This window comes from Cibotium barometz, chromosome 30 (genome assembly GCF_041138505.1).
Source record: "Cibotium barometz isolate CiBa-2024 chromosome 30, ASM4113850v1, whole genome shotgun sequence".
In the NCBI taxonomy this organism is placed as follows: domain Eukaryota; kingdom Viridiplantae; phylum Streptophyta; class Polypodiopsida; order Cyatheales; family Cibotiaceae; genus Cibotium; species Cibotium barometz.
This window is the reverse complement of record NC_141075.1, coordinates 40,571,814-40,715,992: the sequence shown is the minus strand read 5'-3', so window position 1 is coordinate 40,715,992 and position 144,179 is coordinate 40,571,814. Positions and strand designations below refer to the sequence as shown.

The following is a 144,179-nucleotide window of genomic DNA, read 5'->3' as shown; positions in this document are numbered from 1 at the left end:
GACAGTTTCGAGCCATTGAGATCCATGCCGCAAATACACCTCCCAATACCATTTACCATGCCAACAATGAGAGTGTCATTGGGTTTTGCACCCCCTGTCACCTCAATTCCACCGGGCTTTGGTCCTTTACCTACATACTTAGGCGGCAATACCCTTAGACCCACTGTGGCAAGTCAAATTCAAGGAAAGCACTCATGTCAACGATTGCAGCCATCTGGTCATGGAGATCTTTGATTTTGGTGAGAAACACCTCCACTGTTTCACCTTCATTCAGCTTCTCTTATTGAAGCTAATTTTTGAGATTCTGAATCCTTGAGGGATTCATAGTCTCGTATTGGCTCTATAACAAATCTCATGCTTTTGCAGTTGTGGAGACATGATGAACTATGGACATCATTCTATCTTCCATGCTAGTGACGATGACACATAGGTTATCTGAATAACACGCTCTTCTTGCATAGGAGACCTCTTGGGCAAAAAAGGGTGGCAACACACTAACACGCTCTTCTTGCATAGGAGACCTCTTGGGCAAAAAAGGGTGGCAACACACTCTCACCCATCTAGCAATTGGAGAAACTATGTGGTGTGTCCACCGAGGCGAACAACCCACTGGGTGTGCCAGGTCTTAACTTAGGTAACATTGTAAATACCAATAATCATATCTTTGAATATCTTAGCTATGGGTAGTTTAGGAGTCTTAAATACCAATCATTATTTCCAATCCCAAAAATCATTCTCAATCATACCTCTATAACTAATGTATATGATTGTGCACTAAGTGTTTATAAGATGTAAGAGAGAATGTATGACTAAAGGAGTATAGATATGATTCAGACATGAAGCTTTGCATTAAATTATGTCTTAATGTCTTTTTTGTTAATAACTTTTGTTTGTGTATAATCTGCAAACTCTGTGTTGGTTTCTCTACTAGGAGGTTGCGAGTGTTCTCAAGCTTATGCTTCTTTAGGGGGAGGTTTAGGTCGGGTTTGTCAAAGTGGTAACATATGTTGAGGTGGATCAGGCGAAGTGACCCATCCGGCATCTCAAGCTCCCCAAATTGTTCATATTGTGGTAGGACTCTACATAATGGAGGGTAAGATGGAGATCCAAGCCCTATGGGGATACATTTTTGAAGGCCATGAGGTTGACCTTTTCTAGGAAAGGGGCTACTTCAGCTAATTGGAGTATGGCATGGGAGACCCTAAAAAGGTTAATGAGAGGGGCTTTAATCGAGACAAAACCTTGGACAAAGCAAAACATTTCCGAGTCTAGGGAGCAACAGTCGTCCTCCCGAATGGTGAGGGACATTTCAATGAATGGATCTGGAAGATCAAGAGGCCGCTTTTGGGGCTCCTAAACAAGGGGTGACAAGGTGGATGTGGTGTCGTCCGCCATAATGTGTAGCAAAAGTTCCTTGTGCTCAATGAATTAAATCCTTAGGTTTTGGGAAAGTGCCTGATCATTATGTGGTGACTATGTGTTCGAACTGTCTGGGAACATGTAAACCACATGGGAAGGAAACAAGTGTTCTACTCCTTTTGTCACACCCTTCCTTTCTGTCTCACAAGCGTGTGCACTCGACTTTCCCGCTTGCGCACACGCATGCATGGACATAAAAGGAGAAGCATGAAGACCACATGAGAGATGGCAATTAAACCACATGCATGGACATAGAAGGAGAAGTATGAAAACCACGTGAGAGATGGCAATTAAGTTTGTGGTACCCTAATCACTACCAACACTCTGGGAAGGAGCCATGCAAGAAGTCAAGCAAGCCAAGCAAATCACCCACAATATGCAGCAAGGTGTATGTAGCTTCCCAACGATCAGCCTTAGCATCAACTGGAGCAGGCCCTAGAAGTTCTTGCAATAGCTTCCATGGCCAGCTCACGTTAGATTTCGGGGTGCCTGCATACGTGTATGTCCATAACACCTTATGGACTTATGTCTACAAATGGGCCCGTCACCGGCCATTGATCGGGTGACCGGGCCTGCGGGGTTGTGTATATCACAAGTGTGCGTGCGGTGTAGTGGATAGGAGCTTCGCCCCCCATGGCAGGGACTTGAGTTCTAATCCCAGCAAATACATACATCGACATACGGACGTGTGTTCATAACTCTTTTGCACCACTGTCTGCACCACTGTCGCCACTGTCTAGACCGAGACGGTCACCCAGCCGGTGACCGCTCATGCTGGGGCCCGCGGGGTGCCACGTACACAACAGGCACCCCGAAATCTCCATGGCCGGACTGTGTGGCACTATGAACAACGCTGTACAAGCAAATACACTCTCGGAAATGGTGACAAATCCAAGAATTGGCGGCACATTGTGCTCTGGGCGGTAGACAGCGCGAGGGAGATGGTGTGGAACCAGTCCGTCTGCGGCACCAGGCGGACTTTGCTCTGTGAGCTCACCGGATGGATCTTGCTGTGAGGCGGCCAGTGATGCGCACAAGCACACCCTCGCGGCTTCTGACCTCTCCCCCGACGGGCCGCTCCACTCTCCCTTCACGCAGATCGAATTGGGTGCCTGCTCCTCTCTCTTCTCGCGTAGATGGGGCGGGGGCTGGGCGCCGTCTTCTCCCTCTCCTCCCGCAGATGCCACATTCTCGGCTCGTCGGCTCCGCTTCTCTGATTTTTAGTAGTTTTTCTTTTTCCTTTATTTTTTAAATAAATTAATTACTAATTAATGAATCCTTTTCCCCCATATTTCATCAATTACTAATTAATAAATCCTTTTCCCCCTTTGGAAAGAAAATTTGAAAAAAGGCTAATAAAGGGAGAAAATTAAAAAAGAACAGTTTCTTGTTTTTATAAATTATTACAGATATATGTATGTATACATATTGTTAAAGAGAAAAAAAGAGAATAAGGCACGGGGTTCTTTTTAATTTTTATTTGTCTATTTATTATTATTATTATGGTTTATAAAAAAAACGGGCCAAGGTTTTTTATAATAATAAAAAAGTAGGAAAATAAAAGAAGGGTGGGTTTTAAAAATGAGGGGGTAAAATTTTTTTGGGAGGCTAGGTTTTTTTTGGGGGGGGACATTTAACACCGAGGGTTAATTTTTTTATTTTTTGAGATGAGGGGCGGTTTTTCTGTGCACAAATGGATGGGGTGCACATGAGTGTGCACACCCATGTGCTCCCCATTTCATACACACATGCGCACACACGATGGTCTGAAAAGGCAGGTGCATGCTTGGGTTGATGTGCACAAGCGGTGTAAGTGTACAGCGTGAACATGTGAGTATGCATATGGGATGTGCGGGTGTGGGCGTAAGTCTATGGGGTGGACGTGTGGGTGTGTTCATGTACATGTGTAAACGTTGTGAGAAAAATCCCGAGCCCAATCCCAACTCGATGTATAGATAGATATAGTGTATATAAGATAGTGTGAAATGAATCCTAGGTGGTACAAGCAACACATGGCAGCCAAGTGGAGACACGCATTCGTGAAACAAAAAAGGAAAGTGCATGGGTGAACAAGGGAGACGGGCAACGCTACTTTCTAAAAGAAAATGAGGCGGCAACGGGTTGAAGAGGGAGAATTGGGAAGTTTTCAAGCGGAGAAGTGGTTAGTGTGACCACAAGAGGGACGAGGAGTCGAGGGACTGCAGTGAAGAGGTGCCCTGCAGGTCGGCTTTCTTGGTTGAAGGTGGTAGGCTGGAGGTCCTGTTGATTTTTTCAAGTTTGTAGAAGAGAAGACCAGTGCAGTGTGAGAAGGTTTGTTTGGGTTAGAGCAGAGGGTGTGCTAAAGACCAGAGAGTTGGGTAGCATGTGTGTGCCCTAGGTTCTTTGTGCAGCATCTATGTTGTTAGAGACTTGACTCAGTCTATATTCTTGCTCAACTGTAGCTGCTGTTTTGTATTTGTGTGAGAAGGATATGCTTGTCACAGTGAATTCTGTGAGATTTGAAGTCATGAGTGAAGATGTCGCCTTGATGGATCTACTTGTGGAGGATCCTTGAGGTTTTTAATGTTTTCTTCTTATATGTGTGAGCACATGTCTGAGGGATGTTGAGACACTAGTGTTTTTATCTATTTGTTGATGAAAAGGAGTTTGGGTTGTGTTTGTTGTGAATGGACGCAAAGTTCTTTGATTTGATGTTTTAGTTGTGGTGTATGTGTTGTTTTGATTGAGTTTACGGAAATGGAGCACATGTGTGTGTCAGTCTGATGTTTGGTGAGCTGATGATGCTGAGTCAGTGCCGACTCGATCAAAAATCAAATGAAAGAAGATACAAAGTCAGACAAGGTTAGCTGAGCATCAAGTACGGTTAGCTGAGGCTTTTTTATCTGGGTTGGAGGGGAAGAGATTTTGAGTCGGGTCTGACCAGTCAAAGGACTATCTCGGCAGTCACCCAGTAATTAGACAGATTGATTAGTGAGCTTCATGGTGGTGATCCAGAGTTAGATTTGAGTCAGTTGAGGTCAGCTGAGACCTCTAGTGTTGAATCCTTTGTGAGGCTTGAGTGTTTTGAGGGGTTGAGACTGTCAGAGGACACAGAAGAGAGGAAGTCTGATTTAGCTGAATCAGTCGGGTCAGTCAGATAAGTGAGTTTTAGTCGGATTCAGTCAGAGAATTGTCAGCAGAAGGTGAGCAGAGGGTCAGTTAGACCCTGGGGTTAGAGGTTTAAGGTTAGACCCTGGGGTTAGAGGTTTAAGGTTAGCTGATGCTGGAGGATTATAGAAGATATTGGAAGACTCGTATCGGATTGGGGTCAGTATCAACCATCTGAATCAGCTTATAGTCAGCTATGTGTCACTTGGGAAGGCATCTGGTCAACAGACTGTCAGAGGAGGTCAGCTGGGCTATATAGGCTGCATATCAAAGGTGTTGGAGGTCAGATTTGACTTGGGAGGATAGCTGGAGGAGTCAGCTGGGCCATATTGGGGAGTGTTGAGGTGTTCGATTGTGTCAGCTGAAGGGCTGACTTGGGAGGACAGCTGGAGGAGTTAGCTGGGTCATATTGGGGAGTGTTGAGGTATTCGATTGTGTCAGGTGAAGGCCTGAGGATAGGAGCAGAGTTCATTGGTGCCCTTGGAGCTGGGATCTTAGTGTCCTGCAATTCTGATCCCTTTACATTTTCTTTTTGTGTGCGTGTTGGTGGTGTTAGAGAGGCCATCACCCAGCAACCTCACATGCTTTGGTGCCTCCACAGAGGAACAGAAGGTTCTTGTTTAGCGCTTTGGTCAACAAGTTGAAATCCACTTGCTGATCAACTCAGGGTTAATGGCTGGATTTGGATATGAAGTGTTTAGAGGTCATAAGGGTGAGGATGTCACCCAGTTTCTAAGGAGGGTTGAATTGGTGGCTTTGAGCAATAACATGGATGATGATGCCTGCAAGTTGAGGATGGAGGACTTATTATTAAAAGATGCAGCCAGGGAGTGGTTTGAGTATGAGGCCACAGATGCTGAAAGAGGAAGCTGGGATGGGTTGAGAGAAGCCTTGAGGAAAAGATATAGAAAGGCAGATACTCCTAAGAACTTGTGGAGAGAGCTGAACAGGTTGAACCAAGGAGAGTATGTATCAGATTTTGTGGGTAGGTTCGAAGCTGTGTGGAGGAAGGTGCTCATGACCTTGGGAGAAATCCAGGTTCCTCCTGAATTTTTGAAGAAGGACAAGTTTATTGAAGTGCTACATGGGAGGATCAAAGATAATGTGGAGGTGAAATACCCACACACTTTTGCAGAAGCTATGAAGATTGCCATGTACCAGGAGAGAAAGATGAGATGGAAAGCTGGTTTGTGTATGCCACCCGCTAGGCCAAGAAGAGCTGGTACATTTGATTTTTTGGATATGTGTCATGCTAGGAGTAGTATGCATGTTATGGATCACTGTGTAAGTGGTGCATTAGAGGATGCAAAGGCATTGGATCAATGTATTTGTGAAGTTACAGAGAGTGCACATTATATGGCTGTGGACCCAGAGTTGGAGGTAGTAGATGCTGGCAAAGTGATGGATGATAGCTCAAAGGTTGGTGAGTCTACTATGGAGGGGCAGGTGGTCCCTAATGTGTTGGAGATATCACAGGAGCCTGAGATGAGGATTGCTTCATCATCAAAAGATGCCAGAGTGGAGTCTCCAGGTTTATTTTGTGATGTGGAGAGTTTGTTTGAATTACCTTTCTATGATAACACAGGTGATGATGATGCTAGCATGAATGAGCAGTCATATGTGCATGAATATATGGATAGTGGTGTGGATAATGATATGGATAGTGGTGTGGATAATGATATGGATGCTTTGTTGGATGACGACTTGGAGGGTGTCTTTACTTTATTTGAAGAATTTGTGAATCTAGGTGATGGTGAGCTCTTTGCATGATGACAGTGTTCAGGATGTTGCTAGAATTTGGTTTGATGATGTGAAGAATGATGATGATTTTCATGAGAAGTGTTTGCAGGACATTCAAAGTTTGGCTGACGGAAAGAGTGAGCATGATGCCGGCTTTCTTGCAGATTCGACTTTACAAGAAGAAAAGTACTCTGAGGAGACCTATCGCTTTATGCTTAAGGATTGTCATTGTTCTTAAAGATGTTTCAAATAATATAGCCTTATACAAGGTTCTTGAGGATGATCTGGTTCAAGAGCTTTTTTAAAGGTGAGGATCCTTTTGAGGAATGGAATGAAGGCTTGAGGATCATTTTGAGGAATGGAATGAAGTCTTGAGACAGAAGTATAGAGAGTTGCAAAATGTTCTGAGTCATATAAAGTGAGCAAATATGATAGCAATGGCGGAAATAGAAAGAGGGCTGATAGGAGGTGTGTTTGCATGATACAACCATTTGATAGGGGAAAAGCACTGAGGGTGTTTTCTGATTGTTTGCAGGTTTTTGAACCAGGTGGGTGGATCAGCTCAGTTGGTTGGCTTTAAAAGATGGTGTTATACCCTTTTGATGCAGGAGGGTGTTTTTATGTTGGATGCTGTTGTCGGTGGAGTTGTATAGAATGGTTTGTGGGAGAAAAGAGTTTAAAGCACAAAGGAGACAATGAAACACTTGAAAGGGGAGTGGACAATATGTGAGAAGAATCCTGAGCCAATTCCCAACTCGATGTATAGATAGATATAGTGTATATATGATAGTGTGAAATGAATCCTAGGTGGTAGAAGCAATGCGTGGCAGCCAAGTGGAGATGCGCAGTCATGAAACGAAAAAGGAAAGAGCATGGGTGACAAGGGAGCCGGGTGGTGCTACTTTCTCGAAGAAAATGAGACGGTGACGGGTTTGAACAGGGAGAATTGGGAAGTTTTCGAGAGGAGAAGTGGTTAGTGTGACCACAAGAGGGATGAGGAGTTGAGGGACTACAGTGAAGAGGTGACCTGCAGGTCGGCTTTCTTGGTTGAAGGTTGCAAGATGGAGGTCCTCCTGATTTTTTCAAGTTTGCAGAAGAGCAGACTAGTGGAGTGTGAGAAGGTTTGTTTGGGTCAGAGTAGAGGATGTGTTGAAGAATAGAGAGCTGGTTAGGATGTGTGTGCCCTAGGTTCTCTGTGCAGCATCTCTGTTAGATACTTGACTCGGTCCAGATTCTTGCTCAACTGTAGCTCCTGTGAGTGTCAGCTGAATGCTAGTTTTGTATCTATGTGAGAAGGATATGCTGCTTGTGGAAGTGAATTCTGTGAGATTTGAAGTCGTGAGAAGGATATGTTGCTTATGGCAGTGAATTATGTGAGATTTGAAGTCGTGAGAAGGATATGTCGTGAGTGAAGATGTTGCCTTGATGAGTTGTTGCTGGGATCTACCTATGGAGAATCCTTTTCTTCTAATATGTGTGAGCCCATATCTTAGGGATATTGTGACACTAGTGTTTTTATCTATTTCTTGATGACAGAGAGTTTGGGTTGTGTTTGTTGAATGGATGCAAAGTCTTTTGATTTGATGTTCTAGCTGTGGTAAATGAGTTGTTTTGATTGAGTTTATGGAGATGGACCACTCGGGTGTGTCAATTTGATGTTTGGTGAGTTGATGATGAATCAGTGCTGAATCAAATGAAACAAGATACAAAGTCAAACAATGTCATCTGAGCATCAAGTACAGTCAGTTGAAGGTGTAGAGGGCTAGGGTTGTTTTATCTGGGTTGGAGGGAAGAGATTTTTAGTTAGGTCTGACAATCAGAGGACTATCAACAGTCAGTAGACAGACTCATTAGTGAGCTGCATGGTGATCTAGAGTCAGATTTGAGTCACTTAAGGTCAGTTGAGAGTTTCTAGTGTTGAATCCTTATGAGGCTTAAGTGTTTTGAGGGGATGGGAGTGTTAGAGGACATAGAAGAGAGGAAGTTTTGAGTCACTTAAGGTCAGTTGAGAGTTTCTAGTGTTGAATCCTTATGAGGCTTAAGTGTTTTAAGGGGATGAGAGTGTTAGAGGACACAGAAGAGAGGAAGTTTGATTCAGCTAGGGTTGTTTTATCTGGGTTGGAGGGAAGAGATTTTTAGTTAGGTCTGACAATCAGAGGACTGTCAACAGTCAGTCAGCAGTTAGACAGACTCATTAGTGAGCTGCATGGTGATCTAGTGTCAGATTTGAGTCACTTAAGGTCACTTAAGGTCAGGTAAGAGTTTCTAGTGTTGAATCCTTATGAGGCTTAAGTGTTTTGAGGGGGGATGAGAGTGTTAGAGGACACAGAAGAGAGGAAGTCTGATTCAGCTAAATCAACCGGGTGTGTTTCAATCAACTGAGTCAGTTTTAGTCAGATTTAGTCCAGAGGTGTCAGCAGAGTCAAGTGTTAAGTTAGACCTTGGGGCTAGAGGTTTAAGGTTAGCTAATGTTGGAGGATTTTCGAAGATCCTGGAGGGCTTGTATCGGACTAGGGTCAACATTAGCCATCTAAATCAACTTACAGTCAGCTGGGAAGGATTTTGGTCAGCAGACTATCAGAGGAGGTCAGCTGGGCTATATAGGTTTAAGATCAGAGGTGTTGGAGGTCCGATTTGACTTGGGAGGACAGTTGGAGGAGTCAGTTGGGTCAAATTGGGGAGTGTTGAGATGTCTGATTGTGTCATCTGAAAGGTTGAGGATACGAGCAGAGTTGATTGGTGCCCTTGGAACTAGGATCTTAGTGTCATGCAGTTTTGATTACGTTTTCTTTTTTTATTCCTACTGGTGGTGTTATAGAGGCCATCACCCAGCAACCTCACAACGCATAAAGGTGGGGTGCAAGGCATGTGCGAATCTGGGTGTACATGCGTGTAAAGGTGGGGTGCAATGCATGTGCGAATGTGGGTGCACATGCATGCAGAAAGGTGGGTGCATAAGTGCATGCGTGCATATGTACATGGGATGAAAATGTGCATATCCCATGCGTGAATGTACAAGGGAATATGCACGTGCAACTATATGGAGTGCACATGTGTGAATGTGCATGTGTAAAAATGTGTGGGGAGGGTTTCATGTGCATGAATGCATGAAGGGGAGATACACGTGCAAATGCGAGAATGAAAGTGCATGCACACACGTGCGTGTACAGGTGAGTGTGCACACATGAAAGTGTATATACATACGGTTGTAAGTGTGTGGGGTGTGTGCACGGGGTGAATGAGCGCGTGTGATGTGTGCTTGCAAATGTATAAGGGTTCGTGTACATGCAAATGGAAATGCATATGCAAATGCAATTGCAACGTGCATGCGTGAATGTGCACATGTGCAAGGGCAGGGGTGTGTGCACGTGACGATGTGAAAAGTAGTTGCACGTTCATATATGCAAAAGTGACATGTGTGGGTACATATGCAAGAGCAAAGTGCTTGTGTAGATGTGAATGTGTGCATGAGTGGAAGTTCTATGCATCCAATTGGGGTGCGCATAAATGTGCAGGAACATGTGCTAAGTGCAAATCGTGTGTGGTGCACGTGCGTGTGTAAATGGGTTTGCACATGCTTATGGGGGTGCGGGGGGGTGTCCATGCATGTGTGTGCAAACATGCATGTGGGGGTGTCCATGCATGTGTGTGCACACATGCATGTGGGGTGATAATGGGAATGTTGTGCATATGTGCAAGCGGATGGGAGGTGTCAATGACAAGAGATGTGCACGCATGTGCATGTGCAAAGGTGCGAATGTATGCACACATGTGTACATGTGCGAATGGGTGTGTATGTGTGCACACGATGTAGCAAATGTGTGAATAGATGTGGGTGCACGTATATGTGCCATTATGTGTGTGCACGTGCATGGTGGTGGGTGTGTGCCTATGCACGCGATGTAGCAAATGTGTGAATGGATGTGGGTGAGCGTATGTGTGCAATTATGTGTGCGCACGTGCATGTGCAGATAATTTTTTAGGTGGTGGGTGTGCACATATTTTAAGGTGTTTTTTGACAATTCTTGATATGTTTTCGGGTTTTTTATGCTTTTTTATAATTCTCAGTGTAGATAGTGACTATACACTTCAGCGGAGGTGAGGGCTACTTTATACATGGCTAGGGTTCGAGGATTACCATTCGAGGATTACCATGTGTGCCCTAAGCGAGCGAGGACAGAGAATCATTTGCCCTTCCACAAAGAAAGCTTGGATGCCACCACGGTCGGCTTGGCTAGTGCACTTGTTTGAGCTCTGGCCTTCTATAGTAGCTGGCGAGTTAATGTTGTGGCAAAGTGCATGGGAGTGCCGTGGCAAAGTGCAATTGTGGCGCATAGTGGAACACTTGGCTCCCTAGGTAGCTTATCAGAATTCAAAATTGTTTTGGATGTAACGATCTTCACCGACTTCATTGTTTGGAACGTCTAGTACGCACACTGGGGTGGCTGCCATTACTCTCCATTCCAGCTGTAAGACTTGAGGGTGGTGTCAGAGGCTGAACCTTGGGTCTCCGCACACCCACTTGGAGTCAATGCTCGAGGGTGCATTTGCAGGCTTTCGAGGCACGGTAATTTTTTATGGTCGACAAAGAACATAATTTTAGTAGCCATGCATGTACTTCTTCATGGCACATACCTTGGCTAACCCCTCTCTTTCAATGATGGCATAGTTGCACTCAGCGTCATTAACGTTACGACTAGTGAAGATCAAAGGAAAGTCCATTTTGGAAGGTGGAAAGAACATTGGTCAAGCGGGGCATGATGCAGTATGCGTAGGTTCCCTATTTCGTAAGCAAACATCGTCTTGTATTGGTCAACTGGCTCTATCGTCACTTGGTTGTAGCCAAAAAATCCATCCAAGAAGCTATAAGCTCCCTCTCCAATGACTCTTTCTAGCCGCTATGGTCTGTGTAGGGTAGTGATCGCGAACTATAGTGGCATTAACCTTTTTGAGGTTAACGCACACTAAGTTTTTCACTCTTTTTGGGAATGATCACTATTGGCGACACCCACTTCAGTGTGTTTAATCTCGTGCGCATCAACGACCTTGTTTAGCTCTTCTTTACCATTTGACCATACTTGGGATTCATGTGATAGAGTCACTATTTGGATGGTTCGCCTCTTCATATGCAGAGGGATGGTGTGTTTCACCACTTTCGAAGGGATTCCCTTCATGTTAGTGTATTTCTAAGCAAACACATCCTGGAATTCCTTGAGTAAGGCTATCGATTCTAGGGATTCCCTTCATGTTAGTGTATTCCTAAGCAAACACATCCTAAAATTCCTTGAGCAAGGCTATCAATTCTCCTTCTTGTTGAGGGGTGAGGTCCTTGTTGTTGGCAATGAACATTGGCTTAGGTTCTTCACCTGGGCAGGTAAGTTTTATTTCCTTGACCTCATCGGGGCCATCCTATGAGGCATGCGGCTCACCACCTAGGCTCCTTTTAGCATTTTCAATGTGTACCACTTTGTCCGTAATGTTGTAGGACTTGAAGTACTCAAGCAATCGCCTCAAATCTTCCTCTTGAGACTCAACAAGCTCTTTGAGTTTTGCTTCCTTCTCTTTCTTGGTCTTAACCTTATTGAGCTTGCGTATGGCAAATCTTGGTAGAGATTAGCTTTCTTGGAGCTCGTGGGCTCCTCTCATCACTTTTCGAGACAAGGATCCATACCCAAATCCTTAGAGTCGTCAGGCTTTGGGAGATGTTAACCACATGTAATTTACATGTTTCTATGATAACTATGTCCACACACTTATGTTTCTATGATAACTATGGCATTCCGTTTTGGATTATTTGATTTGTTTTGTTGATTATTTTGGTTGTTTTTGCTATTTTTATTTTGATTTTATACATAGCTTATGGTTGGGAGTAGTATTAGCTTAAGCTTAAAAACTAGAGATTTGAGTGCTTAGAGAGCTCAAAAGAGAGGGGTTTTGCTTAAACCTAGAGTGTTTTATGCTAATTTTTAGCTTTCAATCATGTTTTCTGTTAGATTTGTGTACATAGGTAGGTTAGGAATGTAAAATAGAATCTTAATCAACCAAAAAATATATTAAAAAACTCACAAACAACCTCTTAATGTTTACTAATTATCGCTAATCTAGTGGTTAGTGTGATTAGTGAACTTAAAGAGAGCAAAAAAAAAAGAGAGGCTAATTGCTTACAATTGGACTAATTGGAGTGGCACTAGTGTTCTAAACACTTTCCTTGACCTAAATCAATGCTTAGACTACTCCCGTTCGGTCACAATTAGTGAGAATTAGCACTAATTAGATCTCATTTGTCTATTTTTCTCTCTTTAGAGTGGGTTAATTGGAGGCTTAATTAGAAGAGTTAATTGGGGATATTCACATCATTAGATTAGCCTTGACATTTCTAATCCACTTATCAAATCCTCATCTCAAAACTCCTCATTAAGGAGTAGTTAGAGAGCAAAGAAAGAGGGTTAAAGGTGATTAACAGTGAGATTACAGTGGATTAAGTTTTACCTAAGTTAGAGAATCTCTAAATTAGTTTAAAACCACTAATTTGGAGTTGATCCCTAACTTTAGCATCTTTCCACCTACTTATCTTTCCACCTACTTATCATTAAGAGGAAATCTTAGTTGTCCCCCACTCAAAAATTCAAATCCCCCCCCGGTCGCAAATTCAAAATCGTGCAGCCGTTCACTCCTAAGCGTAAAGACCTACCTACATAAGTGTACGGACGTACCTTCCTAGAGAAAAAAACTTCTTGAAAAAAAAGCATACTCATAAGCGTACGCCCGTACCTTCATAAGCGTACAGACATGCCTACATAAGCGTACGGATAAAACTCAAGGAAAAAAACATACTCATAAGTGTATGGTCGTACCTACGTAAGCATATGGCCACACCTGTTCACTTCCAAAGCCACGACCGTTCACTCCCAAGGCCATGGCAATTCCTTCGCAATTCCTTCACTAAGCCACAACCGTTCACTCCTCAAAAGCCACGGACACTCCTTCACAAAGCCATAGCCGTTCACTCATACTCATATGGTCGTACCTACCTAAGCGTACGGCCATACCTACCCAAGCATAGGGACGTACCTAACCCAAAAAAAATCCCCAAAAAATTTTAAATTTTTATATCTTTAGAAGTGCTTAAGGTCTACCTCCCCGACTCACTAGGGCTATTTTTCTACACATGAAACACCTAAAAAGACCTTATTTTACCTTAAGGGTGCGTTCATATGCAAGGAAAAAGAGAGCAAAAACTTATATTTTTTATTCGCGCGCACATTGTTGAAGCTTTTCTAAGCCTCAACACACACCATGGACACCTTTCGGTCATGGTTGCATGCCCCAAGTGCCCCAATTCCATTACATTCACATGTTAGCGACATGCCAAACATGTTTGGCCATGAGAACAAAATAATTTATGAAGAGCCCTCATCTAGTGGTGCACCATGACGTGAATAGACGCCCCGAGCACACACACATGCCTCCTCCTATAACCACGGCCTTATTCTCACCCCCCACCCACGTACCACATCCCCTTGATCCCTAAATTGACATGGTGAGCTTAGCACAAGCTATAGCAAGGGGAGTGGCACAACAATTGCACACACCCCCACATGAACATCACATACACAACCAATGTGGGTGAAATCTTCAAACTCATGCTAAAATTCCACGACGTTGGAGCCCCATAACCCACCATAAGGTCTTCAACCAAACCTGTTAAGCATTTGAAGATTTAGATGATGCAACAAAGGTCCATATCTTTGGACTAAGCCTTGCAGGCAAGGCGATGCAATGGTTTCAATCCTTGGACCCTCATCACAAAGGCACTTTAAAAGCAGTAAGAGATGCCTTCACTCTTGGATTTGCACCATATGAGCCCAAATGGATCCCCATTATCCAATTGTTCCACCTGGAACAAAAGCCAAAGGAAACCTTACGCAACTACATTTCACACATTAAGTTCCTCAATTTGCGCTACAAAGAAAGGAAAAGATTGAGTGACAAGAAATTGATGGACCGTTTCCTCTTGGGTTTACACAATCCAAAGCTTCACAACCATTTGTTTTAGTAAAGGACCCCTTAACCTTTGATCAAGCCTGCAAATGAGCGATGTTTCTCGAAGACAATGTGCGAGAAAGCGATTCCACGCAATTGGCCACCGAGCCAATGACAATCCAAAGCTCATTTGTAACATTACCCTCATCTCCTCCTGGGCACCATGCATTAGCTCCCAACCAACCACTCGCACATACAACCGTCTACAGTGCTCATCTTTGCATTCCATCCGTTACCTCTCTAAGAGAAAACCCCATTGATCATGGAAAGATCAAAACACGGTCCATTGCCAAGCCCATGGAGCCCATGTGCTCCGACACACCTAAGGCACCCATAACACATCATCTTCCTTTGCATGTGCCTCTGATGGATCTTAAACCAATTGTGCACACCATAGGTGTGCCCGTAGGGAGACCACCTCTTCAGTGTTTCCTTTGCCATGGACCCCATAGAGTGGCTGAATGCCCTCAGAAGAAAAGCCAACCATTGACACCACAATGTCACGGCTGTGGGATTGACCATTACGTCAAGGATTGCCCTTTGCAATCGGTTTCTAACTCCATGGTCGAAGGCATGCCATCCCTCAATGTGTTGAACGTTCAACGTGGGAAGATATCCATGTGGGCCATTGCATCGCAAACATTGCATCCATGGCCTATGTACCATATTGTTAGGTCTCTTGCTCTTTGTTCCACCATGGCTTCTGGAAAGACAGTCGTCTCCCTACGTATGCAATATGGGCAAGTAGACTACGCTCCTAGATCACCAATGGAATGATAAACACTCCTTTCATTGCTAGGGGATTCAACTCGGTTAGGTGCATGGAAGCTTATCCCTTTCGGGAGAGGATGCTATGAACACCACTACCTTGACATAGACTTTACACACACAAGCTCAATCTTGCCATAGCTCATTCACTCATCAACCCACTCATTCATGTATCCAATACAAGAAGAAAGCTAAGCTAATGTACACACAAGCTCACTCATAAGCACACAAGCTCAAAGCACACTTCATTCTCAAGCACCTACTTCCCTAGCATGCACACAAACCTTGAAGCTTAATGGAACTTGAAATAAACATGCATTCTCATTCACTACTCAAGCAATGCCTTGCCCATGGATAAGCTACAAGCTATGGAGAAGCTTAAGCTTGAATCCACTAGCACACAAAGCCTAATAGAGAACCCACAAGCATAAACAAAGAAGCATGCACACTAGAGAATAGAGATGAGAAGAGAGAAAAACATCATCTCATTGCATTGAATTAGAAGAGCATTGCTCATACAATAGTGTGATGGGGAGAGAGAAGAGCTTGCACCTCTATGAACAAGAGGAAGAGCTAGTCTCAAGAGAGCTCAAGCATGAGTTCAGCCCAATGTGTGTGTGAGCTCTCAAATGAGCCACTATTTATACTTAAACTCCTAAAACTCCCAAAACTTCCCATGTGGGATTATTCTCAAGCCCACTCCCACACTCACCTACAACTTGGAACTCTCTACAAGAGCCCTAAATAAGAATGTCGAGTCTCTTGTTTTCCTGCTTCCATCTTTGTGTTGCATCCTTGCATTGATCACCACTCGTCACGCAACATTCCCCCCTTCCTATTTTGTGCACGTCCTCGAGCGCATAGATGCCAAGGAAGAGTAGCATCTGCAAGCAAAACGATAGGTGGTTTGTGTGTTCCTCTTTTTTTGTTTTTTTTTTATTTTTTTTGAAAGCAAAAGTACTGACAGACAATAACAAAACAAGCAATTTTACTGAATAAGACATGGCAATGAACGTCCAATTAATTAGAGGAAGGAAACATTGAAGCAGTGTAGAGATTGAATAGGTTAGTTCAAGCCTTAATAATTACTACCTGCAGTTAACTAAAGTAAAGAATGTTTTATGCCAAATGTATTGTTCTTTTCCTAGAAGGCAAAAGACAACAGTTAATCGAGGAACTATCAAGTAGTATACTGAGCCTATGCTAAGTCAAAGATGTCGGTTCAACATTAATAAATCTAACATAATTATGTAGTGGGCAGACTCTTGATATTGCTTAGTGTTTGGTTTAATATTTTAAGCACAACGGCGACCATCCTGGATTAGACAAGCATTTCTCTTGGTGCTTTTCTGTCCTTTTTTATTTTTATTTTTATTTTTTTTATTTGGACAGGGCTCTCTTCAAGAGTATGTTTGTGCACCCGCGGTATGGCTATTCCTTACTACATAAGGCATTGGTCTGGGAAAGGTATAGACCTCCCTCGCCTACCATGAATAACAAGGCAATAGGCCACAAACATATACACTTTTCTTTTATTTTTGTCATGCCAATTTTTGTTATGGAATGTTTATTAGATTGTCCCTAAGCAATGTCCTAGTAAGGGCAAGATATCCACTGATGGTCCTATGATTAATTTAGTCTCTTTGTCCTAGGTCTGGAACTCTACCTTTAGCACAAAACACTAATTACTTTGTATTGCTAAACGGGTAAAAACAATTACGGTCAAACTTACACTATCAAGTCTAAAGTCACTAAAATGCTATCCCTACTCTAGACCAAAGGAGATGCATATTGCCATGCTTAGTAAAGTGAAATTTATAAACAATCAAGCAACAAGAAAAATACAGAAAACATTAGAGAATGGCATGAGTTCACCTGTTTCTGTTAAAGCGCTGGTTGGTGAAGAATTGTTTGCACTTGATTGTATGACTGTCAGTTGTGCGGTACTGAAGCGGAAGATGTAGTTTGGTGCTTGTATCTGTTTTATTCTGACAAAACAAACTAAAGAGAAAGAAAATTAAAAAGACAAAAAATAAGAAACATTGGTGCTAAACACCGGCGGATTTGGCCGAGGGGAAAAACCCAATGGGAAAAAGTGCCCTGGCTTCTAGTTCTTATTAAGAGAGTACAAGTGCTAGTCTTGCACTGGGGGTGGATGTATGTCTGCATTCTCAGGTGGGTGGACATCAATAGCTTCAGGATGTAAAGATAACCCAGAACGTAATCCTACCCATGGAGAAGATGGCAAGGGAAGAAGTGCATCTTCACTAACATATGGTATGGGCACAGTAGGAAGGCTAAAGAGGCACCTATGGTTTTGAAACCGTTCTAAAGACTCACTCACATTGAGCCAAAACTGACATGTAGATTCATGGGGAAGAAGAACCTGCAAAATGGGAGGGGTTAGCAAACAAAGGGTGTCCTCGCGCCATGTTTGAGCTCTTTCCTCTTCCGGGAGTCTTTGTTGGTTGGGTCCACGTTGCGGCATCATAATTGCCCAGAGATTATGTCGTTGAGGTGTGACCCCCATGATCTGCTACATCATACCAGTGCCATAGTGACGGAAATATGTGCGACACTACCAACATATATGGGAAGCATTCCCCAATACCATACGAGCACAGTCGCGACAGTGTGGAAACGGATGATGTTGCTGGTAGTATAACTCCAAAAATTGTCTTCCACAGCAATCCTCACCCACTGGGGCATAAAAATATCGGGAGTGCGTCTGAAAAGGTGCAATGCTGTAGCCCCCTTGATGGTCAGGGTGAGTGCTATCTAGGTCCAAAGATGGACTGCATGTGTCCAGCCAAGTCTCCATTTGGTTATTCTACACAACACATAAGGAAGTGTTCAGATTTTTTTATTTAATGCAAGTTGAACGAAGAATGCTAGTATGTTCAGGCATGACGGAAATAGAGCGAATAGATTTGATAGATGAATTGCCAAAAAGTAGCTTTTATAGCATGATAGATCTTTCAAGAATGAGTTTGTTTTTGGATGTAACATTATGCAAATTGTTTGTGGGGTGTTGACGTATGTCACAGGTTCCTTTTTGTTGGACTCTTTTTGGTACCCATTTCAGAGTACGTGCAAGAGATTGAAGTTTAGTCGGAGGTGAGATTTTAGCGATAGGCATAGGAAATGCATTGGGACAAATAGGAGGTGGTGTGAATGGAGATGTTTGAACACTTCTGAGCTTTGGCAACCATATGGCAGCTGTGTTCTTGCCATCCCATTGGGCTTTCAAAATTTTCTTGGGTCTTCAGAGTGCCCAACTCTAATACCTATGCTTGTAGACTTATGGCTGGTAATGTAATTTGATTAGGGAAAGAGTAGAATACCGACGACATTCCAAATAGTTGGAGTTGTAGGAAGAACGCTCTTTCCTTGATAGTCAGGGAGTCTACTTGTGTAGGAGCCTGATTGAAAGTTGTCGGCTTTGTAAGACAAACTTTGACATTGCTTGTGTTTTGAGGAATAGACTCTGAACTTGATTCGGTTGCAATATCCTCCTTCTGATGTGTTGCCTCTGAGATAGAAGTGAGTAAAGGTACCCACTTGCCTTTTTCTTCCCATGTCAGTTTGGAGTATCCCTTCCTGTTCGAGACCTTCTGATGATGTCTGATTGACGCGTCAGCTTGTGTTTCCACCTGGACTCTTTCAGGCTTGGTAAGGCGTGGTTTCTAGTATTGATTTGGTTTCTGTAAGTGAGGTAGTATTGACTGCTTTTTTTCTTGAGTAGATTCAGGAACATAATTATGTTTTACTGCAGTAGTCCCTGCATCCTTCTTTGGTAGCCACAAGGTAGTAGCACCCTCGTAGTAGCCTTGTGCTTGCAGAACCTTCTTTGGGATCCATCGTTGTTGAGTGGTCTTGTTGGAGGTGGTACTGTTGGTTTTGGTGAACCTCCTCTTTAGCTTTGTATTCCTTGGATGTTCCTTGGCAGCATTGGGTCTTGGCTTGCGAGCTGCTTTAGGTAACCAGATTTGAATTCTAAGTGCTTCCGTAGCCTTGTGCATATAAGAGAGATGTTGGCACATGCCATCCTTGAGTATTGTCATTGTCATTCTTCACCCAAATCATTGGATCTTTTGAGGTTGTCTCTATCACAGTAGTGATGGTTTCCACCTTTTGAAAAGATGGGAGTGCCGAAGCACTTGATCCTGTAAGGTGAGTAGTTACCAACAAGGTGTATTGTCGTGAGTTCCAGTCCATACCGCATCTGGTGGTTCTAATCCATGATCTGCCTAAAACAACATCCACCACTGCTTGGCTCTTGTTAGCAACATAAAAAGTCACGTGCATAGATTGATCCTGAATGGACATATTAATACAGCACTTGCCTAGGGCTGGGGTTTCATCACCAGAGAAACTTTGGAAGTTCAATGATGCATTGGTGAGCAAAGGTTGGCCTAATGATGTCCATGCTTCATAAGACAAAACATTGCAGTCGGCTCCCAAATCTATAAGTGCAGACGCTGCAAAGATTGCTCTTTGAGTAGGGATCCTTACTTCAATATGAAAGGGATCTACAAAGTCTTCATCATCATTCACGTGGATGGCCATGATAGCTGCCTTGCGGCGCTCTCGTGCTAGTGCTACTCTAGCCTTAGCTTCTTCTTTTGCTTGACTTTGTAACAAAGCTTGAGCTTTTTTACGTGTCTGACTAGCATGTATGCGTATCAGCATATCATCTGTTAGAGGTTCTTCATAGTGCTTCAAGCGGCTACCATTGATGAAGTTAGTCATTGGCTCTCCGTCTAAGGTTTCCAACCTTACTGCACCACTCGCACTAAGCTCGTTGATCACAAATGGACCAAGTCCTCGCATTTTCAGCTTGCGTTTTTGTTTCTTCAATGTGTAAAGCAACACTAGATCACCTCTCCTGAAGCGACCTTTCTTCACATGCGTATCATGCCAATGCTTTTGGCGTCATTTTTCAGCATACATGCCAATGACTGCCAATAGCCTGTCTTCATCTAGCCTCTCCAATTCATCGATCCGTGTAGAGAATTCATGATCCGTCCACCCAAGTTGTTTTGCAACTCGAAGTGTAGGTACAATAAATTCTATCGGAAGGATAGCGTCCAATCCAAAAACTAGATTGAAAGGTGTCGTGCCTATGGACGTTTTGTAAGCAATTCGGTAAGCCCATAGAACTGAGTGAAGTTTCTATTCCCAATCTGTTCTATGTCCCTCAACAATCTTTGTAAGCGCAGTGCAAAGAGTCTTGTTTGTGCTCTCAGCTTGACCATTTGCTTGCGGGTGATAAGGCGCTGACCTCTTATGGATGACCATAAAGTCTTCCAAAAGAAAGGTAATGACTTCATTGATAAAATGCATACCTTGGTCACTCACAATCTCAATAGGTAAACCGTAGCGTGTAAACACATGTTCGTATAAAAACTTTGCAGTGGTCCTAGCATCGTTTTTTACTATGGCTTTTGCTTCTACCCACTTCGTAAGATAATCTGTGGCTACAATGATATACTCAGCATGTGTATGGTGTGCTGGTGGTTTAATCGGTCCCACAAAATCAATTCCCCATTTGGCAAAAGCTCTAACCCCCATAATTGGTCTCAATGGCATGTCCTCATACTTGGTAGGAGGTTTGGCTCTTTGACATTGATCACATCGTTTGACATACTTTGTTGCATCATGAAAAAGCGTAGGCCACCATAGTCCTGACCATAGTATAAGTTTGGCAGTTGTTTCTCCACAGAAATGTCCCCCCCCAACTCCTGAATGTGCATGAGTCAATACACTAAGGTAGTCACTCTCACAAACACAAGTCCGCAGGTTTTCATCTTTGCCCCTTTTGTACAACTGGCCTTCAATAATCAGAAAACTCGCTGCTTCTACCTCTATGGCTCTCTTTCTATGCCTAGGCATCTTATCGTCCGTATGACCCTGCGTCAAATACTTCACAATGTACGAACTCCAATTGGGTGTTGTTGAAATATAAAATAGAGTCACATGAGGAATGGGTTTCCTTTGTTGACAAATTTTACAATTCCATACGTACTCTTCTGTATCAACATGAAGTGTTGGCCACCAATATCCTTCCCACAAAACTCTTTTAACCGTATCCTTTCCAGAGACATATCTGCCTCCTAAGCTCACGTGGACATATGAGATAATCTCATCATATTGATCAAGGTCAGGGCATAGACAAAGTATTCCATCTTTTCCCAATTTATATAATCGTCTTGAAAGAAGCTTATAAGGAGCACAATGCTCTAAGGTCATTATCTTTTCATTGGTGGGACTAATGGAGTTAACAAATCCTGTCGTTAAAACTTGAATGATGGGTTCTGCCCATCTTGGTGCTGTCTCAACCAAGAATAGAGTAGCGTCAGGAATATCATCATCTATACCAATGGGTGCTTCTCCTGAAGTTATCCTGGAAAGATGATCAGCCCGCTGATGCATTTTTCCCTTCTTTACCGCCGCTACTTCAAATTCAAATTCAAGTAGAATAACAAACCATCATACAATCCTTCCGGTTGCACATGGCTTGTTCACAAGGTAAAGCAAAGCTTGATGATCTACAAAGAATGTAAATTTGTTGGCCAAAAGGTAATGCCGAAACTTCTTCACAGCATAGATCATAGCTAAGCCTTCTCTTTCCGTGGTGGTGTAATTCTTTTCAGCACTATTCAACTAGCGGCTAGCATATGAGACTGGAAAGTCCATTTTGTTCTCGCCTGGTTGCGCTAAAATACAGCCAATTGCAAAAGCCGAAGCATCTATATGTACGTGGAATAAATTATCCCAATCCGGCGACCTTAGAATAGGTGCCGTCACTAATGCTTTCTTCAGCTTTTCAAAGGCTTCTTCACAATCCTCTGTTCATTCAAATACAACAAGGAGTGCGTACAATGGCCGTGCTATTTCAGCGTACATGTAGATAAATCTACGATAGTAGCCGCAATGACCCATGAAAACTTGTACTCCTTTTGCATTGTAAGGTCTAGGTACAGCTATCTTTTCCGCATCCGTGGATATACCATTCCTAGACACAATGTGGCCTAGAATCTTCCCTTGCCTAACCATAAACTTGCATTTATCAGGGTTAAGGCATATGCGATACACTGCATTTCTCAAAGATTTTTTTGAGATGCTCTATGTGTTCTTCTCTGTCGATGGAATGCACACACAAGTCATCCATGAATATTTCAAGAAATAATCGCAGGTATTCTTTGAACGCATGGCTCATCAACCTCTCTGAAAGGTGGCTGGAGCGTTAGTCAAACCAAAAGACATGACTCTATATGCAAACACTCCCCATTCTATAGAGCAAATGCGGTTTTGTGTTGATCCTTGGGATGAATAGATACCTGGTTGTAGCCCGAAAATCCATCCAGAAAACTGTATGCCTTCTTACCAGCTACCCTCTCCAATACATTGATCAGTGAGTGGAAGCGGATAGTGGTCCCGGAAAGTAGCAGCATTTACTTTCTTTAGATTGACACATACTCGTAGTTTTCCATTCTTCTTAGGTACTACCACAATCGATGAAACCCATTCTGTATGTTCAATCTCATAAATAAATTCAGCCGCTAACAGCTTGTCAATCTCTTCTTTGATCTTTTTGGTAAAATTATCGTTATACGTATAAGGACGCTGCTTGGACGGCTTGGCATCTTCTCGCATGGGAATTGTATGTTGGCAGATCTTTGGATCTACCCCTTTAAGGTCTTTGTAACTCCAAGCAAATATGTCTCGATACTCTCTCAGAGTAGAGATTAGCAATTCTTCCTCCGCTTGGGTTAAGTCTGTGGCAATCCACACGTTACGTGGCTCTTCGCTTGGTTCTGCCAGGTCTATTTTCTTGGCGTCCTCAGGGCCATCATAGGAAACTCCTGGTTCCTCAGGTTTCTGTCGAATAGGTTGTTGCAAGACTATTTTCCGATCTTGTATGGGGAATTTCTTGAAGTTTGAGGGGATATTTGTGGTATCCTCTTCTTCCTTTGAGTCATCACTCATGGAAGACCATGCTGCTTTTAGCATTCTCTTCCTTTCTTGCACTAGAGCTTTATGCTCCACTCTCGTCATGGTGCTTTGTTTAGTCTTGACTGAATGCACTGAAGCCTTAGATTTTAGCTTCGGTTTCCTTTTCCTCTTCTTCTTTGGGTTGTCACTCTCCTTCTCCTTTAGCTTTTGCACTAATTGAAAGCCGTATCTCCATTTCATCTCGTCTTTGATGCAATCATCAGCTCCCAAGTAGTACAAGTACTCGTTCTTCCCTACAAAGGTTGGAGGTGGAATAAAGTCCTCTTTATCCACATCTTCTCTTTCTTTTTGTTGTTGTTGTCTCTTTTCCTTGACTTCCTGTTTGCGAAACTTCCGGTGACTCTTGCAAAACTTACGTTTCGGTTTGTCACTAGGAATACTCAGCAAGACCTCTCTGCCCTTTAACAACAATCTTATCTTCTCTAACTCTGATTCAGGGACTATGGCATCATCATCAGAATCCTTCCCATCAGAGGATTCTAAGCATCTATCCTCATCTCCTTCGTCACCTGAGCTGTAGATACTTCCTCTACAGATACCATATCTCCTAGCAATAATGATTTGTTTGCTTCATACCTAGGGGCTTCTTGAGGTTCCTCTGCATAGATCGGTCTTAGCATTCTTACGGGAATAATGTCATACCCATCTGGATCACAGAACTGTGTTTGCCTTGGCAATGCACAAGTGTCTATGGTAGCTAAAACATGGTTCCATTCTAAGGGATCTATCAAGCTCTCAGGAAAAGGTATAGGGATATATGCCTCATCCGTCACACTTCTGTCTATGGTAACATTTCCAGGTTGCAAGTCTCGACAAGATGCTCCACAGATCCATAGATCAGCTCTTCCTTCAAACATAGTTGCTCCCGATGCTTCTGAAGAAGCGGAATCAAACTCATCCACAGGAGAGTGCATCACATCTCGATAAGCATGGTTTTTCAGATTTACCCTCGTGGTTACATTCTCATGTCTGAGGTACAAGTAATTGTAACCCCAGTCTTGAATCATTTTGAATTGGCGCATGAATGGCCTTCCTAGGATCACTTCGTAATTTGTGTTCTTGCCAAAGTCTACGATAGCAAAGGTATGTCCGTACTCAATGCCACATGACTTGACTATAACGTTCTCAAGCAATCCTATGGGACTCTCTAGATTTCCGTCTGCCAATTGCAAACTCATCCTTGTACTTCTAATTGCAGGTTTTCCCCACATTTCCCATACAGTTCTTGTTGCTATACTCACCCCTGCTCCGCTATCTAGAATAGCTATAGATTCAATCTTGTTGATCTCCACAGGAAGCATAGTATTTCCTTCGTCGTCTTCACAATGCTTGCCAACTTTGTTCATAGGAACCGGAATTGTTTGCTTAAGCATTAGCTCAGAAGCCTTTACCTTCAACAACTCCTTAACCTGGATGTTCTGGTTCCACAATCCTTGCTCAGTTAATTGTGTAGCCACTTCTCCCCACAATCTTGGCCTAAGCTTTAAGAACTCTGCGAGCGCAATGGTACACGTAACTGGTGCCGACATTAAAGCTTGCAAACTCCCTATGTCTCATTCCTGATGAGGTTGTCATGTCATTGATGGTACTCGCATGATTTGGCTATGTGCTTCGTACAGTCCTAAATATGAGGGCAGTGTCTTGCATGTGAGCTTGTTGCTCCGAGCTGAGACAATAGTCTGGGCATCATCTAGTAGAGATAAAGCATCTAATTCTTGAACCCTTTGATTGGATAATTCTACTATAGAGAACGGTGGTGACTTGTCAGAAGATGCTAGATCCCCAACTTGTTTTTGCACTGCTTCTCACATCTCCCTTGCTACTGCTTCCTCTATTTCAAGAATTTTATCTCCAAAATCCGCGGTAGTCAATGGTTTTGACTCGTCTGCATTGGTATGAGGTAAATCATCTCCTTCAGGCATTTCTGGGAAATGTAGAGATACAACTTCACTTCCCTTTTCCATGCTTGGCGTGGCTTCTGGTATCGTCTCTAAGTTAGGCTTCAGAGAAGCAGGTCCTCTTGCGTACATAGGTGGTGGGCCATCTATTAGAGTCCGAGTATCCCTAATCAACTGCTTATGGATAGCCAAGTTGATTGTCTCTTCACGAGGGTTGGGATATTCTTGCAGCTTCTTAGGCAGCTTGGTCAGAGCTGTGATCCTACTATTATACGCTTGAAGAGCTGCATCTAAAGGCTCGTACACCTTATCCACAAGGACTGATCCTCCTGAGCTTTCCTCGGACTCGGATGCTTTTCCCTTTTGCTCATTTTGAGTTTTCTCTCCGATTTGTTTCGTTTTCAACATTCCTTCTAGCTCTTTTGGGATAGAGTTTCCTCCATCAGAGGTCTTCTGCTCCTTCGACTTCTTACTCCCCTTGCTGCGTGGTTTACGTCGAGTTGATTTCTTTCTCTCTTTTCCATCTTTGGATAGAATCTTAATCTCAGAGGGTTTCTCAACAACCTCTTTGACATTCTTTTGCGCTTGGGCTCTAGTCACTACTCTTAGCGACACTAGTTCGTTCTCCTCCTCAGATGTCGTGGGTGATGGAATCACTTCAACATAGTTGAGGGGCGCTTTAGCTTTTTGTGCTGCCGGATCCGCAGGCTTCAACAAGAAATCCTTTGGTAGATGGTCAATGCTACACCCTTGGCAAAACCTCTCTATAGGTGGAAACGTAGATGTTGTGCCTATGTTAGCTAAGAGGGGTTGTTTCTTGTTTGGACATTCTCTCGCCCAATGTGGTCCACCACATTCGTAGCATGGTCCTGTTTGTTGCGTGGGGTATAGTCTCTTTGTAGGATATGGTCCTGGATAACCTTGAGTCTTGGTTGGCTGAGATCCTATAAGCATCAAAGAGCTTGGGTCTCCATTAAAGTCATGAACTAGGCTTGGTCCGGTTGGGTTCTCAAAGTAGGGTTCGACAAGAGGATGCTCCACTTCGATGTAGTATGGTTGAGAGCTAACCATCTCCATACCTAATTCAGGATTCTCATATTCCACATATCTAAAGGAAGCTATGCCAGGTGGAGGAGGTTGAGCTCCTAGCACCGGCCGTGCTTGCTCTTGAGCAACTAAGGTTCTCTCATGGTTCACAACTTGTTGTCTAGGTGCAGAGTTGGCTGCTTGTTCCCTTTGTATCCTTGCAATGTGATTGCAATCCGAAGTCACATGTGCGTAGTTCCATTTACAAAGCTGGCACCACTTCTTTGTTGGTTGATTTTTTGCCAACCAATGGTGAGAAGGTTGGGCACTGCTCGGTTTTATGGCTACCTCCACATCCTCCACAGACGTAGGGGCCTGTAGGTACAGTATGCATGTATGATGGTTGGGGTCGGTAGGAAGGTCTGTAGTATTGCCCCATCTTTTTCAATACTATCTCGGCAATCTGATCTGGATTAACTAATGGCACACTAGAGTCAGAGCCCTTCCCAGAGCTACGTTTATCGTCAGGATGACTATCTTGGTTTCCCATGCCAGTCATGTCAAAGTTGTCATCGTAATCCATGGCATCCATGCAACACTCATTGAAGATAACATGCTTCTTTGCGTACAAGTGAGCGTGAAGCGTCTTGTTTCGTAAGCCTTCCAGGAAGATAGAAATTAATCTTCCTTGGCTGGGCTTCTCATCGTCAGGGCATCGATTGATGTACTGCTTTAGCCTATTTACGCAATCTCGCACAGATTCTTGATCTTTTTGCTTAAAAGCGTAAATTTGAGCTACTGCATTGTGCTTAATTTCCATTTTTGAAAACGCAGCTATAAAGCTCTTTTCCAGCCCATCGAAAGATCGCTTTGCCTCAGGCTCTAAAGTCTGAAACCATGATAAAAACTTACTCTCTAGCGTCAAGCCAAATCCTTCGATTTGCGTATGCGTATCCGTGACTTGCTCCGCATGTATAGCTTGCTAAAAAGCTGCTATATGGTCATATGGGTCACCGGATCCGTCATACTTCTTGACAAGCTTTTGCAGTGCAGATGGTCTCACTTTTCTAGAATATTCATCATCATGTCTCCTATATGAGTCTCGGCCTCTAACTCTAGGCTCTTCAAATGTCAGTTCACTTGGTCTATGGGGTTCTCTTGGAGGTACATATCCACTTGCTCGTGGTCTTTCTTCTCCCCTAGATTCTCTAATAGCCCCGGGTCTCCTCGTAGGATCAATCATTGAAAAGACTGGTCCTCTAGCAGTTGTTCGCATGGAAGGTGCTGGTCGAGCCACACTTGGGGTTCTAGTCCATGGGGGTGCTAGTGTTTCTCCTCGAAAGGCAGATTCATCTGGACGTACCGTGTCTAAGGTAGACACCTCAGTGAAAAGGGGCCTTCCTTTCCATGTCATTTCCCTAACCTCTGGCCATTCAAGGGTTCTAAAGTCGTTCCCCCATCTATCATGAACACGCTTAGTGACACCTTCTAGATGCTCTACAGTTATTGTATGCGTGACTGGAAGCTCTAAGCTCGCGTGCTTAGTGGTTGCATAGTAGGTTTCTACCACATCCCTATACACCTCTTTAATTGGGTCGTCTTGATAGATTTTAACTACTGGAATTTCTTTTACTATGTCCCATGGGTTTTTCTTGGTCTCTTTTTCTTTTCCCGTTCTTTCTCTATCCTCCCAATTCCTGTCAGAAAACAATTCTTCAAGTAAACTAATGGGCATACCAGGTCTGCGCGATGTTCCTGGCACATTTGGGTCCGATGGAAGCTCCTTCTTCTACTTTGCTTGTGCGCTAGGTTGAAGTACACCCAAAGCATCGACTTGTTCAGGATTTTTGGTAACCTCGTACCGTACTCCATTTCTACCCATGTACATATCGTCTTGGTAGTTTACCCATGGTGCTGGTTCAAACGCAGAATGAATGTCTGCAATTTTAACAACAAACCGGCTCATTGGATCTTTGTAGTTCTCACCGCCATGCGCGTTTGTATACAAGAAATGGAGTCTCATGTTGTCAACCAACTCCCCATCTGGGATTTCAAATGGATTAGCAGAATCTGCCATACCAATGGATGTGGATGGTTTATTCATGCCAAATGACTCGTTTACGTCCATTGAAATATCACTCGCGGTTCTTGAGAGGCTCTCTGTTTGAGACTCCGAAGATGTCTCGAGAATGCTCTCCAAGTTGCCAACTACCGATTGAGTGCCGCTCCCTTGAGTGGTTACCCTAGATGGTGCACTAGTGTTACGTCCCCCTAGTATTGTTCCCGAGCGTAGATGCATACGCTATTTTTAGCACGTTGCAGTGTCCAGTTTTTGATTTATATATATATATATATATATATATATATAATTTTATTTTATTTTTTTAATAATTACATAAAAATATAAATTATGCTAAAATTACTAATTATGCAGATTACACTAATTATGCAAAAAATTACAAAAATTTAAAAAAAATACAGAATATGCAAAAAAATGTGGACTCCAAAGAAAACACATAATTTACAGAATTATTATTATTATTATTATTTATTTTTTTAAAAAAATGCAAAAAACATGAAAATTACCTAGTATGCGGAAAACATAGAAATTATAGATTTTTAAAAAATTAAATTAAATTAAAAATTAACAAAAAAAATAAAAAAATATAAAATACTAACCTTGATAACCGACACCTTATCGCCTCCGTTTTTTGCGCCAGCACCTTATCGCTTGCGAATCAGCTGGCTTGCCTTATCGCTTGCGAATCAGCTGCCGCCACCGCCTCCCTCTCCTCCTGTCTTCAGTGGCCAACAGTCCCGGGGCGACACAACCCAGCGCGCCCTCTCCTCTGCTAGCGCCACTGCCGCCCTCTCCTCTGCTGACGCCACCGGCTGCAGATAACCGGATAACCTCCGCCTCCGCTCTCTCTGCTGCGCCACCTCCGCCCTCTCCTTCGATGCCTTCAGCCAGCTACTATTGTCCAAGCGTGCAGGTTTGTCTGCCGGTCCCGGGGCCGGGCCTTCGAGGTTATCCGCTGGCGGGTGAGGCAGAGATGGCCGCTTCCACTACTTCCCTCTCCCCTGCAACCTTCAGCGGCCAGCAGAGCTGAAGCCCGTCACAATGAGCTCGCCCGCAAGGTTGGTGCTGGGTGGCGAGGCATGCGTGCAGATGATGACGACGTTCCCGAGGTGTTTGCTGAGCTGAAAGTGAAGGAGATTAAGAGCAGCACTCTTCGCCTGCTAGAGCTTAATTATCCTACTCCTAGTATTGTTTAGATTGTAATGGCTGCCAAGGGTCCTCAACCAACTGTCTCCCCGGTAGCGGCGCCAATGGAAAGACGGTCATCTCCCTACGTATGCAATATGGGCAAGTAGACTACGCTCCTAGCTCACCAATGGAATGATAAACACTCCTTTCATTGCTAGGAGATTCAACCCGGTTAGGTGCATGGAAGCTTATCCCTTTCGGGAGAGGATGCTATGAACACCACTACCTTGACATAGACTTTACACACACAAGCTCAATCTTGCCATAGCTCATTCACTCATCAACCCACTCATTCATGCATCCAATACAAGGAGAAAGCTAAGCTAATGCACACACAAGCTCACTCATAAGCACACAAGCTCAAAGCACACTTCATTCTCAAGCACCTACTTCCCTGGCATGCACAAACCTTGACGCTTAATGGAACTTGAAATAAACATGCATTCTCATTCACTACTCAAGCAATGCCTTGCCCATGGATAAGCTACAAGCTATGGAGAAGCTTAAGCTCGAATCCACTAGCACACAAAGCCTAATAGTAGAGAACCCACAAGCATAAACAAAGAAGCATGCACACTAGAGAATAGAGATGAGAAGAGAGAAAAACATCATCTCATTGCATTGAATTAGAAGAGCATTGCTCATACAATAGTGTAGATGGGGAGAGAGAAGAGCTTGCACCTCTATGAACAAGAGGGAGAGCTAGTCTCAAGAGAGCTCAAGCATGAGTTCAGCCCAATGTGTGTGTGAGCTCTCAAATGAGCCATTATTTATACTTAAACTCCTAAAACTCCCAAAACTTCCCATGTGGGATTATTCTTAAGCCCACTCCCACACTCACCTATACAACTTGGAACTCTCTACAAGAGCCCTAAATAAGAATGTCAAGTCTCTTGTTTTCTTGCTTCCATCTTTGTGTTGCATCCTTGAATTGATCACCACTCGTCACGCAACAGCTTCGAACACAGAGATGTAGTCTATGGGTGAATGGTCAAGATACCCATAGGGATCGTACTGTTTGTTGCTCATATGAGTCTTGTTTGGTCATAAGACTCGGCTCTCTTGTTCTTGGGTTTCTATTTCTACGGACACGGTCACCAAGTACATTTGTCTTGGTACGATTCTTGGAGGAACCGATGAGGGTGGTAGTACCGGAGGTGGACATGGCACTCAAGCTTGTACCTGAGAAGTGATTGGTGAGGCTCATAAGACCAATAGTTGCCTTGGTGTAGGGAGAATCTATCGTAGTGTCGAAGTCCACCTTACTAGGTTTCCTTGGTACCAACAAATGAGCTATGTCATGGTTCCTACGACACTAGCAATGGGTGCAAAATTATTGTTGTCTAGGCCTTATCAATAGACACTCTGTACATGTATGATTCTTGAAGCAAATTTCACACCAAAGGATATCTCTTCATGGGAATAGATGTGTGTGTCTTGCTTCAGTTATTGCTTGGGGCTGGCTTTAAGGTTTCCCTTGGGGTTGTGGCAACCAAGGGTTGTCCTTGCCACTACGGTCTAACCAGTTAAGCAGATTTTGTGCCAAGTCATCCATGCTTATGTCCTTAACTAGGACTCTACCTAGTGTTGGTTGGGAACCCATGGCTAAGGATGACTTTGGATGATGTGTCCCCTATCTCTTGGTGCATGTGGACCACTTCTGTATCCTTGTCTTGAAAGTTGTCTACTAGGTGTATTACCTCGCACGGCAGCACTCATTAAAGATAGAGTGCCTAGACTTGTAGAGATAGTCATCAAGCCTCTTGCTCTTGACATCGATCATAAATTGATCGATGAGCGATAAGTTATCCAATCTTTCTTGGGTGTTGCATCTCATGTGGAGATACTTGGTTCTAGCAATGTAATCCCTCCTCCTACTTGAGGTTATAGATCTGTATACAAATGGGCTCCAACTGGCTCCAATGGGCGAGAATCCCACTATGAAAGTGTGTTTCAAGACCTCAGCTAGCCTTTTCAAGTGGATTTAGTGACCTAAACCACTTGCGTACTTTGCCTTCACTATAACATCCAAATGAGTAGATCTTGGTGCGATCATCAATCCATACCATGGCCTCACAAATTTGATTGAACTCTAAATACTGAATGAGATCTCTAGTTCCATCAAATTTGGTCACCATCCTTGAGATGTGGATTGGCTGGGTTTTTCCCAACTCTGAGCCTCTAGGTTCTATGTTGGTTGTTGGAACCCCCCCTTCCCATTTCAAACAGCATCCTCAGCATGTCTTCCACATATTCACATGGCCGTGGAACAACATGATGTGGCCGTGCGAGTCTCTTTGTTTCAAGGTACAACATCTCTCACCCCCTATAGGGTTGGGTTGCGTGGTTTCCAATGGTACTTGTCCTTTTCTAGCCTGGCCTTGAGGCTATAGGCCCATGACAACTTAGGACATGTTCTTTGAATGCTCACATCGATCTCTTTCATTTGAACTAGTTTGGGACATTGGCTCTTTACCCTTCCCCATTCCTCGTCCAAACAAAGAAGATTTAAAACTTGATTTTAAGGTAAATGCACTTCTAAGAGTGGGACTCCTACTGAGAGTAAGACTCCTGCTTATGCTAAGTATGATTACTATTGTGTGTAGCGTGGAATATTTGTCCCTGGTGGTATCGAAAAAAAAATATGTTGTCGTAGCTCATATCTTGGGCTTCTTGTTAGAGTCATGGTCAACAAGATCAACACGAAATGTTTGAAACATTGTGGCATCGGACATGTTTGACTACTTCTTGTGGGAGCGAACCTTGAGGTTCCAACCCCTACTCCCGCTCCTCCTCACTAGAGCTGCACCCAAAAATAGGGCAAATGAATGCCTTCTTCATAAAATTTAAAGTGTTGTTTACAAAGCCACTTAGTGAATCTCGATTTTAGAGGACCGTGGGTGGCTCCTATTTCCATGTGTTTTGTTCCTCCACTCTCATTTGTGTTTTGTTGGTTCATTTCTTCCCAAATGTCCTCACTTGAGGTGGATCCAAAGAAGTCTAGCCTTCTTAATGTTGAGAAGCACTCAGCAGGTTTGGTGGGATCAAAAGCTTTGTGGGTTTGAGGTCTCGTGATACACTGTAATTTCATGTATTTTCGTTTCCAATAATTATTCTAAATGGGGTTCGCATCAAAGGTCTTGGGTGCTTCTAGATCAAGTGTAAGAATGGTTTTAGATAAGGGTCGTTCAATGGTTTTAGATAAGGGTTGTTTTTGTAAGTTTTTTTTTGGGCTGCTACTAGGCTAATGTGTCCAAGATCAACCCTCTAGACTTGTTTCTCTAGGCTCACACCTACAGGTTCATGTGTCTAAGTTCACGTATACAAGTTCACTTCTGTAGGCTCACGTATACAAGTTCATGTTTCTAGGCTCCTGTATGTAGTTTCACGTGTCTAGGTTTATGTCTCTTGGCTCACATATGTAGGTTCATGTGTCCAAGTTCATGGGTCTTGGCTTGTTCATATAGTTTCTCGTGTCTAAGTTCATGTATGTAGGCTGACACCTTTTTTTGTATGAACTCGGATCACGTACTTTCCTTGTATAAAAATAGACCTATATGGGGTACGAAAATCTAGGAAGTAGGCCTATGACAAGGTTAATGTGCACTTATTGAGTGATAAGTGTACTTAATTCTCCAATAAGCGTGAAGGACAAGATTTTTCTTTGCAATTTGTAGCTAGTACAAATTGTATGACAAAAAAATCTTCTAAGGTTATGGTTAAGTATGTCTGTATAGGTCTTTATGGTTGTACAATATTCAGGTATACCTACCTCCAAGCTCACAACTGCAAGCTTGCATCTACAGGTTCACGTGTTCAGATTCAAGGTTCATGTGTATGGGATCTTCCATTTTGACTGGAGGAGAGATTACCAGACATATAGCACTACCTCACACTCGGCGCCAATCATTTGTACGAGGTAAAACTATACCTTCGCCTAGTTGAGGTAACAATAGCATGACATTCAATACTTGGTGAGTTTTTTTCGGATGCACATCCAAAAATGAAATAGTGAAGTGTCGGGATAGTAAAATGAGTCAAAAACTTTATCAATTTTTGAATTTTTAGTAGATTCATCGACGATTAATATATCTTAGCATCATAAAATGTATAAAATGTTGAATCTATGCAATTTCTTAAGATCCATTTTTTTTCTCAATCAAATCTTTAGAAAATAAAAAAAACATTGATTCTATTTTCCATCGAGGGGTATACATAGCAAACCATGGGATTGCTGGGATAATAAAGCAATGGAACCATATGAGACTCACATTTGCAAGCTCACGTCCAAATTCAAGTCTTTCTACGTGAGACTGCGGGCTCACATTTCCCCTACCTATGGCCTGGTATTTGGTGGTTTTTATGATTTTTTTGACTTGTGTTGGTATTCTTGATCTCAATTAATGGTTGTGACAATTGAGTAATTTTTTATTATTTTTAGATGATTGTGCATGCTCCTACTCTACCAATTCAACAATGCATAAATCATTTATGAAAAACATAAATTGCATGAACCAAAATTACCAATTTCACTCTAATTCAACCTAATGGAGCTCAATGCTCATGTATTCTGTGTGGATTCCACTCATAATCACAATACTAACCTAATTCTTAGATCAAAGCAATGAAACCTAAGCCTCCTGAAGTACAATTTCGTGCAAATCACCAAAAACTCAAGATTTGTCCTACCAATAGACGAACATAGAATACCCTAATGTAAAATAAAGTTCAAATGGAATCATAGGAACCTGGTACTAATGGGTGGCTATTCACCTTCATAACCTCAATTTACATTATGCCCCTATAAGCCCAAGCAAGGTTGACAAGAGGGTACGCAACTCTTGCCCTCCTTGAGAGACTACTTTCACACTTCTAGAAACCTAGTACTAATGGATGACACTTTGACACACCTTCATAACCACAACGAGGTTTGGGGTCCCTTTCTGGGGACTAGACCTTAGCGAGGAGTATTGGAGGAGAATTGAGAGGCTTTAAGTCTTGATGTTCTCCCACATGATCTAGAGAAAACCATTGGTTCCACACCCTATCATCCTAGCAAAGTTTGGGGCAATCCCCCTAGTGATAGATGCACTTATCTCGAGGATGAAATACATACATCACCTCCATATCCTAGAAAGTCACATGTTACCCAAGCTAGCTTGGGAGTCCTCTTAGCTTGGGAGTCCTCTTAACTTCTAGAAGAGCAAGGGTATGGTCAAGTGTAGTATGCTAGAAACACCCATTCCTTCCTTATACAAGGGTTTTTTAACGATCCCTTACAACCTTTCCAATACTACTTAAATTCCCCCTCCTCCTGTCTCACCCATTATGATACCAACCAATTGTTTAATATGATCTCCTCATCCTACACACTCACACCAAAGAGCTCCAATTCCCACAGCTACCCAACAGACACATTTCTCTAGCAATCAATTCACTGGATACCTACACAAACAAATGACATATACCATGCAAAAGCACACCTCAAGCTCACAGTCAACAACCTTCCACACGACAACTCCAAGTCGGGGAGATTTTCTAATGACCCAAGTTTTCTCCTGCACTCATGGTGGAAATGGCAAGCCTCTTGTTAAATCGTAGAGTTCCCTAAGCCAGATATTATGGATGGATGGCAATGACAACACACACATATGACACCTCTTTCATATTGATATGGAGATGTATTTGCACATGTAACCACCACTATGACTGCCACTATGGTGATATTGATGATGATGATGATAAGGTAAGACACGCAACTAGTCTATCCTTTCATGATTGATGATTGATGGCTTAGTATCACATGGAATCCTTGTACTAATCAATCATGATGGCTTAGTATCACATGGGATCCTTGTACTACTTCCAAGGTCTTTTAAACACCATATTCTCTCTCTCTCTCTCTCTCTCTCCCCCCACCCGTCACTTTCACTTGCTTCCTCACTTGCACTCATTGCTATACTATGTGCTTGTCAATCACTTGCGCCCACTACTATACTGTGTTCACCTTCCCACCCATCTCTGGTCGCTTGTGCCCGCTGCTATATTGTATGTTCACTCTCGCCCATCCACTTTCCCGCCCGTTTCTCTCGATTGCGTGCCTGCTCCAACAACCCTAGCCTAACCATCAACCAGAATCCAATCCTACCCTTATTTCATCGCGCATCAAGCTAGCTCTCATCTTCACTCGTATCCTTGAGCCTAACTAGAGAAAGGCAAGAAGTAGCCCAAGCCAACAATAACCAAACCGAGCAAGTGGGATGGATTGCAAGGAGAATTGAGAAAAGTGCTCAACAAGATTGAATTTCAAGTCAATGCAAATTCAAAACCAAATGGACACGACGTGCTTTACCATAGACTGCCTATGGCCATTGAAAGAAATTTTAACCATCACCAGCTTTTTCCAACCTAGAGGGGTGGATAGGGAGGCACCAAAGCCCAACATAGTGTATACACGAGCTTATACAACAGTTCCCCCCCCGCAACACACCCAAAGAGTCTTATCAGGTCAGACACGTACACTCCAAAAAGCTAGACGCCCTCATCCCATTGGGCCCCGGCCATCCAAGCTCATCAACACCAGATTCAATAGATCCAGCCCACCACCAAGCAACCTCATTCTCATAGCAAACTATTGACATCTCTAGCCTTCTTATATCACCCATGATGGACATCTTAGATGGGCCCTTGCTCAGCCTACAGGGTTGCATGTTTTTATTCAGCTCACATATCCCGTCACTTATTGTACCTTTATACCTGGCATAATAGGGTCAAGATTTTTCATCTTGTATAATCTCATAGCCTGAGATCTTAGCTTTCAGTTTTCAGTTTTCAGTTTTAGTTTACTGTTGCTTTTTCTTATTTCATTGATGACGAGATTTCATAGACACTATGTACACATCATTTTGGTCTCATAGAGCCTTTGGGACTTTCGAAGATGTTAATATAACTTTCTTTCTCTTTCATGCACACACACACACGCGCGCGTGCCCTACACCTTCCCTTCCCAAACTTTTGGTGTGAGAAGGGGTGCCATTGAGGAGGCACCCGGTGTATGAGGTCGAGGCTAGTGCTTCAAATAATGGCACCGGGGTAGCATGGTCAGTAGTCACAGTGCCGACCAAAAGGAAAATATGATAAATCAGATTCCATAGATAATGCTCTTTCGGACATTTTTCAAGATACACCTGTCTGAGTAATGAAACACCTAATGAATGCACTAGATTATGAGTGAACAAACCGGCAACCACATCACAAAAAGGATCATGGACCCATCACTAGCCAACATAGAGACATACAACTCCAACCACAAGATACGTAATCATGTGATTTAACACTACAGTGGATGAAAAGCACCTAAGCCATCCTGCTTTGACAATTTGATTAAAGATTCAAACGCTTTTTTTACTTCACATTCATTCAGATACCGGACCCTTGAGAAGGCCTAACATGCATGTTGACCTCCTTTGAGATGTACATCATAACCACAAGAGTAAATTAACTGGGGCATGTGTACCTTGTAAGACCCCCATATACAATATAGGACCTAGGCTTAAAGTGGGGTTGCTCATTTGACACCCATGTGATATTTATGAAGTGTGTGATTGAACTAGCTGCATGCCTGTCCCTTTGTGATTCTTAGCATGGAGGGAGGCATCAGAGCTTTATCTTACCGAGTGCAATTGCAAAGTTTACATCACTCTATATTTCAATAGATTCAAGCTACCCTTCAAGACATTCAATGTGTTCTAAAATTTTCGTCGGTACGAAAACAACACTCGTCGTGGCATACAAGAGGTGTGACTTAACAAAATGTAAAAAGAAGACAAAACTGAGCTCTGTCTAACTTGTTTCCTTGCACCCTTGCACGGTTGTAACACGTCTTGCACTCTAGTCATTGACCAGGGGTCTTCCATTAAAGCTGTGACACATTTTCCAACAGTAATAAAAATGAGCCAACTGATGCTAGACCACATGCAATAGAGACACATATGGATGCCAATTCTGCAGACTTTGGGCTGCTTTGGAGCATCAACAAAACAGTAATGGAAATGTGTACCTTGGGAACAGAAGGTAGAAACACAGGAATCACGACAGATCATTCTGTGCCAACTCCATTATTTGCAACATGTATTCACGTTCAAGTAGCAGGAACTCCTGTAAAAAAACACAACTTTAAGGGTTTATGACCAGAAGAACTGTGGATTGATGCAGTAAGTGTGAAGATCTTTGCCTTTTTCACTTTCAAGAAGAGGATAAGGTCAAAATCTGATGGTGGAAGCTTTTTACCTGCAACTGTCTAGGACTGAATAGCTCGTGTATATTGTTTTCTGATGAAGCAATGTATTCCAGCAGATCTTCCTCGTCACTTACAAAGAATTCAGAGTCCACTAAAGAGACCCTCATCTGCAACCATAAAATTTCAACCAGGTGGAGTTAATGTGGAATAACTTTTCATGTACACGCATCACACATTCCCGTGCATATTCAGGCTCACTGTTGCTACCAATACCTGCATACAGCGTAATATAAGTTCAGGAAGGCAGCAACGACGACAGAGACCCTGTGTAATGTAAACTGCAGGAGTGCGCTTGTCGTCCTTGTCAACAAACCATGCATCCAACCGTAACACCTCCAAAGCAAGCCCAACTTGAAAATGGTCCAATTCCCCTGCTCAGAAAACACGAAATTGTGGAAGGGATAAAACTACTCGTGTCTATTTTTTGGTAGGAAAATAGAACTCTAAAAGCTTCCAACCCCAATGGCATGCGTATAATGACAGTCAGCTAGCCACAACATAATAGAAGCTTGTGTTACCTTTCACTGCAGTTGATATAACTTCTGCCAGTAGCCCACCATTGCCTCCTAAACAAGTACCAACTCCATCCCCTTTAACTGGCAAGCATCGCAGATGCACATTGATACAGTTCCCAACTCCGCTCACAGACGTTTCTACCTGTGTCAAGAGGAAATTTAGACCTATGCAAACAATGCAAACTCTCCCTTGGTTGCTTTCAAATTAAGGAATTTGTTCCTTTGAAGAAAGGAATTTTGTTGCCACCAAACAATCTTCAAGCTCTCTGAAGGATGTCATGCTACTGCCGAGATCAGCACTGACTCAGATACTAACCGTGTCACATCACCATTGACAGACATGGCATAAATGCCTGTGTCCAGACAAGTATTCACACAGAATGTGGAGACAAGCCTTGTCTGCCACTTAAAGTTTCCTCTTGCACGTGGTAAACTACACCCTTGAGTCCGTGCTTCTCTTTGTTGGAAATCAATTTTCCACTCTCATCATTGTAACTGCACAGGTACAGGCTAGCTCTATGTTGTAAGGCCCCCTTTCTGAGAAGAAGCCGCTTTTGTTTGAGCAGCCCAAATGCCCTTCAAATCCCAGTTTGGATGCCAGTGGTCAGATAGTTTGAGATGGCTTGGATAGGTTTGGCACACAACCAAATAGGCTACATGAAGTGCAAGCTGATATTCTGTAATTGACCACACTAAGAGCTGAGGAAGATCTCCTTAAGACACTATGTTCTCAGGTTGCAGGAAATAACAGGCACCCGGATGTGTTTAAAAGCTGAACAAAGTCCTTGTGTAGTCTAATTGACCACACTAAGAGCTGAGGAAGATCTTCTTAAGACACTATGTTCTCAGGTTGCAGGAAATAACAGGCACCCGGATGTGTTTAAAAGCTGAACAAAGACCTTGTGTAGTCTAATATTACCCCAATCGGGTAGTATGGTCCATCAGGTCCAAAGGGATAAAACCAAAGGTGGCCAATTGTGGCCACATGGTTTGAGAAGGCTTGGATAGATTTAGCGCACATCCAAAATTTGCTACATGCAGGCCAATATTCCCATATCTGATCGCACTAAAGGCTAAGCGAGATCTTCTCAGGTCGCTTTGTCCTTTATTTGCAAGTGCCCGAATGAGCACCCAAACAATCCTAGATGGGTTTAAAAGCTGCACAAAAGGTGTGTAGTCTACTAGTTATATATAGACAGGTAGTACAGCCCCTTATTCATTGATCACATCTACCTTCACTGCTTGTGCGCCCTTGGTTTCAAGGCATATGACCTCCATCTTAGCAGTTTCCGCACATGTCATTGCAGATCCTATAAACAGAGCACATTGGCGGAAAGCACTTGCCACCATTTTGCAACAGTAATTCAGTATTCTTCTCCGTCTCTTTTCGTTTGCAAGTTGTGCCTAGTCTAGTCCTATGAATGATCCTGCATAGTGTTAACGTACAACTCTGTAGATTCTTACATTGTTTTCTTTTAACTATCTGCCTCAATGCCAAAAGATTTCCAGGCCATAATTATTTAGTAATACATGTCTCCATGTAGTTCATCCGAATTCCCAACATCACCATCTACAATAATATAATAGCACTACAATATTGATTATCATCATGACCCCATTGACAATCTTAAAATTTAGTCCTGAAGAGGACAGCCTCTCCAAGCTGTCTAGAGGTCCTGCATTTCCAGTCTGGAAGTCAGTCAGACTCTTCACTGTCGAAGTGATAAGGATGCCAACCAACAGAAGAGTGAAAGGCAGACATGAATCCAACCTTCAGTGTGTTCAAAATAATAATGCACGGATTCGGTTTTGATCAGTAAATCAAAGCACTCCCTGTAGAGCACTTGGGCTTATATCGTCGTAATGAGTCGAGCGTGAGCGCTGGAGCTCCCCCCCATTTGCGCGTCAGCTGCCCTCACCATCGCCCTGCTCCTCTGAGCCCTCCGCCTCCCAGCCCTGTGTTTGCACTCCCCCCCCCCCCCCCCCCCCCCCCCCCCGCGTGGGGTCCACCCGCTGGCTGCATTTGGCCCGGAGAGGAGGCAGCAGGCTAGTTCAGTTCACTGCTTGAGCCACCGTTTCACAGAGCCAGTAGTGATGACCATCGCTGCCTCTCCCGTGCGCGCTCTTCCTCCAGAGTCTTTACGCCCCCCCCCCCCCCCCCCCCCCCCCCCCCCCCAATGCATCCTAGCAACCAGTTGACTACAGCTTCTTCCGGTATTTCCAGGAGACAGTGCCACCCATTCGTATCTATGTGGTTTTGCATCACTCCAGGCCTTCCACCCCAGAGAGTGGTGTGATGATCTTCTCCTTCCCCCTCGGTGCAGCACTGGGAACGGATTGGAGTATGGAGTCGCCGATCGGTGTCTGCCACTATTCATGTCCAGGCCATACAGCTCTCACATCATTTTCCTGATCTACGTATCACCGACGTGCTCACTCACTTCTCGCCTTTGGCACGGCTGGAGGTGGGTAGCTCTGGCCACAAAGACCCGGTAGGGGAGATGGTGTCCTCAAGACTAGAGGTGCTCCTCTTTGTGTTTCTTCATGTTTCACTGGCAATACTCCTTCCTCCCCAAAGGATGCATATTCCAGGGCTCAGACAGAGTGGCTCCATATGGAGGACAAGATTCGTGCCCATCTGGCATGGCTTCGCCCCAGGACAGATAGTGATTACTCTCCACCTAAACCCACACCAAGTGGAGGGCAGCTCCGATAGTTCCACCTCCCACAGATCTTAGTTATGTGGATTGTCTCATGGAACATTCAGGGTTTGGGAGAACCCCAAGGCTTTCAGAGGCACGGGGTCCTTAGAGAGGAGCTTCACAGAGCAGTAGTCGCTGAGCCCATCAACATTCTCCTTCTCCAGGAGCATCATCTTCTGAAGGGCATACCCATAACTGCGGGAAGATCCTTTAGCGCAGGACTCACACCTTTTGGTCCCAAAACCCAGGGTGGGGTATGCATTTCCATCAATAGGCAGCTATTACCTGCAGTGGTCGACTCAGGCACCATTGTCACTCGGAGAGCTCAATGGGTGACCATCAAAATTGGTGAGCACAGAGTGGGCTTTCTGAATGTATATGCACCAAATGCCACAACAAGCACAACCACTTTCTGGAGTACAATTCGCCAGTCCCTTCCACAAGCGGATTTCTGATGCATGGGTGGGGATTTCAACATGTTATAGTCAACAAAGGACAAACTCTGAGGTGCCATGGCTACGGTTTCAGGCACAAAGCACTCAGCTTGGAAGGAGTTGATTTTGGCTTTGAGGGGACAGGACCCTTGGTATTTACTAGAGCTTGGACGCAACCCAAGAGTCTGTGTTTCTCGAGATCCAACACGAGTACAGCCCCTAACCTGTCCAGATTATTACCTGTAGTGGTCGACTCAGGCACCATTGTCACTCGAAGAGCTCAATGGGCGACCATCAAAATTGGAGAGCACAAAGTGGGCTTTCTGAATGTATATGTGCCAAATGCCACAACAAGCACAACCACTTTCTGGAGTACAATTCGCTAGTCCCTCCCACAAGCAGATTTCTGGTGCATGGGTGGGGATTTCAACATGTTAAGAGTCGACAAAGGACAGACTCTGAGGTGGCATGGCTACGGTTTCAGGCACAAAGCACTCAGCTTGGGAGGAGTTGATTTCGGCTTTGAGGGGACAGGACCCTTGGCATTTACTAGAGCTTGGATGCAACCCAGGAGTCTATGTTTCTCGAGATCCAACAGGAGGAATACAGCCCCTAACCTGTCCAGATTATTAGACCGGTTTTATGTAGATGAATGGGCTTGTGGATGTGGTGGCATGATTGGTATTCTGGCAGACACTACTTTCTCCGATCATGCACCTGTCTTTCTATTGCAGGATCCTTGGAGGCAAGACAGACATTTGAGCACCTGGATACTAGACAGCCTCATTCAGGACTCCAAGATATGCAGTAGGATAGAGGAGATCTAGAAGAGTCTAGATTTTCGCTCAAGTTCAGCCAAGCCTCTTGGACACAGGGCTTGGAGAGATCAGCAATTTATTGCAAGCAGCAGCGCAAAGCAGATTGGCTGGCTTCCGAGAGCAAGAAAGGAGCATCTGTCAGAGCCTAGCCTCCCTACAGCTCCAAGAGAGTACCCCAGATAGGTCGTGGATTGAGGCCAAGATGGTTGCACCCCGTACAGAGCTTAGTTCCATCGAGGAGCGGAGGGTGAAGTCATATACCACGGCAGAGCCTCCTTTTGGACCTAGACAGGAGACAAGATCACCAAGGATTTCTTTGAGATAGTAGGCCCACAGAGGCAGAGGGATGGTATCCACAGGTTATGAGGCCACGATGGATCCATTGTTGCAGATCCCCCCCATGTGAGATCCATTGCCACAAATTTCTTCCGCTCTCTCCTCACAGGTGCCCCCGTATACTCACAGGTGTTGGATGCGCCTGAGCGGGTTCAGCGTTCCCAATTTGATCCATGGCACGCAAACGGGTTTCATCCAGGATTGGAGCATTCTAGACATCATCACTTTCTGGGAGGCGACCGCTTCGGCCAAGTTGAGGTAGCAAGATCTTATTGTCCTCCTATATGTTGAGAAAGCTTATGACAGAGTGGACTCGGCTTTCTGGAGGGGACGATGTGCCGAATGGATTCCCTTAGGAGTGCGTCCGAGTTGTTTCTGGGGCCTCGGTTCTAGGCTTCACACAGCCAGGTTCTCATTCAGAGAGCCAAAGGCGACAGGTTTCTGCTTTCTCACTCAGTTTGGCAGGGCTGTCTACTAGCATCTTATCTACTTTTGTTTGTTGCCAAGGCCATAAGTAGTTCTCTCTCTGCTTAGGAGGCCGCATGGGATGCGCCTTCCCATCCGCGCACAAGAGGAGCTGCTTGAGTCTGAGTTCGTTGATGACACAACAACATACCTGTCCGAAGATGAGGGGAGCCTCCAGAGATTTGCTGAGGCAATAGAGTGCAGATCATGTATCTGGAGTGCAGATCAACTGGGATTTGGCTCATCACCTGCCCCCGATTCGGAGTCCAATTTTTCAATGTATCCCGAGTGGCAATCCAGTTTGTTGTCTTGGATGCCAGGTGGGCATCGATATCTCCCCAAAGCAACAACTAGCCCCTCTTCTTCTGAGCATTCAAAAGAACCTGTTATACTGGAGTCCAGCCAAGCTTTCCTTAGCTGGCCAAGTCATAGTGGCGAACTTGGACCTTCTCCCCACCATGTGGTACATCACCTCCCATTGGGCCTTATCCCAGGCTTGCGTTGGTTAGATTCAGCGGTTGATCCACAACTTTCTTTGGGCTGGCAACTACAGGAGGACTACTATTGGCCAAGGTGGCTTGGAGAGTGATCATTCAGCCGCGACGCAAGGGGGGCATGGGCATCATCGACCCCTCCTTTCAGAGCCATGACCTTTTGGGCAAGTTGATAGTTCATGGCCTTCTTCCAAGCAGCGAGTCCTAGAAGGACTTCCTCCAAGCTACGATCTCCGCCCGCACCCCGATTTTGGGAGGCCCTTAGCCCTAGAGTACGAATGGATCTTCACGGAGATGTGGGCTCGTGACTTTAGCCCTACATTTGAGGACAGATTTGCAGCCAGCTCTTGCGTCCTTGGGATCACGGCCCTTCAGCAGTCCGCTCCAGTTGCATCCGAGGAGCATCTCCGACAGCCTCAGGTCTGCAATCCCCTGGTCTGTTTGCCTAGTGGTCACATGTTGGGGGCTCACCTGCACGTATTGTGGGAAGCTTTTAGCATGGGTCTCGGTTGGTCACTTGGAGATTGTCTTACGTTCAGACAGTTGCCCCCAAAGGCCCAAGAAAGGAGCCTCACAAGAATTCCGGGTAGGCCTGAACATCAACTCTTCCACCCACCGGAGTGGCTGGCCCTGATCCCAGGAGATGTGGGCTCGTGGCTTTAGCCCTGCATTTGAGGACAGATTTGCAGCCAGCCTCTTGTATGCTAGGCCGGCCCTTCAGGAGTCCACTCCATTTGCATCCAGGGAGCGTCTCTGACAGCCTCTGATCTGGAACCCTCTGGTCCGTTTGCCTAGTGGTCACATGTTGGGGGCTCGCCCACACGTACTGTGGGGAGCTTTGAGCATGGATCCCGCTCGGTCACTTGGAGATTGGCTTACGTTCAGACATCTGCCCCCAGAGGCGCAAGAAAGGAGCCTCACAAGGATTCAAGGTAGGGACACACTTAGCTCTTCCATCCCCCCGGAGTGGCTGGCCCTGATCCCGGAATCGATGATGAGCCAATTGCTGAATGTTGAGATGCCTCAATGAGATGCAAGTGATGGCTATTTATATGAGCAAGGGCTGGTCAGCTGGCTGTAAAGCTGGCCGAGTGCATAAAGAAAGCTACATGACTAGAAATAATGGGATTAAATGCTGAGATGATATGGAAAAAATGCCTAGTAAAATGCTAATAAATAGGATAAAATGCTGAATGATATTCTGATGCTTCTGCCATGATGCATATGCATATGGGGTGAATGCTATGCAAATGCAGAATGCTTTCTAATGCAAACCCTAAGGTTCTACTGACTCTGCATGCATGAATGATTCTCCAAGTGGGTTAAGGGACTTGACTACCTGACTGACAAGGTTGAGGAATGACCTACGTAGCTCGTGCCTGACATATCCTGGACTGAGGATTACAATGGGGCCACGACGTACGACAATTTGATATCCTAAAAAGGTCCTACTGTTGTACAGTGTTGCACTGATAATGAGCCATCTTGTCACCATGCACTACAGTGCAGAGTGCATGTGACATTCCCTCCTGCTTAGCTTGGTGGCAGGTTCATGGCTTCCAAGTAGTTCGCCAATAACTGCGGGTACTCTTGAAAGAAGTCTTCGTCTAGCCAAACTGCTTCGTGGCTACCTCGATCTCAGAACTTCATATAGAACTGACGGTGTCTTCGACCGGAACCGTGCTTCCAACGATGGAGGAGGAAAAACATCATGCATCATCCAACTGGTAGGCAACTTTAATTTCATGGAGACATCACTTAACTTTTTAACTATAGGAAAGGGTGCAAAACTACGGAAAGAAAGCTTGGGACAGCGTTTGCCCACTTGTTTCAATCTCTGTTTCATGATGTGCAAATAGACCCAATCCCCTTCCTTGAAGTGGACATCTCGTCTAGACTTATTGCCTGTTTGTGAATTGAATAATGGCCATTCTCTGAATTGAGGACGAAACTGGGTTGAGTACCAACTCTGCGGAATCGACAAACTGATCTTTTATGCTATCCAAGTCTTTTCTAGAGATTTTGAGAATGGTAGGCTCTTGAATGGTCTGGATGCAGGTCTGTCTACTAAGAGCATTGGCCATTGGGTAATGCTTACCAAGGATGTATTTGTTTAGTCCTACAAACTGGTGTGCCCATCACTCCATTGGACACTTGGCATTGTCGCGGGGGGCACTTAAGTGCTTGGTGGTCTATGTTGACTGCGAAAACTTGTCCATAAGAAACAGGTTCCAAATGTTTGAGTACTAATTGCTGCTCTAGCTTGCCCTTGAAAGTCTTGGAAAGACGATAGGGAAACTTGCTAGGAGGGTCTGTCCTAGGGACCAAATCAATATGATGATCCTCAAGACGAGAGGGTTGGAAACTGGGTTGGAGATCATCCTTAAGCAAAAACTTTGAATGAGAAGGGAGATCTGCCAACTGAGGGACTGAAGAAGAAGATGAGACAGATGTTATCGATGAGACATAAGCTGTCTGGGCGTAAATCAATGCTCCTTCCGCTCCCTTGTGGATAGCTCGTTGGGCGTGGAGATGAGAAATCAAAGGAATCCCAAGAATGTTCCTATCCCCACGAATCATGAGAGGCTCAGGAAAACCTTTAGAGATATTAAAAGTTTCTTGCCCCCAATTGGGAATTGGTTCATAGTGACGAAACCACTAGATTCCTAAGATCGGGTCACACCCCAAAAAAGGAGAGACAAGGAAATCTCGCTGGAATGAGGTCTTTTGAACTTGAAAAGGAAACTGCTGTGCCTTTTGAGAAATTGGGTGCGAAGACCAGGTGTGAACACGTCTACCTTCAAACGATAGGGCACTAAGGTACAACTCATGTTGGTAGCCAACTGGGGAGAGATAGCGTCCTTAGAACCGCCCATGTGAAAAAGGACTATGAATTGGCGGCCCTTGGCAGAGCCATAAGCTCGGATCAGGCTTTTCTGTGTGGTTATAGCCTCACCCTCTTGCTTAGCATCAAGCACTACGGATGGCATGGGATGCATGAAAGGTAATAGCTGAACCGCATTGGTGGTAGCAGGTGGTTCTGTAGGAGCGAGAGATACTGTGGCAACTGTGACAGAAGGCTCTTTGGAGGCTTGCTCTGCTTGCCATTTCTGACAATCCTTCTTACCATGCCCAATGATATGACAATAGAAACATCGGTTTTCTGATTGATATTTCCTTTGCTCCTGTGGAGGAAGATAGCCTCCAGTGATGCCTGCTTTAGTCTTTTCCTGGGGGATTTTCTTAGGTTTCGATTCCTTATCCTTCTTACCCCCTGAACTAGAGCTAGAACTGTCGTCCTTCTTAGCATCTTTAGAAGACACATTACCTTGCCCTGGTTGCGAAGCAAATTGCTGCTGCTGGGGTTTGGTACTAGACTGCAGTTGCTTAGGCTTGCCTCCATTCAGCTTCATTTCTTCGTTTTGAGCAAGAGTAAAAGCCCGGTTATATATGCTAGGTTCTAAGTTACAAAGTGTGAACCGGATGTTAGGATCTAATCCACGAATGAATTAATCCATCTTAGCCTGCTCGAATAATCCTGATTGTTGTGCTAAAGTTATAACCTTAACGGAAAATTGAAGCACGGGTGACCTGTTCTGTCTTAGTCCAAGAACTCATCTGCCAGGTTGGTCAAAATACTGGGGAGGGAGAAATCTGGTCTTAAGGCCATGGACAAAGGTATCCCAGCGAAAAGCCGTGACACCTGTGATGTGGTCTGTATGGATACTAGACCAATGCTACCACCAAGTGACTGCCTCACCCGTGAGGTGGGGAGACACTACGTGGACTTTGTCTTGAGGATCTGTTAGTTTTGCCAAAGGAAAATAAGCATTAAACCGATGAAAAATTTGATTGATAACTAAATGATCACACTTACCATCATACTTACTAAAATTCAGTTGACGGTTGTTGATGTTACAAGATGCTGGTTGGTGGCACCTATGGGTGGAGAAACTAAAGACAGGTGCTGATATTTCAAATGCAAGGCTTCCTTTTTCGGTTGGTGTTCAAGTAGCATGCGTTCTCGATCAAGCTCTCGTTGGTGCTCCTGAGCGGCGAGTTCAGCCTGACGCTGGTCTTCTTCAAGCCTGCATTGGGCTTCCTCATAGTCTCATCTATCTGCTTTTTCTTCTCGTTGTTTGGCTTCATCATGTCGTCTTTGTTGTTCCATCTGAAAGAAGAGGGTGACGAAGTCGGGGGTAACTGGAGGAGTGGGTTTTGTTGCTGTTGCCGCCAAGAGTTGGAGATGCTCCATGAGAAGCTGGTTCTGTGCTCGGTGTAGAGCTATGGTATCTGTAGTAGGAGGAAAAGCATGGTCTCCTTCAGAGGAGATGTCTTCCTACTGATGTGTACTCTCCTCTATAGACATGTTACTGAAGTCAGTGGTCTTGTCGGAGCGAAGTATGACCATCCAAGGATGCTCTCATGCTAGGATGTGGTGTGTGTGGAGTCTGGACAAGCTGAATCTGATACCAATGTAACATGCAGCGGAATTATGCGTAATGAAGGATCCTATCACACAAAGTCTCACACCACCTTCTTTATCCTGAGCTTCGCGAGTCTTTAGCAATCCACTTTATCACTCAAACTTTAAGAGATGAGAGAGAGAGAGAGAGAGAGAGAGAGAGAGAGACAGATACCTTATTGGGTCCCAAATTACCCACTGAAGGGCCCCCTCTTGTTGCTAGGAGTATTTGCTTTATTATCTTTGAAGAGAATGAATGAAGGACTGACTTGAAACTGTAGATAAGCCAAACGCAAGACCTTTGAAAGACCAAGAGTCAGGCTAAACTGTACATGGCTGTAGAAGCACCAATGATGACTGATCTCAATGCCTATGCACTCTTTCAATGGACTATAGGAAGGCTGCAAATTTGAGGCTGAGAGAAGGGGCTGATTGGGATTGTTCTAGGCTGTGTTATGCACTATGAATGAATGAATATGATGCGTTTTACCTTCACAAAGTGGCTGTAGCAAAACAATGAGATATATGCGTGCTGAATTCTGCATGGAGGCTGAAAACGCAAGTACTAAAGCGCTTCCTTCCTTGGCTGAATGCTGGCTGACACGTTTTGCTGAAGAATGCTCTTATATACTCAAGCGATGAAGCTCCAGATGTTGTGGACTGAAACGCTGATGAGATAATGATGTGATCTACTTGCTGTACGATGATGAGCCAACTGCTGAATGCTGAGATGGCTCAATGAGATGCAAGTGATGGCTATTTATATGAGCAAGGGTTAGTTGGCTGGTTGCAAAGCTGGCTGACTGCATAAATAAAGCTACACGATTAGAAATAATGGGTAAAATGCTGAATGATATTCTGATGCTTCTACAATGATGTATATGCATATGGGGTGAATGCTATGCAAATGCAGAATGCTTTCTAATGCAAACCCTAAGGTTTCTACTAACTCTACATGCATGAATGATTCTTTCCAAGTGGGCTAAGGGACTTGACTGACTGACTTACACTCTTAAGGTTGAGGAATGACCTACGTAGCTCGTCAATGGGGCCACGGCGTACGACAATTTAATATCCTAAAAGGGTCCTACTGTTGTAAAGTGTTGCACTGATGGTGAGCCATCTTGTCACCATGCAGTACAGTGCAGAGTGCGTGTGGCACACTGTCTCCTTCGAGAGGTTTTTGGCCCATTATCCACGATCATGGACTTCCTAGACTAGCACTGCCGGGGACTCTTCCTATTGGAGCTTCGCAGACATAGAGAGGCACTCCTAAGGGAGTGTCGGCCACAGCCACCACCCCTCCTTCCTTTCCAGCCAACCATCACCAGTTTCTTATGCCGGCATAGTGGACCACATGGGTCCACTACAAGATACCTCAGCTCTGCTCCTTCTGAGAGGAGTCACTTCGGAACGGGCTTGTGCACTTTGACGTACCCGGCGTACTCAGCCCACGGGAAGCCAACCACTTTGCTCCCAACTCCAGATCCAGGACATGCTCCCACCTCCACCACACCACTTTCTCACGTACCGTGATAGAAGGGGACCTCTCAGCCATCAATTTATACACCCACTTTGTGCCAATAGCACGCTTGCCTGCAAGGAAGTCACATAACTCCCATGTAGTATTCTTTTCAATGGAAGCCAACTCCGAACGCATGGCTGTAACCCAATTATCATTCTCCAATGCATCAAAATGAGAAAGTGGCTCCTCATTACGTGCAGTAGCAACAAGAGCTGTGTTAGCAAAATGAGATGCATGTTGACAGGCAATGTGTATGACATGGCATCAGTGTAGGCAACTTGCTGTCACGCAAGGTGTCAATGAGCTAGCGGGGTGTAGCACCTGAATCAAAATACCAATCAGCATCCGACATGACAAACAAGAGACAGACAAATCACTACATGTGGCTGTTAAGGCATAGCCATCATGTGCGAAATTTTCTCCCTCAGCACTATCACCTGTAGTTGCAGTAAAACCTTGCTACTACTTTTTCTCACTCTCTTTACGCTTCCTGCATTCCTCAATTACATGACCAAGTTTCCAACAATAGTTGCATCTCTTCTTCTTCTGAGTCTTCTCTCTTTGGACTTAGAAGGATCTGAATGGGCTTGTACTTTTTCCTTAGGTTTAGCACTAGAACCAGCCCTAGATTTTCCTTGGCCATGATAAGAGGAAGCAAAGGCCTAATCTGCAGTAATCATGTTGTTCTGGTTGGAACGAGATTGCTCTTCCTGTAACAAGAGAGCTACCAAATCATCAAATGTGTACAAATCTGTATTTCTCTTCGTCAAGAGGCGAAAAGTGGTAGCAAATCCTTGATAGGATTCAGGCAAACCATTGAGAACCATAGAGACAAGTAAACTGTCAGGTATCACCTCATCAATATTGATTAACTACTCTCACAAATCCTTATCACGAATAAGAAATCCATCCATAGAATCACCCTCAGTCATATGCTCCAAGTCAAGCTTTTTCCGTAGATAAGCTAAATGAGCTTCATTGCGGATCATCACAGCCCTGGCCTACACTTCGTTGATGATTCTGATGTGCTCTTCTCTTATTAAGGTAACCTGGCCTTCTGTCCAGTCTGACTCTCCCTGGCCCTGCCCAAGTCCCCGTGCAACTACATAACCTCTTGATTCCTTCTTTCCATTTCATCCTTGAATTCTTTGTTGGCCTTTTGGAGTTCCCTGATGTGGAGTTCCATCTCTCCTAGATGGTCTGACTCCATTCTCCTCCTGCACAGCTCTTTGTGCAAGGGTTCTTGTTGACTTTTCACCATCTGGATGATGGCGTACTTTTCCGCTACTGCAGCCTACAATTCTGTAATGCCGTTTACACAAGAGAGCAATCAAGGCATGAGCTTGCGCATCTTTAGCATCCCATCTGAGTTTATTCTTGTGTAGAAGGACTAGGTGCAGGCGGTGCACTTCCATTGGAACCAGAATCACTCGTTCCAATAGTGAATCCCCCCTGACATGCTAGTTGCAGATGCGGGACCAACAGACCTTAACTCAGCACCACATAAATATACCCACAAATTCATTGCAACCAATACATGCTTCATCATATATGCACACATGGGATAGTTAGTCCCATCAAGCTTATCCTCAGCAGAGAGAATCCCAAATACATCATCATTATTAGCCATGTCTCAAAGGTAACTGACAGTCTGTCCCAAGCTCGCTGCACAATGCACTGCAAACCCTCTGCCCACTGAAAGGCAGGCTTCCGTGATGCCCAATGATTCACTGATGACAAGGACCTGCAAATGTATTGAGATGACAGAGTGTAGGGATAGAAAAGTTATCTGAATAGAGGCTTGATGACCAAAGCAAACCCCAAAGATGGGTGTTAGGATGTTGTATTTTGATGCCGAATGCACTGAGAGAGAGCACGAGGAATGCCGGATTTAACCCACGGCTTGATTCAGCTCTGTTTTTGGAGAAGCTGAAAATTTACAAAGGAGATTCAATGGCCTAAACACGGCTCTGATTCAAGTGTGCTTCGACTTGGGAGATTCGGCAAAGGTTGAGGAACACAGCTGTGCGAAAAAAATTGGTCTGAAAAACTGGCTTTGCAACAGTGGTGGCGGGCGAGCCGAGCAGGCGACTCAGCCAACGGATGGGCGTTACTATGGCGGTGCTGGCGGAAATCCATAAATCAAAAAATTGATTTGGGGATTTGTTAATTCGCACCTACGCAAGCCTTCTGGCATAGGCAAAACAAGGGAGCAGTGGGCGAAGCAGGCGGCGACGAATGTTTTTCATGACGGCTGCAAGCGGCTGCTGGCTGCTGATCTGAACGAGGGGCAACTGAGAGGCGACTACTGCTCCAAATCTAAATGGCGAGCAGCTGAAAGGCGACCTGTGGGCAGTTGGGCAGCTGCAGGGCAACAGGACGACCAGCTGATGGCTCTGATACCAATGTTGGATGGGGAAGGAGATGCTCTGCACACACACACACACACAGTCGTATCAAGCTCAGAGAGAGAGAGACATAATAAGATAGCTGGAAGTACTCTATGATAATAATAATGTGTAGAGTACAAAATGCTATTAGTCCTAGGGCTAAAGTGCCCAACACACTAGAGTGTGTTCACACGGGGAAAAAACCCCTGCCAACACAGGGTAAAAAGTGCTCGTGTGTAAGATTGTTCACACCATGACTTCCCAGAGGCCAAAGGCTAACACCGCACCCGTAGGTACCGTGTCTCTCGCCTTCTTGCGTCTCTCCTCCTCCAGGGTTTCATTCATGATAGCTTGTGGGGGCCTCTGTTTTTTGACCACTTCTATCCGGTCAGATTTCATGGTCTGTAGCTCTTCCCGCAGCTTGTCCTTTGCAGCTTTTAGCTGCTCCACATCGGCTGCAAGTACCTGGTCTTTGCTGATTTCCCCGTCCTCCACATCTTGTTTAATGTTGGCCTCAAGTGCCGCCATTTGGGCCTGAAGTTCCCCCAAAATTGGGTTTTCTGTGGTGAGGGGGGCTGCCTTGAGCATGGCCACTTGCTGCACTGCATCCTTGTCTTGTACCTCCTTCTGGAGGGCCCCCTGTCTCTTTTATTTGTTGGTTAAGAGCACGGTCAAAGGTTTTTTTGAAATCACCCAGGAATTTCTTGTAGGTGTCCTCCATGAGGGCTACCTGTTTGCTGATTTTTTCCACTTCTCCCACGGTAGAGAGAGATGGGGCTGAGGAGAGAGAGAGAGAGAGAGAGAGAGAGAGAGAGAGAGAGGAGGCTTACTGCCTTGAGGCCTGAACAGGGCTGCCTTACTCCCTCGGGGGCCTGCACAAGGGCGGGTGGGAATAGGGAGGCCTGCTGCACCCAAACTGGCATAAACAGCGTGTGCGCAACGTCAGGGGGGATAGGCAGCTGCTCCAGGGAGACGTGAACAGAATGTATGTGCGAGGTATCCACCTGCATGAAGAGAGAAAGAAGAGTGTGGCAGAATCACACACAAGAGTCCTAAAACTCGTCTGTATTATGTACAAGAAAAGGACGACTACAACTGAATCTCTAGTACAATGGATCTGGCTGAGTGAAAACGTCAACTGCAGCCCTGTGACCTAGTGTACACTCCTGGCTAGCACTTCGCCTACAGAGAAACGCTCTGTGAAGTCCAATGCTGAGGAAATCAGATGATTATGATGATTTGGCTACCCACGTTTATATATATGCACCAATGCTACTGGTCGGTTTGTTTTACTGTTGTCAGCCATGTCCACAACTTGCAACATCATCGCCACCACGTGAACTCTGTGCCTGCCCATGGGCCTGTACATGCTATCCTACATGTGAGGTGTGCCACACTCCCACTCATCCTCCTAATAAACAAAATATTCAGATCAAACATAAAGGGTGGAGCACATGACTATAATGCTAATACATCCACATACCATTAGTTGCCGCATAATCACAGTTCCTTCACCTACACAAGAATACATAGAGCTTCTCAAAGCTGTGCATACAGTTGCATCCGGAACCAAGCAGTTTCCAGAAGGAGAAACGAGCACTCCAACTGCATGAAGCTCTATCCATTCAGGACATGCCAAATACTCAGGCAAGAACTCACGCCCTGTCAGCCATGCATAACCTCTCCCTGCAATTCAAGCAAAAGGACAACGCAATTCCAATTAAAAAAACGAAGCAGTTATATTTCTAACCAAAACCAACTGTTTAAGCCACCATTGGGTTGTAAATAGAAAATTTTCATATACTTCGGAAAAGAGAAGACGTGGCACCAAGGGCTTCGTTGGCAGCTGTTAATGCCATATCTTTCTCTTCAAGTGAGAGTTCTGGAATTTGTGCATTCGACATTTCGATCTTCATCCAATTGCGATATAAAGCATCACACGTAAAATACTCTCTCTAAAACCACCAAGATGAGAAGTTATTATTTCACCATACCAACATTTTTGGGTAAGCAGTAGACATAACCAAGACAAATGCTTGAAAAATGATACCAGCAAAAGCTTCAGTAGCATTACCCATTCTTGAATCTCATGGACATTTTCCTGCATACTATGCTGAGGATAAAGGGAGTACTCAATTGAATGCTTCAATGGTTCTACCAAGTATCCTAACAGCATGTGCGCCCCAACAGGCATCTTGCAGTTTCTTCGTAGTGAAATAAGTGCAAACTCCCGAAGGAGAAGATTACTGAAAACCACAAAGATCAAACATGTTATGAGATTATGCAAAAAAATCAAGGATTACGAACCTACAGTCCACCACAAACTTAAAAGGCTTTCCTAAAAGGGAGAAGAAAACCCTATTAAGAATTGATGATACAAAAATATGGTATAAAAGGGACCCACACCTATGCTGAACTGCTCTTGCAAGCAACTCCACACATAATTGCTTTGCGTGTTCCAAGTTTGAAGGGGGGCTAAAGCAAAGCCATTGAACAACAACTGCCTTCCGCAAGCTCTGGTGTTGGTGATACTCTTCAACCTCTTCAACTTTGCGATGCCTGGCTTCCTGCTTGACTTCTCTAGATCTGCTCAATACCCTATACATCAATGACCAACAAATGAGCAGCACCTGAAGGCATCGCAGAAAATGCTGCAAATTAAAGGTGTCTGCCATGTTTCAGACAAGCTAATACAATGTCAACATGAATTAAAGAACTACCTTTCAAGAATGTTTGAAACACAACCCTTCAAAGGATCCCCTGCATTGAATGGCAGATTCTCCAAAGCTGATCGAAAAATTTTGTACTTGACAAGAACACTGTTCAAAGCAAGCATTAAACATGAAGAAAAGCATATACATATATATATGGTCAACATACTCACATATTTATTGATTAAATGTTTAAACGATTACAATCTAATCACCTGTCATTTTGCCTAAGCTCCATCATGTGCAAGTATAGCTCCTCGCACAAGTATGGAGCCAATTGTGCTGCGTAAATACCCACAAGCTCCTCTCTTCTTTGAGTGAAAAGAAATATAGCATAGCTAAATGTAGCCAAAAGACATCGTGTGGTGATGTTAAATAACAGGCTTTACAGGTCAATTAACTAGACAGTAAAAGAACTGTCAGATCAATCAGAAGACTATAAGAAAGGTGGTTTGCAACACTCACGTGTTTAAGATCAAGTCACCTACAAGCCAGAGCTTTTCTCTGAACTGCTCTTTCACATCCTCCTCAAGGATATGGCGCAAAACAAGCACTAAGTGTGCTCCAAATCGGATCATCTGAGGATGGCCATGTGATCTTTATTTTGCAAAAGGTCGGAACAGATATGTCAGAACCATCATTACTGAAAACGGATGCAGCAGCACATTGATGGCACTTTAAAAAAACTGGAACAAGGCAGAAGTCTGAGGTTACCTCCAATGATCATTTTGATCTTCTGGAGGAACGATCCAAGCTCTTAACAGATCCAAGAGATGTCCAACTTCTCCAAGTATTATACTCATCTACATAGAAAAACAGCACTTGAAAATTCCATACTTAGAAGGAAAGAATGGAAAAAAAAAAAGTTAAACAGGTTGTAATAAAACCATGTCAGAGAATCAATCCTTCTCATGCAGATCATGCTAAATTTTTAAATGCATAGCATGTCGCTAGACTAGTAGCCTATAACTATTTGCACTGAGTTGTTTCCTGATCCAGCTCTCTTTCAATAATGACTGTTCAATCACATTGATAAAGTTGCCTCCATAATCTTAGAGCTCTCTCAAATCTCCATGTCCTACTCATGTGCCACCTCTCTTGGTGACTCAAGCTCTAGTAATCTGCAATGGACCCCTCTCCACATTATCACTTCTCGACACTATCACTTCTCCATGGAACACAACCTACTTTAAAACACTAACTCATCTACCCTACTGGCCCCAATAAGCACCCTTCCCACTCTCAAAAAAATCCTCCTTTTTCAACCAACTGCAGCCCAAGAGAGCTTCCCCGACATTCTGTTGAAATAGCAAGCTCAAGTAGTGCCCGTGCTCTGGGATGATATTTGGTGTATAGAGCAACTGACGTGGCTCCATGGCATTATCTTTGGATATGGTGACAGCCTGGACTGCATATTCTTACGTGTGGTAGTGTGTGGTAGCTAGATAATAAGTGTCCAACACCATTTGGGCACCCTCCTAGTACTTTGGTAGTGTGGATGGACATTAGACTTTATCCACAGCTTTTTCTGTGTGAATGGGTGTGTGAAATTCGTAAGGCTCTATAGTGAGCTCTTTGCAGCCTTGCCATTTCATGATTATCCACACTAACTAAGCTAGAATTAAGTCCCCTAATCAATCCCCTATCATATGGTAGCCATTTTCAGTGTGTATGAGTGATTTTTGAGTGAGAATTCACAGCATAAATTGGAGTACAATCAAGCTAAGAGACTGCACTTCCACTCTTTGATCTTGGTATCATAGCACAGATCCAGGAGCTCCAAGCAAGAAGAAGAACTTGGCAGGTAAAATACATGATCCCCCCTGCAAGTTACTTCAATTAGTCACTGATTTGCAAGTGATTAGGTGCTTTATACTCAAGATCTTGTCAAATTGAGTTGGGACATTGCTAGAGAAGATCCTTTGGCATGTATGGATGTATTCAGTTGATGTATTAGAGCTCATAAGTGGAGTTAGTCTCAGCTGGTCCAAAACAGTGAATTGCCGAGCAGTTTGTGTGTGGAAAACAAGGCTTTTTTTAGTTTGATTTGAAGCTTGTATGTGTGAACGTGTACATAATTGGAATGGCAATGTATATCTATGTATGAGTGAGTTAATCTCACACTTGAAGTAAACACTTTCAGCTCTTGTAGTGATTGACTTGTTACTAGCAAACCGGTGATGAATGCTAGTACTGGAGATTGCCTTGTTCAAGAACATAGAGTTGTCAATGTGCAAGTATTTGGATCATTGAGTGAATCGGACACTCATTGGAAGATTGGGACACTCTTTGGAGAGCATATTGATGCCCATGTTTGGTTCATATATGTGATTTATTGCAAGAAGAGGGGACATGTGGATGTGATCACATGCTACGTCTATGCAGAAAAGCCGTTTTTTTTTTTTAATAATTGCCTTCCACCATTTTGGCCATAACTTTTTGCTCCAGTGTCGGATTTGGGCGTTCTATACCTAGACACGACCAGCATGAAGCCCTCTACAAGAAAAGATCAAAACAATAATTTTTTGGTTAGCACAAGTATTCTCTGTTTTCAGATTTGTACTGTTGTAACAGTTTTTAACTCTGAAGTGTACACCGCTTTTGAAGGCAAGTATGGCGGATGCAAGTTTATCACGAATCACATAGGAGAAGCTTGATAGGAATAATTTACAAGCTTGAATATTTTGTATACAAAATTTTTTAGTGGGTAAGGCATGTGTGAATTGGTCATTGGTGAGGAGAAAGAGCCTGGCAATATGGCAACTGTGGCAGAATATAAGTCATGGCATGAGAAGGCAAGAAAAGTCTTGCATTGGGTCTCAATGTGCATAAGTGATCACATGATTGTTTATACACAAGATGCGAAGAATCCCAAGGGGGCACAGGATGTACTTATGGTTCTCTATGAGACGAATACAAAGGCTCGCAAAATGCAACTCAAGCAGGAATTACATGGTATGAAGAAGAATTCCTTGTCCATCAATGAGTATGTCCACAAGGTGAAAGGCTTGGCAAATGCTTTGAGTGCTATTGGTTCTCCACAGGATGATGAGGACCATGAACTGAAGAGGGAACCGGAACTCGAGCTGTCGAGATCCAATGATGAGCAACTTGTAGTGCAGTCCCCCACCATCATCCACTTTCATTGGTCCTATCAATCCCATAGCCAAAGGCACATAAATAGCGTATGAGTTTCATTGGTCCCATCAATCCTATAGCCAAAGGCACATATATGGGCTACATCAATGTTCTAAATATGTGCTATAGCCTAAGGCACTAAGTCCCCTAATCAATCCACTATCGTATGGTAGCCATTTTGAGTGTGTATGAATGATTTTGAGTAAGATTTCACAGCATAAATTGAAGTTTAATCGAGTGACGGGACTGCACTTCCGCTCTTTGATCTCGTTCATCAAGGGACAAAGGAGGAGCTATCAGTATAATCAGATCATGTAGTGAATTAAGTCCCCTTAAAATCATATGGTAGCAATTTTGAGTCTGTATTAGTGATTTTGAGTGAGGTTTCAAGGCATACATTGAAGTAACAAACACACTACAGGACTGTACTTCCACTCTTGGATCTCATTCATAAAGGGACAGAGGGGGAACTATGATTATAATCAGGTCACGCAGTGAAACCATGTTTTGTTTCACATGATAAGACTATAATCATTTAAATAAGGGATGCACTATCTTCACATTTATGCATTTCACAAATGCGTAAAAATGCATGAAGGCATTCTTTTGTGGATTGGTGAGATTTCTGTAAGTCATTGTCTCTATACTCTTCATCGTAGGAAATAAACAACAATTTATCCTTCATAAAATCACAACCATCTAGAGAAAGCTTGCAAACCTGAATTTGGCGCTGTTCTTCTTTACAATTTCTGCTCACACTCTCAGGCACAAGGTCTCTGCAGACAAAATAGCACTTTTACTCCAAGGGGGAAATAATATAGAACATAAAGAAACATCAAATGGCAGGGTAGAGTCAAGATCCCATGAAATGGCATAAGCCAAAAACAGAAAGTGCGGGAGCATTGAAAAGTGAAATGAATTGACACACCCAGACAGCAACTTCTGAAACAGAGAGGGAAGATCACGAGGTTGCTGGTCAAGAACATGTTGTGGCCACGACTCGGGTCCAATTATCGAATCTGCATTGAACGCCACAATGGCCTCACTCATTTCTGTCAATTCTCCATCCGACTTCATCTGATCCATTTTGACAGGATGAAGACGCGCAAGCTCCATGTCCACTTGCACTTCTAGCCAAGATTTGACCAGTGCCCAACATGCAGACTGAACATTCAGCACTGAGCATTAATTGAGTTCTGAAAGCATCTTAAGCCATTCCCTCTATTATAACAATACAGTGCCATACATTTTTGCAACTTACCTCCCAATCTCTACAAACTGGTAGCATCCTTCTTATGTTTCCACACTGTGTAGCATATATGGCAGCTTCATATCTATTTTCATCAGCATTTTCAGCTATCCTCTGCCCAAAACCAGCCAATTGAATATATATACCTTCATGAGATTGGAATATATCCAAGCTTACAAATTGAAAGAATAATTGAGCATTTCCAACAAACTAACTCAAAGCACAGAAAACATTAGAAAATGTTTTGCAAAGAATAGAATTGATCATAAAAGGAAGCAGATGCAGTATTAATAATCATCACCATAGATAGAGCATGTCCTCAAATATATGACCTTGAATACATGTATACACGCATACTTATGTTATTATGTGCATATGTATGTGTATGCATGTATATATTATGTGTATGGTTGTATGTGCACTGTGTATATGTGCGTATGTACGTAAGTACGGAGACACAGATGTATGCATGTATGTATATAGCTTGAGTGGATACCTCAGATGCAGAAAAGCAGGCCCATTTCCAGAGTCGACGCTGATGACTTGTTCCACTTTCAAGTTCAACAGCTTGTAATGCCATGTCCTTCCCTTGGCGTCTCAATGCCTCAGGAGATGGAGAAGGACCCAAATCCCCACATCCACCCAAAGTAGCAGCTCTCCATGGCTGTCAACAGAAATTCCAAACTGAAATCATAAAAACACAATGGTATCAAACAGATGACCCAACAGAAGAGAAGCCGCCTTTACCTGGCCAGAACACCGGCACAGTTGTCTTGCTTCCTCCAGCCGTCCTGCTCGAAGAAGCTTCCAAATGTCTTCAAGCAGTCCTTCCTCCAGTTTCTAAAACCAAGATCTGGCAACTGTTAGAGATTCTGCCGAGAGTGTAGTTTTTTTTCCAACATTGAAGTATTTGCAAGTCAAGCAGCAAAGAAAGTCACTAATCTTTCTGAAAAAGCAGAGGGTATGGCACAAGGTAAAGAAGGAAGTAGCAAGCAGTGACATGAAACCATAAAGCAGAAAAGGGGGCCATTAAGGTTGAGCAACAAACTTGAATCTTAGGTGCAACAAAATAAGCTACGACGAACTCGATGATGCATGTGGGCATGGCCATGGCCGTGTATACACGAGTGCACATGTGAAAGTATGCGTGTGACCCTCAAAGGAGCAGCACAGGAGCAATGTAAATAATACATGCACATTCCGAAGCATAGGAAGCATTCTCAAACTGCAGATGTGCCTTGTCTGGTTGTCTTTGCTGCTTTCTTTTAGTGTTGGTCATTGGTTGTCATCATGGAGGCATTTGGGTTCCTCAGTGCAGATGCTTGTGGAAATCTGTTCATGATGATAAGAAACTGCTGCTTAACAGGTTTTCAACCATGACATGCGGATCAACCACATGGTCAAGCCGATCAGTAGACCAACATTGGTTTTGTTGGTTGAGAGGACACAGCATATGCATGAAAGTGACTCAAAAACAGATGAATAAATAAAGGGATACCTCCAAAAGATTTATGTTATAGAAAAAGAAAGACCTTTATTCCAAAACGCACGCAGGAATGACAGCAATAAACAGTGAAGCATGAAAGTGTGGTTACCAAAAGCATTTCATGAAAAACACGAAGAAATGCTTCATCAGGTTTTGAAAGCTCCAATTTCAAGAATTTCTCCAAAAACGACTTCAAGAAAGCCTAAGTTTTAAACTCCTAGTATGTAAGTGTATGGTTTGAACTTTATACCCATAGGTATGCATATGCATGCATTCATAGTAGATTCATGCATATACATGTGTGCACACACTATGTGCATGTACAGAGGCACATACGTACATACATGTATATAGTTTGAATTTATACCCATAGATATGCATATGCATGCATTCATAGTAGATTCATGCACATACACACTATATACATGTACACCTGCACACACCTACATGCACACATACATGTGTGCATGTGTGCGTGCATGCACAAGCTTGGGCTAATTTAGATATGGTTGATGAAGTGCAAGAAACATCAAGGATCTACTACAGAAATTATGACATTTTGGTCTTTTCCTTCCTCCCAAATGATCCACAGCCCCAAAATTTTATCCGCCCAAACATAAAGGACTGCCAAATTTGAGGATCAAAGACCTGATCTTCTGCCTGAATTCGTGCCTGCTCCCTGGTAGGTGCATCAGGATCCAGATGTTGAACAAGAACAGCTTTTCCAGCCGTTTTTCTGATAGCACGCTGAGTTTGATGCCAAACACCTAGCTTTTGTAGATAAGAGCCTGCATACCACCCTTTGTGCTGAGCACAGAAAACCAACGTCAACGTATAGACAAAAAAAAGTAAAGTTTTAGGTCAGGATGGAGACACATATACTTCACAACAAAAAGCACTAGCATGAATCTATGTGAATAGAGGTAAACAAAGGGATAACGATAGAGCACATCAATAGAAGGCAAGGGTTTGCTCTAGTGAGAATGCACACTACCTTCTTGTCAAGGTCAAGTGCTTTGGATGCCAAGCCTTCCAACCACTTAACTACTCTAAAGCACAGTTGGGCAGTCTCATCTGTCGTAATAAATTCGCATGCTTCATGTTGAGAAGTGGACTGTAATAAATTTGTGAGTTTAGCTATTTGGCAGGAAGTTAAGACAACAGTATTGCAGACAGTCTCAGATGTGAACTTGAGGAAAAATATAAGTATACCACAATCTCTTCCTCTAGATCCATTTCAGCAGACCCTGCAGTCAGCAAAGTACATTACTTGTTGAAGAAACATGGTGTGCTATATATCTGCATGCGTGCATGTGCATGTGCATGTGTAATTGCAGACACCAATTAAGGTCACCTTTCCCAAACAGATTCCAAATAAGTGCCCAGGTCGTGGATTCATCATGCAACATCTGTGCTTTCTGCCGCATCAGACGATCTTCTATCGCCCTGTGTCGTTCTGTGGCTTCTTCTCTGCAACCAAAAATAGAAATTACCCTAAGCTTACATAAACAAGGCTGTAGAAATCAAGCATCTTGCTCGAAAGTGTGGCCACAAACAGTTGTTATCTTCAATCAAATTTCTCCACAATTTAAATGCTTTGTAGTGATGGTTTCAAATTATGTGTACACCATCAATTTCCTGCAAGTAAACTCATTGCCACGCTTGCTCCAACCCAACATCTGTAGATCAAGGACATTAGAAGGTGGACAGCAAAAAAAAAAACTTTGCTAGCGAGAGCAAAAGTGTGTGGCATGACCCAGCTTGCTATGGCCCTGGTATGGCTTGACAGACAGTATGCACCATCTGCAAGCACCCTTACATCTGCAGTCAAAAGGTATGCAGCATCAGCAATCAACAGGTATGCAGCATCAGCAATCAACAGTGACAGTCAAGCGTATGTGTGCTCCTCTACACTGCTAACCAAGGTGGGGTGTGGGGTTCCCCTTTCCCACCTTAAAATCTTGTATATATAAGTCCTTTTCAGCTTGCCTAAACCTTCCTAACAGGCATGGCACTGGTACCAAGTTGCTGACCAACACATAAATTTTGTCAACAAAATATAATTCAATTTCATAATTAGACTTTCAAACACAAAGGATGCATTTCCTTGCAGTTTTAAAACAAAACCTTCATTTCAAGTTCTCCTTAAACATTCTAAGACAAAATCCCAAACAGCCCCTGGAATTTCCTGATTAGGGTTCCCATACAGATCTGTGCACCGCACGCAGCATTCCCATAGCAATAGCTGGCTGTTTGGATGTACATGCACACATCAGCAGTAACAGGTTCACATGGCCACGTAGTTGCATCTAGACAGAAAATCTCATACGACTTTAAGATCAGTCCTTAGATATGTTATGAATTCTACATCCATAAGCAAACAATTTGACACATTCAGACATACAATCAAACTCATGTAGACTGAGCTGCATATACACAGTATAAACAAAAACACCAATTCAGAACCTCTGTTTTTTCTTTTTTTCCCCAACTGGTCTTAGGCCCAAGATCCTCCCGTAGTTACCAATTTTTTTTTTCCAAGTATGAAAAAAGGCATACAACAATCATGGCTATATGCCAGAATAGAATAGAATCACTTAAATATGTAAGGTGATCTCAACCACTGAGGAGCATCATGGTGTCATGAAAGACCTATGTGACTAGAGGAAAAGAAATGCCATGGTCCCAATCCCGCATAAATACAACGTGCTTTGCCTGTGCAGAATGAGAGTACCCCTAAATACGAGCCCAAGTAGCCATGAGAGTATGGACTCAAAAATATGGTGCTAGCAGTGTTTGTATCACTGCCATTGTAGAAAAGCTGCAGACCAGACTGGGAAAGCCAAGCAACTGCCCCCCAAGTAACATACATGGCACAACCACTCAATTTTCCCGTAAGTTGGCTATAGAATCCCAAATACGTTGTGCAGTGCTACACCCCCATATACAATGTTGTATAGTCCCAGAATTTGCCGCACATCGCGGGTAGGTAGGTGCTACACCGAAAACCGATCTCCACTAATTGGAGGGGAGACTAACATGTAAAAATAACCAAAAGAAATGAGAGATTTGGCCCCCTCTATATGAATGCCAAAGCCTATGCCAATATCTACGTTGTATCAATGGAGGGATGTCAACTCTCCCAATGAGGCTTGAGAATATGGATCCTATGCATGTGTCGAGTGATGAGAAGCCTGGCATTCCGGACCGTGAAACTGAAAAAAGGAAGGCTTTTCAATGGATCGGAGGCATCAATCCACTCCCACTCACCTGGATGCCGCTCAATATATTTGATAGGACTGCCACCATACAGCCACAAACACCGAGAGCCATGAGTCACTATCTGAGGAGAAGAATCAATGAACCAGTGCTTCCTCGAATGACCAACAATCCTCACCAACTAAGCTTGGTATCTCGAATGATCCCCTCCATGCTACATCTCCTCAATTTCCATCCAGGCATGATAGAATAGATGATGCAATGCCAATGAGGTGATAGCTCAAGTGGTGAAGGTGTTTGCCTAGCACCGAGAGGTCTTGGATTCAAAAACCCCCTTGGGGCTTCCTCGGTGGCATCGCCTATGGGCGAATAATTAGCACCTACGGGCGGGCAAAATCAATAACTACGGGTAACGGGAGGATCTTGGCCTAAGGCCAATCAAAAAAAAAAAGAATAGATATTGCAATCTGTAGCTTCCTAACCCAGGAGAGCAATGACCTGCAGAGGTACGCCTATCCTAGAAAAAACTCCCAACCATCTCGGATGATAATCTCCATGAAAGATCCCTGAGTGGCAGAGAGCCACTCATGCAATATAGCTGCATCAATCTGATCAATACATATGCGAGAGCCCCTAAGATGCCGAATGGATGTAGCTCTCTGATCCACCGGAAGACTCTTGAAGATCTTCCAAGCAAGAACTGTATATGCACATCCCTCCCATCTTGACCTCTGCATGTAACAAGATGCACCAAGTGGCTGACCAGCCTCATCCCTGATGAACTTGTTCCACATAATAGGTTGTCGGTCAGCCTCATCCAAAGACCTAGGAAGCCTCTGTCGTCCCAAGAAGGGTTTCATGCTTCTCCATGCTCTAACAATGGCTACAATAAGAGGGGAAGATGATGCCCTGATATCTGCCTTCGTGAACAAAAACCGTGTAATCGGCAGCCAATCTCTCCCAACACGGGGTGTACATCCCGAAATCTGAGATAAGGAAAAATCCTTCCAAGGCTCAATGCTTGAAACCAGTTGGGGTCCCGGAGCAATATACAGACACTTCAGATGCCAAACAAAGATATGAAAACACAGCGGAAATAACCATATACAATATCAAAACACAACACTGAGCCGGAACGGCTGGGCCCCTGTAGGAACTGTTTTACTCCAACGAATAAACGAATACAAATAAACCAAGGTGCTTGCTCAAGAAACTAGGCACCAATCAACACCATAAACGTATACAAATCAGCCTCAAAAACAACAACCTGGTACGGTGTCAAATCCAACGCCAAAACAGCCTCGAAAAGCTCTCAAAACAGTACTTGATACCTCCAAAACAGCCCTTGAACCAATGTCCAAGAAGGCGTGGTGAAGGGAGGAGAAGAAATGTCCCAGCTGCTGTACCACTGTACAACCTGAGCAAAACAGAGAGAAGAACCCGCCCAACTTCTGTACCACTATAAGGCCTGCACTTCATGAACAAGAGAGAGAATTGTGGTACTGTATGGCCAGTTATTCGGCAGAGGAAAGCAACTGTTGCTGTACGGCCAGTGCACTGCTGCTGCTGTACGGACAGCGAAGAGAGAGAGAGAGAGAGAGAGAGAGAGTGTCAACCATCTACCCACCAATCGCTCAGAAGAGAGACAAGGTGGCTGTCCATGCTGTACGGCGCTGCTGTACCTGCTGTACGGTGCTGCTGCACCCACCGTATGACCTGTACCAGCACAAGAGAGAGGAGGTGAACCGGCTGGCCTGCTCTACTCTGTACGGCCAGCACAAGAGAGAAGATACTGTACAGCTGTGGCACCACTTAACAGTCAGTAAAGAAAAGAGTGTTGTACGGCTATGCCAAGAGAGGGAGACTGTATGGCTGCACCAAGAATCCACAAAGAGAGAGAAAGAGCGACTGTTTCTCTAGGGGATAGGGATCGCCTGCCATAAAGAGAAGCCCCACCCTTATTTAATGAAGTCAACCAGATATTTTGAGGTGCTTTTCCCTTCCTCTGCCAAAAGTAGCGGATGTGCCCAAAAAAATACTAGTTTTTATGCTTTTCACAAGCTTGATGGCCAAGTTTCCTTTCGACGCCTCCTTTTGTCCACATATGCATGCCCAAAATAATAACAAGCCCGGCCACACTTCAGTGATGTGTGAACACACCGACTTATAATCCTTATAAGTCACTTTGATGAATAAAATCCAAGTTGCTTATGCTCTGTGGCCATCTTTCAGGCCAAACTTTGCCAGCTTTCTTCTGTGGAAAATCCTCGTTCACACCTTGGTTCCCAACAAAGTGTCAAACAGTGTTCAAGACTGGTGAGAGGACCAAATTGGTGACATCCCCTCCGTCTTATAAGACAGTTGTCCGCAACTATATAAGCCTAATACTACTGAAATATCCTTCAAGTATAGCAGATCCACTGCCCATTACATAATTCCAACATTAAAGCCATAAATCTAGATCCACAATCCGAAGTCAGATACGGGCACAAGAGCCAACCGTATCAAGAAAGAAACTGTGTCCATATCCTGAGTCAACAACTCTGATAATAACCAGACACATGCACAAGAGCCAATTGTGTCGCAAATATTCATAAATCTATAAGCCGCTTTTTTTTAAATGTTCAAGGATGCTGAATCCTTTCCAAAACATAAGCACGAAGTGATTTCCAAGGTTACTAGTCCTAAGAAAAATCACACCATGTCAAGCTGCACAAGCCACACATGTTCTGTCATGTCAGAGTTCATAAGCCACACGTCATGTCAAGCCTCAGAAGCTACACATGTTCTATCATGTCAAGCCTCACAAGCCGTACACGTTCTGTCATGTCAGGGTTCATAAGCCACACATGTTCTGTCATGTCAAGCCTCAGAAGCCACACATGTTTTTTTTTTTTCGAGAAAAGATCCTTTCATTAGTTATATAATAAAAAACGCCCGTAGGGCTACAACAGATCTCTCCTGCTCATAAGAGAAACAGAGCAGTGAATACAGCATGGCAGCCCGGGAGACTCTCCCTAGGTGCTGCAAAATACAAGCATCAGTACAAAGGACTGAGAGGCTAAACCACACAATAGGGGGGGGGGAAGAGCCAAACAGGTGCCCTGTAGTGCCAACGGGGGGATCCCGTGTGTAAGGTGTAGAAGGGGCCACAACGCCAAGTGGTGTGAAAGGCCTAGCGCCGCAAGATCGCCTCATCCGAGTCTCCCCGGATGCGGTCGTACTGTCCTCGCAGGGTATGGATCAACTCCTGCCAAATCCCCCGTACAGTCTCTGCTGGTGGCTCCAATCTCCCCTCAAAGGCCGTAAAGCACCGGGCCCTCCAAGTGAACCAGATGGTGAGGCTGCTGAGGAGCTCCCATCGTAAATCCCGCTCCTGTGTCCAGCTGACGGACGAGAAATTCGGTGCCGGAACCAGGCGAGGCTGGCCCCTAATAAATCTGATGGCCTGACTGCCCTGCTCCGTCTCATAGCCCATAGCAGGCCCTGACGAAGTCGACCAAGCAGCGGCACCCCACGTAAACATACCCTCTGGAGAGAGGGGAGCCAGAATACGCAGCATCCGCAGACAGATCTGCTGCGCCTGAGGGCAATCCCAAAGGCAGTGTCTCTGTGTCTCCATAGGGTGGCCGCATTGGACGCAGGCCGCCGGAAGACCGCTGTAAACAAGCCAAGTGCCAACTGCTGAGCCCCTGTGGGTGACCAGCCACTGAAAAGTCGAGATCCTACCGGCCTGTCGACTAGCCCAGAGCCGAGCCCAAAAATCCTCCAGGAACTCCTGTGAGAGCCCCTGTAGTAGCCGCCAATGCCCCGCTGCCGCTGGAGAGACCGTCCTCCTCGCCGTCAAAATATGCCGCCCCAGCCGAACAGTATACTGGAAAAAGGTAATCTCTGTGGCCTCGAGGGATGCATAAGGATCGTGCCACTCGTACTCCCCGGGGTCCCACTGTAGCCGGGCCAAGGGGCGCGCTGCATATGCCCATATGCGCCAATCCGGGAGCACATCAGCAGGATCGGGGTCTATATGCCACTTCCGAGAAGCGGCGGCCACTACCCTAATCCTCTGAAAGGTGCACTCTGCAACCAAAGGCGACTCCACCTCCACTCGCTGGAGTCTGCCCTCATCCTGAATCTCATAGTAGAGGCAACTGCCATCCTCAGTGTAAGCTCTGACAGCAATCAGGATCTCCAACTGTGTAAAGGCTCCCATCCACCGTGGGGTCACTGGCTCGAGAGGCGTGAACCACTCCTCTGTGAGTGCCTCCTGAATATCATCTCTCATAATCAACCCCCCTCTGAAGTGACTCAGCCTCTCCACCTGGATCTCCTCTGGGAGACTGCAGAAGGCCTGCCAGTCTCCAAAACTACGAGCTGGGCCTGCCACTAGAGGCCCCCAGGCTAAACGAGGCCGAGAACCCAGCATATGACCCTGCTCTGTGCGAACCGCTGGGCTCCAGATGAGCGGCTGTCTGGCCCGCTCCTCAACACAAGAAGGAGGTCGCTGAGAGAGCCCCGGTCTCAGCAGCTCCCAAGCTCTCAGGATACTCAAAGCAAATCTGTCCTCCCATCCTCTACTGAGGCAGAAGCCACACATGTTCTATCATGTCAAGCTTCACAAGCCACACATGTTCTCTTGCCATGTCAGTGGGCTCACACCAGAGTCCTTCCTGGGGATCCATCCACATACATGCAAAAGATATAAACTCCTGTTGACATGTCAATGGGCTCACACCAGAGTCTTTCCTAGGGACCCATCCACATACATGCACAAGAAATGTGCCATGGCATGATCGATGTGAGAAATCCTTCTCCGCAAAACCAACAAAACAAGCACATGTTCACACAAACCAAGAAAGCTCCACTGGCACACTGTGGTCCAGGACAGCCCTGCATATCTTTGACCAACCATATAAGTGCAGTATGCCTACCATGTTGGCTTCGAAACAAATCATAGACTGGAATCACCCAATCCATGATATTGATAAAAAATTCATAATTTTGTAACCGCATATGCGACATATTCTAGCGTCCCACACCACTAGAATACTCCCCATATGAGATCCTTGTCTAGGCGACAATTCTAGCATCCCATACTGCTAGGAGCCTCCAATACACAAGACCAAAACCATAAACTATTCATCAAAACCATAGAGAAGCCTTTTCCAAAATCAAAATGTCTTCCAACGAAAACGCCTTTAAGAAAAAGATTCTTTCTTGAAACACGTCTCAAAATAGATATGAGAAACAATCTCCACTTGCATCAGCAAGGGAGTTTAACATGTACAAAATTCCAAATATTGGCAAACGCAAGCATTAATCATGAATACTTATCTCAATAAAGAGCCTATCGCCAATGTGAAATCAAAATTTTATTTTTTATTTTTTTTCAAAAAGAGACTTCTATTAAGTATGAGAAAAACATACAACAATCACAGCTATAAGCCGGAAAAGAATAGAATCACCCCAATATGTAAGGTGATTTCAACCACTGAGGAGCATCATGATGCCATGTAAGACCTGTGGTACTAAAGGAAAAGAAGATGCCATGGTCCCATTCCCGCATAAATATCACACGCTTCGCCTACGCAAAACGAGAGGGTCCCTGAATGCAAGCCCAAGTAGCCATAAGAGTGTGGATGATATCACCCCATATAGTACTAATGCACTGAGACCCAGAAATCTAGACACCCTCAATAGCCTTCGTGCATCTAGCTCTCTATATCTGCCATGCTGTAATACTGGCAATAATCTCCCAACTGGTGTCAATCCTCTGTCTAGGGGGTGTATAATCAGAGTGAGGAACATCCTGCAATAAACCATGATGGGCAATATCTCTACGAATGAAAATAGTAGAATCTGTACCACTGCCCTCATAAAAAAGCTGTGGACCGGACTGGGAGAGCCAAGCAACTGCCCCCCAAGTCACATGCATGGCTCGGCCACTCAATTTGCCCATAAGTTGGGCTACAGGACCCCAAATCTGCTGTGCAGTGCTGCATCCCCATAGACAATGTTGTACGGTCTCACAATCTGCCGCACATCTAGGACAGGAAGGTGCTACACCGAAAACTGATCTCCACTGATTGGTGGGGAGACCACCATGTAAGAATAACCAAAAGAAATGAGAGATCTGGCTCCTTCTGTATGAGTGCCAAAGTCTATGCCAATATTTGTGCTGTATCACTGGAGAAATATCATAGCTCTCCCAATGAGGCCTGAGAGTAGGAATCCTATGCATCTGTCGAGTGAGGAGAAGCCTGGCATTCCGAACAGTGATACTAAAAAAAGGAAAGCTTTTCAAAGGATCGAAGGCATCAATCCACTCCCACTCTCCTGGATCCCACTGAAGATATCTGATAGGACTGCCACCATATAGCCACAAACACCAAGAGCCATGAGTCACTATCTGAGGAGAAGGGTCCAGGTCTATGGATTCCTGGACTTCTTTTCTAGGGATTTGGATCCATCCTCAGGTTTATGGATTATGTTTATGGCTCCCTTTTACTAGGACGGATTATTCTTTTTAACTCTCTTTATTTGGGATGCATTGGACTTATGGAACTCACCCTGTGTAGTGTTCTCTTGTCCTACGTACTCTCTTGAAGATTGTTTCTACCATGTGTGGGTGGAACAATAGAGAGTAGATGGAAAGCATTGAGAGGGCAGTGTCAGGCATAATATACCATGTGTAGTGTTCTCTTGTCCTACATGCTCTCTTGAAGATTGTTTCTACCATATGTGGGTGGAACAATAGAGAGCAGATAGAAGGGAACATGGACACTTGAGAGGGTAGTGTGAGTTGGTGGCCTGCGTATAAACTATGTGCAGCAGAAATGCTTATGGAACAGCAAGCTATCTATGCCTGCGAGTGATCGTTTTATCTTATTACTTGAGCCCACCTCTCATCCAAGGTGTGTGGTCGGAGTACCAATACGGAGTGCAAGTGGTAGAGCGGACATGATGCCTGGTTGACAGAGGACTTATGTCTACACCAAGGATCATGTGGATTGGCAACTCTTTATGTGCCTTGAGCGTGTTTATGGTCTGGAGTGGCATCTATTTGTGTGCCTTGTGTTATTGGATTATGGATTTGGATTTAATATCCCATGTTTGGACACATATTGTTTGGAGATACGGTTGACTCTAAATGCCCGTATCTAGTATATTCTATATGGAGACATGGTTGACTCTTATCGCCATGTCTAGGATATACTCATTTGACTCATTCGAGACACAATTGGCTCTTGTGCATGTGTCTAGCATATCTTCCACGGAATTCTTGCCTATTTATTTTGGGACATGATTATGATATCTAGACTTATGGGACTGTTTTTGTCTCGCCCATATATTTTGGGACATGATTTTGATATTGGTATTATGGAGACTTATTTAGTCTCATGGAAATTCTATTCGCGTCATTACATCTGGAATTGAGTAGATACCAAGAGTTGGCAAAGTGCCTATGACTGACAGAATGTCTACTAGTTGGGATACTTTTAGAGGTAAAGATTATGGGAGAACCCATCTCTTAGATTGGGACATATGGCAAGAAAGTGGATCAAAGTCAGACAAGTGGCCTCACACTTGTCACTCTAGCTATTGTGTGGCTCTCCACTTGTCATCATAGCCTTCTCTTTCCATTTTCACTCATGGGAACCCCAAATCTATAAATTGGAGCCCTCTCTCTTCATTAATAGAGGCTCTCTTGCTGCACACTAGCCTCTACCACCGTTACAGGCTGCCCTAATGATGGCATCTCTCTCTTGAAGACTGCCCATGAAGAATACCGGCTGTTGGGGACAGTTTTGGAGGCTTCCATCGCAAAGAAATACCAGAGGCAAGGATATTTATTCATTTATTATGATTTCTAGCCATTGTACTTGTTGTACCAGCCCTTGTACTTGTTGCACCAGCCACTGTACTGGCTGCACTAGTCCTTCTACTTGTTGTACCTACTTGTACCAGCCACTATACCCATTGTACCTGTTGTACCAGCATTTCTATTTGTTGTACCTACTGTACCAGTCATTGCACCTGTTGTACTAGCATTTGTACTTGATGTACCTGCTGTACCAGCCACTGTGCCAACTGTACCAACCAATGTACCAGCTGTACCAACCATTGTACTTCTTGTACCGACTGAATGGAGAGTTGCACGTGCTGTACCAGCTCTATTTGCATGAAGACCCGTGCTTTTTGGGGAAGAATCAGTACCCACACGGAGGTATATGGATTATATTGTTGGTTCGGCATTTCTACAACCTGTGTTCCGGCTTTGTAGCCTCGTGTTGGGCTATGTTATGGCATTTGTATATGGATAATCCAGCATCTCCCATGGGGAGAGTAAGGCCCTCAAAGCTTGTACATGATATTATTCTCCTTGGGTAATAAAATACTCCAAGAGGGGGATCGACCCATTTCGGCCTCTATGCGGGTGTCACATGTGCAAGCTCCATTTTCAGCATTTGTGGATGCTTTGTCCAGCTTTTTAAGTTTTGTGCAAGGTGATGATGGATATGTGTTAAGGCTGCGGCCATGTTTAAATGTTTTAATATACATTGATAGTATGAACAAGTGTGTCAAAGGCCCTAGTCCCCCGGGCACCCACGAGTTTCACACTTGGCAAGCTACCAAGGTTGCATCCGCATGTACGTACCTTATGATAAGGTACATTTTAGTGTACGATACGGTATTGTACCATACGGTACGGATCCATACGTGGCAGTTCTTCCCCCCTCCCCCCAACTGGCCTTTGGCCCAAGATCCTCCCATAGTTACCAATTTTTCACCGCCCGTAGGCGCTTATTTATCCACCCGTAGAGGCTTATTTATCCACCTATAAGGCGATGTCGCCAAGGAAGCACCAAGGGGGATTTTGAACCCAGGACCTCTTGGTCCTAGGCAAACACCTTCACCACTTGAGCTATCACCTCATTGGCCGTACGTGGCAGTTTTTAAAAACATTTTGGGCCCAAAAAAACCCTAGGCCGGTCGCCGTCGCCAATTTTAGCCGTCTCCACACGTTGGGGACACCCAAGCATGTGAGAATACATGCACTCTCTTGTTTAACTTATGTGTGTATTTTTATGTTTTTATGTACCTTACGTATTTAACGTACCTCAAAATCTCAACCTGTACCTGAATGTGTGCCTTATGTACCTGATTCGTAACGTACCTTCCACCTTGCACATTGCCCACCCACTTGGTGGGTGTTATGTACCTAATCCTTGGGATTAGTAACCTAATTCGACAGGGTTAGGGAAACCCTAGGATTAGGGAAAGCAGGCTGATACTCGAGACTAAGGTTCAAAAGATCTCCCTAAACACAAGCAACAAGATTAGTACCAAAAAATAGGCTAGCTCATCTCCCAACGGTAGGTTTACTGCAAACGACTCCCGAGCCGAGGGCTAAGGCTCACTCCCATCTACCAAGTCCATGGCGAGAGTCTTTGGTCTAGGCTCAAATCAACTATCAATAACTGTAAACAATATCAATAATAAACGCACGAGTCACTTATATAGTGATTACTGCTGCTATAAATAACCAACTAGTCATAAATAGCCAATAACTATGGTGTCACTAATAACCCACCTTAGCCACCCGTAAGAGCATGCTTTCCCTAATCCCAGGGCTCCCTTAATCCCAAGGATTAGAGTTAGGTACATAACATACTTCCCCTCCTAAGATATTTCCACTCTTGGAAATGAATCCGGGAAAGTCCAACCACATCACACAAATGACTCCAATATCAGTTTCACATATGTCTAATCTTTCAACATAATTACCTGTATAGGAACCAACTTAGAAGACTAACAAAAGACAAAGTCATAGCCAAATCAATATCATAAAAAACCCAACCACCTCTCAACCTCCAACTCCCATGAAATTGGATAAGCTAAAATCCCAGAGACAATTACCATAGCTAACCATATTACACATCCACAATAGGATTGGGTAACTCATGTTCTCGTACTAGGACGGGAAGGATGTTATGTACCTAACAGTAATCCTTGGGATTAGTGCCCTAATCTGGCAATATTAGGGGAGCCCTCTGATTAGGGAAAGCAAGCTAATATGGGTGGCTAAGGTGGGTTATTAGTGAAACCATAGTTACTCGCTATTATGACTACTTGGTTATTTATAGTAGCAGTAATCGCTATATAAGTGTGGAATTATTATTGATATTGCTCACAGTTGTTGACAATGGGTCTGAGCCTAGACCAAAGACTCCCACCACAAACTTGGCAGATGGGAGTGAACCTTAGCGACCTGTATCAACCTACTTTCCCTAATCCCAAGGCCTAGACCAAAGACTCCCACCACAAACTTGGCAGATGGGAGTGAACCTTAGCGACCTGTATCAACCTACTTTCCCTAATCCCAAGGCTCCCTTAACCCAGGCCACTAATCCCAAGGATTAGCATTAGGTACATAGCAGTGGGACTGGCCCTTTTTATGATGTCCACCAGTTCGCAAAACTTGCATGCAAACGTGGTTGGGGAAGGTCGACCAGCCCAATAACCCATTCTCGCCATCGCTATTGGTAGAAACTAGGGTTAGGGTTTCTGCAAGACCAGTGCTATGGCGGGTGAAACTCCATGGTGGAGAGAGAGAGAGAGAGAGAGAGAGAGAAGCACGAGGGCTAGAGCGAGAAGGAAAAAGTTCTTAGTGAGAGATGATTTGCATGACTCAAATCAACATTGCTTAATGTGTTGAACTGGAATCAAATACATGCTTTTTGTACATTTAGAACCTTATCTTTTGACTCACATAAACCACAAGTCAGTGACACATGTTACCTACGATAACATCACTGCTTAGGTCACACAAACACTTTCTCTACTCATAAGAGCAAGGTTCACACACATATAAGCACACTTACACATATAAGGGGTGTTCACACCTATACACTTACACATAAGAGTTGGTGTCAAAGGAAGCAGTTTGACAACGTGTGGAGATGGAGACAAAGTCCATACATTTGAGAGCCTCCATTAATGAAGAGAGAGGGCTCCAATTTATAGATTTGGGCCTCCCATGAGCTAAAATGGCAAAAGAAGGCTACAATGACAAGTGGAGCGCCACACAATAGCTGAAGTGACAAGTGTGAGGCCACTTGTCTCACTTTGATCCACTTTCTAACGAGTGTCAGGCCACTTGTCTCACTTTGGTCCACTTTCTTGCCACATGTCCCAATCTAAGAGATGGGTCCTTCCATAAACTTTATCTCTAAAAATATCCCAACTGGTAGACATTCTGTCATAGGCACTTTGCCAACTCTTGGTATCTACTCAATTCGAGATGTAATGACGCGAACAGAATTTCCATCGGAGTCGCGGGGCAAAAATAGCAACTCTCCTAAATTTTAGGAATGTGGTCCTTTGTATTCCAAGATAATCCCCCATTCCCAAAGCTTGTACTTTCCAAATATTTAGACATCCTGGAGTCCACCAGACCCCTTTCATACTAGGAAATGTTCAGGCTGGTGACATCATGCCCAGCTTTTTAAAAGTTGTCCACAACTTTAAGCTTCAAGCCTTATATTCAAGATATAATCATGTCCCATCAAGTGGGTGAGACAAGACAGTCTCAAAAATCCAATATAACTGAAGAATCCATGTCCCAAAGAAATGGGTGAGACTAAATAATACCAATATCAAAATCATGTCCCAAAATCAATGGGCGAGAATTCCATGGAAGATATGAGATAATCATATGCCAATGAAAATCACCAACCAAGTGCTAAGACACTTAAATAAGTGCCATGCACAAGAAACTAGTGCCTGGCACAGAAACGTGTGCTATGCACACAAACTGGTGCCATTCAAGAGCACAAACCATGGTAACAGAAAAGCTGGTTCTCCATAGTCCTAGCAATCCTTTCTCCCAATCCCAACAGTTCCCATATTCTCCCATACAATCCCAACTCTGATCAACAAGCATGGTGTGGAAACAATGAAACACTCGCTCCACAATATAGTGGAGTGTTCATTGAATTGCCCTCTCACAATCCCAACATGAATCCACATGCATGGTGAGATGAACAATGAACCTCTTGGTCTCTGTATGGGGAGATAGTGATTCTAATATGGCTGGAAAAAAAAAACACGTCCCAAATAAATGGGCGAGACAAAACAGTCCCATAAGTCCAAATATCATAATCATGTCCCAAGTAAATGGGCGAGACAAATCAGTCCCATAAGTCCAGATATCATAATCCATGTCCCACGTAAATGGACGAGACAAAATAAGTCTCCTGCCAACAAGGCATCGGTCCACATGACCCTTGGCATAGACACAAGTCTTGTGCCAACCAGGCGTGTCCACTTTACCACTTGCACTCCGTATTGGTACTCTGACCACACACCTTGGATGAGAGGTGAGCTCAACTAACAAGATAAAACAATCACTCGCAAACAGGCATAGATAGCCTAGTGTTCCATAAGCATTTCTGCTACACATAGTTTCTAGGCATTTCGACCACCAATAGTTTGTAGGCATTTCGGCCACCAACTCACACTACCCTCTCAAGTACCCATGTTCCCTTCCATCTGCTCTCTATTGTTCCACCCAGATATGGTAGAAACAATCTTCAAGAGAGCACGTAAGACAAGAGAACGCTACACACGGTATGTTGTGCTCGACACTACCCTCTGAAGTGCCCATGTTCCCTTCCATCTGCTCTCTATTGTTCCACCCAGATATGATAGAAACAATCTTCAAGAGAGCACGTAGGAAAAGAGAATACTACACAGGGTATGTGAACCATGAGTTTCATAAGTCCAATGCATCCATAATTACCAGGAGTTTCAGAAACGCTTGATTTGAAATGGGTTTCAAAAAGATTTCAGAAATTTCATATTTTTTTGAAACGTCCAAAAAAGGTTTTATACAAAAAATTAAAAAATATATATATTTTTCAACATAGAATATACATGAAAATATGTATTTAGGCCATGACCAAGGCTCAAGCGTCCTTGCTAAGATGGTCAATTACTCACTACCAAGCAAAAAAGGAATGTCAAAAAAAAGTTTCATACAAAAAATGCAAAAAATATATATATATAAGTTCAGAATATACATGAAAATATGTATTTGGCCAAGGCTGAAGCGTCCTTCTCAAGATAGTTGGCCAGTCATCGGCAAGCAAGAAAGGACGTGCGCGTGCAAGTCGAGTAGCAAGCAACAAGAAAATATGCACTTTGGAAATGCGTATGTATGAAACTGGCATGTAGGGTTTTTGGGCCTTTAAAATTTTAGGTGAATAAAAAACGAGTTTCATATTCTGAAACGTTTCGTAAAAGTTTCGATCGGTTTCATATGATTTGAAACGAGTTTCAGTGCGACTATGAATGCATCCCAAATAAAGGGAGCTAAAAAGAATAATCCATAAACCTGAGGATAGATCCAAATCCCTAGAAAAGAAGTCCAAGAATCCATAGACCTGTATACCATAACTCTTACCACATACTCCGTGCTAACCACACACCTTGGAGTAGAGGTGGACTTTATCCATAAAAGCATCATATCCATGAGATATCACAAGATTTCTTCTCTATAAACTCGGACAGATTCGTCCATAGAAATTGCTTGTGAAGCCCAATATCTATAGAAATCTCGTCCAAGAAAGAAATCTCCATAGATATAATCCATCCCAATAAAGGGAGCCATAAACAATGTTTCCTTGAAACCATCTCAAGGCAAACAATAACACCTTTCTCCTTGCATGGCTATACAAGGGTTAGTGAACATCAAAAGCACTTCCTAGTAAATAGCCAAAGCACCAACTTCGCAAACTTAAAGTATACTTAGCTTTTCTTTGCCAGGTTGGTCATGAAACCAAAAGATATATCTCGTCACCATATCCTTAAGATATCCTAAGATATACTCCATATAGCTTGCCTATAAGCTTGATAATATAATCCACAATATCTAGAGTGCTAAACGTGTGCATATAAAGCCAACTCCATACCTCCAAGATAAATTTTGTGAATTCATAAATCCTTAGACCAAGCTATCTATTGCTCATGCTATTGCTTCATACGCTATGAAGTTGCTGGCCATGCTTAATAGCAATGATGGTAAGTGTGACCCCCACTTGAGATCTTTTCTCTTTCTCATTGATAGAAGAAAGCCTCCGCTTCCAAGGAAGCCTATGCTCTGATACCAATGTAACTCGCGGGGCTCGAGGGACTAGGGCCTTTGACACACTTGTTCATACCATCAATGCATATTAAAACATTTAAACATGGCCACAGCCTTAACACATATCCATCATCACTTTACATAAAACATAAAAGCTGAAAAAAACATCCACAAATGCTGAAAATGGAGCTTGCACATGTGACACCACATAGAGGCCAGAATGGGTTGACCCCCCCTCCCCTCCCTCCCCCTTGGAGTATTTTATTACCCAAGGAGAATAATATCATGTACAAGCTTTGAGGGCCTTACTCTCCCCATGGGAGATGCCGGATTATCCATATACAGATGCCATAACACAGCCCAACACGAGGCTACCAAACCGGAACACAGGCTGTAGAAATGCCGAACCAACAATATAATCCATATACCTCCGTGTGGGTACTTATTCTTCCCCAAAAACCACGGGTCTTCATGCAATAGAGCTGGTACAGCAAGTAAAACTCTCCATTGAGTCGGTACAACAAGTACAATGGTTGGTACAATGGTTGGTACAGCAAGTACAAATGTTAGTACAAGTACAATGGTTGGTACAACTGGTATAGTGGCTAGTACAAGCTGGTACAAAAAGTACAAGAACACGTATAGCCCGTACAATGGCTGGTATAGCAGGTACAAGGGTTGGTACAACAAGTACAATGGCTAGAAATCATAATAAATGATTAAATACCCTTGCCTTCAGTATTTCTTCGCGATGGAAGCCTCCAAAACAATCCCCAACAACCGATATTCTTCATGGGCAGCCTTCAAGAGAGAGAGAAAGAGAGTAGCCATCATTAGGACAGCCTTTAACAGTGGTAGAGGCTAGTGTGCAGCAAGAGAGCCGCCATTAATGAAAAGAGAAGGCTCCAATTTATAGATTTGGGCCTCCCATGAGCTAAAATGGCAAGAGAAGGCTACAATGACAAGTGGAAAGCCACACAATAGATGAAGTGACAAGTGTGAGGCCACTTGTCTCACTTTGATCCACTTTCTTGCCACATGTGCCAATCTAAGAGATGGATCCTTCCACACATGTGCCAATCTAAGAGATGGATCCTTCCATAAACTTGTCTCACTTTGATCCACTTTCTAACAAGTGTCAGGCCACTTGTCTCACTTTGGTCCACTTTCTTGCCACATGTGCCAATCTAAGAGATGGATCCTTCCATAAACTTTATCTCTAAAAATATCCCAACTGGTAGACATTCTGTCATAGGCACTTTGCCTACTCTTGGTATCTGCTCAATTCGAGACGTAATGACGCGAACAGAATTTCCATTGAAGTCGGGCCAAAGATAGCGACTCTCCTAAATTTTAGGAGTGTGGTCCTTTGTATTCCAGGATAATCCGCCATTCCCAAAGCTTGTACTTTCCAAATATTTAGACATCCTGGAGTCCACCAGACCCCTTTCATACTAGGAAATGTCCAGGCTGGTGACATGCAACCTAGAAGTGGAAATGCCCCAAATAATGTACTGCTGCAGATCACAGGAATTGGCACCAATCGGAACGATCTAACTGGAGCCAACGACTGCCGATTGGAGCCGGTGATTGGCGATTGGAGCCAGCGATTGTAAGAACTTACGTGACCGCATCGCCTGCTGGTGAAGCGGTGGAAGCAAAGGAGTTATAGACAGATGTTCACCAGTTATGTCATTTAATTGACAGATTTCTTGATGCTGCAGTGACGGATTTGCTAGTAGAGGCTCAAAACACTGTTAATGGACACTGCAAGGGTGCCAAGAGTTTTGCTGACATGATGAGAGACTCGCTGCTGCAATTGACAGATTTCTTGATGTTCACCAGTTATGTCATTTAATTGACAGATTTCTTGATGCTGCACTAACGGATTTGCTAGTAGAGGCTCAAAACACTGTTAATGGACACTGCAAGGGTGCCAAGAGTTTTGCTGACATGATGAGAGACTTGCTGCTGCAATTGAGACACGTTGCAGTGTGCAAGTTGGGCAATGGTACTGTTGACCATGGATGATGAGAGGTGCGCACAGTTGGCTACTTTTGTTGCGTGAAGCAGCTGCTAACGGGCAGAGGCAGAAGTCGGCGCCAATCCATACTGAGGCCACAATGGTGGTGATGGACGACGGTCAACACCATAAACGCAGCGAAAGATGCTTATGAAATGCTGGTCGATGGGCAATAGAACGGGTATGGCGAGCCAGGGATAGCACACAATGGCAGCAACTGCAGCAACCCCAAAACGAGAGAAACCCTAAAAATGAAAGCCCTAAAGACCTTTCTACTCTGATACCATGTTGGTAGAAACTAGGGTTAGGGTTTCTGCAGGACCAGTGCTATGGCGGGTGGAACTCCATGGTGGACACAGAGAAAAGCGAGAGAGCTAGAGAGAGAAGGAAAAAGTTCTTAGTGAGTGATGATTTGTACGACTCAAATCAGCATTGATTAATGTGTTGAACTTGAATCAAGTACATGCTTTTTGTAGATTTAGAACCTTATCTTTTTACTCACACAAACCATAAGTCAGTGACACACGTCACCTGCGGTGACATCGCTGCTTAGCTCACACATATGCTTATCTTATCTACTCATAATAGTAGGTTCACACACATATCAACACACTTACACATATGAGCGGTGTTCACACCTATACACTTACACATTGGTGGACACACAGGAGATGGACATGCATACATACAACTCCAAATCCCAACAATCACTTCTCTCTTTAGGCACCCCTTCATCCCCAGCTGTTGTATGGCCTATTCATGGCTGCCTGTCCATAGCCAGCTGTTGTATGGCCCTATGCGTACTGTGCTGACTGTATGGCAGCTGTACAGTGCTGTCCATTATCTATAGCAGCCAGACTCCCTTCCAGTTCTGCCCAGGTGTCCGTTGCTCCTTGGCCAAATGTGCAAAGATTGGCGGCTGCTGTCCAATCTGATCAGAGGGTAATTTGAATCTGTTGCAGGCGTTCGTGCGGAGAACTACGTTGTTTCTGATTGCCCAGTGATTGGGAGGCAAGCCTGTGATTGTGTTTGCAAAAAACGAGGTTGCCTGAAGGGCAAGTTTGTCATAGAGGTGTGGAGAACCAGGGTGCCCGGCACTGGGAAGGTTGCCAATTTGCAGAGGTATGCCTATGATCCCTCTGGTATGCCAATGATCTCTCTGGACAGACTGCCCAGTGCTCTGGAAAAACATTTCTGGTAAAATCTCTAGTGTGGGTTCCAACATGTCAAAAAAAAGCTCGATATATAACAATTTGTCCTTTTAACTGATTGCATGAACCTGCAAAAAGCTACATAAGCGGAAATTTCATTGACCTGACATGTTCGGCAAGGTCTTTGCAGCAGGCCTCAAATTGATGTATTAAATCTGGGAATGGTAAAAACCCTGCAGAAAACAGTCCCTTTGATAAAATGAAACTGGACACTTATTTGGAAAAAAGATATGACGCCACATGTGCGAAACTGAATTGAGAACCACCACGCAATGTATAATAGGACATTCCAAACAACACTGTACTAGCACACTTTTTCCTTTTTTTAAGATAAATCTTAGCCCAAGATGCGTCAACAAAGTAGCCAAACAACATGCACTATTCCTAAACTCAAAAGCCAATCTTCTTCACATCTATTCACATTCTATGGGGCTTTCTATGACATGACAGGTGTGATATGATTTCGTCCCAACTCCCCGCGTAGAACCGGCTTGGCCCAAGTATATTAGTCAACCTGGTCTTTGTTCATCACGCAGTTTGTATAGTTTGGCACAATCATTGTGTTGACATCTTGGGCTGCTAAACCAGTCCACTATCAGAAACGGTTCATCTCTTTTTCATCTCAAACTGGAGTTCGGCTAGACTTACAATTTGTATCAAATCTAAAGTCTGCCTAGGATCCAGCTTTCCATCAAGTGCTCTAACTGGTTGCTTGTTGTTAAAGCTTGCTGTTAACAATGGCCTATGAGACCAAAAGTACACTATGTATACAATCTGTAATAGAAGATGCTTAGAGCATCCCCTAAATGCTATTGCAACATAGAAATGGAATACTAAATGACTTTCTAATCTAGGAGATGCAAGAAAAGCACTGTAACCTACAGGTGGGTTCTAGAAATATGCTCCTTTGCAAAGGCTGCAAGCTCAGTCCGTATCCAAGGAGAAGATCTCATCTTTTGAGGGCCTGGCTTTCAGATTAATCATATTGCATGTGTTATTTCCCACCTGAGAAATACACCTTTGCACGGGACTTGCTGCAGGACTAACATTCTCCATATGCCCCTTTGTTTGCAGACATTGTGGAGTTCTCCCAACCGGGAGACATCCTCCCATTGGATGACTTAAATGCACAAAAAGCTGCAGGGCAAGTGCACATGTATGATTTGCATGCAGATGCAGTTATGCCTTCAGAGATAAGACCCCACAAAGATGGGGCTACAACAGACATTTCAGGATGCAGGGTTGTTACCACATATGGCAGACAAGGGAGCCATCCATGAGTTACTGATTCTCCCCTTTGGCCCATATCGGATGCCATACAAGCTTCCTACATGGAGGGGGATCTAGCATAGTGGACTATTTGATGGGGTCTCCTGCTCTTATGCGAGACATCCAACACTTTTCACCGTCCCACCACCACCCATTGGGGCTGATCACATGTACTTCACTTTCACCATTCCCTGCACATCCCTGCCACCCATTCCTGACCCCCCCATATCCACTTTCACCAGCACTCATTTCTACAATGACCTCAATTTTGTCTACAAGGATCACTTATCTTGCTGCCTTTCCAATCTTGATCTAGCGTTTCCCATCTCCACCCTTACATCACAGCTCTCTTCCATCACACATGAATCAGCCCAAGCCAATTTTTCCCACACCACCTGCTCCACCGCCCTCCCCCTGTAGGTTCAAAGCCACAAAATGGGTGGTTTGATGATGACTGCAAGAACACGCAGCTTCATCTTCTACGGGAGCAAGCGTGCAAGTGAATCTTTGTACGAGAAATACAAAGAGCCTCCCATCACCTTACCTGTCAGAAAAAGCAGGCGTTCTTACCTAAACGCGAGGAGTTCTACCAACTCTTTTTGAATGAGGACAACTCGGATGCATGGTGCATTCTCAAGAAAAGAAACCATCACAGATCCCATAATATGGGAGACTTATGAGCGACATCTCTATGATATACCAGCCCGTACCACAACCACACATGCCACGCCCCACAACAGCCATCCTCGTCAACACTACCAATGTCACCAGGGCCCATTAAGGCTACATTTAAACTTGCAGCTTTAATAAGGTCAGGCCAAGGACAAATGAGGATCTTCGTACAAAACACTTCCCAATCTTGCAGGTTGAGGAGAAGCATCTATGGTTTGAAATGAGCATCAATACATTGGAATGATAGGTGTATCAATCATGGGACCAACCACACAATGCCGCTTGATGAGAAAATATGCAACCCTGTTTGTCACGAGAGACAGTGCTTGTAGGCCCACTTCTAAGAGACCCGCACCAGGTGTAGGCTTTTTGACACTTTGGTGCACCCTACAGCGATGTACGATGAGAGGAGGATTGACAGAGATATTGTAGGTGATGATGCTCTCCCGTATGATCCGGAGTAAACCATCAGTGCCACATAAGATCATCCTAGCCGAGTTTGGAGTCTCTCCCTTGATCATAGATGCACTTTTTCATACCATTGCCTACATATATCACGTGTGCACATTGGATGCAGGCTGCTTCCCGCAACTGACCCTTAGTCTTCCATGCTGCTTACACGAGAGGGACAAAGCAAGTCCTGGTACTCACGAGTGATCAGCTGGTTTCACCAACACGGCTTTCAAATGGACCACCTTCGCCCTTCCAATATATTCTGGACTCACCCTTTTTGGATCTCTCTCGATACAAGATAGCCACCGTATCCATCTCGACTCGACAAGGCTCCATAGTACCGCACATGGATGTCCTCACAAAACTCCCGTTCTACGGAGAGCACTTTCTGCAAGTTTCCAATGATGGATTCATTTGGAGCACTGGATACCTTCCTGGCACATGTCACATGCCATGCAAATCATCACTGGCCAGCTGAGAGTATCATCAGACCATATAAGGATTTAGTCTGATACAATACAGTGTTGCCAGTCGTTTCTGAAACGGCAAGTATGAAACGGATTTCATACGTTTTGAAACGTTTCATAAAAGGTAAGAAACGGGTACAAAAAGGTTTCATACAAAATAGAAAAAGCATGTATATTTTTAACTTGAAATATACAAAAGAAAAAACTGTTGACATAACTTAAAAGAGACCACATTAAATCATTTCAATAAAAACAAAATACATGTAAGATATGATGATATCACAAATCACGCGGGTGATCACTGATGACTAAACAGAAATCAAAAGGATCACCACGTGGGTGATGAGTCATGACTCAAAATCCAAGATCAAAATAAATAACATGTGTGACACAGTGGCTCATTGGTCAGTGCCATCTTTTAAAGAATTAGTACCTTTTTTGTCATACGTCGTGACCTTGTGAGCCCTTGTCCAGGGACATGTCAGGCACGAGCTACTAGGTCTTTCCAAACCTTAGGTGTCAAAGTTTCACTTATCCCATGTTGCATGACGAATGAAGATCAATGCAAGGATGCAGCAAAAAAAGACACTTAGGGCTCTTATAAAGAATTCCAAGTTGTAGATGAATGTGGGAGAGGGCTTGACAATAATCCCACATGGGAACTTTTGGGAGTTCTAGAGTTTTTGTATAAAAGGTGGCCCATTTGAGAGCTAGAGGACTCTTTGGTCATTTGGTTGAGAGGCTCATAGAGAGAGCTTGCTCCATAGCTCCTTCTCATGTGCTCTCCCAAGGCTCTCCATCTCCATTCTTGCTTCAATCTTGTACTCTCTATTCTCTACATTTTCAATGATATGAGGTTATGGTCTACACATTTGCTAATCTAGATTTCTTAATGATGTTTTGATGCTAAAATCTGATTTATGAATTGTAGAGTGCATGTGATGAAGCTTGTGCATGAAATGATGTGTAGTTGAGGCTTGTGTGATAGCTCTTTGCATGTTAGATTCTTTGCATAAGTTGCATTTTTATGCTTAAGTGTAGCCTAATCTTGATGCTTTGATTATGTTAGATTGATTGCTTGAGTGTTGAAGAAGGATTGAGTAGGACTAGAAGTCATTAGTGTGTGGTTAACTAATCTTCTCCCATTCGGGATAGCCTCTATGCGCTAACCGGGTTGCATTCACGGATTGACAAAGTGTGTGGGTTGGAGTGTAGCCTCCGCTATGCTATGATGTCCCAAACAATGGCGCCGCTGCCGGGAAACGCACACCTAAGTTAGTGAAGGGTGTTAACCATTACTTCATACTAAGTGCTCCATTGATTGCAAAATCGTGGATTAGGGTAGATTAGAGTAGAGTTTGCAAGGGCATTGAGTGTGTGATCTCAAGGGCGCCTCGTGTGTTTTCTGTTTTTTTATTAGAAGCAAAAAAATTAAAACCCCATTGCGGTAGAGAAATCCCGCCATTAATCAGATTTAAGTACTTTCTATTTTTGTATTTTTGATGGGGTTGGCGAGAGGTAGGTAGGAGGTGTTGGAGGCGGTTTTTTTTTTTTAAACATATACACAGAAAGAGGCTGCAGAAGCGTTGTGTGGGGAGGCGTCTCCATCAAGCGCAGCAAAGAAAAATAGATATATATATATATATATATATATATATATATATATATATATATATATATATATATATATACGTGCAACTGTTGGGCGGCCGACTGAAAGCAAGGTGGCCGAGCGAAGGTGGAAAGGGTTGTTGGAAGGCGTCGGCAGCTGAGTGTAGGCGGACAGAAGCGAAGAAGGTAAGGCGGGGAGGCCCAGGCGTTGACGGGGTTGGCCGTCTCTGCCTCACCGCAGCAAAGAAGGTAGGGCGGGGAGGTCCAGGAGAAGTGGACGGTGTGGAGGCGGTTGACTGGCAAGGAGCTTGAACAAGGCGTCGTCTGACGTGGCAACAGCTTGTAGAAGCGTCGTAGTGGAGGCGGCTGGTAGAAGGAGCAGACGGCAGAAAGATAAGTGGGAGTGTAAGGCGTCGACAGCACGGAGTGGAAGGCGTCGGAGTCGGCAGCACCACGGAGTGTTAGGCGCCGGCAGAAAGCGCAGAGGAGGTGGCTGGTAGAAGGAGCAGACGGTAGAAAGTGAAGTGGGAGTGAAGAAGTTGCAGCTGTGAGCCGGCGAAGGTGAGCCTCAGCTCAGAAGCAGACGCCTGCACAGCAGCTGGGAAAGCGAAGAAGAGGGAGGCGGTGGTGAGCTGGCCGAAAAAGAAGATAAGGTTGTCATCGAATCTGCAGCACAGAACGGCGATCGGTGAGGCGCACAGAACGGCGCGAGGCGAGAAGATAAGGTTAATGATTTTTTGTTTTTTGTTTTTTTTTAATTTATTTTTTATTATTTATTTTTTGTTAATTTCTTTTTTAATTACAAAATAATAATAATAATAATAAAAACCATAAAACAATAAATTTTTTTAAAAAAAAAGAGAGGAGAAAAAAAAAAGAGAGAAAAGAAAAAAAAGAGAGGAACAAAAAAAAAAGAGAGGAAAGAAAAAAAAAGAGAGGAAAGAAAAAAAAGAGAGAAAAGCAAAAAATAAAAAAAATAAAAAAATAATTTTAGTCCATTTTTCATTTTTTAAATTTCTGTAAAATTTTGCATAATTAAAGTAGCTTGCATTTTTTTAAATTTTCTGTAATTTTGTGCATAAGTAGTATATTTTTAGCGTCATTCATATTTTTAGCAAATTAGTACGAAATTTATTAGTTTTTTTAAAAAAAAACAACAAAAGGAGAAGAAAACAAAAGAAAAGAAAGAAAGAAAAAAAAGAAAAAAAAACCATAAAACAATAAATTTAAAGAAAAAAAAGAGAGAAAAAAAATAATTTTTTGTATTTTGAATCCATTTTTTATTTTTTAAATTTCGGTAAAATTTTGCATAATTAGAGTAATCTGCATTGTTTTGAATTTTTGTAATTTTGTGCATAATTAGTATTTTTGTTTAGCGTAATTCATATTTTTGGCAATTAGGAAAAGAGAAAAGAAAAAGTAAAAACATAAAATCATTTTTTTTTAAAAATCCAAAAAAAAAAAAAAAGATAGGTATACACATATTCATTTTAGTTGCATTTAGTGGTTAGGCAGAGTAAAATATATATATATATATACATATATATATATATATTTAAAAAAAACACAAAACAAAAAAAACAAAAACAAAAACAAAACAAAAAAGAAAAAAAAACACATAAAAAACCAAAAAAAATTGACCTTATGCACTTGCGGTCGGGACGTCTTATAGATTCTGCCATAGGGCCTAGGACACCTTCTAGAGTACCTACGCAGGAAAGTGGGACCCAATCGGTAGGAAATTTGGCAGATATTGCTGAAACCCTTTCTGAATCCCAATCCGATACCCTTTCCTCCAGAACAACTAGCTCATTGTCCATGGACAATCTAGGGCCGACAAATAGTCATCCCTTAGCCCCAAATAGGACACCCACAAGATCTTTTAATCCATTTGAAGCCGACACCATGGGGTTAACACTCAATGTGAGACTCCAATATGTCTACACAAATGCTCAAGGAGCTGAGATCTTTAGGGATCCACAACAACGGTATCTTGTTAAGATCGCAGACATTTTCTCAGAACTTGATAGAGCACCTTTAGTCAATGACAAGGGTAACATGTACATGGGTGGAGATGGTGTTCGCTACGAAGTCACCTACCATCCAGAAAATGTAGACAAATTAGGGGAGCTCTCTAAAACCGAGTTCTTTGACTTATCGAAGCTTTCCAACGCAAGGGAGTCTAGAGATGATTGGCTCATTGAGCCGGCCCTATGATGAGTACTCAAGACAAGTAAGGCCATCAACTCTTCAGAAACTGGTAAAGAAGTATGAAGGGTCGGGAGATCCATATGACCATGTAGCAGCATTTAGGCAAGCAGTTCCAGCTGAGCAAGTGGCTGATAAGCATACTCAAATTGAAGGATTTGGACTCACTCTTGAGGGAAAAGCCCTTGCTTGGTTTCAGGCACTAGAGACTTCAGACAAATCTTCTTTACGAGTTTTGGAAGAGAGATTCATTGCTGCATTTTCCTTGATGGGAATTCAACATGACACGGTAGCACACATCTACTCTTTCAAGCAAGAAGAGAACGAGAGTGTTAGAGACTGTGTAAATAGAATGAAGCAGTACATTAATCGTTGCCCAGAAGATGAGAAGCCCCCCCAAAGTCGATTAATTTCTCTCTTCTTAAAAGGACTCAAAAATTCAACACTGCATACACATCTCTATGCGAAGAAGCATACAAATTTCAATGAGTGTTGCCATGATGCTATGGATTTCACCGATAACTTCAAATTCCAAGATAGTTCTGGCCCTGAGGTGAAACCTAGAGATCAGTGGGGTGATGACCAAAGTTTAGGGTCTAGCGCTCTAGTAAATCCAGACCAGATAGCTAACCTAGTACTAAGGAGATTGGGACAGACCTATCGTCCACCCATGCAGCCACAACAACAGCAGCAGAGAATGAGGAGTGTACTTCCTACAGGTCCTCATCTTTGTGGAGCATGTGGCGGTAACCATAAAACAGAGGAATGTAATACCTTTTCTCCTCTAGTCTCAAACCAACCCACAAAGAAGTGGTGCCAAGCATGTGCTTGGAACTTTACCCATACCACACAGGAATGTACTCGCATTGCAAGAATGAGACAGGAGCGTGAGCAGCCAAGGGGTGGAGTGGCTCCACAAATGTATCAACAGTATACTAATTTTGAACGTAAGCCACCGATGGCACAAGAGCAAGCACGACCTGTTCTTGGTGCTCAACCTCCTGCTCCTGGGACTGCTCCTGTGAGGGTTGTGGACTACGACAATTCAAATATGTGTAGAGACTTGGTAAACCCAGGCTATGGGGAGGAGGAATATGCATCATATTCATCCAAAGAAAATATCTTTGAAAGTCCCGCATACCCAAGCCCAGCACTGGAGACTCCACCAGGGGAACAAAACTCTTTAATGTTGCTAGGTGGCTACCAACCTAGGACTCCAGGCCCCTCAGGTCAATGGCAGCCAAGGAAAGTAGAGGCCAAACCAATGGGCCCCTGTTATGAGTGCGGAGAACCCCATTGGGCTCGTGATTGTCCACATCGCTCAAGGCAAGCATCTCGATCCAATACAACAGTACAACAGTTTCCACCAATTGAAAGATATTGTCTAGGGTGTTGTGTAGAACACTTCCCAAAAGATTGTCTGCTGAAACCACATGAGGAAGGCACCTCTCAACCAAAGGTCTCACTCAACCTTGTAGGGGCAGTTCCATCACCACCTTCATCTGAGAATGAGGATGTCGTGCCACTTAGAGTCATGACTAGATCACAGACACGAAATGCTGAAATACAGACTGATGAGACACCTCGAACTAGGGATGCAAAGACAAATCTAGTGGACAAGACCCTACAATCCAATAGAAAAAAGACCACTAGGAGGGAAAAGAACCGAAACAAGCAAACTAAAAGTGCATCCACTGGTTCTCAAGAAGCCTCTAAACAAAACATGAGGGATAAAACTTTTACATCCCAAGAAGTGCATGAGGAACATCAACCTCAACCTGGGCCTAGTGCTAAACAAGATGAGGCTAGTACGACTGAGGATAGTTCTGGGGGTTCTGTTTTTGTGGATAAAGTGAATGAGACTCTAGATCATAGTTACCAGGGGACGGGGACGGGGACGGGGGACGGGGACGGGGACGGCTAAAGGTAGGGAACGGGGACGGGGGGTGGGGACGGCACTCAAAATTGTTAATTTTAGAGGAGTAAAGAATCAAGATTAATCAATCAATAACAACAAGCTTTCTAACTCCAAAAGTTATGAATCATGATACACATTACATTTAAAATTAAATTACGCTACGAGGTGCAAGAGTCAAGAGTCAAGACTTGCAAAGTCGGAAAAGAAAGACTTTAAAGTTGATAACATTAAATAGATATACTCAAAAGATGTTGGGGCCTAGGCGATACAAAATATAAGTCACTCGCGGGCCTAGGCGATACAAAATATAAGTCACTCGCTCTCATACTCTGCGCTCCCAATAAGAGAGGTGCTAGCCTCATGATCATGAGTGCGTGAAGTGTGGATGGGGTTTGTGTCATCCGATGAAGGCTCATGATGAGAACCATCTGTCCCACCCTCCTGTGCAATAGTTGTAGCTGCCTCCTCCTGTTCCATCTCCCACTGTGTAAAAGTATCGGCATTGCATCTTGCACTCTTGCCAAGCATGCGCAAGTTTGCGCTAATGAAGACAAGATCATTAGCTCTTTCCACCCCAAGCCGATTTCTTTTCTTTGATGAAATGTGGCTGTAGTAGGAGGACCATAATTGCTCTAGGCAAGAAGAGCTAACGGACTGGCTCAAGATCCGGATCGCCAACTGTTGTAGCTCTGGTCCATCTGATCCGAAGTCCTCCCACCATAATGCTGCACCAACCTTGAATCTGTCCTGCTGCGCATCTGCACATCCATATGAGCCTTGAAATGCCCTGTAATTAGAGAGCTGGTCTCTAATTTTGCGCCTGATTTCTGCATCCGGCGTGAGGCGATCCAAGATGAGTCTCCAACCGTTGCTCACCTCTTTATCACCCTCCTGCCCTTTTCCCTGAAATTCTGGGTCCACCATAAAAGCAGCTGCATGTAAAGGAGAGGAATATGAGCTCCATCTCGCCACACAAAGCGAGTGGATCTCCTCATATCTATCTACGTCTGGCTCAAGCTTCTCAAGACTCTCTATCATCTGGTCCATGGCTTCATATACTTTGCCGATGCATGGCTGCATAGCATCAACAATCCTGAGCAAGTGGACAATGGGATGCACCATGGCGTCAGTGCGCTTGAGGTCCTCCCAAAAATCAGCATCGTCGACCTTTTTCTTGCATGAAATCCCTACCTGTGTACGTGCAAAAGATGAGGAGCAAAACTCATCACTGATGAATAGTTGCCGCACGGCACCCTGACAATCCTTCAAGCGGTTTCGGAGGATGGAGGTGTGTAGTGAGGACCGTACTCGCCAATCTTCTTCACCATTGTTTTGAAGTAGTCGGACCTATTTATCATTTCAAAAAAAAAGAGGGCAAGTAATTAGAATGGCAAAATGGTGATCCGTGAATCAAGACTCGTGAGACATGATGATGAAATCATGTGAGTGAAATACGTACCGTGCCACACGAAAAGCAATGTGGTCATGAAAAAAGAAGCGGGCCACCGCGGCATCAACCTCCTCCTTCTTTTTGGGATCCCAACTCCCCTCAAGAGTACTTTGCCGACGAGAGAGAGAGGGTGGACTAGGTTGCGGCATTGAGAAGGCGGCTTGTGTGAAGCCACGAGTAGTGCCACGAGGAGGACGTGGTAGAGGGGTAGATGAAGATGCACCACCACCCGATGTAGAACCTGATGTTTGGGTTGGAGTGACATAAGTGTTGGGATCCACTCCACGCACCCTTTGGCTTGCATTCAAAGCTTGATGGGCGGCAAGCTTTGCAAGAAGCTCCTTTCTTATCTCCGGTGTGACCCGCTCACAAAATTTCACCTCATGACCGGGCTCATGCAACAAATGGGCCCTCACCCTATTGGCCCCACCCACACGCTTATATGGGCAAAGCTTGCATGTCCATGGACGTGCACCCCCCGCATGAGTAGGAGGCTCGAAGTTGACCTCATCCCACCATGACCACCCATCCGTTCTACTCCTACCGCCCGCACGAGAAGAGGATGCCATGAATAGTTAGTAACTTAGTAGTAGTCTAGTAGAAGAGGGTGGAGAGAGCTTAGAGGGTAGAGTAGGAGAAGAGGTAGAGGGAAGATTGAAGTAGTCTAGTAGAAGAGGGTGGAGAGAGCTTAGAGGGTAGAGTAGGAGAAGAGGTAGAGGGAAGATTGAAGTAGTCTAGTAGGAGAGGGTGGAGAGGAAGGTGGTGGAGTAGGAGAGGGTGGAGAGGAAGGTGGTGGAGTAGGAGAGGGAGATAGTGGAGAGGAAAGCTTGAGTAGGAGAGGGAGATGGTGGAGAGCCTAGAGGTACATCATCATTCATGGAAGGCTTGAGCAATGAGTAGAAGAGGAGTAGCATAAGCCCATTATATAGCATATGGCAGCTCTCTCTCTCTCTCTCTCTCTCTCTCTCTCTCTCTCTCAAACGGCCAGCCTCAAACGGCCAGCCTCAAACAGCCAGCCGCCAACGGCTAGTAGCCGTTGCCCGAAAAAAAACGGCTACTTTTCTGTAGCCGTTGCGCCGTTGCAGGCGTCCCCGTCCCCGGCTGACAACGTCCCGCCGTCCCCTCCGACGGGGACGGCCGTCCCCTTGCCACGTCCCCTCCGTCCCGTCCCCTGCGCCGTCCCGCCTCCGTCCCGCGCCTGCAGTTAATCGGGACGGCGTTCCCACGTCCCACGTGGCCATCCCGCCGTCCCCCTGTCACTATGCTCTAGATGCCATCATTGATGCTCATAGAAGTCGCATTGCAGCTTTATCTGAGCTACCCAAGAAGCTTCAAGAATACCCAAACCCTCGTGAGGAGAAGATCATCTAGCTGTACATCAGCAACTCATTAGGGAAGCTCAGACAATACTTGAGGGACCACCACCACCTATTCCTCGGGGCCCAACCTCTATTAAGCCAACATTAGAAACCATACCAGAAGTGTCATCAAGTCGGGAAATGAAAAGTAAGCTCATTTCACAAGCTCATAGCGAAAGGTCTGCACCAATTGACACCCAATTGAAAGGAGGTATTCTGCCACCACCTAGCCTTGTCTTCCCATGCAATGATGAAGTGATTGATGCTAATGAGGACATGGCAAACGAGATGTGGGCCGCAGTTCATGAGAAAGTTAATGAGAACATGTCCTCTATTAGTTTGCCTCCATTCTCTGAGGTGGATTTTACCAGGGGCACGGAAAACAACTTTGGACGTCCAAGCATCCAGGAGGAAGTTCAAACAATTGTTTCTCCTAGAAGTAAGCATACAATGAAAACCTTACCATCATATCTGGGAGAATATGAGAACTGTTCTCAAACCTTGAGGATACCCTCCATGCATAAAAGGTTGACAAAGGAGAAGGATATGAGTATCGTGCAAGCTATTTTGTCAGCACCAGTGGCTTGTACCTTACCATTGCTTGATTTGATAAAAATTCGACCTGAGTTGTGGAATGATATTGCCACATGTTTGTCAGAGCCGGTATTGCTACAAAAGGGTCACCATGAGTGTACTATACACCCTGAGACAAAGCATGTTATGCCAGTTCCTATCAACAAAGTAGGAAAATTTTGTGAGGACGATCAGGGAAATGCTACCCTCCCATTAGAAGTGCGAAAAGTAGTTTCAACTGCAATACTTGATAGTGGTGCAGGAGTGGGCATTGTGACAAGGTCCATTTGGGAAAAGTGGGGCAAACCAGCTATTAGGAGTACCAGGATGCGCTTGCAGCTAGCAGATGGAAGCTTAGAACATCCCCTTGGGCTACTTGAGAACATATTGGTCACCACATGTGGGATTGAATATGAGCACACCTTTGCAGTAGTGGATTTTGGAAAACATCCAAACTATGAAGTGATATTGGGTAGACCATTCATGCGACAATTTCAAATGATTCAAGATTGGGGATACAATTATTTGTACCTCCGACATGATTCTGTCATCACAAGACTCAACCTAAGGAATCACTCTTATCGTGATGTAACAAGGTCTCCAATAGATGAGTTTGATTCTGCTTCATCTGAGGGCTCAAGAGTTACATTGTCAGACGGGCGAGAAGATCTGTGGATGTGTGGAGCCTCATGTAGGGATTTCAACACTGAGAGACTTAAGGGTAATTGAAGTGTATCAGACGAGGCATACATTCCATAACCCTTCCCTGAGCATTTAATTGATCCACTAGAATGGAGTCATGTCCTTGCAACATTATCGACATGTGCTTTACCGAAGCCAATTCAATTCTGTGACTCAGATGGATATGATATTATTCCTATACGAATGGTACAACCACGTGCCCTTCTAGATGATATGTACTATAGGGATACATCCACAACAGCTATGCATGTCGAGGAAGTCTCAGTGGAGGATTTGACACTCGAATCTGCTAATGATGCTGATAAGGAAGATGGCTGGGACTCTGATTTTGATAATAATGTGATAATCCCTGAGGATGAGTTAGGAAAGGCACGCCTACTCTTGAGAGGAAGGGAGGTTCAAGTAGAGATCCCTCGAAGCCGACCTAAACGTAAATATTGTAAGAGCCATAAGAGAATCAGTAGACAAGATGAGCGGGAACAACGTGAGAGACTACAAAAAGAGGAGGAGTCTAAGAGTGAACACTCTCGACCACCACCTCACTTCTCAGGAAAGAACGGATATCTATACTATGTCCAAGCACAAGATAGTATCAAAGACCAGGTAAAAAGATCAGATGGATTCCAAGTAGGAGAAAAGCTAAAAAATGTTAGCAAAAATCATAAAAAAACGAAGAAACAAAAACCAAAACTCAAGTCTAAAACCGATTCAAAAGAGAGTGTCGGAAGTGCAAAGACAACGGTTGAACAAAAAAATCCGATGCAAGATCGCAAAGGAGAGCTCAAAACCGCATGGTCTTCAATGAGCGAAGACTCAAGTAGACAAGAACAAGGTCTCAATGTTCCTCCCAATTTCACACAGTACACTCTTCAAGATCGGAAGATTGTTCTTCAACAGCCCATGCGACAAAAACCAAGCATGCCAGGGATTTCATACGATGGTCCGGAAGATGTAAAAAAGATTGATATTGCTAAGCCAGGAGAAGAGCCTCGCTATGTGTGGATTGCCACAGACTTGTCCTTAGATGAGGAGAAGTTATTAATACAAACAATAAAGGAGTATCGCGATGTTTTTGCTTGGAGTTATAAAGACCTCAAAGGAGTTGATCCAAGCATATGTCAGCATACAATTCCATTGCGAGAGGATGCAAAGCTCTCCAAGCAACGTCCTTATACCTACAATGAAAATTTCGCACGGAAGATAAAGGAAGAAATAGACAAGCTCTTAGAGGCAGAATTTATCTATGAGATTCAACACACTGAATGGGTCTCCCCTATTGTAGTGGTGCCCAAGAAAAATGGAAAACTTCGAGTATGTGTAAACCTCAAGAAGGTAAATGCAGCTACTGTGCGTGATCATTACCCACTTCCAATCACGGATCATGTTCTGGAACGAGTTGCAGGGAAAAAGGCATATAGTTTCTTGGATGGATTCTCCGGTTACAATCAAGTGTCAATTGATCCAAAGGATCAACACAAGACAGCCTTTGCTACTGAAGATGGCATCTTTGCCTATCGTGTTATGCCATTTGGTCTAACAAATGCACCAGCAACCTTTCAGCGGTTAATGAGTCATGTATTCAAGGAGTACCTTAGGCAATTTCTTGAGATCTTCATGGATGATTTATGTGTTCACTCACAAGAGCGTGATGATCATATAGAACACCTCAGACTTGTGTTTCAAAAGTGTCAACTTTATCGTATATGCTTGAATCCTGACAAGTGCAAATTCATGGTAAGACAAGGAAAAATTTTGGGCCATATTGTTTCTCGCAATGGGATTTCAACAGATATGGATAAAATTGATGTCATTGTCTCATTACCTCGGCCTATCAACCCTAAAGGGGTACAAACATTCATGGGACATTGTGGCTATTACCGTAGATTCATCTACATGTACGCTGTCCTAGCCAGACCATTATATGCTCTTCTTGTAAAGTTTAATTGGACTGATGAGTGTGAGGAATCCTTTGAAAAGTTGAAGCAAGCATTAGTGACGGCACCCATCTTACGGGCACCAGATTGGAACCAAATCTTTCATGTCCATATTGATGCTTCAAACTTTGCAATTGGATGTATTTTGGCTCAATCGGGAGAACATAATAAGGATTTCCCAATCTCATATGCTAGTCGACAGTTGAACAATGCTGAGAAGAATTATACCACAACAGAAAGAGAAGGATTGTCCATGATATATGCAGTGAAAAAGTTTCGCCATTACCTTTTGGCAAACAAATTCATATTTTTTGTGGACCATCAAGCATTGCTATATTTGGTGAATAAGCCTTGTGCAACTGGAAGGATTGTGAGGTGGTTTATTATCCTTCTTGAGTTTGATTTTGAAGTGGCAGTTCGAAAAGGAACAACTCATCTAAGGGCAGATCATTTGTCTCGAATCACCTCTGGCGAAGCTCCTGTGGGTGTGGATGATGATATGTTAGATTCAACACTTTTCCTTGTAGAGACAGCTCCTAGATGGTCTGAATCCATTTTAGAAATTTTGACAAGTGGGCAGATACAACTAGCGGGTCCTAATGTGGACCTATGGCGACCATTCAAGTTAATCTCAGGGAGATTATATCGTCAGGGTAATGATGGAGTGTTGCGGCTTATACCTAACCCCGACCAATACGAGGAGATCTTGGAATGGGCACATGCAGGTATCGATGGAATCCATGCATCAGCTACTACTTGCGTGCGACGTATATCTCAGGATGGGCAATGGTGGCCTACCATGCATGCAGATGCTGAAACATTTGTTCGTAACTGTGCTTCATGTAAAATTCAACAGCCAATTCATAATGTCACATTATTCCAAATTTCAACTACACCAAGTTGGAGTAAGTATATTGTGGACTATCTTCAGCATGGTCATACGGATCAAAAAATTTATAAACATCGAAAGCATGCTATTAAAGTTGAAGCGGCAAACTATATGCTGATAGAGGGCCGACTCTACAAGAGGGGCAAGGATGGCAACTTACGCATGTGTGTATGTGAAGCTGACTACTTGAAAATCTTAACTCATGCACATGGAGGTGTTGGGGATGGACACTTTTCTGGCAATACCACAGCTAAGTTGATTAGCTGGTCTGGGCTTTGGTGGCCAACCTTACAAATGGATGCCGAAGAATATGTGAAACGTTGTGACGATTGTCAAAGGACCAAACCTCCCATCACAAAGGACAATATGCCATTGCGGCCTATGTTAAGCACACGTGCTTTTGCAAAATGGGGTATTGATTTTGTCGGTCCCATTAAACCTCCAGCTCGTCACACGCATGCAGAATATATTATAGTCGCAACCGACTATTTGACCAAATGGGTAGAGGCAAAGGCAACAGTCAAAAATGATGCCAGAACCACAGCCAAGTTCTTGTATGAGTACGTGTTTACACGCTATGGCTTACCTATTGAGATCGTTAGTGATCAAGGTGTGCACTTTGTAAATGAAGTCATAGAATTTTTGCTTCAAGAATTTATGGTAATTCACAAGCGTTCTGCACCCTATCATCCCCAGACCAATGGACAAGCTGAGAGTACTAACAAGATTCTCTGCACAGCACTCACAAAGATTGTTGAGGGACATAGGACTGATTGGGAGCAAAAGTTGCACTCAGTTCTTTGGGCATATAGGACAGCCTATAAAACATCTGTGGGCACAACCCCATTTGAGCTTGCTTTTGGATTAGACGCGATTCTTCCCATTAAATTTCTTGTACCTACTCTACGAGTAGCTAAACAATTGGATTGGACTGGTCATGAGCTTTCACAACGCGTAGACGAATTGGAAAAGCTTGATGAGACCCACTTATTGGCGGTAATGGGGATGTATGCTGAGAAGAGGAGACAGAAGCAATGGTATGATAGAAATGTAACAACTGGCCGATTCAAAAAAGGAGACCTTGTGCTCTTGTACACACTTAAGAAGCATAAGAGAAAGCTCAAGAAACGTGGCCTAGGACCGTTTGTGATTAATGAGCTTACTCCAAGTGGTGCAGTGCGTTTAGAGACACTAGAAGGTGAGCAAATGCCTAACTTCATTAATGGAAGTCGTCTCAAGAAATACAATGAACCATTAACTGAAGCCATGCTTCAACAGATGCATGCTGCACAAACACGGAAAGAAGCACTTGACCTACTTAAACATCAGGCTCAAGAGGAGGCTAAAGCTAGGGTTGCAAAAGCCAAGGAGCGTCGCAAAGCTTCTATGATGGCCATACAGTTGGCTACTGATGAACCATATGTCGATCCATTCAATATTCAAGTGTGCCTTCATCTTCATGAGACTACCTACTTTGTCTCTGCCTTAATTGACTCTGGTGCAGATTATAATGTTCTCTCATTTGACACATGGATAGCCTTGGGTCAACCAACACTTGTGCAAATTCCTGTTGACTTACGAAGCTTCTCAGGTGAAGATAACCCTATAGAGGGAAAATGTGTCATTATGATGTCCATCCAGGATAACCAGATGTCAGTGCCCTTTTATGTGGCACGTAAGTCCAAGGCAGTAGTAGAGGCTGTTCTCGGTCGATCGTGGTTAAGTGCTACCAATTGCTCATTAGATTGGAAGAATAGACAATACAAGTTGCAAATTGATTCTGATTGCATCTTGGGATCTGCTACTCCACGAGCTGTATCGTGTCAAAAGGGTAATGTTTCTACCTTACACAACCCACTCTCAAAATCTACTCTTGAAGCTCCAAAACAAATGATGTGGATAATTGATGAGTACTCAAGTGAGGGCCATGGCTGGCATGTTCCAACTACTCTAGTTGCTGCTCAAAGAAGGCCAGGCAAGAAGGAATTATCAATTTGGCTACCCAAAGATGCGTACAAACTTGTACCATCTAGTCCAGTTGAGCTAAGCCTCCTAAGAAGCATATCTTTTCCAAGCCTAAACCTCAGATTGTTACTCGTTGGGTCCCAAAACATGTTCTTAAAGCACAAGGCTATTATGAGGGTGCAACAGCAATTTGGCTTCCAAAATGCCATGCTTTGCTAGGGGTAAAAGAGTGTTTTAAAAAGATTCCAAAAGCCACCCTTGATTTTCCATATCAGTGGGTGCAAAAGAACTCAACACAAACTCTTCAAGATAGGATAGGTGGCTGTGATAGCACCTACAAATCTACTTGTGTTGATCTTCCTAAAACATGTATTGAAACACCGGTTGTCCCAATTTCTCCTTGTTACACAATTCAATCATCAACTTGTGTACCTAAGACAAGTCCAAATGAGTATCATTTGAGCATAGATTCTAGCATTTCAATGCCTAAATCCTCTTATCTTGCTTAAATTCCAAGACAATTGCTAAAATTTCCACCTCTTAAAAAGGATATACCTAAAACCAAAGATAAGGCATTAACACTACAATTGAAGCTCTTTGGTAGATCAATGTTTGAATAATGTAGTTCCTTATGCCTTTAGAAGATGTGTTCTTTTTGAGATAATCTGGTTTTTGATTGGAATTGTAATGATGGATATGAGTGTTCTAAATTTCATTGTTCTACGTCCAGATAACTCCTGATGGATATTTGGCGAGATACATGTCCACCATGCATTGACCCTGATAGTACTCGACCTGATCATCGCGGGGGTTATAGTGCTCCTCCGTTTCAAACACATTCTAGGTACTTCTATGCTCCCTTAGGTGAAAATTGCAGTGGGCATCACTTTGTCACGTTATTCTATCAACAGCATCACCCATTTCCACATTGTCAAGAGTGTGCACGACTCGTATTAGGAGAAGCTTCACATATTTGTTAGATATGCCGCTCTTACTTTAGACGATATGGCACGGGCTTAATGAAACAAATTGTGGGAATTACACCCCAACGCCATAATCTTCTTAATGTGAGAATACCAGAGAGAGAACCAAATCAACGTAGATTACCTGAGGAGGTTCAAGCACAACAATGGAGGGATATAAGTTTAAATGACTTGCAACCACCGATCTTGCAAGCCCTCCTTCCCCAAGCCTCAACATGTCAATATTGGATCAATATGAGTACCTATATTGCGCAGTTCCAAAATCGAAATTGTCTGCTTAACCTTCCTATAGAACCAATGCCATATTTTAGTGAGGAAGCACTCCTTCCTCTACCACCTTCTCCAGAGGCTGGTTTTTGTGAGGGGTTGTCCATGCAAGCTCTCTCTATGAGCCTCTCAACCAAATGACCAAAGAGTCCACCTACCGTGAACACAAATTAGAAAGGGGGGAGACATGCTACGCCTACAAAGACCAAGGAGGAGCAATCTGTACAAAATCAGCAATGCATCAATGCAAACGAACAATATCAACGGGCACTACAACAGGTGTATTCAAATCATAATCTTTTGTTCTTTATGTGCTTTTATCTTTTGGATTTATGGTTTGCATGTTCACACAATATTGGCTGGTTTAAGTTTTTCATTAATTGTTAAAATATGGTGAGTGAATTCTAGATTCTTAGTGAACTTAGTAGAAGATATTTCTATTTAAAGACAGTGTAGGATATATACCAATGGAGTATACCAAGTTCTTATGCTTTCAAGGTATATTAGTTATCCCTAGTGGTAGCTACCTCTTAGATATGAGCTAGGTGCTAGGATTAATAAAAAAATTTAATTAATGAAAATATACCCAAAAAATATATATAAAAGTGAATCGAGACATGACGTGTCTACAGCCATGTGGAATGCTTGGTAGGACCTGGGGTTGTCTTAGCACCTTGGGGCCAATGCCTTGGTTTCCATGGGGTAACACTGACGTCTAAAAACTTCAGAAAAAGACCTTCAAGGAATTATCGCCTTGATAGATGTTGGTAGGACTCTGGGGTACACTAAGGACCCTCGAGACCGATGCCCTCATCTTCATGGGGTACTCCTTATGTCATAAAAGAAAGAAAAAAAGATCTGTCGCCCTTGAGATACTTAGCGGTCTTTAGATTCTCTTGGCGGAGGTCTCTCGGCCATTGCTTGGGTCTCATTGGGATGGAACCTTAATCTTTATCATCATCTACACACACATCAAAAAAAAAAAAGAAAAAAAAAAAGAAAGGTCCAATCACCTTTGCTCATATTTAGGAGTAGGTTTGCCACTTAGGAATAACTTAAAAACTTGTAGGACATTGAGACTGTGGTCATAACCGGCGGTGTACAAGCACACTTGCCTTTGCATAGCACTATCTACCACTTAAGTCTCACTTTGACTAGTCTTTACTCACTTATTTTAGTACTCTTTAAAACTTTAATCAGCCTTTCACTTGTATGCTCACATGTGGAATTGTCATTGCTGTTTTTTTTCTTTTCTTCTTTTCTTTTCTTTTTTTCAATAAAGACTTTACTTGTATCTATTGTTTTTTGCAGCTCTTGCTACTACCGCGCTCGAGGACGTGCGCAAAATAGGAAGGGGAAAGTGTTGCATGACGAATGAAGATCAATGCAAGGATGCAGCAAAAAAAGACACTTAGGGCTCTTGTAAAGAATTCTAAGTTGTAGATGAATGTGGGAGAGGGCTTGACAATAATCCCACATGGGAACTTTTAGGAGTTCTAGAGTTTTTGTATAAAAGGTGGTCCATTTGAGAGCTAGAGGACTCTTTGGTCATTTGGTTGAGAGGCTCATAGAGAGAGCTTGCTCCATAGCTCCTTCTCATGTGCTCTACCAAGGCTCTCCATCTCCATTCTTGCTTCAATCTTGTACTCTCTATTCTCTACATTTTCAATGATATAAGGTTATGGTCTACACACTTGCTAATCTAGATTTCTTAATGATGTTTTGATGCTAAAATCTGATTTGTGAATTGTAGAGTGCATGTGATGAAGCTTGTGCATGAAATGATGTGTAGTTGAGGCTTGTGTGATAGCTCTTTGCATGTTAGATTCTTTGCATAAGTTGCATTTTTATGCTTAAGTGTAGCCTAATCTTGATGCTTTGATTGTGTTAGATTGATTGCTTGAGTGTTGAAGAAGGATTGAGTAGGACTAGAAGTCATTAGTGTGTGGTTAACTAATCTTCTCCCATTCGGGATAGTCTCTATGCGCTAACCGGGTTGCATTCACGGATTGACAAAGTGTGTGGGTTGGAGTGTAGCCTCCGCTATGCTATGATGTCCCAAACATCCCACTTGGAGAACAGTCAGTTCATGTAGGTCATCTTAGCCTAGGTATGTGTAGAAGCATTGCTTGGTAAGGGCATGCAAGGCTCTCGGCCAGCCCTAACGCAAACATGGTAGCCTAGCATAAGGGCAGCCCATGGGCCACCAAATGGGCTGGCAAAAGCCTAGATCCAGTCAGCAGCCCTATTCAGCATATCTGCAGCCAATCGGCCAAAAGCATGAGCAAGCACACCACATGTGTGAAGTGATGACTTGAAAGAACAGCATTTAATGCCTAATTTCAGCAGTCATTAGCATTATGAACAGGCCCACAGCAACATAGATAACCGATCAGCAGCAAATATTCATATATAAGAAAATCTCAGCCCCTTCCCTAAATCATCTCATTCTTTCATAGATTCAGCATTTTTGTTTGCACGGCCGTGATTCTCTTCACCACATTTAAAAATGAAAGAAAGTGAATCCCTTGTTGAACATTTGAACAATTTGGGTTCACTCACTCAACAACTCTCAAGCTTGAAAGCAAAGCGTGATGAAGATGACAAGAAAGCTATGCTCTTGTCCAGCATTGAGGATATCAAAAATTATTCTGAAATCCTACCCTACTTCAGGGTCTTTTGATGGCAAGATTGCAGCCCTAATAGATCTGGATCGTCTCAAAAAGCAATCAAAGAAGACATTTGATCTTGACAAAGCCATGTTCATAAAGAACAAAGGAAAAGGAAAGACAACCACGTGCAACTTTTGCAAGAAGCTCGGACACATGGAGGACCAATGCTTCAAAAAAATGGCCAAAGAACAGCAGAAAGTGCATGCAAACTTGGTAGAAGAAGATCTTAATGAAGCAGAGACAGCCACAACAACTGAAGACAAAGCATTCACGGTGACCATTGCAGCAATGGAAGATCTTTCTCTTGAAGAGGAAGCTTACGGGCTTTCTAAAGGCTTTATTGTATGGGTCAAGGGTTCTCTGACCAGGTAGTCCCCCAAAATATGATAAACAATATGTGTGTTTTCTTTTGTAAAGCCTTAATGTTATAAAAGGCTCCATCATTCTCTTCATATTCCAGTTAGAACCAAGGGGGGATTGCTTTAGGGTAGACTAATGTAGGCACAACCATAAGTGGTCAAGATCTTATATCAAGCCTGACATGAGAGTCCACGTGTTGGCACACTGTGATCTTTTGTATGACACATTGCAGTCTTGAGCCCAAATCACCATAGTTATTGAAGGTCTTCTCAGGTCACTCCACCTTCGCTCCAAAGGGGGGTTTATTGGGTATTTCACAGTCGTATGTGTGAACAGCCTCTTAGAGGGCGAAGTGTGCTAGTAGTGTGTGAACCCACTCTTTTAGCGGTTCAATAATATCTAGATATTTATACCTGTTTGACATAAGCAATGATGTCATCCACAAGAGCCTTCTAGGCTATAAACGCACTATACTTGGTGAAGCATATACATTAATCTAATCAAGTGATCATTGAGCCATGCAATCATTGTGTCTCTCTCATTTTATCACTTCACACTCACTCTCACTCTCACTCCCTCCACTTGCACCACGAAATCCGTTTTGATAAAGTTGCACAATGCGGAAGCAAAACATAGGAGAGAGGGGGAGAGAGAGAGAGAGAGAGAGAGAGAGAGATATCAGACAATGAACATCTTTATTATAGCCTGAGGCTTTAGGATGGCAATACCAGCCAGCAAATGAGTATCACACAATGTGTTTGTGGAGATATTGGATTGAATAACAAGTGAGTGGAGGAGAGGCTTTCATAAAGGAGAAATGTAGCTGGCCGACTGCCCCCATGTAGCTGGCCGACAGCAGCCCACGACCTTCATAAATCCCCACAACTAGTACAAACATGAGAAAATATATATATGGCAAATAAAAGGTCCAGATCCCACACACAATGAGATGCACAAATTCTAACACCCCTTCTGTAGCTCATAGTGTGCAATAAAAAATGAAGAAGATAAGCTCAAGAAGATGCGCCCGATGGTAGTGGAGCATGTCCTGGATCTAGAGCTAACGTCCGGGGGGCCGGGGGCGTCGGGCACGCTGGAATGCGGAGGCCTAGTCCGAGGTAACTCCTCTCAGGCGAGGTGGGAGAGAGAGAAGAACAACAACAACAACAACAAAGACAAGTACACCCCATCGGGTCCCAAATACCCTATGAAGGGCCCCCACCCAAGATTGGTGTATTTACTTTATTGAATGATGTAAAAGACTTGACTTTCTTGATGATCTTCCTTGGCTGGAAATCTGCAGCCTGAAGATGACCTATTTCTTGACCTTCAAGTTCACCCTGAGCTTTGGTCTCCCTTTGGCTGTCCTGGCCCTTGGAGTACTTCACCAAATCTGTCAATAAAGAGATGCTTAGACCCTTTGCTAGCCTTTTTTTTTTTAGGACTCAAGGATGCTCGTCCATCTACATAAATACATGTCCGCCTGTTCCATATTACTCGACGACTTATTTTCACATCATCAAGATGGCACCTTTTCACATGTGGCAATCAGGGCTACTGCCTGCCTACTGGTTGTTGGCCGACTGCTGTCACGGCCCCTAGGCCTGGCCAACTTGCTCCCAAGCCCTTCCATGGGCTGGTTTGCTTGGGCATGAGAGCCTCCTTGGCCCCTAAGGTGGCCCACAAGGGCCACCCACCTTGTAGGCAAGGCCCTTAAGGCCTTATGGGGTGGCCCATAGGGCTGCCCCTTTGCCTACCTGCGCACATACTAATGTATGTCTGCAACAAGATTCCTAAACCTAGTGTCCCAAGCAGAGCCCAGTACACCTCTACATCATTCCAAAGGGTGACTCACACTACGGATTGGCATTGCTCCATGTGTGGGACATGCACACCTGATCATGACCATGTACAGGACTTGTACACTTGACCCCGGACGCTTAGAGTGGATCCCTGGCTGACTTGTTCCAAACTAGGGCTCACAAGGGGCTAGTTATGCATCCAAGTGCGGGATGCACGTGACATCTATGATGGATCGGAGAGTGAAGATGTGATCCAAAGTGGAGAATGACATGCGAAAGCCTTGCTTCCTAATGCTCTATGTCCATGTCTCTTTACTAGTGTGTTGAGCTCCATCTCAAGTACTGACCCATAAAGTTTGGCCAGCGTGTGGCCAATCATAATAGTCCTGTAATTGTTGGTGCCCATGGGATCTCCAGCTTTATGGATGGGTGTGATGATATGGGCTGTCCAGGTGGGTGGGAAGCCTTCCGAAAGAGCCCGGCTGACCATATGGGCCAGGAGGTGTGCCAGAGTTTCCCCCGCATGGGAGATGTGCTCTACCAAGAGGCCCTCGTGGTCCTGTGATCTACAGTTTTTGAGTCTCTGGACAGCTCGGGCCACCATGGTGGGTCTGAAAAAGGTGGATGTGATGGGATGAGAGAGAGAGAGAGAGAGAGAGAAAGAAAGAAAGAAAGAAAGATTGTATTAATGTCTCTCTCAGGCCAAAGAGAACTCGCCTATGAGACAAAACCATGTACAATGTATGTGGTATCTCTGAGTATCAGACGGTGCTCAGTGCACAATACAACAACTGGAATAAAACTGAAAGAAAACTGCTACTGTGAGGTCAGGATGTATGTACATATATAAGGATGGAGCACTACTGGGGTAAATGCACAACTATATGCCAGGGTGATACAACGATGCTCAATGCAGGCATGCTCCTAGTCAGCTCCATCCTATGAGACAAGGTGTTACAATACATCCAGAAGGTAGAAGATTGTAAGGGTCTTAAGCAAAATTTGTCATAAGAAAAAGAGAAGGAAAACCATCAAACCAAATTTAAAAATCCTAGTGTTTGTCTATTGCACCACTAGGAGATGTAACAGTTACAACAGTAAGAGACTTGGGATCTCTTGTTGGTAAGGCTGGTTAACAACAGTTACCACTTAAGAAACAACTGATTTTGGTTTGCAAAAATACCGGATGAGAGAGACACATAGAGACAGAGAAGCCAACAATATACTTGATACTGCCAAAAACAAAACAAAAAAATCGTTCCCAGGCTGTTACAGCTGGTGGTGGCCGTTTAAGAATCTGTTCCTTTGCACTTGGGCTAGGACCACTTTAAAGTTATCCCATGGAACCTAGAATATGCTTCGGAAGCCATAAGACCCCTAAAACAGTACCTTGGATTAACTTCCACTGGAGGCATAGAGGAGACAACCCTTGACCTCATCTTTAACTATTGCTAGTTTGAAAAGCCAGGGGTAATGAAGAAACCAAAGAAAGGAGCAAGGATACTCATTCACTTCTAAGTAATATCAATGTATTACAATAAAAAGAAAAAAACAAGAATGGAGCTCAGTTTTTACCTTGTAAAGCAGCTTGTAATACAGAGGCAAAGCGAGAAAAAGAAGATTCTCCACTATCAGATACTTCCTCAGGTTCCTGCCATAAGAAACTCGCAAGAATGAGTATTTATTAAAATGTTAATAGCCTTGTCCATTCTTTGTGATCAGAAATTCATGCAATAAGAGCAGAATGCAAAATATTGACAGTCCAACATGTAACCTGCTTGACAACTTTAGGTGACCGTGCAGTTCCCTGCACCGACACAAAAAATTCTTGATCGTCGTGCAGGCTCTTCACAGGGATGTTACTACTTGGCAACTCAAGCCCAGCTGAGGTCTTTCCTATCCAACTAGGGGTGTCTCTTGAGCCTCCGAAGCCCTCTTCTTCAAGACTAAACTCTTCCTTCACAATGTCTGCTTGCTCAGCATACAATTTCTCAAGGGAATCAGAGCCACCTCCCTCAATTTCTTGGGGAAACATCATGCCTGCAGATGATCTCCTCTTCCTGAAACACCAAAGTCGTTAAAACCCAACATGCATGGTGAATCAAGTTGGATAAAGTCAGCTACTTGAATAAAGTACTTCAATTCACACTCAATCTATACAAATAGTGTCCTCTCATGAGTAGCAGACTTTAATTCACACTTAATGTAGAACTCTTGTGCCTATGTGCTAGGATTTTCAAAGAGAGAAGAGAGCGGTGGATCTCAAACACAGCACACACAAGTAGTCCTAAATCTACTGTATTATGTACAACGGGGGTGTTACAACTAAATTCCAAGTACAAAATGTGACTGAAAATGATGATCCCAGGTCTCAGCCCAATACACTGCTGTAGATCTCCGTTAGCCAGCTCTCAGCCCAGAGAATTGCTCTGCAGAAGACCTGATTGCATGATGGAATATGCGATGATCAAATGAGGAACCAAATCCCTTTTTAAAACCACTCCAGGTCGGGTTCAGGTCCACCAACCTCTTTTAACCTGGACCATCTCATATTTCATCAAGCAGCCCTCATCCAAAAGAAATGCTCTGTAGTAGACTTGATTGCTTGATGGAATATAAGATGATCAAATGAGGAACCAAATCCAGCACATCGGGTTCAAGTCGGCCAGCCTCTTTTAAACTACAAATTAATGTCAAAAAAAACTTCAAATGCTTTCATTTTGTGCCCAGAGGGATGTCCCATCTATGGATGCCTTTCCTAGGCACTTTTGGGCACCTAGTGGGCTCCCAAACAGGCAGCCCCAAAACTGACTGTCCAAACTCAACCAAAAATACCATAAACCTGGTCGTCCATGCCAATAGAGTTAGGTATATCACACTCTCCTGTACTAGATTACAGCTATCCTTAGCTATGGGGCAAAGTGCATGTTCATAGAATAAAATGATCCACGCAAATCTCATACAAGGCACCCAAGATCCCAAACACTATACAAGACCACCTTGCATCCGGTACAAAGGATCGCATTACATCCTTGCCGCATCAGCACAAAAACCTGTAAAGAAGCTTGCCAATGAGACCACCTTTCACCCAATCATGCCCTTTCCATTTGTCCAACCCTCCATTTTTTTTTTAAACATGGTAGGCCAGCGAGTATACTCCTGCAGCACATGGCAAGCACACTCCAAAGAATGGCTTGTCGAAACCCCACATCCACTAATGCATTGGCTCAAATAGATCACAATACCTCCCTTGCACACCAAGTCCAATGCCCTCTAGCCAAACAAAGCATAACCAGAAACAATACTCCTTAGAAGTGTTGCACCAAATCTGTATCCACCAGCTCGTGTATGTCTAGACCACACCATCTCCTTATGAGGCATACTCCAAGTAATACATCCTCTCCTCTTGACCAACAACAGGTTCAGAGATGATTGCCAAACCAGGAGCAAGGCTCATCTAGTTCATCCATAACTGCATCAAGGGGAGTAAAAACTCCACCTTGACACTGCACCACTTCATCCTCAGAATTGTCTAGCCCTTGCGAAGAAGTGCAAGCTTGTGTAGACACCAAATCATGAGCGATAACTGCTTGGGGTGCCATATCTAACCAGTTAAGATGGTTAGACAACTCCTCCATACGAGTCGCTTGCGCATTCAAAACTCCCTTTCATTCTAAGAAGAAATTTGTGAGTTGTTATGAATCAATGACAAGTAGCTAGGAAGCATTGATGAGAGAACCCAAATAAAGACTTTTCCCAGACCCGACCTCGTGCACTCCTTGAAGTGCTGAAGCTAAGGGCTCTACCCCATCCACGCAATCAATACACATGGGTACCAAAAAAGAAAAATTTGCAAGTTCCCTAGGCTTTAATAGAAATTGTAGAATTTGTGTGCCTATGTGCGATTTTTCGAGAAGAGAGAAGGGAGCAGAAAATCTCAAACATACTACACATATGTAGTCCTAAATCTATTGTATTGTACTATGTACAATGAAAGTGTCACAACTGAATTCCAAGTACAAAATGTGCTACAATTTTCAGAGACGAGATAAGAGAGCAGCAGATCTCAAACATAACACACAAATAGCCCTAAATTTCTATATTATGTACGATACAAGTGTATTCCAAGTACAAAATGTGACTGAAAATGATGATCCATGTCCATAATTCTTCGAGTGTTAAAGTGTTTAACTGTTTGCATATGGTGCCCAATAAGTGCTCACACCTACCTAGGTGAATTACATTACATCTTATCAATGTCCTCCTTCACAACTTCAACCCATTTCAGGGGTATTAAGGGCTGGTTTCTACTTTTTAGTTACTTCAACCCACTTTGAAGTCTCATCAATCTCCTTCCCAACTTCAACCCATTTCAAGGTTGCATTGATGTTTTTTCTAAGGTCTGTGTTGGCCCATTCAAGATCACTTTGAAGCTTTGCATTGCTTTCCTTCAGTTGCTGAAACTCCAAGGCTAAACCTTTAGCCTTTGCAGACATTTCCTGTCACGTGCATCCCGCACTTGGATGCCGCGTAGACATATCTGAACAAGAAGGTGCAGGACCTAGAGTGGAAATTGGTCCCATGTGAGCCCAATTCGGGACGAGTCAGCAAGGGTTCCACTCTACACGTCCGAGGTCAGGTGTGCATTGTCCCGCACATGAAGCAATGACAGTCCATACTGTGAGTCTCCCTCTGGAATGATGACAGATGATCTACGTATTGGGTTTGCGACTGGACACCAGGCGTCTGTAGAAACATGTAGTAGGATTGCATGTAGAAAGGGGCCAGCCCATAGGGCTACCCTAGAAGAGAGCCTTAGGTTCTTGCAATGGGCATGGGGTAGGCTATGAGCCACCCCAAGGGGCCAGGAGGGCCCCAAGCCTTGACCACCAACCCTAGAGTGGGCTGGGCAGGCTGTCGGCCAGCCCTAAGGGGCCTGGCCAGGCAGCCGACAGGGCCCTGGGCCCTGCCCAGCCAGTCGACCAAGTGTGAGGGCAGCACACACAGCAGTCCAGCCAATGCGCATGGTGGCCAGCCATTAAATCAGTGTGAAACAACGCCCAGAGAGACAGAGATGTCTCTGTGTGGACACTTTCTTCCCCTCTTAGTAGCTTCCCAAGTTTCCCATGTTACTCTTGATCTCTAGATCTATAGATCTTTAGATCTTTTCACTTTTTTATGTTACACACCACTGACATTTGTACTTCATCTGACCAGATTATTTGTAACTTTTGGTTTCATAGGTCATTTTGGCCTTTCGAAGACATTAATACAGATTTCATTTCTCTCTCTCTCTCTCTCTCTCTCTCTCTCTCTCTCTCTCTCTCTCTCACATAGAGCACCCCGACTCCGTCACCGAGAGATAGCAGCTATCCGAATGAGACACCAGATGGAGACACAGGAGAGGGTAGCTCGCTTTCATTCAGACTTAGGGTACATGTTCACGCCATTCACAGCCTCAGCATCGGCGATGTATGATATCTTATATCCCTCTTATGGCACTGATGGAGTTAGACATAGATCTGCATAGCATGCTTGTACTACCCCTTCAGCATATAGAGATTCATCTTGCCTTAGCACTCCATCCACATCCCCACCCCCCCTTATATTGTTTGTATATGGGCTCCACCGATCCATGATGATTCGCAGTTGTATCCAAACACACGCACACTTTTTCTTTTCTTTCTTTTCTTCCGATGACCGGAAGAACACAGTTGTATTATTTTTTTTGTCTCATAGGCCGACTTTGGCCTCTCGTAGACGTTAATATATCTTTCTTTCTTCTCTCTCTCTCTCTCTCTCTCTCTCTCTCTCCTCCCCTCCCCTCCCGCTGCCCGCCTGCGCCCCCCTTCGCTCTCCCTCCCGCTGCCTGCCCCTCGCTCCTCCCTCCTGGTGCCTGCCTGCGCCCCCCCCCCCTCTCTCTCTGCCCTCCCCCCCCCCCTCTCTCTCCTGCACATCTCTCCCTCCCCTCCTCCCCACCTGTGCGCCCTCTTGCCTCCATCTCTCTCTCTCTCTCTCCTTCTTTCCCTCTCTCCCTTCCTTCATCCTCCCCCTTTCCCTGCCTGTGAACCCCGATCACCATCCCTAGGGCCCTAATGGGGACTTGAACCCCCCACCCTATTTCATCCATTTCTTCTCTTTCTCTCCCACATATTTATCTGCTCCTTTCAAACGTTCCCTCCCTCTACAATGGGAGGGTCTGTAGATGACAAAATCAGCCAGCTTGATCATATCCTTAGGGATCTTATCAAGGACCAGAAGAAGACATTGGACAGCACCATCACCGCCATCAAGAAGGACTTATTGACGCGCATGGGAAAGATGGAGGCCGAAGCGGAAATATGGAAGGAAGAGAAGCTTACCATGCAAGAGGAGTGGGAGAAGGAAAAGCTCGCCATGCAGGAGGAAATCAACCTTTTGAAGGGCGAAGTGGCATCCTTACGCGATCGTCCACGGGAGGAAGGAGAGACTCTTGAGGTGGAGAAAGAGGCAATCAAAGAAGAGATCACCAGAACCCTCACCCACACAATCGAGGGGAAAATGGAGGCGGCCCGCGAAGGATGGGTAGAAGTGATGAAGAAGAACATCAAAAAGGAGGTGCAAGAAGATGTACAAGTGATGAAGAAGAACATCAAGAAGGAGGTACAAGAAGATGTACACATGATGTAGTCTACTCTTGATGAAGAGAAGATGCGACGGATCCGGCGCCTCAACATCCGAAGTCACAGGGATACCAAAGAGCACTGCCTCCACGCCCGAGATTGATGGGCGGAATCTATGTACCAAGCTGGGACTAAAGGAGGATGAGCGGCTCCCATTCACTAGAGTATGGAGGACAACCCCAAAGGACTCCACCAAAGGCAAGGCCTTAGTGCTACAGTTCCCAGACGAGGAGAGTAGGATGAGCTTTATGAGAAGACAGGCTATCTTGAGGAGCTTGCCAGGGGACCCCATCTACTTTGATGATGACCTCACATGGATGCAGCTAGAGCACAGAAGATTATGCATGCCGAAGATCAAGGCGGCAGGCAAAGAAGGGAAGAAGGCACATTATAGGATGGTCACATCTACATTGATGGGAAGAGGGTCGAATAGCGCCATCTGGCCTATGAGACACGGAGGAAACAACATGAAGACAAAGAGATACACATAGTAGTCTGGAACTGTAATGGAGTCCTATGGACACATCCAGGGAGACTTGAGGAGGTGATGGAGGGCCGGGATATCATCTTGATGACAGAGACACATGAGAGCCCGGAGAGGGGCTTACCATGGGTTGAGGGTTATCAGTGGGAGTCAATTCACCGACAGGGGATGAGACAAGCCACCTCCCGAGGTTCAGGAGGTATTGCAGTGCTTTTCAGACATGGGTTACAAGAGCATGTTCGAGTCGTAACAAGACTCGGAGGCGAGATACATGTGGATTAGCTTACGCCTCTCGGAGACCAGATGGATTTATATCGCCCTTTGCTACTTTCCTCCGAAGGGGTCACGGTTTGCCACCACCGAGGAGCCGGGTGGAGGAGAGGCTAGTGAGTCTCCATACTCTGTCTTATCTGAGGAGATCTTACACTATTCGACACTGGGAGAAGTCTTCTTGATGGGGGAATTCAATGCATGGACTCAGAGCAAACAGTGCGAGATCTATGACTTTGAGGATCCCTTGAGACTAGAGCCGCTAGCTACAGAGGATACAGGGACCACTCGGATCTCCGCTGACGGAGGAGCTGACAGCACTGGATATGGGCAACATTTGCTGGAGCTTGGGGCCCGACACCATCTCGTTATTTATAACGGGATGACTCAGTGGCCAGATTCAGGTGGGTTGACTTGCTTTCCAGTGGGGGGCGGCAGCAGTACAGTGGACTATGTGATGGGATCCCGAGAGGCAACAGATATGGTGTCTCACTTCACCGTACCACCATGCCCCATTGGAGCGGATCATACATATCTATCCCTCACTTTCAGGAGCTTACTGGAGACCCACCCACCCATCATACAGCCACCACGCACTATTTTCCACTTCACTCAGGACCTAGCCGATGTGTATGACTATCATGTTCATGATCAGCTATTTGCCTTAGACCCATCGGCACCCATGGCTATGCTCACCTCCCGGCTCTCACATGTACTGCACTCCGTAGCCGCGAGGAGTTTCCCATAGCACATACAGACAGGACAGCCACCTACATATGGGAGCATGCCCCAGAACCGATGGTATGATGATGAGTGCAGAAACCTTTACCGTAGTCTTCGAGTGCAGAGGGCTCGCGGGGAGATCACCCAGAGACAGGCAAGCAGGAGGATGCATACTCTCACCCGCCGTAAGCGGCGAGCTTATGAGGAGGCTCAGTACTAGGACACACATCACATGCTCATGAGCAGAGATGCTGCTGCTGCTTGGAGGAGACTCAGAGAGCCCCGTCCTCCCACACCTATTACCGATCCTCAGACCTGGCAGACATATGGAGAGACACTCTATGATGTGCCTGCATGGCCCCCTATACCACAGCCCACAGAGCCATGCTCCACAGTCTCCACCTTCTTCACCCCACCTATGGTTAGGAGGGCCATATGCCGACTCCAACATGGACGGGCAACATATCATACAGGATTACAGGGAGAGCACCTCATCTATGCTATTGATACATTGGCACCATTTCTTGCTCATCTCTTCAACAGAGCTCTGTCAAAGGGTTTCCGGCTGAGTGGACGATGCACACTATTGTGCCGATCCATAAAGCGGGAGATGTACTAGACCCCGGGAACTACAGGACCATCATGATTGGCCATATATTGGCCATATATTGGCCAAACTATACGGGGCAGTTTTGGAGGCAGAGCTGAGCACTCATGCAGAGGTTGGGGGATTGAGAGCAGCAGGCCAGGCAGGCTTCCGACGAGCCTTCTCGACCATCGACCACGAGGTGCCTGATTGATCAGGCCAAGGCACGGAGGCAATGGCTCTATTGTTGCTTTGTAGATTTCCGCAAGGCATTTGATACTGTGCCCAGAGAGCGCCTCTTTCGGCGACTACAGACACTAGGCATACCCTCAGACATGATGTGGGGGATATACAGGCTATATGAGCAGGTCTTTGGGAGAGTCCGATGCCCAGGAGGCTTGTCCGACACAGTTGCTAGCACCATTGGTGTGAAGCAGCCGTGCCCGTTCTCCCCCACGCTCTTTGGGCTCTATATTGATGAGGTGGTCGATTACATCACACACGGAGGAGGCTCTGGGGTTGAGCTATCAGGTATTACTGTCCATGTTATGCTTTATGCTGATGACATCGTCTTGGTATCCGACACGCAGGTTGGGCTTCAAAGACACCTTGTGGCTCTTGATGACTTCTGCGCACAGCAGGGTCTCACAGTGAACCTTGGGAAAACCAAGGTTATGATCTTCCATACCTCACCCGCAGTCAGGAGCCACACTACTCTCACATTAGCAGGAGGGCGGGTCGAGGTGGTGAGCTCTTATGTTTACCTTGGCATCACATTTACTAGCTCAGCTGGACGCTTCTCCATGGCTCAGGCAGTCCAAGACAGAGTGACCCGGGGGTACGCAGCTCTTGCTGGCCTTGAGCGTCAGTGTCATCAGGCACATTTTCAGGAACCCCGCACGAAGGGGTGGCTCTTTGATACATTAGTGACACCAGCCTTGATGTATGCAGCAGCGGTTTGGGCACCAGGGCTTGCAGCCTCCACTATTCACAGCCTCAGCATCGGCGATGTATGATATCTTATATCCCTCTTATGGCACTGGACGGAGTTAGACATAGATCTGCATAGCATGCTTGTACTACCCCTTCAGCATATAGAGATGCATCTTGCCTTAGCACTCCATCCACATCCCCACCCCCCTTTATATTGTTTGTATATGGGCTCCACCGATCCATAATGATTCACAGTTGTATCCAGACACATGCACACTTTTTCTTTTCTTTCTTTTTTTCCGATGACCGGAAGAACACAGTTGTATTATTTTTTGTCTCATAGGCCGACTTTGGCCTCTTGTAGACGTTAATATATCTTTCTTCTCTCTCTCTGCTTACCTTTGTTGCTAGAGTTTTCCTCCCAGATGTTATCCATTAGGAGCTCCTAGTACCGTACTTTTCCTCACAGTTATTTCAGTTTCAGTTAGTTGTTTTTAGCTTTTCTTACACAGACATTGTATCAGATCCACCAATTGTTGTAACCTTTTTGGTCTCATAGGTCATTTTGGCCTTTTGAAGACATTAATATATCATTTCATTTCTCTCTGTCTCGCGCGCGCACCCTACCCGTCTACCTGTCCGCCCGCCGGCACATCATGGCCCTCGAAAGGTCACGGACCTTGAACAAGAGAACACGGCACTCAAGGAGGAGGTGAGTGCATTGAAAGTGGAACTAGTAGCCGTCAAGAACACCGAGAAGGAAGAAGGGGAGATCAATGACAACACTCTCATGGCCATCAAAGAAGAGATCTCCAAGGAGATCACACAGGACATGGAGGGAAAACTCGAAGCCAAGCAGTCAGGATGGGTTGAAGTGGTGAAGAAGAACATCCGTAAAGAAGTGAGGGAGGAGAAGGGAAGAACACCAAATCATTCACACCACCATTGAGGAGGAGAAGATGAGGCACGCCCGCCGCCTCAACATTTGAGTCACACGTATAGCCAAAACACCCGACTCCACTCCCGAGAAAGATGGACAGCTTCTATGCATGAGGCTCGGCTACAGGGAAGAGGACCCTCTCCCCTTCACCAAAGCATGGAGAGCCGGTAAAGACTCAACACGCAAGCGAGCCCTCATCCTACAGTTTGCAGGAGAGATGTAGAGGGTCAACTTCATGAGGAAGAGGGTGATTCTACGAGGATTACAGGGAGATCCCATCTATTTGGATGACGACCTTACAAGGATGCAAATAGAACACAGGAAAACATGCATGCCGAGAGTCCTACAGGCCCGGAAAGAGGGCAAGAGAGCATTCTATCGCGATGGCCGTGTCATAGACTGCAGCTCTCAGCAGACAGGGTGTTATACATTGCTCTATGCTACTTCTCTCCTAGAGGATCCAGATATGCCATGACAGCAGAGGAGGAGAGTAGAGGGGAGGAGGAGGACACATGGCCATTGGGAGAGTCACCATATGCAGCCCTTTCAGATGAGATCATACACTACTCCAACCTGGGGGAAGTCCTCCTTATAAGGGAATTCAATGCACGGACATAGAGCCGACAGTGCAACATTTATGATTTTGAGAACCACGAGGTGATGCACACACTAGAGGTGGAGGACACGGGAGCTTGCAAGGTGTCAGAGGACATGGGGCCGGATAATACCAAATATGGTCATCACTTACTTGAGCTGGGAGCGCGACACCATCTCGTTATTTATAACGGGATGAGACAGTGGTGGCAGGATTCAGGAGCACTGACATGCTTTCCACGATCAAGGGGGGGTAGCACAGTGGACTACATCATGGGGTCCATGGAGACCACACAGGCAGTGACATCTTTCACCATCCCCCCTTGTCCTATTGGTGCGGATCACTTGGTGCGGATCACACGTACCTCTTGAGCTCCACACCAGCAGCCACACAACCCACACATGCATCGCATACAACTTTCTACTTCACCCATGACCTGGCAGACATATATGAGCATCATGTATATGACGGGCTATTCCACGGATGATCCACACCAAACCCTCCGTCCCACATGACATTGTCTGGACGGAGTTTGTTGCACCTCCTATGCTAGTAGAGGCCCTCTTCCAGACGATCTGCTTCATACAGAGGATCAGAGATATGCCATCAGATCCACTCTCACATAGAGCTTTTGAGGCGTCCAGGCAACTCGCAAAGAGTGGAGATAGGAGATCATGGTATTCACACATGATACAGTGGCTCACTCAGCATGGTCTCGACATAGATCACCTGCCACCTTTCCAGTATGATATACATGCACCACACACATCCAGCTCTCTCACAGTGAGAGGAACAAAGTCCTTCGGCAGGATTTATGGCAGCGATACACTCAAGAGACTTGGATTACACCCAGTCAGCCTCTACCGCCGAAGATGCTATACTACAAAGATCAATTTATGCGTATCTCAGCAGATGGATTCATACAGAGACCTGGATACATGGATGTGTACATGCCTCACAATGCCCGAGTGGCGATTAGCCAGCTCAGAGTGTCATCACACCAGCTTGAGATTGAGGCAGGTAGGGCAGCACGGATCCCCAGAGCAGAGAGGATATGCAGACTATGCCAAGAGGAGGTTGAGAGTGAGGAACATTATGTATGCAGATGCAGAGCATATAGTGTCATTAGAGAGAGATACACCACCATCTTCAATGGACATCCCTCACTCCGCCAAATCATGGAGTCCGCAAACCAGCGCAGATTTGGCCAGTTCTTGTTAGAGACACAGTGCCACAGAGAGACACTGATACGGACTCATACCACAGGGAGAGGTGGGCGACAGCTCCAGCTCACTGATTTCTTCCAGAGATCTATCCCAGTGCCTACCCTGACACAGGAGGGGGTTACACTTAAACGCGCTGCGGACCTCCGAGCCAGACAGAGACTAAGAGCACCAGGCTACCAGACTCCCAGACTACATCAGAGGGAGATCACAGAGATACGGGCTCGACATCAGCACCATATCCAGGAGCGGCTAGCTCACTTACACTCACACACGGAGATCATGCTCCAAGGTATTCTTGCCTCACCATCGCCTATGTATCACATATTACACCCCCATTATGGTACTGGTTGGAGCGAGACAGATCTACATTGCATTCTTGTATACCCTACGCATATAGGTTGCACCAGGCTACCAGACTCCCAGACTACATCAGAGGGAGATCACAGAGATACGGGCTCGACATCAGCACCATATCCAGGAGCGGCTAGCTCACTTACACTCACACACGGAGATCATGCTCCAAGGTATTCTTGCCTCACCATCGCCTATGTATCACATATTACACCCCCATTATGGTACTGGTTGGAGCGAGACAGATCTACATTGCATTCTTTTGCCTCAGTCACCGCTATACGATTACCGCCCATTCCTCCACCCGTGAGCAAGCCGACACCATGGGAAGCCTACCTCATGCAAGAACTGAAGAAACTCCAGGGAGAATTAGCAGCACTGAAACACGAGACTATCAAGAAAGATGAACAAATCAACGAACTGAAAGTGCAAGTGCAATCCATGAAGACGAAGCAAGAAGAAGCACGAGAAGGACCCATACCTACAACACTACAAACAGAAACGACAAACCATGTTTCAAAGGTAAATTCAATTAACTCACAAGATTTTGTTAAAGAAGTCATATCAGCGGTCAAAGAAAAGGAACGAACGGAAAGTAACAAAAAGGTAATCAGAGTCGGTGGTCTTCCTCAAGGCTGGGATAGGGCAGACATAGCTCAAGAGCTTCGAGAAGACTACATATTAGATACAGATGTACTTACAGCACAACTGAGCAAAGTAGTCTCCTTCGTGGACTTAGGAAGCAGTGATGAAGCAAACAAGGTCTCTCCAAGGGACAAAGGTATGGATAGCTGATGAAGTCACCCCGCTACAACTCAAGAACAAATCAGCAGAGCTGAATAAAGTTAAAGAAGCAAGAAAGAATGGCAAATGGGCAATATACACAGGAGGACAAGCAATCATTAAAGAATTCCGTACCCCACCCCCCTCAAGAGCAAATCCATCCATGGATGAAATATAGCTATTTTTATTTTGAACCTCAATTTCGAACTAGATGCAATAAAACCCATTGTAACTTAAACTCTTAAGAGTCTTAAGAGTTCATTTTGAGTTATTTTTTTTCAGTTTTATGCCTCTTTGGCATCGATACCCAGAGTGGAATGTAAATGGATGTACCTGATCTGTCCCATAGGTCGGATTCGGCCTCCCGTGGACGTTAATATAACTTTCTCTCTCTCTCTCTCTCTCTCTCTCTCTCTCTCTCTCTCTCTCTCTCTCTCATCTTTATTTTTCATTTTCTGGGTTTTTTTATCCAGACATTGTATCAGATCCACCATGATGTAACTTTTGGTCTCATAGGTCATTATGGCCTTTTGAAGACGTTAATATAACATTTCATTTCATTTCTCTCTCTCTCTCTCTCTCTCTCTCTCTCTCTCTCTCTCTCTCTCTCTCTCTCTCTCTCTCTCTCTCTCTTACTTTTCCTCATAGTTGTTGTTTCAGTTTCAGTTAGTTGTTTAGTTGTTTTAGCTTTTCTTACACAGACATTGTATCAGATCCACCAATTGTTGTAACCTTTTTGGTCTCATAGGTCATTTTGGCCTTTTGAAGACGTTAATATATCATTTCATCTCTCTCTCTCTCTCTCTCTCTCTCTCTCTCTCTCTCTCTCTCTCTCTCTCTCTCTCTCTCTCTCTCTCTCTCTCCCCTATGTTGTGTGTTATCTTTGTCGTGAATGATTTCTGAATTGTGAGCATTGAAGTTACCGATTCTTCCACCAAGATTCCGCATGTTACATTGGTATCAGAGCCTTCTTCAAGTGTGGAGATTCAACCAAAAAACCAGAAAAAAACAAAAGAAAAAAAAATTCTCGCTTCTGTGGTTGGTTTCTAGACTCCGGTGGACCACACCTTTCGGTGTGACTCCTGTCCCTAGAAGGACGGTTGCTTTTCAACCTCCAAAAGCCTCCGGAAGTCTCCCACACGCATAGTGGATGGTCAGATTGCGCTTTGGAAAGGAAGTGCATTTTCTTGCTATGGGGAGCTTCGACAAAGAGAGAGAACAACGAACTTCGAAACAAAGTGCACCAGGCAATCCTTCGAGGGTGGCAGACTTCAGTGTGCATGATATGTTCCAACAGATGATGCGAGCAATCGTAGAACAGAGCACCAAATTCTAAGAGTGGAAGGCGCAAATCTTGGCCCTAGAAGAGCGCACCCGTTTTCCAACCCCTTTTTCTTCGTCTCCTCCTCCCTCTCCTTCCGTTTCCCAAATCCTGACATCAGATCCTCTACCGACTGACCCTTTTGAAGGGTTATGACTGCAGCCGAGTTCGACACTTGAGTTACAAATGAGAGCAATGGAGATTCGAATGATAGATGACCGTGTGGCAGCATCCTGTGCTGTTGCACCAGGCGACGCGTGGAACACGAAAGATACCTTGCGGCTTTACACACAAGAATGACACCAGCGGCTTCCTCAAGTCATTTTCCCAAGAAAATAAACTTTAGTAAGTATAATGATAAACTCGACCCCACAACTCTTTATTCTTGGTTGCGTCAATTTGAAGCTTATTTTGCTGCAGTTAAAAAAAATGATATTGACAGAGTGATCTTGGCTAGTTGATACGTGGAAGGTGAGGCCATTCCTTGGTGGACCCAGTGGGCTCATGCCCACACTAGATAAGGTATGGTAGCTTATGTTGGGGACGAGTTTATCCTCGACCGTAAGCAGCGGTTTCTACCGCCCCATTACCTTGAGCGACTCAAAGATGAGTTTAGGAGGGCGCATCAAAACGCACAACCAGTCCTCCAGTTTGCCAATAAAATTTTGAACTTATCTTTGCAATTGGGCATATCTAACAAGGACAAGAAAGGGCAATTCATTTATGGCCTTGACACGTAAATCCAATGGAAAGTGCGTATGTTTAGCCCAACCACCTTCGAGGATGCACTCTCGCTTGCACAGAGTGCTAAAATGAAGCATAATGGCGAAAAGCCCAAGTCTTCCCAGCCTGCCACTCCCAAGGCAACAGCCTCGCGGGCAACCTTACTCCTGACCAGAAAGCTCAGGCAAGCAAGACCAGTGGGAAATTGAATGCTGAGGAGACAGCTCAGTACAAGAAGGAGAGTAGGTGTTTCTTTTGTCACACAAAAGGACACACTTCCAAGGATTGTCCGAAGAAGTCTACCACTCCACAAACACCTACCCCAGCCTCCACAGCTTCCGTGGTGATGAGCCCAACTCCCCCACAAACCCCAGTGTTGTCCCTAGTTCTTCAAATCCCGGTGCTTCAGTTGGTGCGATCATTAGCCGAGAGCTCGAAGATAAGCAGAAGGGCGCCCAAGACCAGGAGTATGAGCGCAACGAATTGCTCAAGACCTTAGGCTACATAGGTGGCCAAAGAGTCGTCATATTATTTGATAGCGGCACCATGGAGGATGTGGTCACGAAATAGGCCGCTCCCATTTCATCCTGAATTCAATAGACAAGAAATTTGAGAGTTTTGGCACAAGAATGACAACGAGCATCAAGTTTGAAGCTCAAGGTGCTAAATTAGTGCTTCATGGCATTGAGTTTGTGCGAGATTTTATGGTTGCCCGTCTTGTAGGAGGGGCAGACATAATACTGGGAATTTAAAGGTTTCACAAGTTCCAACCAGATATCAATTGGAACAAGCACACTTTTCAGATTACCCGGAATGTGTCCAAAGCTCCAGTGTCCATTAATTTTGTGAGCCAAGAATCCCGAACTTTTCTCTCATAAGCCACTTGCAGGCTAAACGAGAAATCAAGAAAGGTGCACAATGTGCGATGATATACATCCAAACTACCGAAACGGTGGCCAGTGCTTTAGTGAAGTACCATGCTCTCCATGAAAAGTTCTAGAAGACTTTTCTTCAAGACAATCTCCCTCCCCAACCCCCCCCATCTAGACCGGAGGACCACAAGATAGACCTCCTCCCAGGCTCGAATCCCCCGAGCAAGTTTCCATACCGCCTATCCAAGGCCATGGAATCGGAGTTGGACCACGAACTCCAAGAACTATAGCAATTTGGCTTCATATACCCTAGTGTGTTGCCATTTGCAGCACCGATCCTATTCGTCAGGAAGAAAGATAGTTCTTCTCAATTGTGTGTCGATTATCGTGCACTCAATAAGCTGACTATCAAGAGTAAGTTCGCGATGCCTCGAATAGATTATATTCTCAAGAGGCTGAATGGAGCCAAGGTGTTCTCGAAATTGGACTTAAAAGAGTGGGTACCACCAGGTGAGGATTGCTGAGGGGAACATCCCCAAGACAACCTTCCGTACGAAACCCACCCGTCCCTCTGATACCAATGTAACTCGCAGCGGGTGCCCGGGGGACTAGGGCCTTTGACACACTTGTCGATACCATCAAAGCATATTAAAACATTTAAACATGGCCACAGCCTTAACACATATCCATCATCACTTTGCATAAAACATAAAGCTGGACAAAACATCCACAAACGCTGAAAATGGAGCTTGCACGTGTGACACCGCATAGAGGCCGGAATGGGCCGACCCCCCCTTGGAGTATTTTATTACCCAAGGAGAATAATATCATGTACAAGCTTTGAGGACCTTACTCTCCCCACGAGAGATGCCGGATTATCCATATACAAATGCCATAACACAGCCCAACACGAGGCTACCAAGCCGGAACATAGGCTGTAGAAATGCCGAGCCAACAACATAATCCATATACCTCCGTGTGAGTATTGATTCTTCCCCAAAAAACCACCGGTCTTCACGCAATAGAGCTGGTACAGCAAGTACAACTCTCCATTCAACCGGTACAACAGGTACAATGGTTGGTAGAGCCGATACAATGGCTGGTACAATAGGTACAATGGTTGGTACAGCCGGTACGGTGACTCGTACAGTAGGTACAACAAGTACAAATGCTGGTACAACAAGTACAATGGCTAGAAATCATAATAAATGATTAAATACCCTTGCCTTCAGTATTTCTTCGCGATGGAAGCCTCCAAAACAGTCCCCAACAGCCGGTATTCTTCATGGGCAGCCTTCAAGTGAGAGAGAAAGAGAGTAGCCATCATTAGGACAGCCTGTAATGGTGGTAGAGGCTAGTGTGCAACAAGAGACACATGACAAGTGGAGAGCCACACAATAGCTGAAGAGACAAGTGTGAGGCCACTTGTCTCACTTTGATCCACTTTCTAATAAGTGTCAGGCCACTTGTCTCACTTTGGTCCACTTTCTTGCCACATGTGTTGGGGTAAAGGCACTATGCCCACCCTTATAGTGTGTACAAGCTCATAAGTTATAGTACATAGTACACTTAGTACCTTTAATGTACTAAGTGCACTATGTGTACTAGTGCAATATACATGTGTGATAGGGGAGTCACACACTCATGCTATTGATAAGTTGACTTATCCCCACAACTCTCTCTCTCTCTCCCCCTTGTTCTTCTCTGTGTATGTCTCCCACACATGAACTAACCCTAATTCCTCCTTCTCCCACACAACTGGTATCAGAGCTTAGTGATCCCTCCCTCTTCCCTCTTCTCCTTGATAGCAGGCACCGGCTAGCAGCAAAGTGTTGGTGGCCACAAGGCGTAACCCCACACAACTGCTCTCAGCTAGCAAGGAGTCAGGCGCAGCTAATCAAGCGAAGGCAGCAAAGCTGGCGCTAGGCGAAACAGAAGCGAAAGCAGCGCCATAGGCGAGAAGCGATGAGCATCAAGTAGTCAATGGTGCGGTGAGCACCAAACCTGTGCCGGCAAGTACAGCAGCTGAAATTGAACCTTTTGGTCACTCAAAACAGTGTACAGCCATGCCAAAACTTGCACAAAGCTGTGCCAAACCTGTACCAGCAGGTACAATAGCAATAAATGCTCTCCTGGCTGTCCAAATGAGTAAAAATCAGACTTTTACAGTCCCGAACACTGCATAAAACAGTCCCGAACAGAAATTGGGCAAAAGCCCCTTGACTGCAAGCTGATTTTTGAGGATTGCATAAATGTCTTGCCTGCTGCTTTGCCAAGCTCAACAAGCATACAAACTTGAAAAGCCCCTTGATTTAAGATCAATTGCTGATCATACATGGTACATTGACGCACATAAAGACATCCATGTATGATCAATTGCTGATCATACATGGTACATTGACGCACATAAAGACATCCAGAGTGTTCACGATGCTTCCCCCTGGCCACATATACATCCAATACATGAAACCCCCTTGATTTACAGGCACATTGAGTGCTTGACAGGCATCAACACATTGCCCAAAGCATCAAATGCGATTGCCTGCATGCAAATCAATCCAATCGGCACAAAAGCCCCTTGATTTGCACTGCAATTTGCTGCAATTTTGCCCAAATGTGCGATTTTTCACATCATACAGCATGTATGAGTGCTTAATTGCACAATTACATCAAAAGCCCCAAATTTTGACATCCAATTTCCTGCAAATTGATCCTGATTGTGACCAATTTCCTGCAAATTGATCCTGATTGTGACCAATGTCACCCAATTTTGCCAATTTTGCTCAAAAATTGAGCAATTCGGCGCCTGTACCTACTCAATTGATGATTGTACTTGCTCAATTGCAAATCCCTAAAAAAAATTGAAGCAAGATACCTTGTAATTTCTGATTTTTTGTTGCAGAAAAAAAAAATTGATGAATTTGGTGCTGCTATTGATGCTGATGCTGATGCTCGGGCTTCCGTTGAATGTGCTGTTGACGGGCACCGGGGTTCTGCTGTACAGTACTTTGGAAGGGCAACAGAGCACATTTAAGGTGCTGTCCAAAATCTGCAGCAACCAGATTTTGGTGATTTCATCACATAAAGTGGGAAAAAAGTTACATTCTTGCTTCCGCAGTGGGAGATAAAGCTTGGGAGAACAACTGTGAGCACTTTGTGTGCTTTTGGTGCAGTGTTTGCACATTTTGCAGGGAGTCAGGCATTGACATGTTGCATTTTGCTATGGCAACCACAAGTGAGAGCTCTTCATTGCTTCACATCAAGAAGCTTGAAGGCTCGCATAATTATGATATTTGGCAAACCCAGTGCTACAATGTGTTGCTCCAGAAAAAGCAGCACAAGCCTATCAAAGAAAGGGGTGTAATGCCCGCTTCTCTTACTGCTGAAGAGTGGGAAGATATGGATGAGCTGGCAAGATCTACTATCATGTTGTCTGTGTCAGACTCTTTACTTTTCAGCATTCGTGAAGAGAAGACAGCTTGGGGAATGTGGCAGAGATTGTAGGACTTGTATGCCCAACAAAGTGCCTCAAGCAAAGTGTATTGGTTGAAGAAACTCATAGGTCTTCAGATGAAGGAAGGGGCGTCTATGACAGCCCATCTAAATGAGTTTAATGGTATTGTCAGCCAGGTCATTAATCAAAAGTTGGCAATGGACGATGAGTTCAAAGCCACTTTTCTGTTATGCACTTTGCCAGAGAGTTGGGACACATTCAGGACAGCCACTAGCAATTCGCATGCTATGTTGTCATATGCAGATGTTGAGGGTGCTCTTCTTCAAGAAGAGATGAAGAGGAAAAACAACTCTGTTGGAAAGTCCAATGCAATGAATGCACGTGGGAGATCCCAGCAAAGGGGAAAAAGCCAAGAAAGGGGAAGGAGCAAGTCTCGCTCCAAAAAGGATTTAGAATGCCATTATTGTGGCAAGAAGGGACACATTAAAAAGCAATGCTACAAATGGAAAAATGATCAAAAGGAAAAGGGAAAAGGCAAAGACAAAGAGAAAGATGAAGCCAAAGATGTAAAGCCAAAGGGCAAAAGTGGAGTCAAGATTGAAGAAATCAATGTGTCACATGCAGGTGGCAGTGAGGATGAGGTCCTATTTACGTCTTCACTTGATGCCCATTCACTTCTTACAGGTGGTCATGGTATGCACTCATGGATCATTGATTCAGGTGCCTCCTTTCATGTCACAGGTTGCAGAGACTTGTTTGTCAGGTATACTGCTGGCAATGAAGGAGTGGTTTATTTGGGTGATAACCATGCATGCAAGATTCTTGGCAAAGGTGATGTGAGGCTTCTGTTTTCAGATGGCTCACAGCTTATGCTCCATGATGTCAGGCATGTGCCTGAGATCAAGAAGAATCTGCTTTCTACTGGACAGCTTGATGATGCTGATTATGTTACCACATTTGGTAGTGGAAAGTGGAAGATTAGTAAGGGCTCACTGGTTGTTGCCAGAGGCTCTAAGGTGGACACTCTTTACTTTATGCATGCAGGTGTTTGTCACCATGCTAATGTAAATGCAACCGAGCTGCCGGAAATTTCTATGTGGCATAGCCGGTTGGGACACATGAGTGTCAAGGGAATGGAGCAATTGTCTCGTTTGGGTTACTTGCCTTCTCTAAAGTTTTCAAGTTTTCAGTTTTGTGAGCATTGTATATATGGTAGGCAACTACAGTGCCCCCACAAGAAAGCTCTTGGACAGAAAGATGCTCAGTTAGAGCTTGTGCATACAGATGTATGTGAGATGCCTCAGCTTTCTTTGGGAGGGGCAAAATACTTTGTGTCTTTCATTGATGATGCCACACGCAAGGTGTGGGTCTATCCTCTTCGTTTGAAGAGTGATACATTCTCAGTGTTTCAGAAGTTTGTTGCTCATGTTGAGAATCAAACTGGCAAAACACTGAAGGCTTTGCGTTCCGACAATGGTGGAGAGTATATGTCCAAACAGTTTCAGGACTTTTGTGATGCTAAAGGCATCAAGAGGGAGCTCTCTACTCCTTATGATCCTCCACAAAACGGGACAACAGAGAGGATGAACAGGACCATACAGGAGAAGGTCCGTTCTATGTTGTCACATGCTGCATTACCTCATGGTTTTTGGGCTGAGGCTGTTATGACAGCCGTTCACCTTATAAACAGGTCACCTAACACGAGGCTTGGTGGGAAAGTGCCAGAAGAAGTATGGACAGGGAAGCCTCCGTCATACAAGCACTTGAGAGTGTTTGGTTGCGTTGCGTACGTGCACATACGCAGGGAAATGCGCACCAAACTTGATCCTAAGTCTCACAAATGCATATTCCTAGGATATGGTGACAGAGGTGAAATGGGGTATAGACTTTGGGATCCCGTGAATAGAAAGATTATACGCAGCAATGATGTCATTTTTGATGAAACATGCATGTATAAGGAGCCTGCAAGGCAACAGGAGCCTGGCAGAGTCATCTTTGATGATGATGGACATCGTGGACAACAACAAAGGGCTGTAAATCAGCCATTACAGCAGGAAAACCAGCCCTTAAATGGTGCTGAAAATGGTCCAAATGGACAGCCAGAGATGGCAGAAGATATCCCTATGGATATACCACAGTTAGAAGAAATACCGGGCATGATATTTCAGCCTTATGGCATGGAACAGGAGCCACCAATGGGTGATATGCAGGCTGGACAGCAACCTGCAAATGATGGTCATTGGGTACGGAGGTCCACAAGACCCTCCAGAGCCCCTGACAAGTTTGTTCCAGGGGTTGACTATTTAATGCTTACTGACTGTGGGGAACCCTCATGTTATAAGGAGGCTTTACAGAGGGCAGACAAGGCTCTATGGGAGCGTGCCATGAAGTCAGAGATGGATTCTCTGCATAAAAATGGAACTTGGAAGTTGGTGCATTTGCCTGCAGGCAAGAAGGTTTTGCCATGCAAGTGGGTTTACAGGCTCAAAGTTGCACCAGATGCAAAGCCAAGATACAAAGCCAGGTTAGTGGCTAAGGGCTTCAAGCAGGAATATGGTGTGGACTTTGATGAGATCTTCTCTCCAGTGGTCAAAATGACCACACTTAGAGCTGTGTTAGCTTTGGTTGCACATGATGATCTGGACTTGATTCAGATGGATGTGAAGACTGCTTTTCTTCACGGTGATCTCCATGAGGAGATATATATGCAGCAGCCAGAGGGTTATGCAGTGAGAGGAAAGGAGAAGCTTGTATGCAAGCTGAAAAAGAGTCATTATGGGCTCAAACAGGCACCAAGAGAATGGTATCATAAATTTGATACATTCATGAAATCTCAGAAATTCAGGAGAAGTGACATAGATCACTTCTCCTGAAATCTCGTAAAGAGATGGATGCCTTGAAGCAGAGGCTGCATCAAACCTTTGATATGAAGGATTTGGGTGATGCAAATCACATCTTGGGTATGCGGATACTTTGGGACAGAAATCAGCATGTGTTGTATTTGTCTCAGAAGGAATACATTGGCAAAGTCTTGCAGAGGTTCAATATGGATGGGGGGAAGAAGACTAGTACTCCTTTGCCTCCATATGTGAAACTCAGTGCTATGGACAGCCCACAGTCAGATAGAGACAGGGCTGATATGGCCAAGATTCCATATGCTTCAGCTTGTGGCAGTCTCATGTATGCCATGGTTGCTACTAGGCCGGACATTGCATTTGCAGTGGGAGTGGTTTCTAGATACATGGCCAACCCTGGCAAGAAGCATTGGGAAGCAGTGAAAGGTGTCATGAGATACCTGAAGGGCACACAGGATTTGTGCATTTGTTTTGGCAAACAGGATGCATTAGTGCATGGTTACACGGATTCGGATTATGCCGGTCATCCAGATAACCGGAAGTCTACTACCGGTTATGTGTTTACATTCACAGGAGGTGTTGTGTCATGGATATCCAGGATGCAGAAGTGCACAACCTTATCTACTACAGAGGCCGAGTATATTGCAGCCAAGAGGCTTGCAAGGAGGCATTATGGCTATCTCGGTTAGTGGTTGATTTGGGCTATACAGGGGATATTCCATTGTTGCATTGTGACAGTCAGAGCGCCATCCAGTTGGCAAAGAACCCTGTCTTTCATGCAAAGACGAAGCATGTGGATGTGAAGTATCACTTCATCAGAGAGATGATAGAGAACAAGCAAATTCAGCTTGTTAAGATTCATACGGATGACAACCCGGCTGATCTATTGACAAAGAGTTTGCCTCCGGAGCGGTTTGCTCATTGCAGACACTTGATGGGCATTGGATGAGGCCAGTTTCAGCCTTGATATGGCCTTGTATATTATCATGTACATGCTGATTTTTCTTTTCCTTCATTTAAGGGCACTTTGCCTTTAAGTGGGAGGTTGTTGGGGTAAAGGCACTATGCCCACCCTTATAGTGTGTACAAGCTCATAAGTTATAGTACATAGTACACTTAGTACTTTTAATGTACTAAGTGCACTATGTGTACTAGTGCAATATACATGTGTGATAGGGGAGTCACACACTCATGCTATTGATGAGTTGACTTATCCCCACAACTCTCTCTCTCTCTCCCTTGTTCTTCTCTGTGTATGTCTCCCACACATGAACTAACCCTAATTCCTCCTCCTCCCACACAACATGTCCCAGTCTAAGAGATGGGTCCGTCCATAAACTTTATCTCTAAAAATATCCCAACTGGTAGACATTCTGTCATAGGCACTTTGCCAACTCTTGGTATCTGCTCAATTCCAAATGTAATGACGCGAACAGAATTTCCATCGGAGTCTGGCCAAAAATAGCAACTCTCCTAAATTTTAGGAGTGTGGTCCTGTGTATTCTAGGATAATCCCCCATTCCCAAAGCTTGTACTTTCCAAATATTTAGACATCCTGGAGTCCACAAGACCCCTTTCATACTGGGAAATGTCCAAGCTGGTGACACGAACGCACCAGCCGGGTTTTCAAGGAAATAGGAAAAAGTGTGTTCATATTTCTGGACAACATACTAGTATTTTCAGCTATGGTTGAGCAGCATGACGTTAATCTAGAGAAAGTTTTGAAGTTGTTGGAAAGCAACAAGCTCTACGTCAATGAGAAGAAGTCGGAATTTTATTTGTTCGAGGTTCACTACCTTGGATATATAATCAGTGCTGAGGACATCCGACTGTTAGCAGTCATCTCCTGTCTGTACAGTACACCAGGGTCTCTGTTGTGGGTGTGCCCGCCTAATTTTGGTGTTCCCCCATTTTTCCTCACTCTCCATGTATTTTTTCCATTTTTCTGGGTGCGGGAGGGCTGTCGGCTGATTCAGTTGTTGGCCGACTGGTTTGTTTGCTACCCGACCCGATCTGCAGACCTGGCTCACTGCTGGGACCTGGCCGACCAGGGTGTTGCTGGTCATGAGCACTCCTTTTGCTGGTCGTGAGCATCTGGCTGTTGTCGGCCTGTTTTAGACTGGCCGCCCAATAACCTGGGGCCATATAAAATGGCCCCTTGCCCCCCACACTCTCCATTGTAGATTCCGGGATTTTCTTATGTGTATATAGCACATTCTTCAGATTCTTTGAGCAAGGAGGCAGTTGGCTTCACCGCCAGGGATACTCGGGAGTGGATTCTTGATAGTGGTGCTTCCAGGCACATGACTCCTTCCTGTGAGTTCTTACAGGATCTTAAACGGCAGTCAGGTCGCATTTTCATTGGCAACAATTCCACTATACCGATTCATAGTGAGGGCTGGATGGAGGTCATTCCTGATGGCAGAGGAGGGAAGCATTCCTCTCGTGTTCTTTACGTCCCCGCACTTGGTTTTCATCTATTGTCAGTGCATGAGATTTGCAAGACTGGCTTCCGGGTGGAGTATGAGGAGTATTATGTTGCTCTATGGGACAGAGAAACAAGCCAGGTTGTTTGGGAAGGCGGTGTGGAGAACGGTATCTAAAAACTCTCAACACTCTCCTCTCTTACAGGCACTCAAATCGGTGCCTTGTGGAACTTTCGATTTACTATAGTTCTTGCATTCATGGCAAGCAGCACAGGGAATCTTTTCCGAAGCAGGCTTCTAGGCGGGCTTCGAAACCTTTGGAGTTGGAACACACTGACTTGTGTGGACCTATGCAAACCCCATCCTTGGGAGGTTCTTTGTATTTTATGCTGCTTGTTATTGATGATTGTAGCGGATTCCCATGGGTTTATTTCCTTTCCCAGAAGGACCAAGCTTTTGCTCGGTTCAAGGAGTGGCATGTGATGGTGGAGAAAGAGTCTGGCTTGCAAATAAAGACTCTTTGGGCTGACAAAGGAGGAGAGTTTTCTTCCAATGTGTTTGTGCGATTTTGTGCGGAACACGGCATCAAGCGGGAGCTGGCCAATACAGGTTCACCTTCAGAGAATGGAGTAGTTGACCGAAAGAACTGGACTTTGGTGGAGATGGCGAGGACGATGTTGGAACATCGTGATCTTCCTCGTCCACTTTGAAGAGAGGTGTGGCTACGGCTGTCCATATCCTCAACCAATCTCCGACGACTTCAGTACCAAAGATGACTCCCTTTGAGGCATATTTTGGTAGGAAATCAAATGTCTCCCATTTCTGTGTGTTTGGGAGTGATGCCTATGTTCACATTCCAAAGAAGCAGAGGGGGAAGCTTCACTCAAAGTCCTAGAAGCTTGTCTTTCTCTCTTTCCAAAGGATATAGCTTCCTCTATTGATGAGCCACCACTTCTTGGAGACCCAGATGAGTCTAATGATGATTCCTAATCGATTATTGCAGATGGACAGCCTCAGCCAGTTGAGGAGGTTGAGCCCACGCCTGGAGATGATCCCCCACAGCAATAGGAGGCTCCGCATTCTGTTCGAGTACCCAAGTGGTTGTTAGACACCCTTCAGGAGTCAGGTGTTACGGAGCTTCACTCTGAGTGGACCACAAAGGACGGACCTCAAAGATTGCATAGAGTTCGTGACAAGTCATTCAACGGAGCTCTTACAGGTAAACTATGCTTTGATGTCTCGTATCATGCGGGACAAAGAGCCGACTTCTGTAAAGGAAGCCCTTTCCCAGGATACTTGGAGGAAAGCCATGCAGGTGGAACTGGATGCCATAGAGAAGAATAAAACTAGGGAGTTAGTTCCGAGGCCATCAAAACGGTAAGTCATTGGTGTCAAGTGGGTCTTTAAGACCAAGTATACGTCAGATGGGTTGGTGGACAAACACAAAGCCAGACTTGTGGCTAAGGGTTATGCTCAGTGGCTTGGCATCAACTATGAGGATACCTTTGCACCGACAGCAAGAATGACCACGATTCGGACCGTTCTTGCCCTTGCCTCTTCTCAACGGTGGCCCATATATCAGATGGATATAAAATCCGCGTTCCTTAATGGTGACTTGCAGGAGGAGGTGTATGTTGAACAGTCTCCAGGCTTTGAGGTTCCAGGATCAAAGGGGATGGACCTTTCCAAGATATATCGATGGACTTTGTCACACACCTGCCGCTCCCAAACAAGGGCCGAATCAGCCCCAAAATTGGTTGTCCAAACTCGACCAAAAACATCATAAACCTTGCCGTCCATGCTTGTGGAGTCAGGTGTATCACACTTAGCATCCTCTTGTGAGAGGCAAACTTTAAGTCACTAAAACTTAACGTAATCACCTACCAATTTTCTCCCGCTTGGAAATTGGTGCCAAGCCCCATGAGATGGGAGAAATGCTTGACAGATTTTTGCATGTGATCTATGTCATGTTTGCATTGTTGCATATGGGAAATGAACATGTGCGTGTGACTTGTTTTTTGCACATGGACATTGTGTGGCATTCATGCATACGAATGTTTGCGGGTTTCAAAAATGCCCAAAAACCCCAAAAACGTTTGGACAAAAATCTAACCTTATGGTTCCATGTGTGCACTGATTAATTGGTCTTTTGAGTTTTGCACATGGTAAGCCTGAAACTAAACCTTTATATCATTATTATTAGGTGGCTGCATAGTTGCCCAAAACAGTTTCAATGGTCGAGAAAGAAATATACTTTCAAGAATTGCCTACAGAAGTGGCCCCTGAAACGCCCAACTAAAAAAGTGTAAATTAAAGATAGTTTTATATCCATATACAAAATTCAAGAAACAACATAAGGAATTGCATCAAATCTGTACGTAGCCTTCAGGGGGGAGCCATACATTTTGGTAAATTTGGGGAAAATTGTAGAAATTTTTGAGAAAAAAATGCCCATATTTGAAAAATTTCAAAGAAAACCCCCAAATTTGGGGGAAAAGAGGGAGGATACATTACGTTTGGGGCAAAGTTGAGGGATATGCTCAAAATGCCCAAATTTGGGGAAGATTTAGGAAAAATACCCAGGGAAAATTGAAGGTAAAACCATACATTTGGGGAAAATGCCTAGATCCGGGGGAAATTTGAGGGGAGGAACCATAGATGTTGGACACATTCAAGGGAAATTCCCAAAGTAGGTGGAAATTTTGGGGAGAATTGAGGGAGAACCATACATTTGGGGGAAATGGCCAAATTCAAGGAAAATGCCCAATTCTAAGGAAATTTTGAATTTGGTGGAAATGTTCAAATTTGGGGAAAATTTGCAAGAAATGCCAATGACCAAATGTGAATATATCATTCCCAAATCTGAAAATCGAGGTCAAATTTTTAACCTTTAGGTTCACATATAGACCCAACTCCCTAGATTGAATTATCATCTTTAAAGCTCAAGACCAAGATGAAAATGAATATTTCATCCCTAAATTCAAAACGATAACTGAAAACTGAAGGTGTAAATGGAAATTGTGAAGCATTTTATCTACCAAAAATTAAAATGTGAAAATTCATGCCCAGCTTCGAAATCTCAAACTCAAGTCAAGCTAAATCGATTGCATGAAATTGATGGAATGAAAAGAGAAAAGATGGGAGAATTTTATCTTCTTATAGCCAAAAATAAAATGAAATTTCAACATAACTGTTTCAGCCATTTTAGCAAAACACATTTCAGACAAACTGACATGCATTTCCTCGTCGCACTACACTCTAGCTGTGAGGCAGAAATGTAGAGCACGGAAACCTCTCACCTACAAACCTGAGAAGCCCATCCACAGAACCATAATTTCAAGAAAGGCCAATCCATGTCATATTTCTTGAAGTCGAGGAGTACCACCTGGTCCTCCTCATGAAGCTGGGGTGCCATTGTCACCACCTAGAAAGTGAAGATGTTATCCAGAATACTTCTATCCTAGATAAATATCAACGTGCCATGATCAAATTACAGAGCTGATGGCTTTAGTGAGGATATTGTAAATGGTGCCGGTCAAGGTGATGGGCGCCAAGCCACAGGCCCACAGCTGATGCACCTCCACGCAATCACACCCTCGGCAAGGCGCTTGAAAAGAGAACCTGAAGCAATGACCTCATTAAAGGCCATAGAGAAACCGACCTTCGTGATGTCCCAATGCCAGGAAAAGCGAGACTGGAAGACCATCCTTGCCTGGTTATTTTCAGCGGAGGAGGGCTAGCACGGCCTGCTCTACCTCGTCATCCAGGAAGCGGGACTCCAAGAAGTCTCAAGAAGATCCCGGTGAAAGTCAATGGCTAGGCCTCAGACTTGAGGAGGGGTACAACTCCACTCTCCCATCCGGATCTTGGAGAAGGCAGACGCATCTCTGCTATGATGGGGGCCTGAGGCCAAGAAGAAATCTCCTCACACCCTATCTCCTGCCTGAGTCCAGAAGGAAGCACGCATGTGATACCGGTACTCCATCACCATGTGCTGTACCTCCAGGCCCTCCAGCGAAGTGTGGGCTAGGCTGCAGCGCAGACTCCTCTCCTGCTCAAAAGCCTAAAACCTGTGGTGGGAAGCCACCTACACGAAGTAGCTAACCTTCTGCAGAGCCTTACTACCTAGAGCTGCAACGACACCAAAGTAGAAGGAGACCCAAATCTCCTCAATGCTCTGGCCGATCTCTGGGTCCTAGATGAGGCTATCCAGGATCTTTGTGATCTATTGACAAGTTCCGGTGCATAGGTGAGGATTGGGGCATGATTAGAGAAGGTGGTGCCAACAACAATGCTGATGAAGCCCAGCATGGCAACTCGCTTACAACTCAAGCTAAAGCCCTTAACTGAGCTCATTGTATCGATCTAATTTGTTGTTTATCCACTATAATGGATGAATACAAATAGTCATCGTCAAGAACGCAAGATCGGAGAGCAAACAATGAAGAGAAAGAAAGAAAGAAGTCTGTAGCAAGCAGCAACCGTCCATGAGACCAATGATCACAACATACGTGAGTAATGATGGAAGGTTCATAAGAAATCCCATGAACTCTACCAAAACAAGATCAAAATATACCTGCGAGTGTCAGTCCTCAAAAGTGCCACCTCAATGTGAGCTAACCCAGGCTTTTAGTCATATACACATGTTATAAAAGGTAAGGGACCTACATTATTTGAGTTATTAAGAAAAAGAAAAAAAACACCATCTCCAAGCCCCCTCGCGTGAAACCATTCCGGTAAGGACATAACAGAGCTGTATGACAAGCAGCAGGGGTTGCACATATGCATAGCTGCAAGAAAACATGTTTCATACCAAATGAAATTGTAAAAAACGTTACATTGTCAACACATTCTCTTGAGATTTAATACAAAAATTGAACCCAAATTTCAAGTATGACTTGGACACAATTCCCAATCATCGATTTCAATCTAAACTCTTAATTTCAAAGTTGTGAGCTTTAACATTTGGATTGTTGATGTTAGATGGTTATCATGGTTACAAAGGGTTTCTGGAAGTTATTTCCCAAAGAATGAAATATGACCCAACACGTTGGCTTATTCAATAAAGGATGTTCAATGTTGAATGTTTGTGGCTTTCTGTATTGTTTTATCTTCTCCAAAGTAACGTGAGGCATAGGGGTCCTGGCCACCCTTCTAGAATTCATTTCTGAAACTCCCGGCAGCTACGCACACATGCAGCTGACATCAGCGAGCTCTGAACGTGTGGCTGGAATCAGCAAGCTGTGCATGTGTGGCTGGAATCAGCAGGCTGTGTTCGTGTGGCTGGCACAGAAGGCTGATCAGGCTGGAGCTGCATTGCTTATCTGCCTTTGATTTGCAACGCTGTAGCCCCAAATAAGTGCCTTACGAATTCAAACACAATAACTACTACCTCATCAATGGTCCCCCCTTCTCATCCTCCAACTGCTCAGTGTACTGCAAACGGGAGAAAGCAGTCCCAAAAGCCAGTGTCAAATCCTGCTTGTCATAGTTGACAATGCCATATATTGTTGCACCCTTGAAGCCTCTCTCCACCCACCAAAACAGGTTTTCCTGTTATGTTCGAGAAGAGAGGACCGCCTTCTGCTGTTGCATAGAGAATAGAAACTGATGGTGCATCAAACTCACAACAATCTGGTCCTACGACCCTTACACTTGGAGGACAATTCCCTCTAAGACTGCATCAATAGATCTTTTGCTGGAAGAAGCAGGAAGAGGAAGATAAATCAGATAATGACTTGCAAACTGTGTTGGAGGTCTGGAATTGACTATTTTCAAAGCTGCAATTTTTCCAATAAGTTTGCTACCGCTTCATCAATCGTTCCTCCAACCCAAAATGCAGCATGATCATGCATTCCTCTCCACTGATGCCTCCCCTTGCATTTGTGAGAGCATTCTCAATATAGCTAACATTGGATACCCACGCATATATCTTCCCATACGGCATGTGTTGAGACATCCAAACTCTTTGTCATCTCCATGATCACTACCAGCATTGCTCCTATTGACTATACCAGAACAACAAATGAAGGATTGTAATCAAAAGATTACAGTAAGACCCACTAACCTCCCCCATTTTATTTTTTGGGCTTTTCCTGATTGAAGTGTCACATGGCACGGAAACCACTGTATGGCTTCAATGCATCTAAATAGCAGGTCTGACAGTTCGATGGCTGCCACTGCACTGTCTAGCTAAGCCCGATAAAGTTGTACGAATACATGGCATCGTACATCTGAGTTTCCAAACAGTCCGTGCACACAGTACTGCACCTGAGTATACGAACAAACGTTGCGGCTGATACTGCCCATCATCTGTTGTAAGACCAACTCTCCGTGCAGTTTATGAGCACAATACTGTGTGCTTGAGCCCATTCAAAAAGAAATGTACGAGCACAAAGGAGTTTGCAACCCCGAGATGCCGTACAGATTGTACGACCCCCTCCTATTGCAAGCGTGTGAAGGTTAAATAAGTCTTAATTACTCCTTTTAATCAAGCATTTGGGCACACTCAGTCACGCATTAATTCCAAAAAAAATTGAATATTTCGAGCAAAGATGAGCGAAGGGAATTTGAGGAGCAGCAGAAGCTCACCGATAACGACGATAAACTTCTCTTTGGGCTCCGCCAGGCTCCATGATTGCCTCGATGCTCATGTTGGGTATAAAACTCGCAGCCATTTTTCTGAGAGTGGGCAATCCGCGCGATACCCTTAAGGCTTTTGAAAAAGGGGTTTTGTTAAGGTCTGCATTCTTAGGCGGGATTAAAGGTTTGTAAAATGTGGATAGTATAATTGCTGCCTAGAGCCATAAAGAGCTAGGTTTCAGGTGGGTTTAGTCTTAGAAAGTGGGAATCTTGGGCTGGAATCCCCTCATTACACACATATACAAAATGTCTATTTTGTGTGTACATATGTATGTATGTGTACATATACATATTTATTTATTTACGTACACACACATGTATGTATATGTACACATGTATACAATGTATATTTTGTGTATGACATATGTATGTATGTATTTGTGGTGTCAGCGGTCTGCACCACACGGGTCTTCTTAGGGCAAGCCCTAGAAGTGTGTTCTTTTGTATGACAAAAGAAACACTACCCCTCCTCCTTGTACTATTCCTATTTCTTAGGACTGATCTTACTACCTATCTTGTCAGCCAAAGCCTTTTGGTCTAGAGTAAGGCGAGGTTCGTTGTTCGAGTTCGTGGAGCCAGAGGTTCTTGGGGTAGGGTCTAGTTCTAGCCCTTGCCAGAGGCAGTGCTAGCTACCTTATCCATATATATGTACATATGTATATGTGTGTGTGTGTGCGCGCGCGCGCACGTGCACGTATGCACACATGCATATAATACATGTGTGTATGTGTGTATGTGCATGCACACGTATACATACGTATAATATGTGTGTACGTGAACGTGTATGTATATGTAGATATATGTACATACACTTGTGTGTGTGTGTGTGTGTGTGTGTGTGTGTGTGTGTGTGTGTGTGCATACACATGTCCCACTTAACCCTTTATACATTTAGCTAAAATCATGGTAAGAAAGTGAATTATGTAAACAAATTAAAGAACTATTGGAGATGTTTGGAAGACTACAGACTTCCTCTTTGTAAGGATTTACCTAGTATTTTTTGAAACTTTTCTATATTAAGGAAGTGGTATACTTTAACATTAAGGAACTTTTCTACATTAAGGAAGTTATATTTTGGAACTTTTCTACATTAAGGAAGTGGTATCCTTTCACGTTAGCTCAAGGTGAATTTTAATTATCAATCTATTTTTTAATGGAATATTGCTAAACTTAGTATCATTACCCTTCTAAATCTGTATCAAAATTTTAATGAGTTTTTGTGTTGTAAGTTATACCTCCTCTACTTCTATTATTTCTCACCCTTACATTGTAAGTTATATCCTAGCATAGTGTCTCTTATGTCCAACATCTCCTTTTGTAATAAAACCCAATATGCTTTGCTAAATTCTAAGACTTGCTAGTCTCCTCCTATGCTTGAACTTTAAAAGCTTCCTGAGACATATATGTCTTCTTCATGCTCCTTACATATGCATAGGCTTCTGTCATGAGCTTTGATAAAGCTGTCCTTGTCATGCTAGATTTCCCTTGACTATATGTTGTAACCTAGTGTCCTTTGATGGGAGATGTTTTTTGTAACTACACAATATGCTCCAAGTTGAACATGTCAATTGTTGGGGCTAAGGTTGAGGTTGTTACTATGATTGCTGCTACTATTATTGTGGCTTTACTTGTTGTGTTTGTTTTGCTGATATGCACTTCTAGGACATTTGGCCAACGAGCGATCTCCACTTCAAACCAGCTCTTCCCCAAAAGAGATGAAACCCACTGACTATACAAACCTTCCAAAGAAACTCAAAGAGTACCCCAACCCCGTGGTAAAGAAAGAGTGAATAAAATAAGCCCAAGAGCTTGTAAGGAAGGTGCTAGATGAGCTAGAGCTAGTACTTGAGCAAGTGGTCACGTACAAACCACTGAGCCTGCCTGAGTAGATCTCTAACCCCATTCCAAAGCCAATGAGAGAATCTCAATGCCTGTCAAAGGCCTTAACCGAAGCCATAACCATTCTCAAGAGGCTATAAAAAGAGCCAGTTCCAGAGCCTCTACCTTTGGAGCCAATCCGACTAGATTCCACATTGGTAGATGTAGTGAAGGAGGACTCAGTGGTGGGAGGTGAAAGTTGACTTGACATGGGTCATCTTAGTAACCACGATATTTTCTTCGATTGCATAGGTGACGACTTCATCAGAGGCACCGCCTCCTAGGGAAGGATCAATGCACATCCCATACACATTGGTAGGCCCTATGATTTACTATTGCTTAGTGTATTGAACCTAACTAGCATATAATAATATATTAAAGTTAAAGGTCCTTATTATAACATTCTTGGGATGGGCAATTGATGGCAAAGATAGTCTCACATACATTAGTAGTTAGCTATTGACATGGTTAGACTATCGTATGTGCTAAAGTCCTATATAAGCAAAGGGGTCGACTCAAAACTTAATACGTTGAGCCAATCTTATGTGGGGTTTTGGTGGTTAAGCTTGTAGATTGTTACCATGTGTGGCATGGGATGCACATGGTTTGTGTTTCGTATGCATTATGGTCTTGAGATATGAGGGCCTCATGCTATGGTGGTGTACACATCTATCTCTATCAAGCTCGCTCTCTTGATTCAAAGTACGGAACCTATTGTTTGGAGGCAACTCCTACTTTTTGTTTGATCTATACATATGTGTATGTGAGTGCTCTAGATGCAAGTTGATCTTAATTATACATTGTAGAGATGTTATAAGCGGTATCAAAGCCCAACTTGCAGAGCTATGGAGATAGTTTGTTTGTTTGCGCTAAAGAGGTGCAATCTATGTTGATTTGTAATAAACTCCATTTCTTGTGAAGGACATATTCTTAACTCCTCAAGGAGAAAGAGAGGGGAGGAAAGCACTTAGCATTACTTTGTGTCCCTCATGAAAAGGATGGAAAAGCCTTGAGGTTTTAAAAAGAAATACCTTTATCTATAATGTTTCTAGTTGAATATGGAAAGAGAGGGGAGCTAATATAAGTGTGTGGGCAAGCAACTATCACGATCAACAAGGTGCAAGTAGCCGTGTAGGACTCCCCTCGCTCCCCCCCCCTTTCAAGTAGCATTGCTAATAATTGTGTTCATACATGTGTATGGTCATGTTACTGACAACATTGGGAGTGTTACTGATGTCAGCGCTTTGATACCATCAATGTGGGTCTCATGCCATTTGGTAGACATCAAATAAACAAGTCACAAACTCCCATTTGCAAATGGTGGTCCTACACAGTAAAATCCAAAATGGAGAAATGATATTTTAAAAAAAGAGAGAGAAAACAAGATAATAGCACTCTTCAAGTGGGTCTAAGATTACACTTCATTAGCCTACTTCAATTAGAGTTTATGAAGAGAGAAGTACTACTACATGTTTAGGGTTTAAGTTCAAAGTGTTTACATTATCTTGTATTATTGTGGGCATTGTGTGGGGTTTAAGTTTGAGATGTTTGCATTGTCTTACATTATTATGGGCATCGGTGCTATTTGAGGTTTTTGTATTATCTTGCATTGTGGACACAATTGATTTCCTCCTTCCTTGTGTTCATACTCTCAATAAATAATGGAGTTTGGGAAAGCGTGTGCACTCATTGCAAGCTATGAAGGTTTCCCCTCATGAGCTATGAGCCCAACTCCCAACCCAACATGATTGAAAAATCCACCTCAAAGATAAGTCATTAAACATCACCATAGGTGAACCCCTTACCAACAACGATTTGTCAATCATCGACATTGACAAATAGGTAAGTATAGTAAATTTCTTAAACCTCCTTTTACTACTTATTAGCTCCCTTGCCAAGTTCCCCATAGCTTGCAGTTTCCCAATGTACATGCTATACTGTTTATCCTAAATTGTTTCATTCTTATGAACAACCCAACCCCATTCACAAGTGCCTTGTTAACCAGCCTTGTTACACATTCACAAGCACCTTGTCGACTAGCCTTATTACACATTAACACTCAATTTCCTATCCGTAAGCATGTGTATGAGTCAAAGAAAGAAGAAAGATAAGAGTTGAAGAAATTGATATACTGGAGTTTTCACCCAAAAAGGAAGGAGATTCTACACAAGCATGCACTTGCAATATTCACACAAAATCTACAAATAATAGACACATATAGCATGCATAAACATCAACCATCTCAAAAGCCTACACTATACCTCCATCTAAGTATGAAATGGGGACATGGTGGTGGATGCAAGCCTGCCCCGTGGTACGACCCATCGCTTAGACCTTCCTCAAATCAGCAGGGGCATCATTTCACGGCCTCTTCTTTGACCACACCAACTATCAATCCACATTGCCTCTATCCCTAGTGCTTAATAATGCCAAATCCCTTGGAGCCACACGTGCCACCCAATACCATTACAAATATGGGCAAAGTCTATAGCCACGTATAAACATCATCTTACAATCTTGACACCCCAAGAAAAGGGATGTTGATTAAATGTCAACCAAAGTAGTAAAAGTTGGAGGAGTACACAAATTGTTCACCCACCATCCCCCATGCATGTCACATGCATATTTCACTATGGGCATCGTATTTTTTTCATGTCTTGTACCTAATAGCACACACAAACACATGCACCTAACCTCGTCAATGCCAGCCCTCTGAGTAAATTTCTAGATGGAGGACCATATGGCGTCACGAACATATGATCACATAGAACTGACCCATGGTAAGACCTATCACGCTTGTTGGAGACCCATTGACTCTAGGTACCTCCACCAAGTGCTTCAATGAAAGAAACCTCTACCTTTGCCTTCAATTCTACACACCCACACCTTGGCCTAGTTGATGTATGTGCCATAAAGAAGCCCACTCTCTAAGCATCATGCTATGAGATGAAGGCATAATATCACATATGTGCCATAAAGAAGCACACTCTTTAAGAATCATGCTGTGAGATCAAGGCATAATATCATGACATGTAAAGAAGATCTGGATCACCATCTACCATGCCAATCATTCATTGGTGGTTTTGGCACTCATTTTGCTAATAAAAGGGCATGGGCCAATTATATCAAAACTCTTGAACACGTGAAGAGCGTGAGCCATTTTCATTAAAGAAAGAGGCCTTAATATATCAAGGACTTCTACTTTGTCTCTATCTTTTATGTGGTCTTGATAAGCTACCCACCACTAGGACTAACCAAAGCTTATCACTAGTATGCCCTAGTAGCAGATTGGTCCCGAACATACCAGTTAACCTCTCACCCCAACTTCATAGTGTATCATGGATAATCAATACCTTTCCCTAAAAGCAACTTCACCATCGATGACTTAGGTAATGTGAGGATGTAGTCACCATTAGGAAGAGAGGTATGTTAACTAGTTTGTAGGTTAACATCGTTTCAATTGCTCGACCTACCATAAGATCTTTGTCATCTTACCCACTCAAACAAGCACTTATCTTTTGTAAGATAACACTAGAATATATAAAGTGGCCTTATCATAAGCTTAATGTCAAATAAGGAAAGGACTTCGTGTATATACTTTGCTTAAGACTACTAGTAGTATAGCCAAACCACTAGACGGCCTAGTGTAAAACTATTTAGGGCATTGTAGCACTAACACCACCATCTAGGATTACTAGAGCAGTCACACTTTTATTCCACATTGGAAATAATCCCTTAGAAGGGAAGTTCTATGTGATGCCTGCACAAACGATGCATGAGGAAATACTCCTTGGAAGGGGTTGGATGTGGGACATAACAGGTGTAACATTGGCTGGGATGCACAAACGATGACCTTACAGCTGGCCCCCAGCCAAGTTACTATCCTCATGAGATGGATGAAGAGCCTGTACTCGTCGCTGCTCCCCCATGCCAAGAAGTTCCCGCTCCACCACCCACCATCATTTTGTCACCACACCCCCACAAATCCATGCCAGTAAAAAAGAGGCCGCTCATCATTCCAACCACATCAATGCCTCTCACACCCTCCCTACCACCACGCTCAGTAGCAACCCACTCTCACATCGCCACCTCACAAGTTGCTGACCCACTAACTAACATTTATAACAAAACTAACAAAACTACAATGGGCATGCCATCTCCCCATTGGGTACCTAAAAAGCTTCTCTCTGCACAAGGCTATTATGAGGGTGAATCTACATTGTGGATCCCCCGATGATCCAACTCTTCCCCTCGTCCACAGCACCCAAAGCTCCTCGTCCCCCGCATCAGCAAATGGATTTGCCAACCACAAGCCTACAGGGTACAGGACAAATGCAGGCCTAAACGCTCTCCACATCACCCCTATCCTCAATCAAACCCTCAGCTGTGCCCGAAAACAACCCCTCGGTGGATCCCCAAACCTCTCCTACAAGCCCAACACTTCTATGAGGGCAATGATCATATTTGGATCCCCAAAACTATCCAACCCCAACTTCCACCCCGTGTCGCTCTGTAGTCACTTACATTTCAATGGAAACCCAAGGTGGCCCCCGCCACAAAGACTGCCTAGGAAAAAGGGAAGCAGAAGCTTCACAAATGACACTCTAACCCCCACACTTTGACCAAGCTACTTAAAAAGAGGCCTATTCTATACTTGAATGTAGGGGTAAGTGACCAAGGTTCATAAAAAGCCTTGCCTAAGGAGGATCAACCTTCATTGTCTCAAAAAACCCCCTCAGCCCCTCGACACAAGTGGCCTCTCTGATAACTAACCCAGCTAGCACCAATACTGCTAACATTTCTAACCTTGCAGAATCAAGACCACCTATCAGTCCCTAGCAACATCAATATTTTCATGATAAGTACCAAAATTTATGCTCTGGGCACAAGGTTACTACTATGAAGGGCAATGGAAAATATGGGTACTACCCAAAGGAAGGTCTAGCATACACCATGCCACCAATTGGTTGCCACCCAATAGAGCTGACTAATGATATACCCTCAACGTCAAAAACTCCTCCACCTGTCAAGCTACCCCAGAGTACTACAAAGCCATTATCAACTCCTTCAATTTCAGGTACTCCCTTGTCAAATCAACCTCTGCACCCCCATAGGAATCAAATGTCCCCACCACACCATCACCCAATTGGAACCGACTCCTAACCTTGACTAATTGGGCACACAGTCAATACAAAACTTGCAATGGGGTGTTAGTAGCATAGGGTACAAAATCTAATTCAAGGTGCCCCAAAAAAAAATTGAAGTGCCACGTCCATACCAACCCACCACCTGCTCTTGCCCACAGCCGCAATCTTTAGGATTTCAGATTTGCCATGGCCATTCCTAATTTGCCCACGGCCGTACCAACCCACAAAGTGAAGTGCTCTGGCCATTCCATCCTTCACCCATCTGCCACAGTCGTTCCAGATTTGCCATAGTCGTACCACAACTACCACCACAGCCGTACCAACCCACAAAGTGAAGTGCTCTGGCCATTCCATCCTTCACCCATCTGCCACAGTCGTTCCAGATTTGCCATAGTCGTACCACAACTACCACCACAGCCGTACCAACACACCACCTCCTCTTGCCACGGCTGCACTCTTTAGGATTTCAGATTTGCCATGACCGATCTTGATTCACCACCACGACTGTACCAACCCACAAATGGAAGTGCTCCGGTTGTTTCATCCTCAACCCATCTGCCCGACCGTACCAACTTTTGTTCACAAGGCCACGAGTGTTCTCTTCTCAACCAATTCGGTACGCCCACTCCACCCCATGCACGATTGTTCGATCAAGTTGCCAATTGCCGTTCGATCATGATGCCACACCCATTCTCTCAAGTTGCCCGCGGGGCTGTTTGCTCTGATGATGCCATGCCTATACCATCCTAGATTCCACGGCTGTGCCACAGAGCAGTCGTAGGTAGACCTTGCAGTCATAAC

General features: G+C 44.2%; 2 protein-coding genes across 3 annotated transcripts; both read right to left on the bottom strand.

Annotated features, from left to right (window-relative positions):
• Nucleotides 1-36,698: 36,698 nt before the first annotated feature.
• LOC147621488 (nuclear pore complex protein) lies at nucleotides 36,699-136,558 on the bottom strand. 2 transcript variants are annotated; one of them, XM_086824243.1, is made up of 26 exons: nucleotides 136,303-136,558; nucleotides 106,282-106,567; nucleotides 106,083-106,158; nucleotides 81,058-81,127; nucleotides 61,710-61,825; nucleotides 61,568-61,602; nucleotides 61,350-61,469; nucleotides 61,004-61,162; nucleotides 59,617-59,709; nucleotides 59,366-59,533; nucleotides 58,882-58,983; nucleotides 58,549-58,784; nucleotides 58,339-58,396; nucleotides 55,197-55,285; nucleotides 54,948-55,079; nucleotides 54,698-54,820; nucleotides 54,492-54,590; nucleotides 54,178-54,369; nucleotides 53,846-54,017; nucleotides 53,576-53,726; nucleotides 53,255-53,457; nucleotides 38,146-38,284; nucleotides 37,841-37,998; nucleotides 37,618-37,734; nucleotides 37,388-37,485; nucleotides 36,699-37,249 (listed from the first exon to the last, which is right to left on the bottom strand). In XM_086824243.1, the coding sequence occupies exons 1-25, from the start codon at nucleotides 136,386-136,388 to the stop codon at nucleotides 37,417-37,419; spliced, it is 3,249 nt and encodes a 1,082-aa protein (XP_086680369.1). In that variant the 5' UTR covers nucleotides 136,389-136,558; the 3' UTR covers nucleotides 36,699-37,249; nucleotides 37,388-37,416. The 2 variants fall into 2 exon arrangements, with proteins under 2 accessions (XP_086680369.1, XP_086680370.1); XM_086824244.1 differs by having other exon boundaries at nucleotides 53,600-53,726; nucleotides 136,303-136,556.
• Nucleotides 89,519-90,818, bottom strand: LOC147621489 (uncharacterized). Its single transcript, XM_086824574.1, has one exon. The coding sequence runs from the start codon at nucleotides 90,672-90,674 to the stop codon at nucleotides 89,865-89,867; it is 810 nt and encodes a 269-aa protein (XP_086680700.1). The 5' UTR covers nucleotides 90,675-90,818; the 3' UTR covers nucleotides 89,519-89,864.
• Nucleotides 136,559-144,179: the final 7,621 nt, after the last annotated feature.

What these genes read in the sequence shown, in the direction of transcription:
- LOC147621489 (XM_086824574.1), bottom strand. Translation starts at nt 90,674, where the DNA reads ATGGTGCATCCCATTGTCCACTTGCTCAGGATTGTTGATGCTATGCAG.
- LOC147621488 (XM_086824243.1), bottom strand. Translation starts at nt 136,388, where the DNA reads ATGGCTGCGAGTTTTATACCCAACATGAGCATCGAGGCAATCATGGAG. An exon ending in CACCTAAAGTTGTCAAGCAG is followed by an intron (nt 106,159 to 106,281) that starts GTTACATGTTGG and finishes TTCTTATGGCAG; the next exon opens with GAACCTGAGGAAGTATCTGA. An exon ending in TGTGCCGGTGTTCTGGCCAG is followed by an intron (nt 59,534 to 59,616) that starts GTAAAGGCGGCT and finishes TTCTGTTGACAG; the next exon opens with CCATGGAGAGCTGCTACTTT.